This window comes from Panicum hallii, chromosome 1 (genome assembly GCF_002211085.1).
Source record: "Panicum hallii strain FIL2 chromosome 1, PHallii_v3.1, whole genome shotgun sequence".
Lineage (NCBI taxonomy): Eukaryota > Viridiplantae > Streptophyta > Magnoliopsida > Poales > Poaceae > Panicum > Panicum hallii.
The window spans coordinates 4,175,709-4,297,604 of record NC_038042.1 but is presented as its reverse complement, the minus strand read 5'-3'; the positions used below and the strand labels follow the sequence as shown (position 1 = coordinate 4,297,604).

Genomic DNA, 121,896 nt, shown 5'->3' with positions numbered 1-121,896 from the left:
TGCTCATATGAAATTTGTGCGGTCGAACTAACTAGCAATGCACACCGTAATGAGATGCCCATAAATATAGTCCTAGAGGCCTTGTGTCTTGTTGCAATATCTTTTTAAATTTTCTCTATCTTCGCTTGTAAACTCAAATTGTCTGCGAGTGTATGTATTATGCGATCAATTGATTTAACAATCAAGAGGGAGCGTTATCTTCTTCCAAACCACCTTAGATGTTAGAGGACACTGACCCAAGGTTGCGAGTAAAGAGAATACCAAACGTTACAGTAGTAATGTAGTGGGTGCAAGGAGTGATTCAGGATCTTTATCTTCAGTAGCGAGGTAATTAAGCGCAGCTGGAGGCCATCTCCCACTTTTTTTTCTAGACTTTGTTGTCTTTTCTCTTCCACCAACTACACCTCCAATGCAGTTTCCTGGGCAGTAAGGAACCTGGAGCCCCAGGTCCTTCACCTAGATCGACGCTTGCTTGCTCCAGTTTCTGTTACGGAAGGGTGAATGATTCAGTTTGTCTTACATCTATATCCAATTTGTTTGCACTGGGAACTTATCTAGACAAAACATGTCGAGATGCCATGTGGTTGAATTATTTTTTCCTTTACAGTTGATGTCATATAATATTTTTTTATTTAATCTTGATGTTCATATTCTAATCAGTTCAGATAAAGTTTCTTCGGGTTAAATCTTGTGCAAACCCAATAAAAAGTTAATAATATGCAATGTACATCTAAAACATGTTGTTCAATACATGGATTTTAGTTAGGGGTGGTGATAAAGGATCTGCAGATTTAGTCTAGGATCGGGCTAAAAAAGGACCGAGCTCATATTCTACATATTTTATTTTTGAGCTAAGAATGATTAAGGGTTAAGTTGGATTGTAAAAGGGGCATTAAGATTGTTCAAGTTCCAAAACCCATGTAGATGTACAAATTTTACAAAGCACTAATGTTCTCAGCGAGAGACACTACGCATTATAACACGCTCTTGTTTCTGCCTTCAACCAGCTGTCTTTACACCGGCACCTACAACAAGCTAGCCTGCTCGAGGGTTCTATGGCAATATTAGAGCTGATAAAGAAACATGTTGAAGAGAAGTTGTTTTGTGGCAAGCAACACATGAAAAAAAAAACTACAATAACAACCCCACACCATGCAACTCAAACGACTCTGGCCACATGAGCAACCTGTAAGTTGCAAGTAAACCTGAGCAAATGAAGTCCGGCCCAGCCCGACAGCCTGGCCCAAGCTTGCGGGGCTAAGCTCGGCCCGTGGCTCCAATAGGACCGGGTGCGGTGCTGGTTTTCCGGATCAAAAGAATTGGACGGGCTCAGTCTGGTCCGATAATTTATTTCAATTACTTTTACATATAAAAATGTTGAGTGGTCTAAGCCCTGAGCTAGGCCTGATAATGTGGCCTGATGCCTCTCATAGTTTCACGGTGGGTGTGGGTGTAATTTTTCGCCTGAAATATTTCGAGCTGCTCGTCGGCACGCCCGAGATTTTCTCAGGTCAAATCAAACATATTGCTACGCCACGTGTAGGTACGTAGCACACATGTTATAACGCCGACTTTCTATCTAACGACTCTGGAGCTACGGACTGGGTCTTGCATTGGGAAAAAAAATAAGGCCGTCACCTCCTAACGGCTGTGGCGGCGCCCTAATTTTCACAATCTCCTAATGGATGTGGCGGCGCCCTAATTTTCACAATTCCAGGACCCTCAGCCGGGTCAGGAGATCGGAGATGACGATGGAACTTGTCTCTCAGCACTGGACAATCTCAGTTGGGGCCGATGGCCGGCCGTGTTTATAAAATGTAGGGGTGTAAATTGATGATTCTTAGGTGCAAATATTTGTACTATTTCTCTAAAATGAGAACATATGATTTTATAAAATTAGTATAAATATTCGAATTAAAAAGGGTTGGAGGTGCACCTAAGAGTCACCAATTTGCACCTCTAATAAAATGTGAGAGAAAGCTCACATCGTTGGCGTTGGCGAGTGGCACAGGTCCGAATGTATTTGAATTCCATACTAAGGACTGTGTGTCGAGCATGTGAAATATGGCGTAACGAGATACATTCTCAGGCTCTCGGTTCCGTGTTAATATAGCCAGAAAAAGCCCCTGGCGTGGCGCTTACAACAAGATCATGAACAAGCAAAAAAGATAACAAACTAAAACTAATCTATAACAACCGGTACTACAAGCATATCTTAACAGAGCAAGGTCCGAATGTATTTGAATTCCACGTGCCTACGGAGGATGTTGCAAGAATAGCATGATAGAATAATCATATTGTTCTTGTGCCGCTGCTCATATGAAATTTGTGCGGTCGAACTAACTAATTAGCAATGCACGCCATAATGAGATGCCCATAAATATATATAGTCCTAGCGACCTCGTGTCTTCTTGCAACATTTTTTTTTAATTTTTCTCTATCTTCACTTGTAAACTCAAATTCGTTATTATGGTATCAATTGATTTAATAATCAAGAGGGAGTGTTATCTTCTTCAAAACTATCTTAGATGTTAGAGGAAACTGACCCAAGATTGGAGTTAAAGAGAACACCAAAAGCCACACTAGTATCTAGTGTGTGCAGGGAGTGATTCAGAAGGATCATTTCCTCCAGCAGCGAGGTTGTTTGTTTTCTCCACCAACTTTACATCCAATGCAGTTTGCTGGTAGTAGGAGATCTAGAGCCCCAAGCTCCTCACCTAGGTCCAACCTGCGTGCCTTGCTCGAATCATCAACTCTGTTTATGATAGCGAAGGAGGAATGATTCAGCTTTTTGCATTCCTTCTATTATGCAACCCCAACAAAGATTAATATTATGCAATGCACATCTAAAAGCATGTTGTTTAATACATGGCTTGGAAGCTTCAAATCCGTATAAACTATGGAGAGATACTATGGATTATAACACACTCGTTTTTTGTCCTCTCCAAATAACCAGCTTTCGTTTACACCGGTGCCAACAACATAGGGTAGCATGCTTGAGAGTTCTACGGCAATATCAGAGTTGGTAAAGAAACATGTTGGATACTAGTAGGTTTTTTCAGCAATGGGAGTTGGATTCTTTTGACTTCCTTTTCTTTTCCGGAGCGAACCATATAGGAGAGTTGCTGACTATACTAATTTTTAAAAAATAAAAATTATCCGCTACATTAAATGCTATACACTTTGTGAGCAGCATAAGGTCATGTGCCCACCCACACTCGCAACCATCAAATCCGCAACGAAGAGATGAGATAGAGCCATGTTGATGTGGCTTAATCTTAATCCACTGGTGTCGATCGTCATAGGAGGCAGCTATCCATAGAATCCGCTCTAGATGGAAGCTCATACTGGGCAAGCATAAAATGGAAAAAAGAACTACAATAACAACCCCGCACTATGCAACTCAAACGACTCCGGCTGGATGATGAGCAACCTATAAGTTGTAAGGGTCAGATCAAGCATATGCTTTGCCTTATGTAGGCATGTAGCACGAGTCACCTGCTACGGCACTGTGACTGGAGCTAATTTTCACAGCTCCACCCTCAGCTCAATGAGGGGACGAGACGATGGAACTCGTGTCTCGACAGTCTCGATTGGAGCCGGCCGGGTGTTTACAAGGCCTGAGACAGAGTGCTCACATCACCACCGTGACAAAACTAATTGGTCAAGACTTTGGCGTGCCAAGAAAAAACCTGAGTGCTCTATGCACGGGACAACACACGATTCGCGCACAGCAGGGAGCCCGGAGCATTTATAGATTAGATACGTTCTACCATGCTTGTGATCTCGTGCCTCTACCTTGTGTCTCATTGTTTGCATTGCGACTTGTAATGTTAGCTTTGATGGTTGGCACGATATCATCGATAGGATGTTAGAGGAAACTGATGCGGGTTGATGGCTGATGGCACTTCCATCGGGCACACTGAGCTGGATGTTAATTCTGGACGGCGCCACTGTTCCACTACAGATTTATTTACAAGATCCTAATGGATGCTGATCGCAATTTTGGTGTCCGTGGCTAGTAAGAAAATTGTCTCGCAAGGTCCGATGGGTGTTATTGGCTGCATGAACAATAACCTTCAGCTGAACCATCAGTTTACAAAATCAGCTCGATCAAGATGACAGTGGCACTGCATGCAATTCGAGGGAGGAGCAGCATGAGAGTGACAGATGCTCCAACACTCGCGCTGGTAAACAGTAGCACCACGAGATTACCGTGACCAAAGTGGCTGTTCACAATCTCTGCACGCAGAGCTTTTTGTGTCTTGGGTATTGAACCTGGCTGTTTGATTTCAACCTTGTTCTTCCATGACTACTTTAGCATGTTCTTACATGGGTGGATTAAACAAATTCTGAGCTTCGGAAGTACAGTATCGAACACGTTTTTCTTTTTGGTTCCCAAATTTAAATGTCCTTCTTTCTTTGTTTTAAAATTTAATTATATACATATTTTATTCTCCTATTGTTGTCAAACACATACGTTTAATTTGACTATTTGTAACTTCTTTTTATTTTCAAATTTATGTCCTTTTTTCCTCTGAATAGTTTTTGTCTATGCGGACTCTTAATGCATTCAGGCAGCTCCATGAAACCTGACACCTGCCTCATTTTCAGGCTGTTCATTCGATTGCTGTAACTAGATGTGCTGTTCACTGAAATTTTTAAGAAAGGGAAATAAGTCACCCTACAGTCACGTCCCAATCAGGCGACGCAAATAACAGTAAAGAAGACGGTAATATGTACATGGAAGTTAAACAAAAATCCATAGACAGATATGAACTTGATGTGCTCCTCGCTAATTATCCCTGTTCTGTGGGATGGCCATCCTTGGTTGTGTTAGTGGCATCTTAAAGTTGAATGTTTCTGCTGTGTAGAATTGTGATCCTTTATCAGCCGCAGTGGAGCCACTACTGATATGTAAAGCTACCTTCTCCCTGATCATGTCTGGCGCTGTAAATACTGATAATACATTATCTGGCTATTTATTCAGCCCCTCAGTGAGTATTTCTTTCCCGTAAACGCCGAGAACTTTGGTTCTTCTTTCTTTGGTTCTTCCTTTGCTTCCTTCTCAGGTGCCTACAAATTGATGGACAAAATGTTAGCACAACAAAGCTGGAACCTAAGTTGGTTATTCCATGCATCTTTGCCAACTCAAACAAGCTCTAAATAAATAATGCAGTTCATCATTGCAGTTGCCAGACAGTGGTTACAAGGTGGATATGTTGCAAAATACCAACCTTATCAGCTCGACTTCCACCGGAGCCAAACACAAGCTTTCCTGTGGTCTTACGCGACGAACTGCCCTGTGATGTGGTGGCTGTTGATGGCTGGACACTATTGGCCGCATTAGCTTGTCGTTTTGCTTGGGATGAGGCCAGCACATCTTTATCTTTGGAAGCCTTCCCATCCAGACGCCTTCCGGAACCAGTGAAGGGAATGAACTTTGGTTCTTCTTCAGCACGAGCCTCTGCAAAAACAACCACAAAAGAATTAGAGGGCTGGTGTTTGCTGTCTACAAGTTACAGGATAGAAGGCATGAAGAAGAGTAATCACGTCCAGTGATGTATAGAACAAGAGCAGTACCGGTAGCAGGCTCCATGTTTGCAGGACCAGCAGGTTTTACTGGTTCAGGTTCTTTGTAGTCAAGTGGTGGAGCAAAGTCAACCTCACAATCAGTCTCAATAATACTTATAGCATTGGAAGGTTTTGTCTCCACTATATCAATGTAGTACTTCTTGTTATTATACACTACCATAATGCTGTCACCTGTGGTTAGACAAGAAAAGTTCCGCAGAGTTTTCTCCAAGCTGCAAGAATGACGTGAACAGGTCATTGGTGTTCTTCAGGGATTTCATACTTGCATTACTCACTATTCATACCATGTAACTCTAGTCACATACAGTAGTCATATAGAGAAAGAAGGGTAAGCAGATGTTCCACTAGGATAAGAAATAGTTAATAAAAAAAAATACTAACATTGCTTTGGGGTTTGAGATATCTAAAAAGTCTGTTGTATGAGGCTGCAACTTGACATATGTGCCCTTGGGGAGGTTGGCATTTTTTATGAACACCATATCTCCCTCTTGCAGAAGAAGATTTTGCATCATCTGATGGTGAGTACATAAAGTTAGCTTTATTGACATGATGATATCCAGAGAAGTGCAACGGTATCCTAGATCTCAACGTACCCAATATGGCATGTAAATCATGCCTTCTTCTGCAATGAACTCCAGGACACCACAATGTGAAGTCCGTTCTGCTGCCGCATTGTGGACTTCAAAAAGCATAGGATATTCAATATGCAGAGATGCTGCAGAGAAACCAAACACAATTTTTCGAGAACTGAGAATTTATTGTCAAATGCATGTGGAAAAATTGCAAAATAATGTAAGATGAAGAGAAGTAGTCAAATGTGCTAACTTACCAAGACGATCAAGAGCCGACGGCGGCATAATAACTGAAAAGAAGCAAAGTAATAACCACGTAAACTTCTAATCGCAAATAAAATAGATACGAAACTCAGACTCAGTGAACGGAGAACATACTTTTGTCACCGGCCTCAAGTTGTGGCTGCAAAAAGGGTAAAAGAGATATCTTACAATTAATTCGAAAAATGCGAACTAAAAAAAATGCTATCTTGGAAAGCGGTAACTACTCTAGCATTCTATGTTGATAGAATTTACTACAAGATGTTATTCTAGAAACTTACAAGTAATTCCGTGACATCCTTACAAAGGCAAGAGTCAATATAAGCATGCCAGCAAGACACTACAAAAGCTCAGTTACTGATACTTTAAAGATATTTTACTTGATTCAATTCGCAATTCATGTAGAAAAGAAAAGACAGTTTCCCATTCAACAACCGAATAAAAATAGGCATTAGAACCCAATCTGCTGAATATGATTCAGATGCAAAGGAGGGCAAAAGCAATGCAGAATGGAACAGAAGAATTGATTACAGTATCTCATAATAAGCAACAATCTCATTAGTCATGTCCCATGAACAGGGTAAAGCATGAAGCATGAAGCAGAAAAATATATTCAAATAGAAAATATGGCACCTCATCCGAAGAATTTACAAACCTTATCAATGAAAGATGCAGGATAGCAGCGATATGTCTGCTCAAAAGTGCTTCCACGGTAGCCATAGCCTTCAAAGTACTATTCATCATAAAGAAATGTACAAAAATTGAGCACAAAGCAGTGTGGCTCAAGAACAAATTAAATAAGTAACAATTCTTGTACAAAAATGCACCAAGGTAGCTCACTGCAACTTCTCTAGTTTTGAGCATCAATAACATATATGATACATAAAAGAGACCGTAGCTTGGCTCAGGTCTAAATTCAAATGCTATCATATTGATCAAGCAATGGGAGCAAGTATCATGGAAGAACTTTGGGGACCTTAAGGAGTAGTATCTCTTGACATTGTTTGACTGTACAGTGCTATCAGCTACTTACAAGTGAGAGGAACAAGCTAATTACGTGATCCATGCAAAGAAATTCTTGACTTATGGGTTGGATTGTTGAAAAAAGATAAGAAAAAAAATCATATTCTCAGCTAAAGGACTTACCATTGTTTCCAACACGAAGGTTAACCCCTTCTGCTCCCTAGAATATCAGAAACAAAAGAAAATAAATTAAATGATGCAGACAAGGCAGAGATACAAAAGTAGGCACTCGAAGTCTCGAGCATAAATAACGGCTACAAAAATAATTGTACTCTCACTTATGATCAATGTGACAATCAAGAAATGAGAGATGATATCAGTTAAAAGTCTTGGTCAGTCTTCATCTCTGAGGCTAAGAAGATGCAACATCACACCGAATTAACACTCACATAAGGAGATAGCATGTTCGCAAAATGCTCATGAACACGATAGCAAGTTGACAACCAATTATGGAGGTAGAAAAATAGATATCCAAGATATAGTCATCTATTTAAGCCCATAGAATTGGTAACCATGTATCTTGTTAAAGGCGCAATGCAAAATTCAGGGTCCAAATACTCATTGGCATGGTATAAGGTTCAACCATGAATCCATGATCAGTGGTTCCGATGATTACCACAGTATATTGATTCGACTTTCTGCGCGGTGCACAACTTGGTCAGAAATTCAACACGTTACTTTAGTTTAGCAATAGACAGTGGTAAGGCTGCTAGCCTAGCAGGCTTTCAGTAATAACTACGAAAAAAAGATGCATCTTTTACCGCACTTATGGACAAATTGGCAGTACATGCGCGCGAAGGGGCTAGATTGCTAGCACATACGAACAAGACGACAGTTGGCAGGAAGATGAACTTTGCCAGTCACAATTTCCTGCGACTACTGATCTCATACAAGCGCGCGCGGTAAAGGGCCTGCCGCGGGAATCGGATGCGGTTGGATGGGGGAGGGAAATTGAGCCGACAGTCGAGGGCCTCGAGGCTTACCGAGAAATCGACGACCCGGTGGATCTTGCGGCAGTAGCGGAGTTGAGACAGAGAAGAGTAGAGGGGACACCCCCGTCTCTGTTTCTTCGGGAAGAAGAAGGAGAGGCGCTCGCGCAGTCGCGCTTGGTTGGTGGACGGTGGAGAGAGAGAGAGAGAGAGAGAGAGGAAGCAAACCAAGGCCGCAACGAATAATCTAGATGCTGGGATTCGGCCACGTATTGGGCTATTGCCCGAAAATGGGCCGGATTTCGCGCATAGCGGCGGCTTGCTTGCATGATTGGTAGCTTATGGGCCTCTTCTCTGCCGTCGAGCCCAAGCAGTTACTCCCACCGGCGCTGGCCCATGGAGAGGCCTCACGCGTTGCCCGCTCGCGGCCAAACCGTTTGCCACGGCACGGCAGGCGCCGTCGTGTTCCTCCGTGCGGCCGCCGTGCAGGTTCGTGCCTCTGCTACGTACGGTCGTGTAACGTCACAGTCTCACAGATTCATGACTACTACAGTGCTACTAAACGCACTCCTACTGGTCGAGTTCTTATTTTTCCATGGGCAGCTGGATGATCGAGCAATCGAAAACAAAAGGCTATGAAAACAAAAGAGCCAAGAGGAGCTTGTTCATGGATCATCGTTAACCTGCGGATCAAACCCCGAGCATCGTACAAACGCTAGCTGTACTGTACAGCAGCCGCCACGCCGGTACGGCGCGCTGCGGGGTCACTGTTCGCGCCCGACGTCGCGCGGCGCCGGCTGCCCCCCCAGCGCCAGCGCGGCCGTGTCCTGCCACAGCCGCGCCTCCATCTCCTTCTCCGTCAGCCTCCGCTCCGCGCGCCGCAGCGCCGACTCCAGCGCCGAGATCCGCTCCCGGTCCCGCCGGTGCCGGAGCTCGTGCAGCCTCCGCTCCAGCTCGATCGCGGAAACCCCTCTCTCGTTCCGCTCCCGCAATGACGATCCGTCGTCGCCGTCGTTGCTGCCGTCGGGATATCCGCCGCCGCCGCCGCCGAAGCACCCTCCTTCCAGCTCGATGAACTCGTCGTCGTCCGACGGCGACTGCATCGAACACTAAGCAAACACGGCACCGCCGATCAGCGAATCACAGTGTGCCAAAATTTCGTCGCGGACGACATGTCATGTACGCAGAGTTGCAGACAAGGATCTGTACCTCAGGAGTTTCATGCTCGGTGCTGCACGTCCACTCTAGTGGTGGTGGTTGACGCCGCGCGGGCTCTGCCTCGAGCTCTGCTTCCAGCGCGCCGTCCACTCCGGCGCACCCCTCGTCCTCCGACGTCCTCCTCCCATCCTCGCCGCGCGCGATCTCCAGGCAGTTCGTGCTCGTGTCCGAGACGCAGCTTGACGACGCGGTAGTCGTCGACGTCGACTGCAGGTTGTCGTTGCAGGTCTTGGGCGTGACGGCGACGTGATCCGCGGCGCCCTTCACCCTGTCGGCCTCGTCTCTGATCTCCTTCAGGAGCGCCTCCATCTGCGCGCGCACCTCGGCCATCCGGTTCAGCTCCACGCAGGTCCTGGCGAGGAGGAGAAGCATGCTCAGCCCCATGCCGGTTTGCGCCGCCACCGCCGCCGCTGTCACACTGCTGGTGCCGCTGCTGGTGGTGGTCACCGCCGCTTGCTTCGACGATCCTGCGATGGCCGGAACACTCGAATATGAGTCCACAGCACAACAAGAACTAGAAGCCATGTCATGCCTGTTTGGACGACGTGGAGAGGATAGATATATACCACGGGCACGGCGCGCACCTGATGGGGACTCCGCCGACGACGCGCCGTCGCTCTTGTCGGCCTCCTCCCGGCCGCGGCTGCCGCCGCGCTTCCTGCCGAACCGGATCCTCGCGCAGGTGAACCGCGGGAGCCGCAGCCGCGGCGGCGAGGCCCCCTCGCCATCCTCGCCTTCGCCGAGGTAGTCGTAGATCGTCCTCCGGTTCTTCGTGGTGCTCGCCGCCTCCGCTTCGCCAATGTCGCCGTCGCCGGGCGCGGCCATCGTGAGGGCACGCAAGAGCTCAGAACAGTGAACGCGAAGCGCGCGCGTCGAGTGGAGCACTGGAGCGGCGTGTCACCGTGTGGAGCGGATCAACCGGAGTGGTGAGAAGAGGAAGCCCCGGCGGCAACGGGGATGGCGTTAGTACGGTGGGCGCACGGGACACGTCGCCGCGTTCCTGTTGCCGGACCGCGGCAGCTGCCCCGGAAAAGAACATTCCATTGGGACAGACAGATGAAGAAGCGAGAGCAGGGGAGGAAAAAAAAAGAAACCATCAGATTCCTCACTGTGGCTTCCCTATTTCAGTGTGAGCTTCTGGACATCCTGCTCCTGCATGACATTGCCATCACATTACCTTATCTTGAAATATTATCATTAAGTAACACAAGTGGAGCAGCAGGTGCTGTATCCAACTCCTACACTTAGGAAGAAATCAAGAAAACGACCATCATCAAGCCCGACGTGGGGCCCGCCCCTAAGTCTGATGCATGTAGCCAGTCGCGTGTCGTGTCAGCATGGTCCGCCTGCGACTATTCCATTCCCCAATCATTGACCGGCGACGCCGCGCTGGAGATCGCGCCGGCGACAGCGACCCGCCCCGTCTGGGGGAGGGCATGGGCGTGAATGCGGCAAGTGTCGAGCCCGCCCATAGCCCCCGCGTCGTCCGGCCCCCGCCAGGGACCCCGCGACAAAGCTTAACCCCCCAGAATGGCGACGGATCATTAGCTAATTAAATCCGGCCTGCGCGTCGAGCCTGGCCGGCCGCCAATGCAGGCGGGACGCGTCGGCGTCGGCGTCGGCGGGGGAGCGGCTTGTTGGCGTCGCGCGCGACGTGGTGGCCGGCGACGCGACGGCGGGCGGGTGGTGGAGGGGTCGGCGAGCAGCGAGCGCATGTTGGCGACTTGACGGAGGACTGGTGATCCAGCACGTCGGAGATCGGTCTGATCCTTTGCTGCTGACGGATGCGGACAGGTCGCCATCGGGCCGGCCGGCGTGGAGGCTGGTAGTTGGGGGAAGCGTCCAAACGGCGCACTGGATGATCGGTCCAGCGGGTCTCGTCGTCCCCGTCGAGCTCACCCTCCAGTAGTCCAGCGCACAGCGTAAAGCCGGCGATCTCGCGGGGAGAAAGCGCACGACGCGGCACCTTGGCCTTGGCCTTGTGAATTTCACTATTTATATAATACATAAATTTTGCGTATTACCATCAAAGTGGTCGTGCCGGAGTGGTTATCGGGCATGACTAGAAATCATGTGGGCTTTGCCCGCGCAGGTTCGAATCCTGCCGACCACGTTTTTGCTTCGTTTTACCCTTTTTTTTTCTTGGCCATGCCCAGCCCACTTATCGTTGTCATGGCCTTCTGGGCTGAGCCAGATTTGTAAGGCCATGTTGAGGACAGACCGGGAGAGCAGCCCGGTATTCCTGCAGTTTAGGACTGACATCACCAGAAAGATGGGCTGGATTGTCTACTTCCAATGTTTACATGAACCTAGTTCGCAGTTCTCTCTACGCATCCCTCTCTAACAAAAAATCATTTTAGGCTTAAGATATAGTCGCTTCAAAATACGTCATTTTAGAGTTTCAGACTTGCACATCAGGATTAAGAAAGTAGACCAAATGATTCCGTTGCCCTTCACGTGTTCTAACGCTCAACTCAGCTTTATAATTACACTAGGCGAATATATCTGTGCGTTGCTATGGATAAATGCTATATAAGTATTGGATATGTCCGTAAGTTAATCTGTTGGGGTCTACGTGATCGAGTTGTGATCAGAGAGCTGATCCGACTCGCATACAGTATGGATTAAGATCCACATCTTTATTGGACCAAACCAAAAATTAAGGTGAAAACGTTAGGTGCTTTAGAAATAGATAAAGACAAGGAGATAATATTACAATCAAGTTCAACTAATTGAGCAATACAGGTGGGCACTTGCCTCGACCAGAACCAAAAGGATCATTTCTTCCTGCTTACTTACGCTAACAAATGTGCCCGCAAATTTCGCTCACGATTCGCCGACTATATATCTAATCTGCTTGGTAATCGGCAACGCGCGTCTCGAAATCGATTGTTTACTCGTGGGCACTAGATGACTAAGATCAGTTGCTACGTCACGCGGCGCCCTCTGAAGTTTGAGGTACTGTTCCACGATCGGGCAAAAAAGAGGAGGGCGGCGAGAAGTTTGTGCTCGCTTGCGTGTTTACGGGATCGGATGCGTGAGCCGAGCAGTAGCAGCACAGACTGTTCGTTTCTCTGAACTCTGAGCCCAGCAGAGGGAATCTCAGACGATAACCATGCCCCTTCCACCGTTCCCGGCTCCGGAAATAGCAACAGCTCCTTTAGGAGCTCTCCGTGCTCAGATCCGTAGGACGATGCCGGAACTGTCAGCGAGTCGCCAATTTTAGGCTGCCCTCCAGCAACTTGCACACATGTGTCTAGCAGTATCTATCCCGGTCCGGGATCCAATTTTCCTTCCGAAAACATGCACGTCGAGGCCAGGTTCTTCACTTCTCCCCCGCCTAGTCAAACGTGGGCCGCTACGGGAAGACTTGAACACCCAACAGTTGCAGTCGTGCGCTTGACTAAGCGTATCGTCTGCAGCGCCGTATACGACCACGGGACCGGTCCATCGAATAAGATCCGAATAGCAGAGCAGAGCAGCACACTGGTTTTCCAAGGGAACATAGAAAAGAATGCGCCCGGAGAAAACGATAGCTACCGGACCAGACGAGCATCATCTGCCAGCTAGAGTGCTGGGCCATCCCACCATACCGAGTTAAAAGTTAAGACCACAGCGTCAATTCTAGCCTGACGAAACTGAATCTCTCAACCCAACGGGGGTTCAGCTCAGTGGTAAGTAGCAGCAACCAAGTGAGCTGCAAGCCTACAACTCCACCGGCGTGCACGCCCACGCCGGCTGCGATCAAACGTGTGCGGGCACTGGGCAGGTAGGTCCGATGGGCTTGACCCGCCGCTGCCGCCGGCGCCGGGCTCGCCTCCGTCGGCCGTCGCCGTACGTCTCGACCGGGTGGAGATGGAATCGACGGATCCAGCTGGGGGGGCGTGCGGGAGGGTACGCGGATTGCGGCGCGCGCACGGTTGGCTAGCTTGCGGAGATTATTAATGGAGCGGGCACACGCCGCGATGGGTGCCCCCGTCAATCAGCAAAGATGCTAGTGGGTGGGCGAAGTGAAGTCCGTCCGGTCGTCCACCGCCCCATGTTCCGGCCGCCCCCGGTCGCGCGGGGATCGCGACGGGCGACGACCGCCGAACCTTCCCCGTGGAAGACCCATCGCCGGAACGACGGACGACAGGCTGGACGACCCCGCCTGTGATATTTCCAGATGCTACTACTGCAAATCGACTCACCTTGTTGCCTTCGCGACCGGCGAGCGAGAGCTGCCTGGACGGCGTGCATGGCGGGCTGCCTGCCAGCAGCCAGCGGACAGCGCACGCGGCGGTGGCGGTGCGGGCTGCCGTGCTCCGGCGGCAAGAAAGAGCGTGGGCGGGGCGGCCGGGTCGTGGAGCAGCGGACCCGCCGACCGCACGTGTTTGACCAGCATCCCCGGCCGGGGAGGGAGACCGCACACGGCGCCGCGGGGCCCGCCACCGCCAGCCCCGCCGCCGCGGCGGCCTTGCGTTTCCACCCGGCTTCCTTTTCCTTCCTCCCTCGGCCGGTCCCGCCGCGGCGCACGTGGGCCACGGCCAACCCCGCCCGCCCGCCCGCCCGCCGCGGGGACGAGCCGACGAGGGACTTTCCTCGTGGGCCCAGCCCGCCCGGTCGCCTACTTTTCAAACCCCCTTCTCGGCAAGCGTCTGCTCCTAGTCTGGTCTCCGGCGCAGTACGCCCCCATCTTTTATGGATAAGACCGAGGAAGATCAGCCTAATGGTGGATGGCTCACCTGATTAATTTAACTGAATAACTGCTACTAATAAATCCCAAAAGACTCTAATTCTAATTCCTGGTTAATTTAGTTGAAATGAAGGGGAAAAAGTTATATTGACTTCATTTGATCAAGGAAATATGGGCGAACAATTTGGCTACAAGGGTTGTACAATTTCATGGTGTTTCCTGTGCTATTTTCGATCTGCTAAACTCGACCATCGCCGGTCGATCACATCACCCGCCGTGACGATCTTCGGTCCACGCCATGTCCGGATGCGCGGCGCAGGCTGAGTCGTTTGATCCTGATGCCGAACTGCAGATCCTCATGTCCAGTGTTCTCGCTGTTTTGCTAGAACAGTGAGCAGAGGAAGGCCAAGCCCAGTTGACCATGGCTGCAGGAAAATCTGAGCAACCAAGAATCTCGTGTGATGGGTAATTAGGATCTGTTTCCTTTTCCCGTTTGTTAATCCTTGGTGGGCGAGAGCTCGAGGATCCGGCCGGACAGCGCGGTGACGAGCGCCGCCTTGAAGCTGGGGTCCCTCGTCAGAGTCATCGCCATCTGCTCGGCCAGGTTGCGCCGGATCAGCTCCGACGCCGCCGCGCCCACGGGCTCGCCGCCAACGCTCATCGCAGCCACGACGTCTTGCTGCTGCTGGTGGAGCTGCGGGTGGTGAGGCGCCGCCTGGGCAGCGGCTGCAGCGGGCCTCGGCGGCGACGGCGGCTTCGCGGCGGCGTTCTTGCTGGCGCCCGAGCCGTCGTGCGCCTGCTGCGACGGCGCCGGCGGGGGCTGGCCGTGGTTGTGCTCGCCCTCGTACGTGGCCACCAGGATGGTGTTGTCGTCGGCGCTCCGCTGCACCTTCTTCTTGACGGGGCAGGCCGGCGCGAAGGAGCACCGGAAGTAGGCGCGCGGGCAGGGGTTGTCCTTGGTCACCTTCTGCCCGTACTTGCGCCACTGGTAGCCGTCCTTGACCACCAGGCTCAGGTCCGACGGGTCGGCGTGCACGTACAGCTTCGACACCTTGGGCTTGCACTCCTCCCGGATGCGCTTGCACGGCTCGCCGGAGGTGCACTCCATCTGGTCCGCCGCCGCGCCGCCCGGGTGCTGCCCGCCGTGCAGGCCGTGCGGGTGCTGCTGCGCGCCCGGAGCCGCCGCCGCGGTGTCCAGGCTCTCGCTCGTCTTGCGCTTCCTCGACGGCGACACCGACCCGCCCTCCGACGTGGAGGACGGGCCGGTGGTGGTGGTGGCGCCCGCGGCGACCATCTCCGTGTACTGGCTCCGCAGCGCCTCGTACTTGGCGGCCACCGCCGTGAGCGCCTCGGCCAGGCGCCGGTTCTCCTCGCTCATCCGCTGGAGCTCCGTCTCGAGTGCCGCGACCTGCGCGTCCAAGCACACACGGGATCCGTTAGACTCGCTCGTAGGTAGCTCATCAATCAAACACGGAGGCTGCTAGAGTCAATCGAGATCAGTCACGCCATCGGGGATCGTGTCCGTACCTCTGGTTCTTTCTTGAGAGGCTGCAGGAAGTTCTCCTCGAGGAGCACCTTGGGCTTGGCCAAGGCGACCGGCGCCTGGTGGCGGCTGAGCGGCGGCAGGCCGACGTGCAGGTCAAGGCTCAGAGAAGGCTGGCTGCTGATCCATGGATCCATCTGCCGATCACTAGTTAGCCCGCTTCGATGTCTCAGGCCGGCGTTTCGCAGGTCAACAAGGCTGCAGATCGAGCGCTCGATCGAGAAGAGGAGACGAGAGAATGAAGAGAAGAGCAGGAGTAGAGGTGCTTGAGCGTGCGAGGGTAATGGCCGGGGGACGAGCCGCAATATATAGAGAGGGGACTCGAGGACTAGGGGAATCAATATAGAATGGTCCGTCCTGCCTGCCGGTCTCTGGAAAGCGGGAGACGAGGAGGAAGGAGAGGGGATCGGAGACGGAGGAGCACACGTCACCGTCACCCACGCACACGCTCGCCCCGGTCGCGCCGCGAACCAGCAGCTGCCTGGGACCCCAATAAACAAACGAGCCGTGGAATTCGCGCACGCGGATATGGTGGGAGAATTGGGGGAGGACCGGAGGAGGACGACTAGAAGAGTGGAGGGTGCCGGACCAGCAGGCCCGGCGACGTGACGGACAGGCCGGCGACCGCGACGTTTCTTTAGTAATTTTGTCACGGGTGGGTGGGAGGCAGGCGGGTGAGCTTCGAGCTTGGAAAAGCCATGTCGGCCCGCGGACGCGGATGAGCGGAGGAGAGGGTGATGACGACGGTCGCCGGGGTTGGGTGGCGGTGGATGAGTGGATGCTCCCGGGTCAAGAAAATACACCACAAGCTTACAAGATTCGGGGGGCGAACTAGCGAAACGGGGTCGCGCCAACTTGCTACGGTTTGTCGGAAATGCCCCTGGGTTTTCCTGCTGGGGGAGTGAGGACCGACTTCTTGACCCGCCTTTTGGAGCCTAGCTTGGAGCACGAAGCTGCCAGGCTCAGCCTTCTTTTCATTTCTCTTCTTTTTCAAATCCGTCAGGAATTTTGTTCCTTCTTTTGTTAGTGTTTTCTTCGTAGTGGATCGTCTAGTCTAGTTTAAGTGAGGTAAGATTGTTCGTCTATTCTTGATGGCTGGGCTTTCTTGTTTGGTGAGCTCCAAAATTGAGTGTCCGGACTCCAGACGCCCGGGACAAACTAGTCTCCAATCAAACCCGGGGAAGTGTCAACAAGTAATATGGCTGTGCCTTTGCCTAATTCTGACCAAAACATTCTTTCTCTCGGGCAGACTCCCATAGTGCTCGCCACACGGGTCAATTTTGCACCATTTTTTTATGACCCCTGGCGAGGCTCTAGGTCGTAACCAGAAGCTGTTTTTGACTGGCGGCGCAGGCTTGTCGCTAAGAAATTCCCTTCTAGAGGGTGTGGGGGCAAGAGTTGACGGGTGAAACTGGAAACGCTCTTTGTTTTGGGCTCCGTAGATTCAGTGGTTCCGACAGCGTAGAGGTTATTAGCTGGAGAGAGAGGGAGAGGTGCGAGACCTGGCATTGACAGGAACAGAGAAAAAACGGGTAAAGCTCACGCAAAGAACTGGCGGACCCGACCGGCTGTCAGGGAGACTCGGTAGAATTTCGTCTCGTTTGCATCAGAGTTTCAATCGGGGCAGCGGCGAATCTAGAAATTTAAGTTAGGATGGTCCCGTAGAATAATTTTTTTAAATATTTCAGTTAGCGCTTATAGGCACTTGGATTTGATCCGTAGCGACCTAGCAAGTAGCAGGATTTTGTTGGCCTAGATGCCATTACTACAAATATGTATTATTCCTGCTCACTCATATGTCATATTTTTCTAATTCGATAAAAAATTTAAATAATGTATCTCCATACTAAAAAAATCATCCGATGAATCTACCTAACACAACACAGACCATATACACATGTCACAACTTTTAGTAACAAATATTACTTAAATACCTTAAAAAACAAAGCTGGACACGTAGTAAAACAAACTAGATATTGTTGAAAGCATATATTTTTAGTAGAAACCTCAAAATGATGGTTACCTGCCTGCCTCAAAACGATCTGCCTGGGATCAAAACGGGGAGCAGAAGACTTGGACAGAATAACAAAATAGATATAGGGGTTACATGCATAAAGCTATCCACGTGACGTAACTACATAGCGTAGCTATGACCGTATATGCACATATTTTTCTATTTGTTAGACCAAAGTGATACAAACATACAAGTTGTTGTATGGTGCGTGTAATTTACTCTTTTTTAAAGGTTCATCAATCTGAAATAGTTAATGTTACTAGCAAGTAACAAATTTAAAGTGATCCATCTCTAAGGCACCCGCAACAGTCATAGGGAGCAGCTCTCTATAATTTTATCCAGCTCAACTATAGAGAGTGTTACAGAGTACTCTCTTAAAATTGACCAAGTAATCATTGGGTAACGTTGTTAAGCATCCATGACGAGTCGGAGACTTAAATTTGAATAATGGATAAATTCCGCCGCAAGGTACTCAGCTCATTAAGCTTGTTCACGTCCTTAACATGATTAACCACGGCATTGTTCGTCTGTTCCATACAGATGGGAGAAAAAACCTAATTTATTCCGCTAGAACTAATCATTTATCTACTATATTCATCCTATGCGCATACTTATCCTATCATGTAAAAGATTATGTCGATTATCACCACTAAGTACGGAGCTAGTGAAGAGGAGGGGGGCACGGCCCCCCTTATATGAATGCACCATGCGAGCAGATGTAGCAAGTTAGAAACTTGAACTTTGATGAACAAATTATGCCACCAACAAATCTGGCCAAGTGAGCTCCTTCAGGACCTCAACGTGAATTTTCTTTTCATTAGGGCGACCTCAACATAATTAACCACGAATCCACGCTACCATCGTGTGCAAACTAAAAGACACATGCCTAGCCGGCAGTGTTCAACTGGTACGAATCCTCCAGATCCACAGCAAGATTTGAAAAATACTGTAGTTACACGACGCCCCTGTCGGGCCACAATTCGGGCGCATGTGAACTCACGCGGCCGCCGCAATCCGTTGCGGCTCGATCGTGAGGCCGACCCGGCCACCGTGTTCCTCTATCCTGCCGTCACGGACCGTCTGCTCGCACGCCGGCGAACAGCAGTTAATGCGACGAGAAAAAGAAACTGCGCGCCCGGCACCAGTTTCCCGACGCATGGATCGGTCGTGTCGTGTCATGGAGCGTTGTGTTTGGCGTACGTCTACTCTTTTTTCTTCCTCCGCGACGTGACAGTCCAGAGGGGCGGTTGGAAATTGGAGGCGGCAACAGTGACCGGCAGGTCGTAGCTGGATCTACCTCGGTACCTAGCTCCCACTTGCAGTGAAGAGTCACGAAAAGAACGGAGAGATGAACAGTTGGGTACGGTCACTGTTGTTGACTTGGCTTTTTGAACGAGCCGGCTTCGCGTTTCCCTGCAGTTCCGTTACTTCGTGCTCCCTCCCTCTCCGTAAACGTAAGAAGTCATTTTGACATTTTATCAAGGATACGCCAAAAGTATATAAATCCTGATTAAAAATTGCATCAATACGACAGGAAAGCGAAGTTGTTCAGGCCACCGCAGCTGGCGATGCCGTAAGCTCTGCGGCGCGGTGGCAGGCAGGCAGGAGCGGACAGCGCGTAGTGGACTGACTACACGTGACGCGCATGGGTGCGTTGCGGGCGGGTGGCTTCACCGGGGATGCGCCGCACCGGAAGCCGGGCCACCCCGCACACGCGTCAAGAGATGGGAGGACTCTGGGAGCAAGGCGACAAGGCGGAAAGGGTGCCGAGCCGCGACGATCGCCAGCACGGGTGGGCCCTCCCTTTCTGGCGGCGGCGGCGCGCGAGTCCAAAAGGTCCTTCGGGGAGGGAGGAAAGGCGGGCGAGAATACCGCCGGTGGTGGTGGCGGTGGTGCCGCCGTCGGCGCTGGACCTTGACCCGCCGGAAGGTAACTTTATTTCGCAGGCTCCTGCTGCCCTCGTCAGCCAACCTTTCTGCCTGCCCTCCGCTCCTTTCTCTCCTTCCGCATCGGCGCGGCGCATCGCATCATCGCTTGCGTCGTCGCCGTCGGCTCGCCAAATTAGCTTCTTTTTTGTTTCCCCATGGATCGAGAGATGTCGGCCATGGCTCTTATCAGCTCCAGCTGGTACGCGGTGCAGGGATGCACGCACATGAATGCATGCAAGCCCACGGATGATATGAAGTTCGCTTCTCACGCGCGTGTATTCTTATATTTGACATGTCTTTGTACTGAAATACAAGATATTCTAAGTTGGTACTAACTACTTACTAAGACAAGCTATTTTAAAGTATATGAAATTTATATGAAAAATATTAGTATATAGGATAATATATAGATGAGCATAATGGATCGCTTATCAAATACAATTTCATAGTCCGCTTGTTTGGTGTGATGATGTTGATTAAAACTCTTCTCAAAACTTCAATCGGTCCGACCTAATCCATTATCCATTAGTGAGATTTGTCTTTTTGTTCTCCGTGCACAAGACGAGTTTTATATTCAAATTTTCTAAGTGAAGTAAAACATGGTGTCCTACATTAGAAAAGCACACAATCCTTTCAACGTTATTTTTCATGCAGTTTGTATCTATAGGTTCAGTCTCGTATCAAACGTTACTAACCTATGAAAGTAACCATGAAAGTTCTTAATATGATTTTGTCGGAGGAAATCTCCAGCCGGGTGGCGGAATGCACCCGTCTAATTATAGTTTAGGAAGAGTTTGGGGAAGATCTAGGAACACTTGGTCAAAGGATGGATGAACGCGGAAATGACACGGAGATTTAGAGTGGTTCAGACAGCCGGAGCGTAAAACCCTACGTCCACTTGTGTGCTGTATTGCTTGTGAGTTCTTGTCTTAGCTTGTGAGAGCCTGAAAGAGCTTGAGAAAGCCTAAAAGAGCTTGAGAAAGCATGTGTTCTAATGGCGCACTCTCCCTTTTATAAGCTAAGGGGAGTGCGCATACTGAGCGGGACCCCGACAGGTGGGCCCGGCGATACGTTGAATAATATGCATACTTGAGCCTTCTCTGCCGCAGATACGGCGACCCCAGCTCCTTCTTGTAGTTCACGATCGAGAAATTAATGTGCGTATACAGCCAGGATATGGTCATGTGCCGCCTTACCGGCACAGTGCCTGCTGTGAGTGTTGCGCACAGTGGAAGACGTGATGTCACTGTTGGGTTAGTACCCTCTGATAGGCGAAGGGGCTGCGTTGACCCGCCGCGCCGTTGCCTCCGTGCACACTGTGGCGGCGCACGCCTCAGCTCTCCTGCAGCAGACCATCATTACCCCTTGCTCACGCGCGCGGCGCTGTGATGTGACTACATGCTGCGCGCCCAAGCGCAGAGGACAGTAATGCGACACGCCGCCTTGGAAACAGGCGGGCTTACCGTGGTGTCAGCACACCTGCCCAGTGTGTCAGTGGGCAGGCCATGCCCTGTCTTGGGTGCGCGCAGCCCACCTACCCACATTTAATGCCGTAGTTGGGCCGGCGTCCCACGGAAGATCTTCTGCACGCGGTAGGGTTGGTATAGCTGTCGCCTGCTTAGTGGCACGTGGCGGCACCGGACCCCTTCCCGGGGGAAAGAGAGGTCCGGGCCCCCGAGGCCAGTCTGGGTGGACAGGCCCATAGGGGTCTGGCTCCCACACGTGGCGGCCCCGGACCCCCCCCCCCCCCCCCCGGGGGTCCGGGCCTGTGGAGGCCATTCCCGAGCACCCTGTCCTTGTAGGTACGTGGAGGCACCGGACCTATAAGAGCACGGGGGGAGGTCCGGAGACTATGATCCCAGCTGTCAGGCCCGGGGCGTACGCCTCATCACCCAAAGGCCAAGGGCGAGGTCACGGATAACCTTGCGCCCAGGTTGGTCACCCTGGCGGACGACCCCCTGGCGGACGAGATCGCCGGACATGCAGATCTCCTCGCAGCGGACTACCACGACCTTCTGGTCGTTGAGCAGCTCCTTGGCGACGATCAAGGAAAGGCGGCCGAGCATGTGGTGGTGCGCGTCCACCACGATACGCTTGGCGCACATCCCGGAGCTGGACACCCTAGCAGGAAGTACCCCTGTCCATATGTACCGACATATTTTCTAACCTATGGTGTCATGTTATCTAGCTCCCACAAAATGATAAATCTCAGTAGAAAGCAGATTAGACCAATCGGAATAGTTTGTGCGGAATAGTTTGAGGGTGTAAACTGATCCTAAAATTTGTTCATGAGTTAAGTGAACAAAGTAAAATGTTGATGGTAGTGAAATGAATTTTTCCTTTAGGAGTAGCTATTAGTAGCAAGAACCTTTACTCCATCAGGAAAGACAATCGCGGATAGCACAATGGCACACGGTATGCATGAATCGGCCGGAACGTCAACTAACAACTTTTGACAAAATGTATGCATAGAAACGCCAACCGTCTCACTCAACAAAAACCTACGACTTGACGAAGGTTAGTCGTTCAATCCTACTCTATCGGTGAAGACTTGAGGTTTAACACATAGCCATCCATGGATGCATTCGATAAGACGCCTGCATTAGAACGGCAATAGTCTCACTCAAGAAAAAACCCCACATGTTGCATTGCATTGACAAGATCTTTCTGCACGAATATAACCCCGCGTTGACCTCTGAAACGAGATGCCGGTCGTCGCGGTAGCACAACCAGATACTACGACTCGCCAGGAGAACGACCTATGTTTGATGAGTTGACCACTTACGCGTATGTACACGATGGGTCACAACTCACAAGGCTCGATCATAGCATAACCGATGCGTGTGCGTGCGTGCACGGACGACCTGGAAAAAGTCGGTCGGTCCTCGGACGCTCCATCACCACCACCACGAGTCAGCGGTGCACACGGGTACGTTTCCTAGCTACTTTTTCGTAGAGATCAGCAGAGAGCTGCACCACCACCGTACCGAGCGAAGGAAAATCAGACCGCGCCCACTACCGAGCGAGCTGCGTCTGCGATCTGGCACCGTACCGGCGGCGAGTGCGTCGTCGAGCCGCCGTGGACGCCGCGGATTCGCTTCACGACATGCGGCTCCGACCGGCCGGCCATTCGTGCACGTGAATAAACGAACTGCGCCACGACTCGAAAGCTTATTAGCTAGTGCTCCACCAACTCTGACCTCATCCCAGGGTCAACCCCGGAGACCAGAGAGCGTGCGTGTCAAAATCGCCAGGATAGACGGATAGACAGATCCACGTGCCCCGTTCTTGTTTACTACTGCTGCTGCTGCTGCTAAACTTGGACAAGTACACCTGTTCTTCGTTGGAGAGGACTGCGATGGATTGGTTGCTACAATGGAAACATCCAATCCAAGTGGTTGCTACGACGCACAATAAACATTTGGTAGTACGCAGTATAGAAAAGATCCAACATTCATTAGAAAGAATAAGATTATTATTAGTAAATTGAGAATCTTACCCATGCAGTTCCAGACTCTTCTCCATTCCAGGCCGCCGCCCCTCGTCAATTTCACCGCACAACTCGCGAGTCGCGCCCCCTCACCTCTCGTGAAACGGCGCACGGGACTCGGGAGACCCTGCCGCCGTAGGCCGTCGCCACTTCCGCCATCCGGTCGTCTCACAGGCCCTCCTCTAACGAGGGCTCCACATACAGGTACTTCTCCTCCATCTCCCCTCCCCCATCTCCGCATCACCCCTCCCCAGTACTCCTCCTTTTCCTCACTGGCTCACCCCGTTCATCTTCTTGCTAGATCTGTGGGGGATCGAGCAGGCTGCAAGGAACGGCGGCGGCGGCGGCGGCAGCAGCGGCCGTCCCGTCCGCGTATACGTCGTCCCCGCCGGCGACAGGCTGCCCTCCTCGCCATCCTTCCTACCGGCCGCCCTCCTCGGTCGTCGCCGTCCTCTCCGCCGGCCGCTCTCCGCGCTGGCAGCAGCAGCTTTACTACTCGTGCAAGCTAGGTGAGCGCTGAGCCGTGCATGCATGTTTTGTCATTCTCAATCTCCATAGATCGATGCCACTCAATCTGCTAGCTAATTCAGACAAGACTTCATGTACATTTATGCAGTAGGAGTATACAATAATGCTAGTGGTTGGCTCTATCTCTGAATTTTGCTGGACAGACCATCAGAGGCCAATCCAATCAACAATTCAGCGATCGTTTAACTGAACATAGCAAGATCAGTGCTGCACGGTATTGAACCTGCCATGGCCAGGAATTCTGCTTTCCTGTTGACTGAAATATAATAATCTTAACATGACTGAACTTTATTGTAGTTGGAGCAATAGATACATCTCTTGCACTTATGTTCAATTGATTCAGTTTCCTTATGTGGTCCATCCAATCATTTTACAAGCAAACCAGAATTTGCAGAGTGCTGTTTATAACAATATGTTCATGAGGTTTTGTCACTATTGACAGATAGTAATGCAGTATTTTATGATACTCATAACATCAGATGTTTGTCACCTAGCAGTAGCAAAATGAATATAATGTAAGGAGCACCATGTTCTTGTACTGAGAGTTTATGTATGTACTGGAAGTCCTAGCTTCACGATGTTCACAGCGTGCTTTGCTTGCTTGCATGCTTCACGATACAATGGAAGTTTATGTAGATCGTACGGTGTATCCATGGGTTGAACCCACTGCTGCTTGCTTTGGGTGCACCGTGCTAAATGGGGTGAAACGGGGTGAGGTGAGTTATTTATTGAAGTTTTGGTGGGGGCGGGTTGGCATTTGATTTTAAGAAATTTTGGGTTGGGGCGGGTAAGGGGTGGGTTCAGCCCCATTAGCAAGGCTACACAGTTTTTTTTTAATTTTACGCCTGCATTTCCCTGCAATGACATGCCCATTTCACATGCATGCTATAATTATATCGAAACTTGATAATAGAAAGTGAGTGTTATGCCTCCTTTTGGGAGAATAAAAAATTGCGAAAAAAGACTTTATTTGTGACCCTGACATTTTTGGTGCTAAGGATTTGGCATGTAAAGTATTTTGTTCTGTAACTACACCAATTATAAATTGGTGCCCATAATCACTTGATGCATTTTCTCCAGAATTAGTTGAGTGTTTAGGTTACATCATGACTGACTGAACATAAGTCTTATGCAGGTATGAGTACAGATGGGCTGATGGTGTACAGATAAAGAAACCCATAGAGGTATCAACACCAAAATATGTGGAGTATCTGATGGATTGGATTGAAGGCCAACTTGATGATGAATCCATATTTCCTCAGAAACTTGGTATGCTACTTTTCTTGTGGATTTGTGGCGCACTCTCAGTTTCTTATGAACACATGATATTGGAGCAATCAAGAATGGTATATGATCTGGAGTTTGGTTTCCCTTTGTCAAGGCATACCGTTCCCGCCAAACTTCAAGGAAATAGTCAAGACAATATTCAAGCGTTTGTTTCGTATTTATGTCCACATACATCACTCTCATTTTCAGAAGATTGTCAGCCTAAAGGAGGAGGCTCATCTTAACACTTGCTTCAAGCACTTCATTCTGTTCACAAATGTAGTTATCTTTATTACCTCGCAGTTGTGTTGTTGACTTCTGGTTGCATGCTTTACTTTCTTGACCGAATAGAAAGGAAAGTGGCATCAAAACTGACATGCCTTTGTTTTCGATACAGGAGTTTGGCCTGATTGACAAAAAGGAGTTGGCTTCACTCCATGAGCTAATTGAATCCATCATCGTTCCTTACTGAGGGGAGGAATACTCGGATGGTACTAAAATGAATCTGGAGCTCTCGATGCTGATGGCTGAGATATTAGTCTATTTGTGACAATACTTCACTGGCATAGAGCTTGTTGTTCCAGTTATTAGACATAAAAGAAAGGAGACTTGACATTGCTAATGCTATATTTGCTTGTACCCGTATTTTCTCCTTGATTCTATATTGGCCATGTAAATGTGCCTGTATGACTGTATCAGCTCGGCGATGTGCTAAGAAAGAAAAATAGAAAATAATTTTGTCCAATCAGTGAATGTATGCAGCGTCTGCAACCATCCATTGTGTCAGGTACCAAAGGTTTGTTTTGCTGGATGCTGATGGCTGAGATCAGTGGCGGAGGACCTTATGTGGCAAGGTATGGCAACCGCCATACCTACGCTTGGGAATCGGGAGAAAACAATTTAGACAGCCCCTGCCCCTGCTCCCCCCGCGCCACCGTCCCTGCACCCCCCCCCCCCCCCCGCGCCGCCGCCCCCTGCTGGCCTGCTCCCCCCGCGGCGCCGCCCCTGCTCATCCCCCCCCCCCCCCCCGCCATACCACAATTTCGTCGCGTCCTCCGCCACTGGCTGAGATATTACTCGTCGGTCTGAAAACTGGACGCGAATAGCGATTGTTCACGGCACAAAAATTAAAAAGTTCATTGCATTTCCATCCAATGGAAATGTCATACGCTAAAACAAAAAATTTTAAGCATCAAATTCTTTTGACAACCCGATTCTACTACATCCATGATTCCATTAATCAGACCCTCGAACAAAATGCAGCAACAATGATGTCAACACCCGAGACGGTGTCACGAGGCTGTGATTTCTTCAGGTGCGGCAGAAGAGGCACTGGCAACACGCGCCCTGCGTCAACGGTGGTCCGTCGAGTAGCGTCTCAACTCTGGGGCAGCCGCCGGGCAAGAGGCGCCAGGCCAGGGGCGACAACCGGAGGTGCGGTCAGGGGCGCTGCGGAAGCGATTACGCATGATGGCGGCCAGCTAGGGGTGAAGACATGCAATGGAGGGCGCGGCCGTCGGCCAAGGCCAAGCACGCGCAGCGACGTGCGCGTCCACCAGAGCTGTGCGTCGGACTCACGGCAGCACGCGTAGCAAACGGCAGCCGCCCAGTGGCAGGGACCCGCGGTGGCTCGCGCGGCGCCCGACCAACCGAGCGCCGCCATTCCCACCGGAGGCCACGGATCCCTTCTCGGCGGAGAGCATCGGCCGTGCGGGCGAGACACTGCCCGCCCTCCTCCCAGGGGCCGAGCGTAGGGCGTGGCACGAGTCGCCTCCATGGCGGGGAGTGAAGAACTCGTCGCCGGCCATGGAAACCCTTGGTACCGAGCCAAACAGTCTGCTAGGAGCTCGTGAGATGGGGAACGGATAGAGAAGAAATGAACAAGAAAGAAAGAGAAAGAAAAATAATATAAATGAATGGGTATCAATAATTATCTTTCTATATTATCCTTATACTACCTGCATATACTATCTCGTACTCCTGATCGATATTTCAGTGGTATAGATAAATCTCGTCCATCCGATGTTTATATACAAGTTTTTTTCCGGATAGTAGTATATGGTCGTATCGTGGGCTATAAAAGTCCTCTTTGTTAACTACCAATCTAGGATTCTAGGTACACCACAATTTGCATCTTTTCCGCTCATTATTCTCTAGTGAGATAAGGGAATGGGAAAGGAATTTTCTCTGGCAAGGCCACAAGAAGGTTGCGAGTGACCAGGAATAGGAGTAGGTTGGATGGAGTATTTGATGTTTAGAGGATCATTAGCTTAAAATATAAAAGTCTAAGTTAGTCCTTTTGAATTAACTCTTAAAATTTATACGTTAAATTTTAGACCATTTACCATCCTTACAACTAAGTACTTGATGTTTAGAGGATCCAATGGCAGAAGCGACCATGAACTGGAGAGGGTCGGACGAAGCGTGGCATGAGCATCTCACATAATGGATCGACCCACGAGCACGCGATCAATCGTTGGGAGGAGCCAGATTGCCAGAATGCCCAAAGCTTAAAGACATGAAAGAGATTCGATAGCCAAAAGAATCGAATTTCGGGTCGCTTAGGAAGACTAGAGAATCCTGTATTCGCCGGAAATTAAAAGAAAATCGCCCAGCACCCTACTAAGTGGACAGACAGGCTACCGGGAATCTTCTTGCTGATGCGAACAGCCTCGTATTTCTGATAATTCGATAGCCGCCACCACGACCAGCGTTTCAGTTTCGTCATGGCCCGCCACACACTTGCACAAAATTAACGGCCGGTCAGTCTTCGGTATCGGTACGGTCTCCGTCTTCACCTTCACCCATCAGCGCAGCGCGCCTGACCGGCGACCGAATTAGGCCACGCCATCAACTAGACAACTAGTCAGGGACGAGAGGCCGGGCATGGGCGTCTTGCAGTCTACTACTACCTGCGGTGCCAGGTATACTCGCGACTACCCAGCCGGTGATGATGAAACCCGTTCTGGAAGCAAAGCCGGGGAGGAAGGAAGGGGAGGAAGCATCCGACTCGAACTTGCCTGCGGCGCGTGCGTACACACCGGAGCAGGGCAGGACCACGCAGGCCGGCGCGCATGGCGGCATCTGCATGCGGACGCGGCCGTCGATCCCATGCCCATCCCCCGGAGATCTCCCCTGTCCGATCCGGCTGCCGCAGTGTCCCCTCGTGTCAATTCTCTCGAGACTTTTTTGGCAGCGCAGCACAGGGCCGCTAGCAGTGGTTGCTTGGGTTTGGTGGGTTCCCCATGATGGGAGATTCGGAAGCGGTCGCGTCCTCGCATGTGCGCCGAGCTGGATGCAGATGGAGAAATGGTGTACTCGGTAGTCCTCAGATCAGGTCGCCGCCGTGGTTTTCTGTGTCAACACAACGCAACGCAACGCGGCAGAGAGAGAGAGAGAGAGAGAGAGAGAGAGAGAGAGTCAAGCTGATCACGACTTCAAAATAGCTACCTGGCCTGTCCACAGACACTCAAAGGCGCATGACGTACGTTTGCCATCTGTCGTCCTTGAAAATTTCTCGTAATCTATATGCTGTGCGATGTGCTCCTTGAGACGCTGTCCTTCTTAAATTTAACACGTGCGACTATATATATCTTCTTGTTAAATAAAAACGCACGGGTATCCTGAATGCTTCAGTTGATTGATGGATTGGTTTCCTACTTGACCTCCCGCGAACACGCACATCCGGTTCATTACACTCCTATTGTCTTCTCTCAGTTGATACTCTCTAAAATGGCATGGGGAATAATAACTTAGTTGAGGAACAAGCACAAATTTTGAATTCCAGGGAACACGATGTCAACATGCAACACACCGGCCAACCACCGCCCCCCTTTTGATTCCTGGCGTTTAGAGCGGCATGGAAACCAATCTCGCAGGTTGTTTCGCAAATTTAAAAAGGTTGTTTGCAAAGCCTGCGGAGAGTGTTGCCGGGGCCTAGAATACTCCTGGAAGTGGAAGCCTGGAAGGTAGTAGTACTACCGCTCCGATCCCCGGCACGGAAATATCCTGCTGCGTGCACGGCAGGCATGACTCTTCTCCAGCACGTGGAAAATGCGCTTCTCGTGCTAGCTGCAAAGTTCTCCCCTCCGCTGAATTCCAGCTCGTGTGGTGCTGGCTGCTACTTGATTACAATCCCTCTTCAGTTGAGTTATCCTCCATTCATCGAGCAACCTGGATAACTCCTTAGCTTCAGCAATCACCAAACCAGTTTCTGACTTGTCGACTCTTGTGCACTGCACTGCCTTTACTACTCTTGCACAATAGCATCGCCCCATTGCACTGATGCTGTAAATGTAAGGTTTGTCTACCCGGTATACGTGGCACATGCCGGCACGCATTATTCAGAGTTGTATAATAATATAATAGGCGCGCACGGCAGGGTGCAAAGGGCAGGAGACCCGAACTGTTCCTTACGTACCGGGTCACCCGGTCCGGTCGGTCGCGCGTCTCACCACGCCACCGCCACTGGCATTCTGCTGGACCCGACCGAGACCGACCATCCTCCTCGTCGTCGTCCGGGTAGGGGCAGGGCAGGATGCATGCACGCATGCATTATCACCCCGTGCGTGTCGGCACGGCGGGCGTGGCTGGCAGTGGCACACGGAGTCCACGCGACCCGGCCCCGCCCGCCGCGGCGACGACCCACGCGCCGTCGCGCGCGCTCGGCAGTCGTCCTGGCCACGGTAGATTGGCCGCCTGCCTGGGACACAGTGTACTTCACGTTCCATCGCGGCACCCTTTTTTTCCTTCCTCTCGCGTGCGTGCGTGCATGCGGACGCGGCCGCTGATTGTGAACACGACAGGTTGCTCCAGTGGGGTGTGAACGCACGTGCAGCCATGCAGCTTTCTTTTCTTTTCTTTTCTTTTCTTTTTTTTAAAAGATTACCCTCATTCGCAATTGTACTCCACCATTCGCAATTTCCCTATTCATTTTAGCTTCTAGGTATTTTTGGACCAATAATTTTTGGTATCTCCGAAAATCAAGTACCCTAAAAAGCTAAAATCCAGAAACACCCTCCCGTGAGCTTTCCAGCTTCTGCCTTTAGGGGCGTATGGCTTTTGGACATTACAATAGTAGTTCAAAAGCTTCTAGAAGCTCAAATAAACAGAGCCACTCCTGCACGGAGCGTTTAGGGGACATTCTGCATCACGCACGGTTCCTGCATTCCCACACTGCGAGGCCCACTCCTCTTTTCTGTTAGCTTGACGGACGGCCCACTAGAAGTGGACTTCAAGCCCATTTTCCGCAGCCTTCTTTCACTTTTCGGCGATCGGTCCAGTCTAAGCCCATCACATTTAAATAGGCCGGGCTCGGTCCATAAACGGGCCAACAAACAAGTATCCGAGGCTCGGAACAAACCGCGATGACGCCCCACCACACCACGTGTCCTGTTCCTTTCCCTCTCCCGGCAGTCGCTGCCGCCGTGTCGCCACTCGCCAAAGCCGCACACCGCTCACCGCCCTCGCCGCGGTAGCAAAAGCCTCCGCTCGCCGCTCGCCGCTCGCCGCTCGCCGCCCACTGCCGATTCGAAATCCCAAACCGGAAACCATCCTAGGCTCCCCGCGCAGCCTGCGCAGCGGCAACGGAGGGCGTGGAGTGCGAGAGCGCATATGCAGGGGTTTGGCTGGCTTCAACCGCGCGCGCGGAGCGGCCGCGGCACGCGCAGCCGCGCCTCCAGCCCCGGTCGCCGGCCTCCCGCTCTCCAGGTCTGAAGCACCCGTTCCCCTCGCTTCCTTTCAAACCCCGGTTGCCTGCTCTGCTTGGTTCGGTCGGATCGGCTGCTGCATTGGCGGCGGCGGTTGATTCGCTGCTCGTTTATTTGGCGCTTTTTTGTGGGGGACGATTCGTGCCGTTTGAGATCGTCGGAGCTGCTCGGTTCAATCGCTGCGGTATCCGCTAGTTCGGTGGTTTTGCGGCGGAGAATTAACCTCCGTTTCTGTGCGCGGGGAGCAGAATTTTGGGCGTCGGGGAAGGAACGTGGCCTAGTTGTCTCCGTGTCTGAAACTCGAGGAATCAGTACCACCGCAATCTCCAAGATAGGCATAGCTGGTAGTTTGTGGCGATCCGTAGCATCATTTTCTAAGAGCGCATGTTTGGATTTCGTTTTCAGGTGGCAAGTCCGATGGTTCTCTGGATAAACACTCAAATAGCTAATTCGATCGAAACCTCTTGATGGAATTAATGGGACAGGTACATCCATGTGTCTGAAGTTTTGCCATCTCAACATATATTTTTTTTCCTTTTGCGCTTGAGAATAGTCGTGCATTTTGGGTAGTGAGATTCTGCACACTGAGATTCTAAAAGTATCAGTTGTCTTGGAGGAATCTCTACTGTACATCTCTTCCCTATGTTTTTAGTTTATGTCTCTGTGCTCATGCCTACTGTACATCTCAGTTATCATCTTTAGGCTGTCGTCATTTTCTCTTGACCCACATTGGTGAATCCATTTGAACCCGAAATGAACACTTATCCGCTCATTACTGCAGAGTTAATTAGTACAATCCACTGGTTGAATGTCTTGTCTAATGAGTACTGAGTAATGACAACCAAGTCTTATTTAGTTCTCTGTTCCAAGTTGAATTTGTCACGGATTCCTTTTTTTAAGAAACAACCAACTCATTGTCTTCATTTTCTTCTAATATTAATTAAAGACTGAACAATGGAAAGGGAATGCATGACTTAATTATTAGGATAATACCAGTGGGTGGAGGAGAGCTGTTGAGGACTTGAGGCTGGACTGGAGCTCGAGAAGGAGAAACATGGCCTTTTGTACCCATTTGCAACTGGGGTCAATAGTTTAAGCTCCGGCCTCATACCAAGGGAAGGCTGCTGCGCAAGGTATTGTCTGTGGGACCACAAAATATACGGCCAAGGTATGAGATCAATTTGCTTGCCAGTATTTCGACCTGCCTTAAAAGTTCTTCCGATCCATGTGTATTCCTTATGATTCTTTTGGGGTCATTGTTTTATTTTGATCGTGTAATACTTATGATATAGTTTAGATGTAATACTTATGATATAGTTTAGATTTTTTCTGTGCTTTTTTAGCTGTACTCATCATAGAAGATGATGAAACTCTAGGATCCTCATCAGCCTTTCGGTTTTGTAATATGCTGCCAGCTGCTTGAATTATGCCCTGTGGTGCTAAGCCCACTATTTGCAAAATAAAGCCCATAATAGTGTTCAGCTGAAACTGATAAGATGATTAGGAAGAGAAAAGGAGCTTCTGGTTCTTTGGGCACTTACATACAGTTTCCCCCAGGAATAATATAGCTAGATGTGCTGGAACAGATGGTCCCTTGTTTGTGCCAACTGGACGAATTCAGTGAATTATCCACCTAAGGCTGTCTCCATTGGTAGCCTGTAAAGCGTTCTGCACCCTATATATAGAGAAGATTCCGTTCTCTATTGCTCCAGCAGTGTTCTCTAAATGGTTCTCTAAAATAGAGAACGCTACAGGTTTCCTCTATATATAGAGATTCTCTCTCCTCTTCTCTATTTTTTTTTACGTTTCAAACACTGAATTAAATAAAAATAAAATATGTCCATAGCGTTTGAGGTATGATAAATACGTACGTACAAAAATTTGGAACAAAATACGTTTCTGATATAGGGTTTAATGTACAGAGAACGAGATTTAGAGAACGTTGTTGGAGAGAAATGAGATATAGAGGAGAGAATCTTGTAGAGAATTCTGTAATAGAGAATGACGGTTGGAGATAGCCTAAATAGTTATGCTGACCTTTCAGAAAAAAAGTATTAACTGCACAATCCAAAAAATTGGATTGCAATTACAATAATACAATTCTGCTTGCAATTTGCCACCTAGATAAGGTAATTTGCTGAATTTGAATTGTAGACCGCCCATGATGGATGGCAATTTGGCAATACCATTCCACTATTTGTCCCCTACTTGAACTAGATTTCAGACGAGTCTTACGACTGTTGATATAGTGATCACAACTGAGGTAAATCATTTTCATGGGCTGATAGTACAACTGTTAACTGAAAACAACTTTGTTTCATTGTTTGAAAACTAACATCGTGCATATATTTGTTCCGTGCTAGTCAACATGACTGTAGCGTGCTCAACTGGTATTTTACAGTTCTCACTAGAAGCTTCATGGCAAATTGTTACTTGCCTTTTAGTAATAGTCAAGTTATTTGTCCACGCGAATGACAATTTGGTTACAAGTTCATAACAGTCCAGTCCCATTTTATAAAAAAATCTTTTTTTTGCGAAAAATAAAAAAGTTTCTTCAAAATTAGGCTCTAGCACTGTGTGTAGTCTGTCCAGTTTTGTTACTACTCTCCTGGTAGGCCACAACGACTGCCCCAAGTTTGCTCCTGTAAACTGCTGGTGCTCCGTTCCGGCACCAGAATGCATCAAGTAGCCCCCAATCTTAGAATCATGGAGGGATGGACTGAGCGCACGCGTAGGCCCAGTGAGAAATTATTGTGGGGGCAATCTAACTTGACTTTGACCAGTCTTCATGTGGCATTTTTCTCGACCTTACATCATGGATTGCTGGTGAATGTCCCTTGCAGGCTCTTGCTGGTGCCCCTAGCTTATTATAGACTGCAGTTCAGTGTCAAAAGGCTTCTGAGTGGGAGAGGAAGAAGAGTAGAAGTGTCATCTGCCAGCCCATGGTCAGAATAAGAATCAAAACAAAGCGATGGCATTGGTAGGAGATTAACGTGATTGGTTAATCAATGGTCATCTTTCAGCATCACCAATCCTACTTTGCTTCCCAGATCTGACTGGTCTGGTGACCAAATTCAGCTTACTAGCGATTGGTTGCAACATGTTTCTTTGTTCCCTTATCTGTTTGCTTTCTTGACAATGACAGAAGAAATAGTAGTCATGGCACGCCCAATGGTAGCTTTGCATCTATTCTCTTCTGAAAAGGAAGCAGCATAGGTGTCAAAAGATGTGTGGGTTACCATTCTATCCAAATCAGCTTCAGTGTCACCTAGAGCTCTTGAAATCACACAGTTTTCTTAGATAGCATGAGAGAACTTACAGCTGATCCAGTGCTTTCTTGGCTAGTAGATTGGTCGTACGTCACCTTCCCTTCACTATCTAATGCATTGCTGTCCTGATTGTACACCACTGCATCACCTTTACACACAACAGATATATGATGTTGATGCAGCCACCAAGTAGCAAGTACCCAGCCACACGAGGAAGCTACATTTGCTTCCCAAAGTTGATAATTGATATAAATTCAAGAACAATGCAGTTAATTAATCTATATTCTTGAAGGTCATCAAGACACAAAAGAAGATAGTTGCATCGTAATTCACTGGGGATAACACTGGAGTAATATGCAGCACTGATAACACATCATACTGCAGGGTCTAAGAAACTAGCTGCTGCTTCTCAAAAGGAGAACCGAAAATGAATAAAAAAAGAAAAGAAGTGAAATCAATGAAGGCAAGAAACTAGATGCTGCACATGCGATTAAAGATTTTTCTAGAGCTCAAACTACGAGATAAATGCAGCGCTATTGTAAAGCAGTACTACTACCTCCGCTTTAACTACTTAATGTAGACAGTCATTCTTTTTTACTAGAATAAGGCTTCATGATATGTGATCTTCATCTGAGATACAAGCTTATACAAGCTTGTATTTTCTTCCTTTCTACTCATCGGATTTGTTGGTTTAATTTAGAAAAATCTCAAATCTATTGAGCTACAACTCTCTGCAGCTGTTGGAATGATCTGTGCATCCATGTTGTGTGGTACCACCAATGAGTTCAATTTTCAGTGAACACACATAGTAGGAAAAAATGTTTACAATGAGTGAAATCATTTGTTTTAGGAACACTCAACTGATATCCCTGTGTTTATCCCTGTATTCTAATGAGGAGAAAAATCTGCTATTGATATCCCCTTTCTACAGTGTTTGTGCCAGTTTTACCTAAGCTGTATGGTCTCATTAAATTGTAGTTGTAAATTTGTGGATATGGTTGATTGGTTGTATTGTACGATAGTCTGTAGATCTTCCTGACAACTCTGTTTCCAAATGAGAATTAGGAAAGCTATATCATCATTTTATCTGATTGGATTCTGATGTGTTTTCATGTGGAATTTGTTCACTGTGGAAATGTAGATTGCCTAGATATATGCAAAGCTTTTGAGAAGATTTGATGATACAAAGTTTCACCTAGACGTTTTGAACATTAGGATTGGTGTAGAATTCTTTTGAGATATCAGATATGTAAAAAATAGGATGTTTAAGCAATTTGTTTTTCTTGCAGTCTTTTTTATCTGAAGCTACATATATTCAAAGATGGAAACTCCAAATTATTTATTATTTGAGCTTCCTATTTGATTGTTAGTGTTTTAACCCTTTTCCTTTATCTAACAGCAGTATCCTTTCTCATTTTGATCTAGTTAAATCTAGCAATTCTACAGTTGGATGTCCAGTTGACATCGTGCATGACTTTTCATAGTCAATGGCAAAATTTATTTCGTGGGCTGTTTGTGCGAGGGCCTTTACGTCACTTAGGTATGTAATCAAACTAACCTCACTTGCTAAAAAGTAGCACTAGAACAAGCAATGTTTCTAACTTTTTGCCCACGAATGAAAGTGAAGTTTAAAGTTCTCTGTGTGCGAAGCTAGTTTCTATTTTTTTAGCAATGCGACCTTTGACTATTAATCATTTATTTTGAAAAGAGGTAGTCTTGGATGCGTAATTACTCAAGAATTTAGAATGATCACAGAAACATCTATTTCTGTAGCTGGAAAGATGTGACCATCTGAAACAACAAGTAGTAATGCATGACTAACCGAAAACTTTAAGCAAGATAGTGTTCCGAACTAAGGCCTTCCTAGGAAGCAAAGATAGTAAAATGGACAAAATTTACAACATCCAGCTCAGATTCATCGACTCTGGATATTATAAAGCTGCAAGGATACTGTAGATCAGTAGATTTCATCCTACCATCCTACTAGCACGGTCAATATACTAGATAAGATATGATCCTATTACCTGGGATCCGTCAGTGTCATTTACCATAACCTAGCTCACAGATAATTATCACTTTCAAATCCAATCTTCATCAGGCCAAATCAATGGCATCAAATCAAATCACTGTTAAATATAATCTGGTATACAGAAGAAGGTACTCCACTGTCTGACATATGTACCATATGACCTACTCCATGATTATTAATAAGCAAAAATCTTATACTTCGGTCAGATGGAATCTTGGGGCAGTAGTTGTTTAATGTAATATAGAACACAAGCAGTATCACTACTAAAAAAATATAACCCAGCTATCCGAGGTTTGACATAACGGTACATTTAAACTTCAGGGAGACCGCGGCATGATCTGTAGCCAGCTAGCAAACGTCTGAACAAACATATTCATTCAGTTTTTGAGCATGGGCATTTTAAAATGATCTGTCGATTGTTTCCCAATTGTTTTGGGATGTCGACATGGGAGCAATTCAGTTTTGGAATCTTATATTCACGATTCCACTCAAAGTATTTGAAACCTTATGCTCCATGATTGCTCCGGAATGGATCACGGTGCCAATAGTGATAGCCTGATGGGACTTTCACCACGAGATACGAACAAGCCATGTGTGTGCTGCAATGCTCAAACAATTTGTGTTCAGAACCATGAAACTGTGCTGTAGAGCAATTTCTCCAGCGATTGCTAACTTCTGATGGGCCTTTGAAAATCCTCCTAGAATGAACTTACATGTGGATTGTGAGCTGATAACATACATGCTGCTGTTATTTTTCAGGGAAGAATCTATACTCCTGCGAGCTGATGAAACACCTGCAGATAGGAGATTTGTCAATAGATCATTCTTCAGGGGCATGGATGTAACAATCCTAGCACAAAAAACGTTGCTGTACTGCGCCCACGCTACCCGCCATCCGTGGTGCCCAGCAGTACCCACTAGGCAGGACCAGGACTCCAGGAGAGACTCGATCCAGCCGCCTCCAACTCTCCAAGCCTCAGGGACACCGGCCAGCGGGGGATCCACCTATGGCCACTCAGAGGCAGCCATGAGGGAACTGCAGCCGTGGGGCCCACGTGGGGAGGACCAACCATGGGTCGACACACCGGTGAGAGATGCCCGACACCGCCAGTTGTTAACTATTATTGCTGCCGGTCCACCCCCTCCGCGACCCCCTTCTGAAAACGAAACGCAGACGCAGAGGACGAAATGAAAAGAAGAGAGGAGAAATTCTTTGCTCTGACTGAATTCTTTTTTACTTGAAAGGGGAAGACGAGGACGCACGCTTCTCTTCTTTCGCGACAGTGTCATGTGGATGGTAGTGAAACGAAGTGGCTGCCGCAGCCTGCCATTGGAGGAGAGCAGTATCGGATGATGGGAAAAGGTACCTGTACGAGTAATGGATAATGTCTTCCATCCCATCGCGGCAGGTCCTCCTCCTTTGGTACGATGCTAACCTCTGCTCCTATTCTTAAAAAAAAACTCTGCTCCTAGTCTCATGCTAGTAGCAGCGACTGATTACTTAATTAAAGAATTCATTGGGTGGTAGATTTCAAGGGCAAATCCTGCTTTGTTTTTTTTTTGACGGTCCATGCACCTTGCTGTAGGTTATCTCTTGCAGTTGTCACTGTTGTGGACATTAGCAATTACCCTACATACATTCAGGCAAGTTTATTTGATGTTTCATACAAAGAAAATAGTTTGTCTCCATTTGAAATTACTATCACATGTTTTGGATGGGACCACCTACTCTTTTTTTCCATCAAGGGTAGCTAGTACTCTCTCGCTATGTATCTAGATATAGTCTATATATAGTCAAATAGACATAATATATATCTAGCTATAACTTGGGGCGGATGAAGTAGGTTGAATTATGCAATTTAAATAAAATAGGTGATGGACACTTCTTTTTGAAAGACTGATAGGTGATAGACACTCCAAATCACGGCATTGAATTGTTCATTTCTATCTAACTTCATGATATTCCATTTAATATGTGGTTATAATGGTTTTTTGCCGTGCCTTATTTTGAATAGCATGTTTAGTGACAAAATAAGAGACAAAAAGAGTTTATTAGTCAGTAAGAGACATTAAGTGTACGTGGGATATCTATGTCTTTGAGCATCACATAATCTAATTAAATGCTATCTTAAAATATAAATATCTAGGTCACTGGGTGGTATAGATGAATGTTTGCAGCTCGTGCGCTGCGATGCTGTGCTCCTGCAGGTAGGTAGATACAGCTAGTGGACCAGCACCGGCAGTCTGGCACTTTTTATTTGATATAATTCATCGTCCGATATGTTTTCTGCTGAGATCACATTGCTGATAAATTCTACACCTCCAACTATTTACTATACTCTTCCTACTCCAAGTCAATTATATATAGTTTGATTTGGCTTTGGTCTAAATCAAATTTATCTAATTTTGGCCAAGTTTATAGAAAAAGGTACCAACATCTACAACATCAAATTACTTTCATTATTAAATACACCATGAAATATATCTGGATAATGTATTTATTTAGTATTGTAGATGTTAATATATTTTTTCTAAAACTTTAGTTAAAATTAGAAAAAGTTTAACGTAGAAGAAAACTAAAGTGAACTATAATTTGGATTTATTTGTAGTTTGGCTTTGCTAGAAAATTTGGCAGTGTAGCTGATTGCTCCTCTTGCTGTGTTATTACAGAATTCGGCTTTACTCTACGATATACCAACGACAGTGAAAGGCCTTGTTACTTTGATTACTGTCTATTAACCACATTGCTCTTGGATGCAGGACAGTTGAGGGTGACATTTTCTTCAAAGAAACAAGGAGAGGAACTAGCAACAGCCAGCGACCGGCAGAGACAACCATCATCAATGCTTGGACGTAGGACAACTGCGGTGAGCTTTCGTCCACCCTATGCAGAGCAAGGAGGCACTAGTAAATTAAGGTGTGAGACAAGGGAGAGAGAAACCATGAAATCAAATGGATGAAAATAACACCCACACCTAGAACTTCTTCAGAGTCCAACGGGATGCTTTGATTGGTTGAACAATCAGCTGATAGGTTGGCTGGAAAGGAAAAGGAAAAATTTACTCGGACAGAAAATCTGAAAAGTTTAGGTAAAAAATTTAGAAGCTAGGCTTGCGAGAGCGGATGGATATTACACCAACCGTTGTAGATCCAGGTCCAGACAGTGATCAGTGCGACGCTTCAAGGGGCGATTTCAGGTGGGATCAGGAAGACTCACCGCACCTTCATCTGAGAACTCTCTGGTACTCACCGCTAACTGTAGGTGCTTATTTAGCCTGACTTCGCTGACTTGTAAGCTACCTCCCAAAGGTCAAAACCATAGACACAGATATCTAAAACCTGATAACTTTTATAATCTGAATAAGCCAAAATCAACCCCTCCCCCCCTCTCTCTCTCCCTCTCCCTCCCTCTCCCTCTACTTGGGCTGCGCATATATGATTCTCCCTCTAAAAAAGATGGGCATATGCGCCTCCCCCAGCTGCGTACAAGCTGTTCACGAGAGAGATAAACTGGGATCCCGACGATATCAAATTGAGGAAACCTCGCTGGAGGATGCTAGCTACTGTATTACCATAAACTTTTTTTTAAAACTTTGCTGGGCTATTGCTGACTTGTCCTCTCAATAATAAAATAATAATCCATAAGCAAAAGGAGTGCAGTGTTAACTGTTGCTGATTGGAACTACTACTTGGCAGGGGCAGGGTACTAGCACCAGCAGTACTACTTAAATCTTGCCAGGCTGCAGCACTGGGAGGTAAGGTACGACCACCCATCCCATCCATCTCCTCTTGCTCCAAGAACCAAACATCAAGAACCACAGGGAGGTAGAGATAGAGAGAGAGAGGGGGAGAGAGACATAGATGGCCGTTTCTCTAACCGCCTCTCCTTTCAATTTCTGTACGGCGAGTGCTCACCGGATCCAAGGAGGACAGAGTCCTTTCTTTCTCTGTTCTTCCTGTTGTGCTCGGAGGGTTTATTTGGTTTTTTTCCTCTTCAGTTTCTTGGTTTGCAACTTCTGCTTGGATTTTAAAGGTATTAAGCTGATTTGTGTGAAGTCCTCGAGTAAGGTTGGGGCTTCCAGTGCGGAGAGGCTTTGGAGAGATTGACAGAAGAGAGTGAGCACACGGCGTGATGAACAGCATAATATGTATGCTGTCCTCGCCGCGTGCTCACTCCTCTTTCTGTCAGCCTCTCTCTTTCTCGAGGGCTTAACTCCCATCAATCCGTTGGTGCGGGTGTAGAACCGTTATTTTTCAATTTTATTCTATTCATTCAATTCATATGTTTTTTATAGTTTTTTCCTTATAAGGAAGGTTTGTGCCTTACTAATGGGGAGAAACTCAACCACTTAGCATAAAACAGGCATGCCTCTGGTATCATGGCTTTTCTCCTACTTTATTCTGCTATTTTCTTATCTCCTGGATCTTCACACACACTTGGTGTTTCGTCCTGTTGTTGTAGTCTTTTCAGTCAAGTTGTCCTGGGAACTACTACCGAGGAAGTGATATGCGGGAGGTACTGTAGTAGTGGTAAGGATGGGCTGCTGCAGACTTTGTAGTACCGGAATGTATGATTAGCTTCCCTACTGTTTTTCTTATCCCCAAATTTTCCGTTTCCTTCACCTCTTGCAGTAGTACCGTCCCCTTGGGAGCTGAAGCATGAAGATGCTGCCAGGTTTTTTCTCGAACGGAGATGCTGCCAGTACACTGCAACACTCTTGAGGATTTTATCAACGGAATAAGCTGCATCCTCGCCCCCCCCCCCCTCATGGTTTCCTGTTCTTTTCGGGTTCTAAGGCATGCAGCTGGTTGGTCATGTGTTGGGGTTGATCAAGTTCTTGTTGGGTCAAAAATGGATCAGGGAGGAGGCTACGAGATGAGCTATATTTGGCATGGAAGGAGGAAGGTGCCCTCGCTTTGCCTCTGCCAGATCTAGATTGCATCTATAGTTTAGGCCCTTTGTCTCTCTCGTGCACACACCCTTTGGCCTTGTTGAGTTGGCTCTCTCTCTCTCTTTCTCCCTCCCTCTTCTCTCTGAACAGACTTGCTCGCTGTGAAAGGGGAGCGCAGTATCTTCTGTTGTTGCAGTGACTGACGTGGGGCGCATACGCGTATGTCGTCCCTTGTGTTTGTTGGCTTTTCTTTTGGCCTCGTATCTTGTGACTTTTTCTGTATTTTGTTGTGATGAGAGTTACTTGGTTGGGTGTGCGTCTTGCTTGTGGTCCTTCTTACTGCTGTTCTGCTACTCATGAACGATCCATTGACCAGCATCTTTGTTTTTCTCAGAACAAGAGCATCATGATAAGCTAGGAAATGCACCGTGAAGGCGTTATTAATATCCAGATAACTAAGGTATTTCCACGAGCTTAGACTCCTTTTGTTAGTTAATTACTTTGGTGGTTCCTTGTGAGGAATGAACACTACTTCTGTCATTTTTGCACCATGTCAGATGTGTGTTGTGCTGGATTGCATTTGGTATCTCCTTTTGTTGCCCCTGACATGCATGATGATATATGGTCTTAGCTAAGAAGTTCATGGATAACAAGGAAAACATTGTTTTGCTCGGGGAGGAAAAAAAATTCAAGTTTGATTAAACTGCAGCAAAGTTAATTACATCCTTGTATCCACTGTTTGATATGTCATATGCGTACTAGCTTGCTAGGTTAACTGAACCTGGCCGAATACATTCAGCAGAATATCTTTTCATGATGAGATAGGCGCAAATACAAAGAAAGAAGAGTTGGTATTTATCCATCCGAATTACATTGGAGTTAACTTGGCTAGATTGCTAGAAGCAAAGCCTAGATCAATATAATTTGCGTGGAGAAATGTGTGACGTAGTAAAAGCTATTCTCTACTAGGGCGATGTGATATGATTCGAGTTGATGGATGCTTTAGAAAAGTTACTACGCGACATGTGTAATTCCTTTCGACTCGACAGGGGGGAGAGGTAAATTTTCTCGTTCAGCTTTCTTTTTCTGAGTTGTTTGGCAGTCACTCTGTTGGCTAACCGTGTGTTTTTAGTAACTATATGGTTTGATGATAACAACTCCAGTCATTCTGGTGGATCGAATGATGTGATCACAGAGCCCTGTCACCACCCTGTAAATTAATGTCTCCATTTTGTATTTCTTTAAAACAAACTATATATCTATGTATAATTTTTACTTGAGTATAAAAAGAAGTGATGAGACATTTTTCTAACAAGACTTAACCATTACACATTCTTAATTCATTGTAGATTGGTTGTATGCACAATTGCCTTCACAATTTTTTTACCATGTTTTCGTTTGTTATTTCCTTTATCTTAGAGCAGAATCAGCATATGATAGTATGTTAATTTGATATATATACGCCCGGTTCAAATAAAATCTTTCCAATGAACGGAGGAACATGTGGTCAAAGCAGTCTGAATTTTGGTGTCATCTAGAGCACCATTGAAAATTTTTATTTTATGTGGGCATATCATAGTGCACATTTAGCTTGTATATCCATTTAATAATCATGTGAGATAAAGGAAGTTTTTGCTTATACCTCAGCAATGCAAGTTCAGATAAATCAATGGCCCCTATAAATGTGCATTCCTTTCTCTAGTATCTGTTTTAACAGCTTGTAATTGATCTGCACAAGCATCTACTACTACATCTCGACTTCATATTACGTGGCAGGAGTAGGGGTTGTTCGACCTCCCAAATAAATATAACTAAGACATGAAATAAAAATAATTAGACCTAACATTTCCTTTTTCAGCTGTGTGCTCATCCTTCTATATATCCACATATATATGTGGCCTCCTGATCAGTGATCCTGATCAACACTACCTTTCTGGGAGACCGTAAACAATTTTCCTAGCCATAATGGAAACCGTACAAGTGGAACCGCATGCATGCAGAAAACAGTAAGCTTTGCATGTACATTTGTAGACAGATGCAAATTAGAAATATATGCTTCCAAGTGGATGCGTGATTGTGGCACTAATACTGAATTTATAGCCTTGCTTATCATGGAGTGATAATGCTATTAGAGACGACTTAAGACCTTGTTATTATTTCACAACTCTGTCTCCTTTTAGTATGCAAAAATAGACAAACTAGCCAAATACCTGCTCCCTCTAATTATTTCTACTATAACATATAAATCCTCATACAGTGTGATTATATAGAAAAATTGGAACTAGGAAAAATGAAATCCCAAATGAAATGTGCAGTTTTGAGAAACTCTTGTGGAAATAGGCACAGGATATTGTGTTGTGTAGATGTCCATGGCTTACATTGGAATAAGCATTGTATAGGAAAGTAAATTAGTTTCATTGCACTTTCTGGCATGGCCAATGAGGCTGGCATGTTAGACCTAATTAATTAACGGTATCTGTTCTATTTTACTACCTTTGTACCTCACGAACCTCCTCTTTCTCATGGTCGAATTTTCTACCTTAGAACCGTTATTGGAGATATTTTGATATTTTATACATTTACATTCCCTTTCAATTATAAGTATCCTTCTAGGTACAATAATACAGTAGTCACAGTCTTAACTTAATCTGACGTGTTATAAACCAGCAGGGTTCACAATTTTTCATTTTACATAGAGAAACACTATATGATGCCTGTGTTTCTCCTTCGGAGAACATCCGAGGTTTTTCTCTCCCTCCCTTTTCACCATGCATCTTCTCCAACTTCGACGAGATCGAGCTTCTCCGGTAGGGGTTAGGTAGGGATTCTGGAGTTAGGGTTGGGGATTTGGGGGCTTATTAATTGTTGGGAGTTTAGAGAGAGGGCCAAGGGAGGATGGTTGGCTTGATAACGTAGACGCTGTTGTTAGGTGGGGGTTGCCGCTGGCCTGCAGGGTGGTGGAGGATTGGAGTACGTTGGGAGGCTCATGCAGCGGAAACTCACTTTAATAGGTTAGATCAACCGATCAAGTGGTGTGAGCCAGAGATGGGTACGGTGGAGCAAGAACATGCATGAGAGAAGGATGAAGAGAATCCACAGCCCTTGGATTTATATTAAGGGGTTCAAAATTCGAGTGCAGAGAGATGGCGAAGGAATCCAATATTTGCTTTTGCTTGTGGGAGGACTATATTTTTCTGGCATGTAGCTTATTAATTGTGTTTTTCATATTGGTCTAAGACGATATGGTTTGAATGCACGAACTCCCACAGAAACCGGAAAATCACGTGACCACTTAGTGAGTGTGACTTGCTAGTAAGGGTACCCTTTAGATATTTATTGCGTGATGGAAAGTTTTTTTTTTCTTTCATATAATAACTTAAATTAAGTTAAACCCTGGATAATTCTTGATGAACTGTTAAGCAACTATTGTATACACCATTCGGGCTCCGCGCATCAGAACTCCCCTTCTCTCTCAAGCGAACATCTGTGGCTCGGTTTATTTTATGAAAAAACGCTTTCTTACTTTAATATTTTTAAACAGTCTGTTACTCGAAAACTTTTGCTGTAGGTCATTTTATAGCATCGTATATCAGTCCAAGCACCTTCAAATCAGATTTGTTACATATATTATTACTACTACTACAGCTAATACTTTCCCTTTTGTTCTCTATATTTTTCTCTAGAATGGTTTCATCTCTAGCCACCTCAACTTGCATAGGATTGTGAACTTTGTTGTTGTTGGCACGCGCGCGCATGCAAGAGAGATATATTCCCACTATTAACTCATAATTTTGGCAAGATATTCTATATTAAATCATTTTAAGATCATTTTTAACCAGTTTTTTTTTATCACTAACGAAAGTGACAGTCATCCATATACCTCCACTGCTCCACATCTTTTCTTGCTCGATGCAAGCAAAGTCTATTAACAGCTAGCAAATCTACCATGTAAATCAGTAAATGTGGTCTGAAATATCGAATTTATATATGTGCATGTGTGAGATAAGAACTGCGAAGTAAGCTATCCAGAAGTTCTTGATTTTATATATTCTTGACTGTCAGAATTTGGCCGGTATAGAGTAATGGAAAATAGAGACCAAATGATCACTGATACAGGCTTGGTAATTTTATAAATTGCTAAGTTTTGAGGTTTTTTGCTTAACATGCTGTGACCTTTTCAACTGGCTATGATAGTGGCACAGTGTCAAGTCACAGCCTCTCTGAAAAAAAGACGAAGGACTCATACGTCAGATCACTGTTGAGGTTTTCAAATTCATTATCTTGCCATGCATGTCACTTGTAGGAAAGAGGTGACAGTACAGTTGCCGCCCACCCCAGTTCCTGAACCATGTACATGCATGTGACAGTCATGCATCAGAGAAGGTGCAAGAGCATCACTGTTTTTAGTCGCTGTCTTTCTCTTTCATCAGGCATGTAGTTCTTCTGGATGCTGGAGATCTGTACTACTGCTGCACAGTGTAGGATCGGATATGGTGCAGACGTATCATGCATGTGACGGAGACTCGTCGAGGATGAGTAAAACGATTGCAATAGGTGCGTAAATTGAAAGTTCAGCCAATGTCAGTTGTGTATTTCATGTTCTGGAAGCGTACGTGCTACTTTCTAGGGGGTTATTTTATAAACATGTGCCCTTCTGGATTTTAGACGCGTGAAAACACTCGATGGAAATTGCAAATTAAAACCATCGCTTGAGTTTGAGATTCTTTCTCATAATCCACCTTGTTTTTGCTATGTGGATCTAACTATGATCGAGAAGCCAAGCTAGCCAAGTTAAATTTGTTCAAGTATTTAGATTTAGATTGTGTGCTATTCATGCAGTGTTTTATTTAATAGCGAAACTAATGCGACAATGTTTAAGATCTCATTGGCAATTCTTTTGGTGAAATGATCACAAAAATGTGCTAGGACTATACTCCTGCAAGTATCCAATGTAAGTGAAGGCTACATTGGCGGTTCCAAATTGATAAACATGGGTACAATTGGTGGTTAGGCACACGAGCATTAGGGTGTTTTCGCAACAGAACCAAGTAGGTGTAGACATTTGCAACAAATTAAATCGAGGGTGCAAGAGGGGGGGATTTAAAATTCAAGTGATATATAGGGTGTGTTCTTACAATTTTCCTTTTTAGCATGATTGTATATATGCCTTCGGTACTGTTTCCACAGTTGGTTTGCTATATCATTACGAAACTATATTGTGGCATTTATAGCTTGATTAGTCAGATACGTATGCGGCCGCCCAGTAGTTTCACAGATGTGCCATCCAGAGAAATTGAGGCCTTTTCTATTGATTTCTTCTGTTTTATCTTGGTTTCCCTTCAGATTCTATTTATTTCTCTATCTTGATTCGTCAGTCTGAATATTTTGAGAGAGAAGATGCATGCTGCTGACCTGGTTTGCACTTGTAGTCATTGCAGTTTTCTGCGGCCCAACTGCAAATGTGAGTGGGCCAACTGATCCACTAAAAAACTTGGGGCGATGCCCGGAGCAACGCCAGCCGAAAAGGATTTGTGTCCAAGAAAGTTCAATTTTTTCTTTGCTTGCGAGGAAAATTTCGATTGAGTTGAGCCGCAAGAAAAATTGAGGTTCAACGATCGTCTTCACTGTAAAAATGAAATTTGAGGAATAATTTGACGCATGGGCAGAGAATGGTATAAATAACGTACAAAATTAAGTTGCATGGGCCTTATAAGAGCAGGCCACCAAAAATTTAACCAATCAAATGAACCACTACACTTATTATGAAAATCGGCGTATTACACGGTCACTTCGTGTACAAATCTATCAAAGTTTTGAAATCAACGCCGTCAGTGGCAACTTTTGAGGCGGGGAACTGCTACTTTCAGTCACCTGCAACAACAAACGCCAAGGACAGTGAATGTGTATCAGTGCAATGCTTATTATGTTGTCAAATGTGTGTCAGTGTTTTGTTTTCCTCATTTTGCTTATGATCTTTAGAATAGATTGGAACTGTTTGTCAGTGCAACGCATGCTCCATTTTCTGAAGAGTTGAATGTATGAAATGCAAACTCTGATACCACCCTGAATGCTCAGTGATATCAAATTCTTTATGCTGTACATTTTTTTTACCTCTGTGACAGAAGCCTTGGGGAGAAAACCCTTTTCTTTCAGGGATTTCACTGCTTCATAGAGGTACTCATGCACAGGTCTGAACCTGATGCCTAGGTCCTTCAGAGGCTGGTTTGTGAACTTGTAGCCCTTCTTTGGTGGATTCACCTCATCCTTGCACCTGCAGAAGTAGCATGCAACCAGTGGGTTAGAACTGTAACTAGAGTGCTTTCTAAATGAAGCGATTGTTTTGTCTTGAAGCAATTTTAGGATCCAAACACCATGTATGCTTTAATAACTTAAAAACAAAGTAAATGCTTTCAGGCTCAGTGTGCTTTGTCTTCGAAGAAAAGAATTGGTATTGTTCTGTCTTCCAAAAATCTCATACTTGCAAGCACAAATACGTAATGAAAGACACTTATGCTGCTTATGCATAAAAAATGCATGAACATTCACAAAATGTAGCTAATGAACTCTGGATGTCAGAGTTTTCTATCCATGGGTGTCAATTTGACTACCTTGACTCCCGAAATATTCTGTGCACGACATCGACTCCATTGATACACATTTGAGTATTTGACCATGCAAGTATTCTGCAGCTGCAGCCTGCAGTCGAGTTCTCTAATCCATGGACACCCACCAAACATGTTGACCTTTTCTAAAGTAGTCGCTACTCATTAGCGCCCAGACCAACTTGGTTATTCAGAAACCGTCTTCAGTATTGATTTATTCAGATTTCAGATTATACTGCGCTGAAGTCCAATGTGGCTAGGTTTGGTTACTATATGTTTGGTTACTACAACGTTTATTATAAAATCCCGTCACGTCGGATGTTTGATGCTAATTAGAAGTATTAAATATAGATTAATGATAAAATAAATTTCATAACCCCTGACTTTTTTTTGCGAGACGAATCTGTTAAGCCTAATTAGTCCAGAATTAGCACATGTGATGCTATATTAAACATGTACTAATCATAGATTAAGTAGAATCATGGATTAAGTAGACTTAAAAATTCGTCTCGCGAATAAACCCTAGACTTATACGGTTAGTTTTATAAAACTAACTAGTTTAGCCTTTCTAATTAGTATCGAAATATTCGATGTGACAGAGTTTATTATAAGTACTGGAATCCAAACAGCCCCTTAGAACAATCCGAGCAGATTCTTCAATGTTGCTAAATCGTACTAGTGAATTCTTGCAATTTCTTCATTACTAACGCCTCTTGAATGAAGCAAGCTAGCAGTGACTCATGCCCCCAGAGTAGCACCAAATCAGTAAGCAACGCATCGCCATACCTCGTCGGAATAGGGTACTCCGGGAAGAGTTCAGCGAGGATGCGGCACAGCTCGCCGCGGTGCAGAGTCCGCTCGGCGCAGACGTAGCGATGCCCGCCGGCGCCGGGGGCCTCGAGCACCCGGACGTGCGCCTCGGCGGCGTCCTTGACGTGCACGTACGCGTGCGACTCGTTGACGTACTCCTTGGCCTGGCCGGTGAGGTACTTGAGTATGTGCAGGGTGCTGGTGTTCATGCTGGGCTGCATCAGCTCGCCGAGCACCACCACCGGGATCACCACCGCCAGGTCCAGCCCCCGCGCCCGCGCCGCCCGCCACGCGCTCTGCTCCGCGATCGTCTTCGCGTAGCAGTACCAGTTCTGCGGATTCCAACGGCCGTTAGCTGCGATTTTTTTTTATTTACTTGGCGGGTGAATTTTGGGGGTGAAGAAAAAGATTCGATCGATCTTAATTTACCGCGGTTTTCTTGCAGTACTCGAGGTCGCTCCAGGTCCACTCGTCCAGGGGCGCGTCGGGGTCGCGGCGCGGGTTCATGTACATGGTGCCGATGGTGGAGGAGATCACCAGGCGCCGCACGCTGGCGTCGGCCGCGGCATCGACGACGTTCCGCGTCCCGGCGATAATTGGCTCGATGATCTCCTCCTAATAACAGGGGGGAAAGAAAGAAGAAAACTTCAGTTTATCTTTCCGCTGCATCAAGGGGGATCGAAGCTCATCGGCGGCGGCGCTCACGGGGTTGTCATGCATCGGCGAGGCGGTGTGGATGACGCCGTCGCAGCCGTCGAAGGCGGCGCGGAGGCTGGCCCGGTCGAGCAGGTCCACCTGCAGCATCGTGAGGCGCTCCGCCGCACCGTCGAGCGCCCAGAGGTGCGCGTTCTTGGGGTCATCTGCGCCGCGAACCGAGATCCGGCCGCCGAACCGCGACCGACAGCCAGGAAGAAGAACCCGTCAGCCCCATTCCGGGCGCAAGAAAAGGATTTTGGGGGACGGCGGGGGAAGAGAGGGAGGGAGCAGCAGCGCGTACCTGCGCGGCGGGAGGTGCCCCGGACGGCGTACCCGCGGTCGAGGAGGAGCTTGACGATCCACGACCCGATGAAGCCGCCGGCGCCGGTGACGCACACGGCGACGGCCATGGGCGCGCGGCCTGGCGCCGATTCCTCCTCCCAAACAGGCAGGTGGACCAGGTGGTGGCGGCGGCGGCAGAGGTCCGCGGACGAACGGACCAATAGCCGGACGGCGGTGAGAAATCAAGATAGATCCGTCGAGAAATTCCGTCCAAGAGGGGCAAGGATTTATTGGCGGAGCGGGTACGGTAAACTCGCGGAAATGGCGCCGAACGCGAGCAGAAGCCGCCGTCAAGCCGGGCGCCCGGTCATGTGAACCGCGAATCACCACGACCCTTTTTTTTTTCGACCTTGACGACGACGAGGACCACCACCACCACCAGTCCACCACCGGCGCCACCCAATCTGTGTGAACCTCGGACACCCAACGGAGAACGTGTTTCTCGATCCAATCGCGCGATTAGTAGTTCTACATGACTGCGCGGTGTTCAACGCGCCGCTGGTCGATTGTTTATGACTGTCATTAAGTCAACTGGAGCTCTGTTTCTAGTGTAATGGCGGAGGGTACCAGGATCACGTGGCTGGGGCATCTCGCACTCGCTCAGGTTGCTTGCGGTTCATTGCTCGGCACGCGGAGGAATGGCGCCTGGCACGTGGTGTTCCCTGTCGGCGCGTGCGGAGACGGAGCACGGGATGGCCGGCTGGACGGCTGGTGAGATGCTGTACAGATGGGTTGATGGGGACGGAGGAGGAACGCCGCTCTCTTGCGTGCCGCATGGAGCACGCACGCCCATCGTGGAGCCATCGATGGAGGCCCAACTCTCTTGGCTTATCTGTAGTCTCCAGTTCCTCAGTACTTCGATGCCGCGAAAATTGGTCTACTGGAGCGGACAACATGTATTATGTTTATTTTGGAAGCCTTCTATCTGGGTACAGCTCTAACATCCGTTTTATATATGCACGCACATCCACCCTGCACACTCACTTAGGCTACGCACGTACAAACAAACATATAACTATGCACGGACCTGAACTGCGTCCTTTTTAACATCACCGGGAGACTCCGTAGACGACGTACATGTCGTAGTCCCTCTGTGGCTCCACGTGTGAGAGGCAATAAAATTTAATTTAGGGACATACCCCGACCCTGGTGAGAAACGCGAGCAATCTTAGGGATCAAACCTAGCCGTTCGCACACCAGAGACACGACCGACCGAGCTAGCGCTTGTTCTTAGGCAACAACATATTTATTAGCTGGATAAGGTTAGTATTGATAATTTTACTTCATGAGATCTTTAGGCGGCAAACAAGCCATTGATGAGGTGGACATGGTACTAGGTAGCGAGATGATTCATGGGCTGTGAGTGATGCGAAACTGTCTAATAAGAAGGATCAGGTAAAAGTGAAGTGAGGTTCATATATATAGATAGATATTGCAATTCACTATCACATGAGTCTATATTTTAATGTCTTTAACCCTCCATACACTGTTGCGAAAAGGATGGTGCTCCCATCCTCCAAAGGGCATCATTTGAGATGAAAGTCAGGTAGGCGAGATAGGAGCCAACGGAAGTGCCGGTGATAGGAGGAAGTGGACTCCAATAAATAAATTGGAGGTAGAAGTAATAATAAATACGATTTTGATCCTATGATTAGGATTCATTGGCTAAATCAAAGAGAATTTTTATGCTCTTAAGTATAGTATCGCCCTTATCTGTATGTCCATTGGTTGTAATCTGGTTTTGCCTTTCTTAGATATGTCAGAATTGTTGTTTTGAATTTTGTGATTGACATTGTATTGCTGCCTATTGACATTTTTTTGCAGTGCCTTTTTATTGATGCATAAGTAATCTAAGAATTATCTAACGAATATATAGTTATAGTCATCATCGGTGAAAGCGTACTTTGTTCTCTTATCAATGCAATTGTAATCTACTTTTTTTTGTTAGTGTGAATGATCCTAAATACGATTCTCAATTATACGCCTTTAGGGGGTAAAACATTGGAAATGGAAATGGTCGTCTCTAGACCCTATATAACTAACTTGCATAGAGCACGTTATGATACCACACCAAATCCTTTTGAAAACGAATCATACCAAATTTACCACTTGCATCTGCATTCATGAATGGACCGAGGAGCATCCACCCGTGATGTTAAGTACATGAGTTTCTTCCCATGGAGCCAAAATTAAGCTTATATAATCTTTCTTTAAAAAAATTTGTTCCGGATATAACAAATATATAGCACATTTTATTTTTCTCCAAAGTATATAGAACTTTTTATTTTTTTCTAGAAGTCAATATTTATCCAATTGTCGCCCTCATCTATACTTCCTTGTCTTATTAGCAGTCTTGTCTTCTAGAAAGGCAAAATAGCCATTTTGGTCCTTCAACTTTGATATGAGGGTCAAGTTTACCCCTCAACTTCACATAAGCCAATATAGTCCCTTGACTTGGGTCAAACTCGTCCTTATGCTGATATTATATTCCATAATAACATGAGATTTATGCAAAAATTCTTCTTTGCTCTTGGCCCTTCCCCTTTAAATTTCGCAACAGTTTATTTACCCATAGAATACTATTATTCTATAATAACATGGGATTTATGCAAAAGTCTTCTTTGCCTTTGGTCCTTCCCCTTTAAATTTTGCAATAGTACCCATAGAATTTTATGGAAGCAATAGTACCCATAGAATTTTATGGAACATCGCAAGTTATTAATTTGGAACATATAATTTTATTTATCCAATATATTGCATTGTCTTGTGGACGCATGGAGTAAAATTAAAGCTACTATTGCATAACAATGTACCATCATATAAAATATCATGGAAAGTTGAGCGAGCAGTAACACAAAGTAGTGGAAATTGAGGAGGGGGGAAGGAGCTAAGGTAAAAATGATTTTTTTACAAGTATATCATGTTATTATAGAGTATAATATCAGTACAAGGACGAATTTGATCTTAAAATAAAAGTTGAGAAATTATATAGGTCAATTTGAAAGTTAAAAGACGAAGTTAACCTTCGGAGCTGATAGACTAAAATACCTATTTTGCATGCTAGAAATGAAACACTGCAACAATTGCCAATTTACTAGACCATGCTTTATTGCTTTCCACACGCGTGCGTGCACTTAACCATTTGGCAGCGTATCGTATGCACATGGGTGGCCTGTGCACATTTGCCCATGGCCGATCCTGGCCATCCAGGACGCATTCAACGGTCGCGGCCACTTTTGGACTAGTGGACTGACACTCGCCAAGTCGCCATCATCCGTCACCACCGTGCCAAGGCGGCAAGGCCCAAAGCACACTCCTTTTCCCTTCTGCTTCCCCCACAAACCATCCCGCAGTTCACGCTCCGATCCCATTCCTCGCCATGGACGCGGCGGGGGGCGAGCAGCTGAGCCTGGCCGCGGTGCGGGACGCGCTGGTCCGGCTGGAGGACTCGGTGGTGTTCGCGCTCATCGAGCGCGCCAGGCACCCGCGCAACGCGCCGGCCTACGCGCCGGCCGCCGGGGGCGGCGGGGGTGCGGGATGGCGCTCTCTTGTCGAGTTTTTCGTCCGGGAAGCAGAGGCCCTCAACGCAAAGGCAAGCTTCTTTCTTTTCCTGTCTCGCTTGTTCTGTCAGTTTGCTCTATTGAGATTTGCATTAACCGGATTGAGAACCATGTGGAGCGGTGGAGGGGGCCAAAATCACTGTTTTCTGAAGTTACTGATCAGGCTGCATCTATCGTTTTTTTACTGTTATAATGTAGTCAGGTAGTACCATTACGATTCAAGGTGGCAAGATTTGTTTTTCTCATTTGGCAGGTTACCTAATTTTGTCTTGCGAAATGCAATTAGGTCTGATAACAGTATTTAAGAAACTGTTTTGTAGACCTTATGTGCATGATGGCTTTCCTCGGTGAAACCATCTTACCAGGTTAGAGATGGACTTTGGTTCTTGGTTCTTTGGGCTCTGTTGGCACTTCTCTAATTGGCTTTTCACTGTTTGTTGGTTCAAACGACTTGGTACTTAATCCTGTCTCTATTTACTTGATTCAAATTCACAAGGCAAGAAAAGTAAACTGTATTCCCATTTGTTATATAACCAAGGACGTGTTAGCTAAAAGGTAATGTGATTAATCATTGCTTACTGATACTTAACTGGACATTGAAAAGGTCAAAATGTTTGTTTTCTCATTTGTAGATTGTATTGTATCCAAATCTGGCAAGCCAGGACAGCTTAACAATATGTTCTTAGTTAAGCCATCTAGGACACAGGCTTCTGGTTGTATGGCTGCACATATACTGCAATATATACCATTGTTGTGCCATCTCCTATAAAATCTCAATTCATCTGTGAATTTTCATATACTGCAATAGCTAATCACTTTTGTGCAATCTCGAACACAATCTCAATACAAGTTTTACTTCTTATAGGCTGGACATTATCAAAAGCCAGAAGATGTTCCATTCTTCCCTCAAGATCTCCCCTCGCCTCTCTTTCCTACCAAGAGTTCCCCAAAGGTGTTCATCAGGCATTAACCTTACATTGTCAAGAACTGATAGTGATAACTGCTATTGCTGAGATCTGAGCTTCTATTGCTTTATTATTAGGTTTTGCACCCTTCAGCTTCGTTGGTCACTGTGAATGATGCAATTTGGAAAATGTATTTTGATGGACTGCTCCCCTTATTCACTGTTGATGGAGACGATGGTAGTTATGCAGAAACAGTTGCGTTGGATTTTGCATGTCTGCAGGTATGAGTTCTATGTTAGAATTTCTTGTACTACAGGAATAATTGCAAATTGCTGGATTTTTACTTCAAAATTGATGTATGCCTGTAAAATACAAGGTTCTTTTCTTGTAGGTTCTATCAAGAAGAATCCATATTGGCAAATATGTCGCTGAGGTGAAGTTCAAAAACGCTTCTCAGGATTATAGTCCACTAATACAAGCAAAGGTTAATCTACAGAACGTCACATTCTCTGCCTCACTGAATTGCATAATACATACAGAATTGGTATATTTGTTGATATTATGTATAGAAATATAAAAGGTATCTGGTGTCCCGAAGGGCTATTGGTGAACCTTGATACTTTAGGTATATTGGTGAACCCTATTTACTTTAGGTTCAGCCAAAAAATCAGGTTAGATTTCCCTTCAAATGGCTAGCTTTGTATTTGTATGTTATATGCTACTCTGCCACATTCTCACATCTTCAGAGTGCTTTGCACATATCATGAGATCGATTCTACTACTTTGTAGGAACCGGTTCTACCATCTGCTTTCAGTGATTTAGATATTGAGCTCCAGAAAATGAACTCCTCCTGCTTTATCTCACTGTTGATGCAGGACAGCAATTCTCTGATGGATCTGCTCACTTTCAAGGCTGTCGAAGAGAAGGTCAAGAAGAGAGTAGAGAAGAAAGCCAGGACCTTTGGACAGAATGTCACCTTGGAGGACAGTGCCGGCAAGCAACAAAGCACTGCCGGTGACAGCGAATGCAAGCTCGATCCTACAGTGCTCTCCAAGCTGTATGATCAGTGGGTGATGCCATTGACGAAAGATGTCGAAGTCGAGTATCTCCTCCGCCGTCTCGGCTGATCGCAAATCGCTGCAAATATTATGTGTGATTTACAGTTGTATCATCAGAGTGTTGTGCACATGCCTTTATCACTGCTATATTCAAACTCGATTACAAAAGAATGCTACAGATTCGCGCCAGGATCTGGGCTTGTTTGTGTCTGCCTGACCATCATCTGCATGGGAGATGGGAGTGACATCCAGCAATCTGCAATCTTTTGAGATTCAGAAACGATCTGTAGAACAGGCACATATGCAATTGGCACTGCTGGCAAGCACGTCCGAAAAATCCATCTAGATTGCATTGCATCCGACAGTGTCTTGACCTCTTGGGTTAGATTGCGCCCAGGAATCTAGTGTGGGTGATCTCGTCAGGCTGCTCCTCTTCCTCGTCTGATGTTGTCGTCGCGTCCGTCGACGGCATCTCGCTAGCTCCAACTTCGAATCCGCTACGGCAGCACGGCGTGGACTGCCGGGTCGAGCTGCAGCTGCAGCTTGTATGTATTGGCGTCCATGGTGTGGCGAGTGGCCACCGGACTCTGGATCCGCCGAGTAGTCGGAGATGGCCACGCGCGGCAGCCGATTGGGAAGAGGATGAGGAAGCGAAGAGGAATGCAGGCAGCGGCGCCGCGGCGAGGTCCTTTTGGAGCCGGGCTGGCAGGGAACAACCGGATTCCCAAATCTATAAATCTGACTTCCTGTATTGCTGTGACAGTTTTCTGGATCAAATGTTATCATGTACAGAACTTGTCGGAGGTTTTTTTCAGCCGGGTGGCGGAGTGCACCCGCCTAATTCTAGTTTAGGATAAGTTTGGGGGAAACCAAGGAATGCTAGATCAAGAGGCGTACGGAAAGCACACATAAGTATTTAGAGTGGTTCAGACCGCCGGAGCGTAAAACCATACGTCCACTGTGAGATGTATTGCCTGAGCTTGTGAAACTTCAGTGTTCGTGGAACTTGTGTGTGTAGATCTGTGGAACTTGTGTTCTAACGTGTGCGCTCACCCTTTTATAGGCTCAAGGGGAGCGAGTACACTGAATGGGGTCCCGACAGGTGGACCCGGCGACATATTAAATAACGTACACATCGAATCCTTAAATGCCACAGATTTGGAAATCTTTCTCTTCAGCCCCCGTTCTACAAGGGTATGGTCATATGTCGTCTCCCTAGTACAGGGTCTGCTGTCAGTGACATGCGTAGTGGGAGACGTGCTGTCACTGTAGGGTCAGTTCCCGCTGATAGGCGAAGGGGCTATGTTGACCTGCCGTGTTGTAGCCTTTGTACACTATAGCAGCGCACGCCGCGACCTTCCTGCAGCAGGTCATAATGACCCTTTGCTCACGCGCGCGGCACCGTGATGTGACTACACGCCCCTCGCCTGCGCACGCGGTGCGGTGATGCGACGCGCCGCCTCAGTAACTGGCGGGCTTACCGTGGTGTCAGCATACCTGCCCAACGTGTCAGTGGGCAGCCTATGCTCAGTCTCGGGCACGCGCACCCCAACCACCCGCATTTAATGCGGTAGTTGGGCTGGCTGCCACCGGACACGTGGCGGTGCTAGTTTATGTAACGCCCCGGAAATTTCAAATCTACGCGTTAGAGAATTCCGACTAAAAACTTATTCATCGTAAAACCCTGACCGCTCCGTCACACGCGCGCCGTCACATCCCCGCCCTGTGCCGCTCAAGTGCCCGGCGTCCTCCCCCACGCGCATTGTCTCGACCCTCGCCACCGCGCGACCGCTCTCCGCATTTGGCGTCGGCGCTCCTCGTGCAGCGCGCGAATCCCGCGCACGCGTGGCCGACCGGCCGCGGTCACCGCCGCGACCGGCGCCGACACGCCCCCCCCTCTCTCTTTCTCCTTTTCTTTCTCTCTCCCATTTTCTTTCTTTTCCTTCCTTTTTCCTTTTTTCCCCAATCTCCCTTCCCTTTCTTTCTTCCTCTTCTTTCCCTCCTTTTCTTTTTCCTCCTCTCCCCTGCTCCCGAGCGCCGCCCCTCCTGCTTGTCACTGAGCCTCGGCCCTCCTCCCTCACGCGCGGACGTCGCGCCCGAAGCACCCCCCCGCGCGCTAGCCTCTGCCCGGCCACGCCACGACGCGCACGCACGCGCCGCGCGTGGCCAAGCATCGCGCCGCGCCGCCCGTCGCCACGCCCCCGCCTCTGGCCCGCGCCACACCGCGTTCCGCGCGCACGCGCGCGCCCTGTTCTCGCGCGTGCCGCGCCGCTCGTCGCTGCTGCACCCGCCTCGCCGCGCGCGCGCCGCCGCCCTGTGCTGCACAAGCGCCGGGCCCGCGTCCGCCAGCACTCCAGCCGTGTGCACGCCCCACTTCCACCGCCGGCCGCCCCTGTGCGCGCCCACGCGCAGTACTGCCGGCCGCCCTCTCCGCCGTCCGGCCACGTCAAGTCACCGCGCCGCTCGCCGCTTGCCAAGATGTCCCGTCCACCTCGCCGCTCGTGCCCCGCTCCGCGACAACCACAAGCGGCCGAGCGCCATTGAAGACGCCCCGCACCGCCCGCCGGCCGCCGCTACCCCTTTCCTCTCCGCTCCACCGCCTTCTCCCGCTATAAATTGGCCCCCGCACAACCCCCAGCACCTCACCACCGCCACCGCCTGCCTCTGCCCTCTTCCCTAGCCACAGCGCCGCCGCCGCCCGAGACACCGCCGCTGCCCGCCTGCTCCCGTGGGCGCGCCCTCTCGCCCCACCGCAGCCCGTGGTGAGTGGGGGGATTGGTTCCCCTCCTTCCCCTTCCCCTTTTTCCCCTGCCCTGAGCCGCCCCTAGGCCTCGGCCGGCCGTATTGGCCGCCGCCGCCGGCACCCCCACCGCTCCTCTGTTTCGAGCAGGAAGAGGAAGGAAGAAAGGGGTTTTTGCTCAAAGCCCCCTCCCCTTTTCCTGTATTAACCCAAAGAAACCCCCCCTTAAGTACTTTTGACTAAATAGACCTTACTCTTTTAATATTTCAAAACAAACCCTCCAATACTTGAACCTAGATACATTTGGCACTCTTTAGCATGCCCCGAGAAATTCTAGGATTTACAAAAAGGTCCCTGCTATTTCCAGATACTTACGAATAAACCCCTAGCGCCCTGTGTGACCACTCGAAACCCCTTTAGCTCGTCATTTTATGTGCGAAACGATCTCCGATCGACCCGAAACTTTACCACGCCATTTCTAGTAGGGTTCCGGCCATGCCATTAAGAAACCACCCAAAGATATTACCCCTAACTCCGTAATTAAGTTATTTCCGATTCAAGCTCAACGATGAAAGCTTTTAATTCTTTCATTTGATTGTGTGTCTGTTTGTTTGCGTCGTAGGACACGGAGTGAACGAGGAAGGTCCCGACTGTGACCGAGCGAACGAGGATCAGTACTGCGACCCCGAACCCGAGGGACAGTGCTTCGACCAGGACCTCCCGCAAGGGTTTGACGATGGCAAGTTCAATCCCGCCCTTTGATGCATGTTTCTGTCCTAGTTTTTATAAACTCAACCCAGTGGCCTGTTTTATAAAATTGCATGGTTTTGCGTGCTGAAAACATGGTAGGATAGCCACCCTTGTTGTGATAACCATACTTTGACTACCTGATTTTATAAAGAAAATGCGTATGTGTGGGAAGGGATAAAAGGTGGTTTTGAAAGACGAGTCAGACGGGATGGATGGCATTTCTGTGTGAATTGCCGTTGGTGTGCTCGTACCTGTGTGGTAGGGCAAGGAAGGGAGATATCCATCTTGTCACCCCTAAGGACCGAGTTGATGTGACATCTCACCTAGCTTCCTGTCGTGCAAACCACTTGACCGTTGTATGGGCAACGGCTTAGCATAAATCCCACTAGTTAGTCCGATAGCCATCAGGAGAGCTGAGAGCAACGGGTGATCAAGGAGAAGGGATAAGCTCTGTGTGACTTATGCCCTGGTTAAACCTCAGAGATAGGTTGAGTGACCCCTTGGTGGATCCCGTGGTGGCTAGTCAGGTCTAGCTAAGGTGGGTAATGGCTTTGTTGGGATCTGCACCGGCACTAAGGTGTTCGTGCTGTGGTACCCCACCTGTGGGTAAAGTTGCACACCTCTGCAGAGTTAAAATCTATTCGAATAGCCGTGCCCACGGTATTGGGCAAGTTACGGTGTGGTCACATAACTAGTGTTTCTCTCTGGGAATGGTTGGTCTGGTGTGAGTGGTTTGGAAAGCGTCCGGCAGATGTGCCGTGAGCTACGGCGGACGGGGAGTTCGGTAGCGGTTTAAAACCTGGATCCTGCGTGGATCAACATCGTATGCTCTTGGAACTTGAAAGCTTGTTTTGAAAATGTTTTAAACAAACCCTTGCATGCAACCGAGTTTTTCTGCAAATAAACCCTAACATCATCCTTGGATTATCCTGTGCATTTAATTCTGTTATACCCACTCCGTGGGTGTGATTGGACTTGCTGAGTACGTTTGTACTCACCCCATCCTTACTTTTACAGTGGAAGATCCCGACTACGTCCCCGAAGACATCGAGTAGGGTTTCGTCCTGCACCCAGTCTTGCCTGTGGGCGAGGCCACTGCTAGAACTCCGCATGGCGCAAGACTCTGATGATCCTCTTTTCGTAGCTAGTATAATAGTGTGGGTTGTAGTTGTAATCCTCGCGATAGTGGCGCTTCACTGCCCATTACCGCGCAGAGTTGTACGGTGATGTACCATCTGATGTAATAAAAGTGTTATCAGCCTCCTGGGACTGATAATTCGACACTTTTAAGTCTTCCCTGATGGGGGGGACGCTTCAGTTTAGCGGCCGCTTCCCCAGGGGCACGTGGCGGCACCGGACCTCCTCCCCGGTGGGAAGGGAGGTCCGGGCCGCTCTGGCTGGCACAGACGCTCAGGCCCTCTGGGGGTCCGGCTTCCACACGTAGGGCCCAAGACCACCCCGCGGTAGTCCGAGCCCGCAGTAGCCGTTCCTGAGGATCTTGTCCTCGTGGGCACATGGAGGCACCGGACCTGCCAGAGCGTGGGGTGAGGTCCGGAGATCGTGACCCCAGTTGCCAGACCCGGGCCGTACGCCCTGTCACCCAAAGGCTTAGTGCGAAGTTATGGATAACCTCGCGCCCCTCGGGCTGGACGCACTAGTAGGAGGTACCCCTGTCTTTATGTACTGACAAATGCCCCCGGGCCCACCTCGGGTGAGGAACGAACCCGCAAGTGGGGCCATAATCTTGTGCTACGCCGGGTGGACAGCTTGCGCCCACAGCGAAGGGGCAAGAAGGACTTCCCCTCCGGCGAGATCTCCGAGGCGTCGTCCACTGCCCGCGTTCTGCGTGCCTGACGATTCAGCTTCCTATCTTATCCGCGCACGTCCCACCGTACTGGTGGTTCGGATTCCACTTTTTCCTCTCGCCTCCAACGACCACACCTTTGACCGGCGGTTCCGGGCCCACCGATCATAGGGGGTGGGCGGGCGCCTGGTGCGAATGGCTCTTCGGATTCCCCTCGGTCGCCGTGGAGTCCAAAGGGGATCAGCTTTATATAAAGGCATGTGCCGTAGGGATCGGCTACCTTTTCGCAATTGCCTTCTCCAGACACTGCAGCGCCCTTTCATCTTCACTCGCGCTTTTGCGATTTGCCTCCTGCGCCCAGCGCTTTCTTCTCTTCCTGCATCCTTGCAATTTTCTGCACAAACGCTCACCACTGGTCTTTGCCTTGTTCCAGATGGCTGGCAATGGATGGGTTAGCGGAATCTGCCACGCAGAGCCCGGCCTCCCCAAGTTACTATTGCTCAGCCTGGAACGCGTTGGGGTTATGGAACCACCGGAGTATGCCTACCGTGAGTACATCGCCGGAGGCACCCTTCGGTGCGACATAATGGTTTTTGTGGAGAAAAGCACCCGCTATCCTGATGTGGACCCCTGGTTTATCTCCACAAAGGGCTTCCGCTTCCCCGACACCTATCGAAAGGCCGCCCGCAAAGCCCTGCGACGGCTGCGTGTGCTCTACAAGCACCACCTTCAGCGGACTACTATGGGGTTTTTCCCACCCGCTGAGGGACGAGGACGCACTTGGATTGCCCGAATGAGGGGCCTTGGACGAGAAGAAGAGGACCTCGAAGATACGGTTTCCCACCTATCCATCTACCTTACTGGCTTGGATGCCCTCTACCGCGAACAGGCGGCACAACTGAGGCAGTTAATTCGTGGGATTGAAAAGATAACCCAGGAGCTGGAGGAACAACGGACAAGAGCCGCAAACGCCGAGTACTCCTTAGCCGCCCTCCAAGTCCAGATACAAGAATACGAGAACCGCAATGGAATAGGTGGGTGGATAGAGGAAGAAGAAGAAGAACCCATGGAAACCCATTGGGATAAGGGTACTCAGACCGAAAATGAGATGGATCGGTTCCTTCCAATAAAGAAGCGCTCTATCAGGACCGAGGAAGAATCCCCATGATAGGATTAGCACCCCTAGCTAAAACCCTACCCTAATGACCACGTATCTATGAAAACTGTACCACCCTTGTTGTAATAATGAATATCATCTACTCCCTTTTGCACCTGTACCAGGTTGTTTACCCTGTTTCCGTTTCAGATGGCTGAGGAAGAATGGACCCAGGGCGATTGCCAAGCTGCACCTGGATTCCCCAGCCTCTTAATCAACACCCTGGAAGACCTTGGCGTTACGGAACGCCCAAGGTACTACAGCCGAGAGTACGAGCACCATGGTACCCTCTGCTGCAGGGTGATCCTGGTCATCGCCAGGAGCAACCGCTACCCCGACATTCAGCCTTGGCGAGCGACCGCCACGGGGTTTAGACACCAAGACACCTACCCCTTGGCCATCCGAAAAGCACTCCGTTATCTGTGCCGGATTTTTGAAGAACACCTCGCCCCCACACCAGCGAAGTTCTTCCCGCCGGCCATCAGGACCCCAGTCTGGGAAGCACGCATGAGAAACCTGGAACGACGTCGCCACGAAGAAGGCCCCCTGTACCAAGTGGCTACTTACCTAGCCGCCCTGGACCAACTCTTTGATGAGCAACCCAACCTTCTGAGGGAGCAGACCCATCGAGCCGAGCAAGCGGAGCTCGCAGTGAGATTACAGCAGATCCGAGCCGCCCACGCCGAGGCGACGGCCGCAGCCGCGGTCAGTAGCGAGGCAGTCGCCCAAGAAAGCCTCAGGCAAGCCCGAGACCGGCGCATGCAAGATTGGACCCGAAGTGGGACCCCAGTCCCGGCAATTGGGGAGGACCATGTTTTACTCGGGACGCCCATCATAGGATGGGGGCCCCTTTTTGGAAACACACAAGCCCCACCCGGGAACCCTGAAAGTTCTGCTGCCGCCGTCGAAAGGGATGCTCAAGCGCAACCCCTGGCCGGTGGAAACCCAGAGGACGGCGAGCAAGGATCACTCGCGCTCTCCGCCCCCGAAGAAGGCCTGCCCCGCGAGTAAAATGACCGGCGCCACCCTAGTGATGTGTCCCCAGCCACTTTTGTTGTTGTGCCTGATCTCAGACGAGTAGTACGAGACCTAGCCTTACACTAAGTTGTACCTCCCTTGCAGTAATAAAATGGTTTGTGCTTGTTGTTTGTGATGTTGTGTGCTGGTTTGTTGTGTGCTGATTATTTATATGAGTACCGGCAGGAGGTAGATTCTGCCTTATATATAGACGAATTAAACAACTTAAACATCACATAAACGTAACCCCAATCTACCCGATCAACAGGTGACCCCCTGGAATGTCGCGAGGGCCTCCCGTGGCCGGAACCCCGTAGCCGCTAGTATCGGAGCACAGCCCGTTGAACAAGATCTTCCCCAAGGAGAGCAAGAAGTAAGCCAGAACCGAGGGAGAAGTCAAGAAGGAGAACAACTACCACCACCCCCACCCCTCGGAGACCTGGCGCAGATCATCCATAACCAGACCCTCATACTGGAGACTCTGGCGAATGCCCTCATTAACCGGCAGCCACGAGGGCAGAATATGAACGACAAGCTGACGGCCTTTCTAAGGACCAAGCCACCTACTTTCGCCGGATCCTGCAACCCGTTGGATGCCGACGACTGGTTGCGAGTAATTCAGAGGAAGCTCGAACCATTCGAATGCCAGGACCGGGATAAAGTCCTTCTGGCAGCCCACCAGCTCACCGGAACAGCATTATCTTGGTGGGAAAACTATTGCGCCGCAGACGAAGATGCCTCTACCATCACCTGGGGAGAATTCGTAAGGGAGTTCCGCCGCTACCACATCCCTTCGGCCACTATGAAGCGCAAGGCGGATGAATTCCGCGCACTACAACAAGGAAGCATGTCGGTGGAAGAATACACCCACCGGTTCATAGAATTGGCTCGGTACGCGCCGGAAGAAGTGAACGACGACGATAAGAAGCAAGACATGTTCAAGAAGGGATTAAGCCCAGAACTCCGGACCTTGCTTACTCCCCAGATCTATCCGGACTTCAACACCCTGATGAACAAGGCTATCCTCACAGAAAGGGCCAAAGCTGAAGAGAGAAAGGATAATAAACGCAAATTCCTGGAAAGTAAGGCCCGCCAACAGGACCGCTTCGAAAAGCCGAGGAACTCCAACTACACTGCACCAAGATCCCAGGCCCCAATGCAGTATAGGACTCAGTCCCAAGTGACAGGATCACGAGCCCCTGAAGCACAGCTTAAGAGTCAGAATACCATGAGGGCCCCGCAGGGCAACACAAGCCTGGTCGCCTCCGACAACAACAATGTTAGGGCCTGTTTCAACTGCCGTGAGACAGGGCACTTCATCGCCAATTGCCCTTATGCCAAGAGCAAGCCGGCTACATCAGCCTTCTCCAACACGGTGAATGGGCCCAGACCAGCCCTGACCGGTGCTAACCGAGTGCCCGTCCGCAACAACGACAACAGCCAGCAGGTGAAGCAGCAATCATTTGGACGGGCCCGCGTTAATCACATCGACGCGCAGGAGGCTCAAGAGGCCCAAGGCGTAGTGCTCGGTGAGTACCTAGTCAACTCGGCTCTGGCAACAGTATTATTTGATTCTGGAGCATCCCACTCGTTTATATCCTCGAGCTATGTGGAGAAACACAAAATACCTACAGTACTACTAAAAACACCCCTATTAACCCGGACGCCTGGAGGCGACATCAATTGTCAATTAGGTTGTCCACGGGTAAGGATCAATTTAAGTGGGGTAGAATTTCTAGCAGACTTGGTAGTACTTAAGTCAGGGGGAATAGACGTAATCCTTGGAATGGACTGGTTAAGCCGACACAATGGTCTCATAGGCTGTACTGACAAAGTGGTACACCTAACAAACCCTGAAGGAGTACAAGTGATCTGCCATACCCGGGATAGTAATTTTGACCCAATGGTGTTTAGCATGGAAGCCCAGCCCTTAGAAGGAGTCCCGGTAGTGAACGAATACCCAGATGTTTTTCCCGAGGAACTTCCCGGTATGCCACCGGACAGGGATATAGAATTCGTCATCGACCTTAACCCCGGAACCTCCCCTATAGCCAAGAGACCCTATAGGATAGCGGCCTCGGAATTGACGGAATTAAAGAAGCAACTAGAAGAACTACAACGGATTGGCTTTATCAGACCAAGCTCGTCGCCATGGGGAGCCCCGGTTCTGTTTGTCAAAAAGAAAGATGGGAGTATGAGGTTATGTGTAGATTACCGGGCACTGAACGAGGTTACTATTAAGAACAAGTATCCCCTCCCCAGGATTGATGACCTTTTCGATCAGCTAAAAGGAGCCAAGTACTTTTCCAAGATCGATCTAAGGTCAGGATATTTTCAGCTCAAGATTAAGGAAAGTGACATCCCTAAGACAGCTTTCGTCACCCGCTACGGGCAGTTTGAGTTCACCGTAATGTCCTTCGGACTAACCAATGCCCCTGCCTATTTTATGAACCTCATGAACAAGGTATTTATGGATGAGCTGGATAAGTTTGTCGTAGTCTTTATCGACGACATACTTATCTACTCCAAGAGTATTCAGGAACATGAGCAACATCTGCGGGTGGTATTGCAGAAGCTGAGGACACATAGGCTCTATGCTAAGTTTAGCAAGTGCGAATTCTGGCTGGAAAGAGTAGCTTTCCTTGGTCACATCCTGACCGCGGAAGGCGTAGCTGTGGACCCAGAGAAGGTCGAAGCAGTCTCCAACTGGCAGCGACCAACTAACGTCAGTGAAATCAGGAGCTTCCTTGGGTTAGCCGGGTACTATCGGAGATTTATCGAGGGATTCTCCAAGATAGCCCGACCCATGACGGAACTTCTTAAGAAGGAGAAGAAGTTCGCCTGGACAGAAAGTTGTGAAAGAAGTTTTCAAGAGTTGAAACAAAGGTTGACAACCGCCCCAGTGCTGACCCTACCGGACATTCATCGGGATTTTGTCATTTACTGTGACGCATCCCGACAAGGATTAGGGTGCGTGCTGATGCAAGACGGGAAAGTCGTTGCATACGCTTCCCGCCAACTCAGGACTCATGAGCAAAACTATCCGACCCATGATTTGGAACTTGCAGCCGTAGTGCATGCCCTTAAGATTTGGAGACATTATTTGATTGGAAATAAGTGTGAGATTTACACCGACCATAAGAGCTTGAAATATATCTTCACCCAACCGGATTTGAACCTAAGACAGAGGAGATGGTTGGAGTTGGTTAAGAACTACAATTTAGAGATCCATTACCACCCCGGAAAGGCAAATGTGGTAGCCGATGCCTTAAGTCGGAAATCCTATGGGCCCAAAGATGACCATCTGCGCGAGGAAATGGCACGATTAAATGTGCACATTGTTCCTCGAGGTTCCAGCCAAGTGCTAAACGTCCAATCGACATTAGAGGATAAGATTAGAGAAGCCCAAAACTTGGATCGGGAGTTAATGAAAATCTACAAACAAACTGGAGAAAACAAAGTACCAGGATTCAGAGTAGACGATAAGGGGACGCTGTGGTACGAGAATAGGATTTGTGTGCCCCAGGAAGGAGATTTTCGGCAATTAATCATGGACGAAGCCCATAACTCAGCCTACTCCATCCACCCAGGATCCACCAAAATGTATATGGACATAAGGCAAAAATATTGGTGGAATGGAATGAAGGCGGATATTGCACGATTCGTGGCTCATTGTGATACCTGCCAAAGGATCAAGGCCGAACATCAAAAGCCGGCAGGATTATTACAACCCTTGCCTATTCCGGTCTGGAAATGGGATGAAATAGGAATGGACTTCGTAGTGGGTCTACCCAAAACTCAGAAGGGACACGATTCCATATGGGTAATAGTGGATCGACTCACCAAATCTGCTCATTTTATACCTGTACGAACCACTTATGGAGGAGAAAAGCTGGCAAAACTCTATGTGGAGAACATAGTAAAGCTGCACGGAGTACCTAGCAGGATTGTCTCAGATAGAGGCACCCAATTTACCTCTAGGTTCTGGAAAAGCTTGCATCAAGCCATGGGCACCAAATTAGATTTCAGCTCCGCATATCATCCACAGACGGACGGTCAGACCGAAAGGGTAAATCAGATTATGGAAGACATGCTGAGAGCATGTGTCCTGACCTACGGAAAGGACTGGGAGCAGAGCCTTCCCTATGCAGAATTCTCGTACAATAATAGTTATCAAGCCAGCTTGGGCATGTCGCCGTTCGAAGCTCTCTATGGAAGAAAGTGCAAAACCCCCTTGATGTGGTCGGAAGTTGGGGAACGTGCCCTAGTTGGACCCGCACTCATAAAAGAAGCAGAAGAAAAGGTAGCAGAAATCCGCGAGAAACTGAAAGCAGCCCAGTCGCGACAAAAGAGTTACGCAGACAAGAAGAGGCGAGAAATAAGTTTCAACCCAGGGGATTTCGTTTATCTCAAGGTCTCACCCATTCGAGGAACGTGAAGGTTTCAGGTACAAGGAAAATTAGCCCCTCGATATATTGGACCATATCGGGTTCTAAAGAAAGTCGGAGCGGTGGCATACCAACTGGAATTACCAGAAGAAATGACGGATATACATCCAGTGTTTCATGTCTCGCAATTAAGAAGATATTTGAGAGTACCCGAGGGAGAATATGTGTCAGTGGAAACAATAGACCTACAGCCGGATTTGCGATACCAGGAAGTGCCGGTCAAGATTCTAGACACTGTCGCTAAGAGGACAAGAAATTCCGAAGTACGGATATGCAGAGTCCAATGGAGCAGACATGGAGTAGAAGAAGCAACATGGGAACGCGAGGAGGCTCTAAAGAAGGAATTTCCCCATCTGTTTGAAAGCCAGCCGAATCTCGAGGACGAGATTCATTTAAGTGGGGTAGGTTTGTAACGCCCCGGAAATTTCAAATCTACGCGTTAGAGAATTCCGACTAAAAACTTATTCATCGTAAAACCCTGACCGCTCCGTCACACGCGCGCCGTCACATCCCCGCCCTGTGCCGCTCAAGTGCCCGGCGTCCTCCCCCACGCGCATTGTCTCGACCCTCGCCACCGCGCGACCGCTCTCCGCATTTGGCATCGGCGCTCCTCGTGCAGCGCGCGAATCCCGCGCGCGCGTGGCCGACCGGCCGCGGTCACCGCCGCGACCGGCGTCGACACGCCCTCCCTCTCTCTTTCTCCTTTTCTTTCTCTCTCCCATTTTCTTTCTTTTCCTTCCTTTTTCCTTTTTTCCCCAATCTCCCTTCCCTTTCTTTCTTCCTCTTCTTTCCCTCCTTTTCTTTTTCCTCCTCTCCCCTGCTCCCGAGCGCCGCCCCTCCTGCTTGTCACTGAGCCTCGGCCCTCCTCCCTCACGCGCGGACGTCGCGCCCGAAGCACCCCCCCCGCGCGCTAGCCTCTGCCCGGCCACGCCACGACGCGCACGCACGCGCCGCGCGTGGCCAAGCATCGCGCCGCGCCGCCCGTCGCCACGCCCCCGCCTCTGGCCCGTGCCACACCGCGTTCCGCGCGCACGCGCGCGCCCTGTTCTCGCGCGTGCCGCGCCGCTCGTCGCTGCTGCACCCGCCTCGCCGCGCGCGCGCCGCCGCCCTGTGCTGCACAAGCGCCGGGCCCGCGTCCGCCAGCACTCCAGCCGTGTGTACGCCCCACTTCCATCGCCGGCCGCCCCTGTGCGCGCCCACGCGCAGTACTGCCGGCCGCCCTCTCCGCCGTCCGGCCACGCCAAGTCACCGCGCCGCTCGCCGCTTGCCGAGATGTCCCGTCCACCTCGCCGCTCGTGCCCCGCTCCGCGACAACCACAAGCGGCCGAGCGCCATTGAAGACGCCCCGCACCGCCCGCCGGCCGCCGCTACCCCCTCCCTCTCCGCTCCACCGCCTTCTCCCGCTATAAATTGGCCCCCGCACAACCCCCAGCACCTCACCACCGCCACCGCCTGCCTCTGCCCTCTTCCCTAGCCACAGCGCCGCCGCCGTCCGAGACACCGCCGCTGCCCGCCTGCTCCCGTGGGCGCGCCCTCTCGCCCCACCGCAGCCCGTGGTGAGTGGGGGGATTGGTTCCCCTCCTTCCCCTTCCCCTTTTTCCCCTGCCCTGAGCCGCCCCTAGGCCTCGGCCGGCCGTATTGGCCGCCGCCGCCGGCACCCCCACCGCTCCTCTGTTTCGAGCTGGAAGAGAGAGGAAGAAAGGGGTTTTGCTCAAAGCCCCCTCCCCTTTTCCTGTATTAACCCAAAGAAACCCCCCCTTAAGTACTTTTGACTAAATAGACCTTACTCTTTTAATATTTCAAAACAAACCCTCTAATACTTGAACCTAGATACATTTGGCACTCTTTAGCATGCCCCGAGAAATTCTAGGATTTACAAAAAGGTCCCTGCTATTTCCAGATACTTACGAATAAACCCCTAGCGCCCTGTGTGACCACTCGAAACCCCTTTAGCTCGTCATTTTATGTGCGAAACGATCTCCGATCGACCCGAAACTTTACCACGCCATTTCTAGTAGGGTTCCGGCCATGCCATTAAGAAACCACCCAAAGATATTACCCCTAACTCCGTAATTAAGTTATTTCCGATTCAAGCTCAACGATGAAAGCTTTTAATTCTTTCGTTTGATTGTGTGTCTGTTTGTTTGCGTCGTAGGACACGGAGTGAACGAGGAAGGTCCCGACTGTGACCGAGCGAACGAGGATCAGTACTGCGACCCCGAACCCGAGGGACAGTGCTTCGACCAGGACCTCCCGCAAGGGTTTGACGATGGCAAGTTCAATCCCGCCCTTTGATGCATGTTTCTGTCCTAGTTTTTATAAACTCAACCCAGTGGCCTGTTTTATAAAATTGCATGGTTTTGCGTGCTGAAAACATGGTAGGATAGCCACCCTTGTTGTGATAACCATACTTTGACTACCTGATTTTATAAAGAAAATGCGTATGTGTGGGAAGGGATAAAAGGTGGTTTTGAAAGACGAGTCAGACGGGATGGATGGCATTTCTGTGTGAATTGCCGTTGGTGTGCTCGTACCTGTGTGGTAGGGCAAGGAAGGGAGATATCCATCTTGTCACCCCTAAGGACCGAGTTGATGTGACATCTCACCTAGCTTCCTGTCGTGCAAACCACTTGACCGTTGTATGGGCAACGGCTTAGCATAAATCCCACTAGTTAGTCCGATAGCCATCAGGAGAGCTGAGAGCAACGGGTGATCAAGGAGAAGGGATAAGCTCTGTGTGACTTATGCCCTGGTTAAACCTCAGAGATAGGTTGAGTGACCCCTTGGTGGATCCCGTGGTGGCTAGTCAGGTCTAGCTAAGGTGGGTAATGGCTTTGTTGGGATCTGCACCGGCACTAAGGTGTTCGTGCTGTGGTACCCCACCTGTGGGTAAAGTTGCACACCTCTGCAGAGTTAAAATCTATTCGAATAGCCGTGCCCACGGTATTGGGCAAGTTACGGTGTGGTCACATAACTAGTGTTTCTCTCTGGGAATGGTTGGTCTGGTGTGAGTGGTTTGGAAAGCGTCCGGCAGATGTGCCGTGAGCTACGGCGGACGGGGAGTCCGGTAGCGGTTTAAAACCTGGATCCTGTGTGGATCAACATCGTATGCTCTTGGAACTTGAAAGCTTGTTTTGAAAATGTTTTAAACAAACCCTTGCATGCAACCAAGTTTTTCTGCAAATAAACCCTAACATCATCCTTGGATTATCCTGTGCATTTAATTCTGTTATACCCACTCCGTGGGTGTGATTGGACTTGCTGAGTACGTTTGTACTCACCCCATCCTTACTTTTACAGTGGAAGATCCCGACTACGTCCCCGAAGACATCGAGTAGGGTTTCGTCCTGCACCCAGTCTTGCCTGTGGGCGAGGCCACTGCTAGAACTCCGCATGGCGCAAGACTCTGATGATCCTCTTTTCGTAGCTAGTATAATAGTGTGGGTTGTAGTTGTAATCCTCGCGATAGTGGCGCTTCACTGCCCATTACCGCGCAGAGTTGTACGGTGATGTACCATCTGATGTAATAAAAGTGTTATCAGCCTCCTGGGACTGATAATTCGACACTTTTAAGTCTTCCCTGATGGGGGGGACGCTTCAGTTTAGCGGCCGCTTCCCCAGGGGCACGTGGCGGCACCGGACCTCCTCCTCGGTGGGAAGGGAGGTCCAGGCTGCCCTGGCTGGCACAGACGCTCAGGCCCTCTGGGGGTCCGGCTTCCACACGTAGGGCCCAAGACCACCCCGCGGTAGTCCGAGCCCGCAGTAGCCGTTCCTGAGGATCTTGTCCTCGTGGGCACATGGAGGCACCGGACCTGCCAGAGCGTGGGGTGAGGTCCGGAGATCGTGACCCCAGTTGCCAGACCCGGGCCGTACGCCCTGTCACCCAAAGGCTTAGTGCGAAGTTACGGATAACCTCGCGCCCCTCGGGCTGGACGCACTAGTAGGAGGTACCCCTGTCTTTATGTACTGACAAATGCCCCCGGGCCCACCTCGGGTGAGGAACGAACCCGCAAGTGGGGCCATAATCTTGTGCTACGCCGGGTGGACAGCTTGCGCCCACAGCGAAGGGGCAAGAAGGACTTTCCCCTCCGGCAAGATCTCCGAGGCGTCGTCCACTGCCCGCGTTCTGCGTGCCTGACGATTCAGCTTCCTATCTTATCCGCGCACGTCCCACCGTACTGGTGGTTCGGATTCCACTTTTTCCTCCCGCCTCCAACGACCACACCTTTGACCGGCGGTTCCGGGCCCACCGATCATAGGGGGTGGGCGGGCGCCTGGTGCGAATGGCTCTTCGGATTCCCCTCGGTCGCCGTGGAGTCCAAAGGGGGATCAGCTTTATATAAAGGCATGTGCCGTAGGGATCGGCTACCTTTTCGCAATTACCTTCTCCAGACACTGCAGCGCCCTTTCATCTTCACTCGCGCTTTTGCGATTTGCCTGCTGCGCCCAGCGCTTTCTTCTCTTCCTGCATCCTTGCAATCCTGCCCCTCGCATCCGCGGCGATCTCCACCATGTCTCCTCTTAGCCATCCCCGCCGCTTCCAGCGCCAGGAACAACTCGACGCGGTGCGCCGCCTCTTGGGATGGACCACGTCAGAGCTCGCCGGGAAGATCTAGGCAGGCTCAAGCTCCCTCAACGACTTGGTCACGGGGGAGTTCGTCTTCTTCAATGCATACATCTCCTGCGGGCTAGCCCCTCTGATCTTCTCCTCCTTCCTTCTGCTCCTGGAGGAGTTCGGTCTTCAGCTCCAGCACCTCACTCCCACTCCATCCTCCTCATGTCCATCTTCGTCCACTTCATGGAGATGTTCATGGGGGTGCGGCCCTGCGTCACCATCTTCAGGCACTTCTACGCCCTGGTCGGGTCAGGGAGGAGTAAGTGCACCGCCGACGCCTACTACTTCCAGCTTCGGCACGGAATGTCCAGCTCCTACATCAGCGCCTTCTCCAGCGCCAAGTGGGAGGACTGGTGCAAGGACTGGGTCATCGCCATGACCGCCGCCAACGACCGCCTCGAGCTACCGACGAAGGGCCCATCCTCGACCGCAGCAGCTGGAAGGCTAGGCCGCCCCTACTGGCGGAGCTCGACCCAGTACTGGACTGGGTCAAGACTCTGGCGAGGGGCAGCCTGACGTCCATGATGGTGTTGGGCGACTTCCTGAGGCGCCGCATCGCTCCCCTACAACAGTGATCCAGGATGGCCTACATGTTCACCGGGGTGAACAACTGCAGCAGGATCGTGCGCGGGGCCGGCTCAGATCTGTCCGGCGTGGAGCTGGAGGTCCTGATTCGGGCGATGACCGGTGAGGCGTACGCTCCGGAGCTGCTAGTGCTGCCGAGAGGGATTAAGGCCCTGTGCGAGGACCAGGCGATGTCGACGGCAGTCCTGGCATTGCTGCCGACCCTCAACGAGGGCGGATTGGTGGTCCGGTAGGTGAGGGGCGACCCCAATCGCGGGATACGGATCCCTGGCACCTCGCCCGACAGCCACCAGCGCACCGATGCAAGCACCGGCGGGTCCAGCCACGGTGGCCTGGCTCCCCCCGGGAAAGAGAAGGCGCCAGAGGCGGCCACCTCGCGAAGCAACCGAGAACGCGAGGAGGACAGGTCACGGAGGCTCCGCCGCGGAGACGGATCCTTTGTGGGGGAGCCAGCCCCCAAGCGCCAGAAGACGACGGAGTCAGGGGGGCAGAGTAGCTCTCGGGCTTCGCCGCCGCCGTCGCATCGCCAGCCGCCGCATGGGAGGCCAGAAGGGACGCGGCGGTCGCCGCCACAGCATCGACCGCCGCCACCGCCTCCACAGCAGCGCCAGGCGCCGCCACCGCCACCGTCCCAGCGGCAGCAGCAGGTCCCACCGCCACCACCGCCACAATAGCAGCAACAGGCCCCGCCACCGCCGCCGGAGACGCCATCGGCGGAGAGGCCCCGCCAGTCGCTCGGGGCATCATCCTCAGGAAGGAGGGGATCCCCGGTCTTCCAGGCAGGATGGGGGGGTGCGGAGCTCCACGTGAGTGGTTAACTCCTCATGTCTTCTTGATTCATTTATTTTCTGGATCCTTATCTAGATGATATTTGCCAGGACTACTGGCCCTGCCACAACCTCCGCATCCTCCGGCGACCCTTCGGCCGGGAGGTTCGGTCCCCGCCGGCCTCGGCGGCATCATCGACAGCACCACCGTCCCCGCCCACGGCCGCGGAGGCCCAGGCCAGAGCTCCGGCGGTCGAGGCCACTCCCTAGACAGAGGTGATCCCTCCAGCCTCGGCGGGCGGAGAGACTGCTGCGGCGGCCTCATCGGGGGTCACAGCGGAGGCTCCCTTTGCAGAGCCGGCCGCGGAGGAGGTTGCGGTGACGGCGGGGCAGCCGCAGCAGTAGAAGTTGCAGGGGCTCCCAGCCCGCGCAGGAGGACGTTCTGAAGGTGGTGTATGGGAGGCACCTTCTCCCAAACCCGGTGGAGGTCCCTCTTCCCCGCCTTCTGGTCAAGGCCCAGTGGGCGATGGAGGAGGCGGAAACGGGCTTCTGGAGGGAGTGGGAGAGGCTGGAGGTGGAGCGCCTTCGGCTCTCCGACTGGGAGCGCCGTCTGGGGGACCGCATTCAGGTGGTGTCCTCCCGCGCCGCCGAGGAACGGGCCCAGCTCGAGCGGGAGCGTGAGGTCCAGCACGAGAAGATGCGCATGGTCATTGACCGGGAGATGGTGGTCGCCACCCGGGAGAAGGCGGTGACCCGGAAGGAGATGGAGGTAGAGCTGAAGGAGCGGTCGGCTTGTCACACAATCGACACTGCCAAAGCCATGGCAAAGACGATTAATGATGACCGGGCCGCCCTGAACCTTCTGGAGGTGACCGTCCAGGAGGAGGAGGCCTGCTTCGCCGCCCACAGGTCAGACCTGGAGGCCCAGACCCGGGACCTCGAGGAGCGGGAGGCCAAGGCGGAGGGATTCGTGGCCGAGCAGCGCGCCGGAGTCGAGCGGATCATGAAGTGGGTCGATGAAGCAAGCACCACCTTGGAACCCCTTGGGCTAAGTCCCATCCAGGTTGCAGAGGCCCCTTCTTCACTCGGCGCCATCCTTCCGGCGCTGGACTCTGCGCTGAGCGTCTGCAGCGCCTGGAGTCCACTCTCGTCGCGCGCCTGGAGGCTGAAGGACGAGAGCTTGCTTGGGTGGTGGTTGACTACGTCCTCACCTGCTTCCGGAGCCACGGCCCCGCCATCTCCTTAACTCCAGTCCTGGAGGGCCCGTACCAGAAGCGGAGGCCGCCGCCCGAGAAGGAGTGCAAGAAGCGGTGGAGATCGTGGCCGCCCGCTTCGAGCGCAGCATGGGGCCGAAAGAATAGGAGTAGTCTTTTTGTTGTTTTTGTACATATTGTAAGTTATACAATGTTTTGTATATGATATGTAATATAAAGATATGTAACACAGATTGTTTTTGTATACATGATAAGCAATGTAATATTCTGTATTTGACAAGCAATAAAAACTTAGCTGTTTTGCAATAAAAACTTAGCTATTTTTCCATTTGCTTATTCTGTCGTGTGCTTTCTGGACTACCGAGGTCCCTTGGCCCCCTGGGAGGTAGTCGCAAGGTATCGGGACTAGCTACCATGAAAATGAGGTTTAGTCCTGCACATGACTTAGGATCGACACTTAGCAATCGTTCCCACGGATCCCGGACCTTGCCGGCGAGAGTCCTTTGAGATGCTTAGTGAATCAGAGCGCCAGGGCCTAGGCTCAAGAATCGAAGGGGTCCGGACTTCCGGATCCACAGTTCTAGGTACTACGGTACTTATCTTAGAGAGGTAGAGCATGTAGGCTTAGGGTACGGAACTAGGCTAAGCGGCTACACAACTCTGGACCCCACTGAGGACAAGTACGCTTCCCCGAAGTTGGTCCCCAGAAGACCGAACCCTTTCTTCCTGTGAAGGAGAGGTCCTGGGTGGAGACACAACCCAGCAACTCAATTCGGGCCTCAAGCACGGCACAGGGATAAAAGGACCACGTGGGGGTTAGGGTAAGCGGGAGACAAGAAAACAAACTAAATTGCATAAACCTCAAAGGCAGGCGGAGAATAAATTTTTCCTTGATAAGTTGGTACAGATAGATCATGCGATGAAGGCTAGGGGCCAGGTTTACGAGGATGGACCTCCACCACCCTGGTCCGCACAGGGGTGCTACCATATTACAAAGGAAACAATTTATTCTCAGCTAAGCTCATAAGGATAAAACTTACGGAGGTGCTCAATGTTCCATGGGTTGGGTAATTGCACGCCCTCCTCCATAGCTAAGTGAGCAGATCCGGGTCGGCACACCTTTGACACCTTGAAGGGGCCCTCCCAGCTGGGGGAGAGCTTGTGGAGCCCCTCTCGATTCAGGATCCGTCGTAGGACTAGGTCCCCAACTCGGAGCTCCCTACTATGCACGAACCGTTGATGGTAATGTCAGAGCGCTTGGTTATACCGTGCATTTCGGACCACTGCTCGCCATCTTCGCTCGTCGACGAGGTCTACATCTTGACGGCGCTGCCGCTCCTGCAATTCCTCATCAAAGGCTTGGACTCATAGTGAGCCCATGGTGATCTCCGGGGGAAGGCATGCTTCGGCCCCGTAGACTAGGAAGAAAGGGGTCTCCCCGGTCACTCGGCTAGGTGTGATCCGGTTCCCCCATAGTACGCTCGGAAGCTGGTCAAGATTGTTGTAGGTACGAATCTTGAGCCCCCTGAGTATCTCAGTATTAGCCCGCTCCACTTGGCCATTGCTTCTAGGATGTGCTATGGAAGTGAAGCAGAGCTGGATGCTGATGTCTTCGCAGTACTCTTGAAAATACTGGCTCTTGAACTGGGTCCCGTTGTCGGTGATGATTCGGTTCGGGACCCCGAACCTGCACACAATTGACTTGAGGAATGCGATTGCTGATGCCTTGGTGATGTTGACCACAGGGATTGCTTCCGACCACTTGGTGAACTTGTCGATGGCGATGTAGAGGTACCAGTACCCGCCGACGGCCTTGGAAAAAGGTCCCAAGATATCCAACCACCATACAGCGAAAGGCCAAGAGGGTGGAATCATTTGCAGAGCCTAAGCCGGAGTGTGTATCTGCTTTGCATGAAACTGGCATGCTTTGCAGGGCTTTACCAGCTCAGCTACATCCTGGAGCGCTGTCGGCCAGTTAAAGCCATGCCGGAAGGCTTTACCGACTAGCGTGCGGGATGAAGAATGACTTCCGCACTCGCTTCCATGGATCTCTGCAAGCAAGTCGCAGCCCTCTTCCTAGGTAATGCACCGCATGAGGATGCCATTGGCGCTACGGCAGTAGAGATCCCCTTCTACCACTATGTATCGCTTAGCCAATTGCACTATGCGCTCAGCAGGTGCTTGGTCTTTAGGAAGGATGTTATCTTTTAGGTAGGCCCGGATCTCGAAGATCCATGCATCAGGACCCCCCTGAGAGTTTAGATGTGGCTCCCCAAGATCTTCGGGACCCTCGAGGGTGCACACAATCCTTGGCGGACCCTACGGATGGAGCACCGCCGGGACCGCTAGCTTCGAGGTGCTAGACTGACCCCCTTCGCCCAATTCGGCAGGCTGGGCGGATGGCTTCAGCAGCCATCTTTGGAAGACGCCCTCTAGCATGGATGACTGAATTGATGCCCTCGTGGAAAGTACATCTGCCACTGAGTTGCCCTCACGTGGAACGTATTGCAGCTCCAGTGTATCGAAATCTTTCTCCAGCTTCCTCACATGGATGAGGTATGCTGGGAGCTGGGGATTGTTGCAACTGCACCCCCCCACGGACCTGCCTGATGAGGAGCTGGGAGTCTCCCTTGACCAGGAGCTCCCGGACCCCTAGGGATAAAGCCCCCGTCAGTTCGAAGATCAGGGCCTCGTATTCCGCCATGTTGTTGGTGGCCTGAAAGTTGAGGAGCACCATATATTTCACTTGTTCGCCATTTGGGTTGATGAGGACAACGCCGGCTCTAGCCTTCTTGTTGCGTGCAGAAATGTCGAAGAAGAGTGTCCAGTGGGGTCCGGTGAACACCGGAGACCTAGCTTCTGGAGGTGGGGGGTCCGAACCGTGGTCCGGACCCCCAGTGACGCTTGGTGTAGGAGTCCACTCTGTAACAAAGTCGGCAAGGACTTGACTCTTGATGGCGTGGCGGGGCTGGAAGTCGAGTTGATATCCAGCGAGCTCTGCAGCCCACTTTGTCGGTATTTTACCGGCTGCCCACCGAGGGGTGTACCCGAGGTGGTAAGTTTAGGTGAGGAGACGCCGAGATTAGGAACTCGAAGGTGCAAGGAAGATAAGATTTAGACAGGTTCGGGCCGCGAGGTAAGTAATACTCTACGTCCTATACGGTGGTTTGTATTCCCTTGGGTGTTGATGTTGTTATGTTTTGAATGGGTCCCTGCCCCCCTTATATATCTGGGAGGTCAGGGTTACATGAGTCGTAGCCAATACTAGCCAAGGAATCGTACCCGGGTATAACTCAAGTAGTTTCCTTCTGTACCGACTAGCTTTATCTCCTACTCAAACGAGTAGAAAACAACATAAATAGGAGATAAGTCAGGCTTTATCTCTTAATCCTGTTTAAACTACGTTATGTACACAGCCCTGTGGCTCCGGGTCTGTTAAGCCCCCGACCTCTTCGTAGCTGAGTACTGCAGGCTTCTCGAGTACTTTCAAAGTAGTCTTTAGCTTCTTTTGAAGCTCCATCTTGAAGTTCTTCTTCGAGTACTTTCTTGGCTGCATCGAAGCTATGAGGTGCTCATGCCCTGAGTTACTTATTTGGTATGGTGTGCGATTGAAAAATCGCACTCCATATGGAGTAGCCCCCGAGCCTTAGGTTGAATCGGAGAATCAGGCTGAGGGTCACATTAGTCTTGAATCTTCCTTACTTACTTTTCAAATAAATTCGAAAAAATAAGTAGTCGATGCCACGTATCCCGCAGCCCCCGAGCCTTGAATCCAAATCTCTCAGGTTTGGAAATAAGGATCAAAAAGTCATAGCATGCAGTGAAAAAATGTCCCCTTGATAAATAACTGGTGTGATAGTACAAATGATGGAAGTTGGATCTGGAATTCGAAAACCCCTTTTTGCAGGACAATTAACCCTGAAAAAAATGATTAATCAAATATTGTATCTAAACAATCCACCAAATGACCCCTCATCTTTCGAATATTCCCTGAAACGCCTCTTCAACTTTGAAACAGTAAAACTGTATCCGGCCGCTGGTTATTTAACCCCGCGGTACCGCCGAGTAAAAACTGTGCTTCCAATCTGCAATCCACCGAGGGCTTTCCAAATTCCCCAATCAGAGCCGCACTCCTCCTTCACCCCCTTGGAGAACCCCAATCCAACCATAACTCCCCGCCCCTTTCTCCGCAGCCCCCGAGCAACTCGTGGCGAGCGGATCCAGAAATGGAGCCCAAGAGATCTGAGAAGGATGGGAAGAAGAAGGAGGCGCAGCCGCCGTCTGGGGAGTGGACGCACAGTAAGTGCTCCAACAACGATCTCAATAAACTTGTTTCCAAGGGATTGCTCCAAGACAAGAGTCTTGTCAACTGGCGCCCCTCTTTTCGCGAACCTTTCCCCATGGAAAATGTAGACGAAATCGTCATATTTTACCATTTTGCCGAACGGGGTCTGGCCCTCCCCTCTTGCTCTTTTTTCGGTGGCCTTCTTTATTTCTACGGGCTTGAGCTCCACCACCTCAACCCGAATTCCATTTGCCACATTGCCATCTTCATCCACTTCTGCAAAGCTTTCCTCGGAATCAAATCCCATTGGGATCTTTTCCGCTTCCTTTTCCGGGTAAAATCACAACCCACAACCAAAAATCTATCCGTTGTAGGGGGCGCCGGCGTCCAACTTAGATAGCAAGCCGGCGATAAGTACCTTTCCTATAAATTCCCCTCCAACATTCCTAGATGGAAGAACCATTGGTTCTACATTGAAAACCATGCCCCCCAACTTCCTGAGAAATCCGGCAAACCCCCAGTCGTGAGGCCAGAGTGGAACACCGAGCTCCCCAGAGTAGACCTAGACCAAGTTGATGAGTTGCTAGCCATCATAGCAGCTCACAAAGAAATAGGGGTGACCGGAGCGTCCGTAATGTTTTCTTTCTTCAAGCGCCGGATCCAGCCAATCCAACAGCGCCGCACTTTAGGCTTCGAGTACATAGGCGCAGAAGATCCCTCTCGGATGTGCGCAGAAGAACTGACCAACGACGCGGCACTCATCCGGGTGAGGCGAGTACTGCTGGACGTGGATGCAGTTCCCTACGTCCCACAGCTGTTTTCTGCGCAAAATCCTCCGAAACCGGTAAGTATTCGACTACTTTTTGTTGAAATAAGTTCTGTTGTTCTGCCACTGCTAACTGCAAATCTTCTGCAGGGACACACGGAGTTGTACCGGAGCTATCCACCGCAACCCGACATCCCTCGACCGGACCACCTTCTCCCCAGCGCCGCAGCCGAAGCCAAAAGGGCTCAAGCTGCCGAGGCTCTGCCCAGCAGTGAGTCTACTGAAGGCGGGAGCCCCCTGGCGGAAAGGGAAGCCGAAGGAGAGGCGAGAAGGAGCAACCCCCCCGGACCATCCGTGGAGTTGGCCGAAACTCTGCCTTTGGTCTCGCAGGGTCGTTGTCTAGTGCGCAAGCGGAAAGCACATGTAGTCGAGTCCTCTAGGTATGAAGTTGCTGCCTTGTTGAATTGTCAACTATCTGTATTGTTGCATGCTAACACTGTCCTTTTGCAGTCCGTTTGCTTCTTCCCCCGAGCCCAAATGCCAAGAGGTGGAAATAGACCCACCGACTACTCCGACAGAAACGGTTACCATCGCCGTGGCGGGCACCGCACCACCAGCTGGTGTGACCTCGCCCCCAGCGACGAGTACCATGGTTGAGACACCACGGGCTCTGAGGGTAAAGAAAGCTATCACGAAGAGAAGTCGTTGCTGTAAGTATACATCTTTTCTTGCATAATGAACGTCCTATTCTGCTCGACTTGTGTAATAATATAACTGATTCTGCTTCATTAGGTCTGCAAGCGATATGAGGCACAAGCCGAAGCCGGCCGCAGCTACCCCAGCCCCCGAGCCACCAGCCCCAGAGGAGCCCGCGCCCAAGGAACCAGCCCCCGAGGCAAACACAACACTGCCCGACCTGCCACCCCCGAGCCCCAGCAAGCCGAAGCCAGAGCTGGTGGTGAGGAACAAGTCAAGGCCCCTGATGCCGCTCCTGCAGATGGCGTAGGTAAGTGTCTGACCACCCAAGGCTAGTTGCTTAGACCACAGATAATATGTATTGAATGCATCTTGACTTGCAGGTGCCCAACAACCATCATCTGAAGAAGCCGCAGGGACCTCGAGGAGCCCTGGAGATCTGCTGGTGACCGGACGCGGATACCAGAACGTCATCACCACAGATCTGGTGGATGACCCAATTCTGACGGACGACAACATAAGATACTTCAAGAAGATCTCCAAAGAGTTGTACAATTTTACCGTGGTAAGATATGGTCACTCTTCTGCCTGTATGCATTGTCGAGTTGCTTATCTTAATCTTCCCCCTTATGCAGGACGTGATCAAGCACTCACAAAAAAAGATCGAGAAACTGAAAGCAGTCATGAGTGGCCACCAGGAGCTTGCTGCTAAGGACAAACGCATATCCGAAGAGTTGACGAAGAACATTTATCTCCAGAGAGAACTTGACAAGCTGAAGCAGGAGCGGACTCAAGAAACGTGGCTCCTCAAAAATAATCTCCGCAACCTCGAGAAGGCCAACTCCAAGCTCCAGGAGCAGCTCAAAGAACAAAAGAAGGCGCACCAAGGCAAGCCCTCTCTTCCCTCGAGTACTTTCATTTAACAACTTATCTTGGATTCTGAAAATATCTTCACCACAGAGCTTAGGAAAATCTTAACATATAAAGAAGAGCTGCTTACTGACGTGAAGAATATGCTGTATCGCCGTACAAATGACGTTGACAAGCTGCAGAAGGTAATCGCCGACACTGAACAACAGTTCGCCAATTGACTTTAGTAGATCAAGACGCTGGGTGAGGAGAAGGAGCAGCGGCAAAAGGAGCTGGAGGACCTCAGGGGAGCCGCCAAGAAGCTTGTGGACATGGTGGACCCACAAGAAGATGGCGAAGCAGGTGATCATCCCTTGCTGGAGCGACTTCTCGGAGCGCCGCAGAAGGTCGTCAATTTCCTCACCGAAGCCCCGGTCACGTGTGTCAGCCACGCTCTTTCTTTCGTAAAATCCTTTTGGCCGGAAGCTCTACTAGACGCATTTGCGTAGGGTGTGGCTGCGGAGTGTTCTGAAGAACAATTCAATGAGTACCTCCAAGAAGTCTAACCTTTAGCAGAACAAATAGTAAAAAGTGTACTGCAGGATTGAGTTGTAAAAACAGTTACTCGTTTTCTTGTATATAATTGTCTTTGATATCTCTACTTGTGTGTGCCTTGACTGAATTGTCATCCAAGTTCGAAGGCTAAGTAGTAGACACTACTCCAAGTGCAGCGACCCTGGAGGTAGTCGAGGTAGCTCCGAGTAGGAACCCATCCAACAAGTTAGACATAACCCGATCGAGCGGGTCTAACTAGTTAGGAAAGAACGCGAGTATCATCGCGAGACTGCCGTGCTTATGGCAAGAAAAAACCGAAACTACCCCGAGTGCAACGACTCTGGGCGTAGTCGAAATAGCTCCTCATGTGAGCCCGTCCAACAAGTTAGGTATAAACCAATCGAACGGATTGATCTTGTTGGGAAAAATGCGATCGTCATCGCAAACGACCATCAAAGGTCATGGCGAAAGTCGATTCTTATAAAGCATGAACGTGGCCGTAGCCTCCATCAAAACTTATAACAAGAAGTCGATAAAACATAAACGTGGCCGTAACCTCCGTCAGAACTCATGAAAGGAGTCGATTTATATAAAACATGAACGTGGCCATAGCCTCCGTGTGTTTAACAGAAAAATTAATATTCCGAATTTTGTGACACGTAGCCTCCAAATTGATTCGGAAGAAAAAGGCCGCATAGGTGTTCGGAGAACAGCCATCCCCGCACGCCTTCTCACGGGTAGAACTTGCGCAGGTTCTGAACGTTCCAGGAATTTGGGACGTCTTGGCCCTCGGGGTATTGTAGTCGATACGACCCCAGTCTTATAACGTGCTTGACGACGAACGGACCTTCCCACCTTGAGTTGAGCTTGTGTAAGCCGGACTCATCTTGGATGCAGCGTAGGACCAGATCGCCTATACTGAACGAGCGTTCTCTCACGTTGCGATCGTGATATCGCCGAATCCCCTGCAGGAATCGTGCTGACTGAACAAGAGCGGTGCAGCGAGCCTCTTCGATAGAATCGAGCTCTAACTGCCTTGCTTCGTCCATCTCGCCTTCATTGTACATTTCAACTCTTTGAGGATTTCCACATGATGTCGGCCGGTAAGATAGCTTTGGAGCCGTAGACACGGAAGAATGGTGTTTGTCCTGTGGCTTTGGACAGCTGAGTCCTGAGCCCCCAGATGACATGTGGCAACTCGTGTATCCACTTTCCTCCTTTCTTGCTATTTGCATCATAGAGTCGTTTCTTGAGGCCATCAATTATCATGCCGTTCGCCCTCTCGACTTGACCGTTGGCCCTTTGGTGTGCAACAGAGATATATTTGACCTCGATGCACGTATTTTCTCAGAACTCCCAGAACTAGTTGGCCATGAAGTTTGATCCCAGGTCAGTGATGATGGTATTTGGGAACCCGAAGCGATGCAAGATATCGAAGATGAAATCAACGACTCGATCTGGTGTGAGCTTGGCTATCGGCTTGTACTCGATCCACTTGGTAAACTTGTCGATAGCCACCAGTACATGGGTGAAACCGCCTAGCGCCGTTGTGAAGGGCCCAATCATATCAAGGCTCCAGCAAGGGAACGGCCAGGATGACGGTATGGTGATGAGACTGTGAGCTGGGACGTGAGATTGCTTGCCGAAGAATTGGCAGTTTTGGCATCTCCGCACGAGGTCCTCAGCATCAGACACTACGGTGAGCCACCAGAAACCAGCTCTGTATGCTTTCCCCACCAGCGTTCTTGAAGCTGCATGGTTGCCGCAAACACCCTCATGTATCTCCCGCAGTATGTCGTAGCCGTCGTCTCTCGTGACACACTTCATGAGCACCCCTGATCGTGCACCACGCCGGTAGAGCTTACTGTTGACTAGGACGAAACATTTGCTTCTGCGCATGACACGAGCTGCCTCTGCGCTTCTAGCATCCATACCCGCAGGCAGTCTTTGATCCCGGATGAAGTCGATATAAGCCTCTCTCCAGTCCTATCCAAGCGTCATAACCTCTTGATCAGGCTGATGAAGGCCAGAATCAGTGGTTACCTGAGGTGAGGACTTGATGGATGGCTGTTTCAGCTCCTGGATGAAGACTCCTGCTGGAACCTGTGCACGGGTGGATCCTAGCTTGGACAGTATATCTGCGCCAATATTATGCTCCCGTACCACATGATGAACCTACAGGCCGGAAAATTTATTTTCCAGCTTGCGTACCTCTTGTACATAAGCGTCCATCGTCTCCTTGTTGCAGTCCCACTCTTTGTTTACTTGCTGAACGACAAGAAGTGAATCACCATATACAAGAAGTCGCTTGATTCCTAGTGATATCGCCAAACGTAGCCCGTGAAGGAGTGCTTCATACTCGGCTTCATTATTGGATACCTCCCAAAGGACATACTTCAGTTGTTCGCCTCTTGGAGAAATAAATAGAACCCCAGCGCCGCCGCTATCGAGCTTAAGAGACCCATCGAAGTACATGGTCCAGTGCTCTGCCTTGTCGACTGGAGTTGGAATTTGATTCTCTCTCCACTCAGCCATAAAATCGACTAGAGCTTGAGACTTGATTGCAGTGCGTGGCTTGAAGTGGATAAACAAAGCCCCCAGTTCCACTGCCCACTTTGATATACGTCCCGTGGCATCTTGATTATGGAGAATATCCGCCAACGGAAAATCCGTAATCACAGTGATCTTATACTCGTCGAAGTAATGGCGCAACTTTCTCGATGTGATAAAAATTGTATATAAAAGTTTCTGAACTGCCGGTTATCGTACCTTGGATTTGGAGAGTATCTCGCTGATGAAGTACACAGGCCTCTGCACACCAAATGCATGGCCTTCCTCGCTGCGCTCGACTACAATAGCACTGCTGACAACATGAGTTGTTGCCGCAATATAGTGTAATGGGTCTTCTCCCAGCAATGGTGCTGTAAGGACCGGAGGAGACTGAAGGTGATGCTTCAGGTCTTGCAAGGCTCGCTCGGCCTCCTCCGTCAACGAACATGATTTCCCCGAGAAGCATCTTGGAACCTCGTTGTTGTGCGCTTGGTCCCCTTGGTCGTCGTCTTTGGGTTCTTTATCCACTGGCTTCTTGTTCTTCTTGCCACCACCGGAATTGCTGAATGTCCTCCGGAGGTGGTAGCAATCAATTGCCGCATGATTGGCACCTGGATGCCATGGGCATTTCTTTTGCAGGAGTTTCTCGAACTCTTCCTGCGTCGTTGACTTCTTGCCTCTGGAGGGATGATCCACAGCCATGATGAGATCATCTGGCTTGCGTTTTCGGGATGAATCCGAATAGTCCCGCTGGCTCTCTCGTTACGGTTGTCATTGGGACGCCTCAGGTTACTATCATTGCGCCTCGGGAACCGCTCCCGCATCTTCTCTTCCTGCTCGGACCAGTCGTGTATCATGTCACGAAGCCCCGCGACAGTTTTCGGTCTGTTCTGCCCGAAGTCTCTATAAATGCCTGGGTCGGTGATGCCATTGTAGAAGCAGTCGATAATGTCTTCGTCCGAGATATTCGCAATGGTAGCACGGACATCGAAGAAACGGCGCGTATAGGACCGTAGGAGCTCGTTACGTTCTTGTTTACATTGAGCAGGATCGTGACGAGTACCCGCGCGAGTGATCGCCCCCTGGAAGTTGTCGATGAAGACCTTCTTGAGCCACTCCCAGGAACCGATCGAGTTGTTGCTGAGGCTCTCCAGCCACGTGAGCGGCGTGAGGTCCAAAGCTATCGGGAAGTAGACGACCTTGGTGATGTTGGAGCCCCCTGCGACTTCAATGGCGGTGGAGTAGCAACATAGCCATTGTTGAGGAGCTTGCTTGCCATCGTACTTGGTGATGCCGATCGGCTTGAAGCCCTCAGGGTACTTATAACTGCTAAATCGTACAGAGAAAGCTGGAAAACGGTCGCTGCAGTCAGTGCCCTCTGTCTCGACTACTTCACGCTCTTTGCGCCTGGAATCGATCACGGACCGCGCATCGCGCCCTTCATTGATTCGTTGGTGCAGGTCTTCTGGAGGAGGCTGATGATTGGCCTGTCGCGGGTTACCCCCTGGAGGTCGCTGCTGCCTCCCGCCAGGGGACTGACTCCCGTGAGCGTTGTCATTGTTGCTGCGCTGAGGTCGGGGACGGCCGCCTGCCGTTCAACTATGAGCCTGGCTTCGGCTTTCGCCCACGCGCTCCTCCCTGAGGGTAGATGCCGGGTTTTGTTGATCAAACTGAATCCACGCACTCTGTGCATAACGAAGTGCTTGACGCATGTTCGGATCGTTACTGTGCTCGAGTATGGCCGTAACCCTGGCGATATTGGCCATCGGAGTCCTGAAGCCCTGCTCGCTTACGGCAGCGAATTCGGCGTCAAGCTCGCGATGCATGGACCGCATGCGCACATTGACCCTCCTTCGGCGAGCTGCGCGAGCTCTGTTCCGGGTCCTCCGTGCCTCACGATCGGCGTCGTTTTCGTCGCCGGCGTTGGCTGTGGCCTCATCTTTGAATACTGCATCAAATTCGACAATGGGCAAGTCGCCATCATCCTCACCTTCTTCTGCCATCAGCACCTGGCGTGAGATGAGCTCATCAGAGCTCGCATCGACTAGCTCAGTCGACTCCTCCGCCATGGTGGCTAATGGCCTGCCCTCCTGAAAAGGCAAAGGCTCGAGGTGTGCCACAATTCGATCTTCAGCCTTGAGTAAATCAGAAAGTTTCATGCCCTTCCAATGCATGAAACGCCCCTCCGGAGTGGAGGTGATCATCAGACCGTTGGCACCAAAACAACCCGAAGCCCCCCGATGTGCGGTGGCTTCGGGCTTTCCGAGTTGGAGTAGAGTGTCCAAGTCCTCCTCCAATGTGGAGAGGGACTTGGAGATGTTGGCCTTCTGGAGATCAGTGGCCAAATTGCGTAGACCAAGTCATGATCGGCTACGTGAGTCCTCAGATTGGAACGAGCCCAACCCAAGGAAGGTTGTTGCAGCGCTGGAAGAAGTCGCGCTGGAAGCAGACTTCTCCTCGGTCCTCGTAGCAGATCCAAGGATTGACAAATCGTCGAGATCATCAACGAACTTGTCAAGGTCGCTATGAGAACCCGCCGCGGGCGTTTTCGGCTTCATGTCGACGAGAAATCGACGGAAACTGCCCGCACTATCTGCGACACAGACCCACGAGCCAAAAACAAATGTTATACCCTACGAAGGTACTGACCTGGTGAACTGGAAAGACGCCATCGAGTTCGCTGGTGAATCTTCGATGCGCTCTCCTACCTGGCGCGCCAGCTATGGATATTTTACCGGCTGCCCACTGAGGGGTATACCCGAGGTGGTAAGTTTAGGTGAGGAGATGCCGAGATCAGGAACTCGAAGGTGCAAGGAACACAAGATTTAGACAGGTTCGGGCTGCGAGGTGCGTAATACCCTACGTCCTGTATGGTGGTTTGTATTCCCTTGGGTGTTGATGTTGTTATGTTTTGAATGGGTCCCTGCCCCCCCTTATATATCTGGGAGGTCAGGGTTACATGAATCCTAGCCAATACTAGCCAAGAAATCGTACCCGGGAATAACTCGAGTAGTTTCCTTCTATACCGACTAACTTTATCTCCTACTCAAACGAGTAGAAAATAACATAAATAAGAGATAAGACAGGCTTTATCTCATAATCCTTTTTAAACTACGTTATGTACACAGCCCCGTGGCCCTGGGTCCGTCACACTTGGCAATGTTGCCTGTGGTGTTGGAGTTGTGGAGGATGGCTCTCAATGGGTAGGAGGTCACCACCACAATTTTGTGGGCCTGGAAATAATGGCGGAGCTTCCGGGACGCAATGAGTATAGCATAGAGGAGCTTATGCGTCTCAGAATACCTGGCCTTTGCCTCATGAAGGACCTTGCTGACGTAGTAGACCGGCTTTTGGACGGTCTTGACTTTGGCAGCAGGACTGGGTCCTTCTCCCTGAGCTGGGGACGCACCGGACCCCAGGTCTTCTGGCTCGTTCCCGGGTCGGGACCCGGCCGAACCCCCCGAAGCAGGATCGGTTGTCACATTGGTGGAGGTAGGACCACCACTTCCCACAGGGGGGACCACGGGGGCCCCCTACATGAGTTGCTCGGACCTCTCAGCGACCAGCACCATGATGATCACTTCAGTCGTCGCTGCAAGGTACAAAAACAGCATCTCACCCGGGTCCGAAGCTACCAGAACCGGCAGGGAGGTGAGATACTGCTTCATCTCCTGGAAGGCTTGCTCTGCCTCCTCAGTCCATGTGAATGGACCGGACCCCCTCATCAACTTGAAGATGGGAAGAGCCCTCTCCGCCAGCCTCGAGATGAAGCAGCTGAGGGTTGCAACGGACCCCGTCAACTTTTGCACGTGTTTGAGTCGTGCAGGGGGCCTCATTGCCTCGATTGCCCGGATTTTGTCCGGGTTTGCCTCAATTCCCCGGTGTGACACCAGGAACCCGAGGAGCTTCCCCGCCAAAATGCCAAAGACACATTTCTTGGGATTGAGCATCGTGCTGGTCGCGCGCAATTTGTCAAAGATTTGAGCTAAATTTTCTAGAAGTGAATTCGATTCTCTAGTCTTGACAACGATGTCATCAACATACACCTCAACTATGTCTCTAACAAAACCACCTAATGTAATATTCATTGCGCGAGCAAAGGTGGGTAAAGTATTAAGCAACCCATATGGCATTACAACATAGCAATAAAGACCATCCACTATTACAAAAGATGTATGCTTCCTATCTGCCTTAGCCATTTTGATTTGATGAAAACCAGAATAGGCATCTATGAAGGATAGCAAGTCACACCCGGAGGTAGAATCTACAATCTGATCTATACGTGAAAGTGGATAGGGGTCTTTTGGACATGCCTTATTGAGGTTGGTGTAGTCGATGCACATCCAAAGCTTCCCGTTGGCCTTTGGGACGACGACCGGATTGGCCAACCACACAGGGTGGTGGACCTCTTCGATGAAGCCAGCTTGCAGCAGCTTGCGGATCTCTTCACGGATGAAGTTCTGCCACTCGATGGACTGCTTCTATGGCTTCTGTCGCACCGGCCTGGCATCAGGGTGGATCTTCAGATGGTGCTCAATCACCTCCCTAGGGATCCCGGGCATTTGTGACGGCTCCCAGTCGAACACGTCGACATTTGCTCGGAGGAAGGCGATGAGCGCGCTTTCCTATTTCTCTCCCAGGTTCCCCCCGATGCGGGTGGTCTGGGAGGGCTCCGCTCCAACCTGGATGGTTTTCACAGGAACATCGTCCGTATCAGCCGGACGGACCTTGGGCGCCTTGGCTGGCGCCCTTGTGCGAGAGGGTGAGGGGTCGGACCCCTCTGCACCGGCAGCCGGGACAAGACCCGCTGCTAGTGCATGCAGCTTCTCAACTGCCGCCATAGCAGCGGTCCGGTCTCCCTTCACGGTGAGGACCCCTGTAGGGGATGGCATCTTGAGCCGGCCTGCCAATAATGGCATTGGATGGGAGGTTGACCTCCGCAACATCGAACTGAACGTTCTCTGTGTGGAAGTTTTCCTCCGTCCCAAACATAACCGGCAGGGAGATGGCCCCCACCGGGTAGACAGGATGTAGGCCCACTACGGAGAATGGGCGTGATGGGTCCAGTCTGGACTCCGGGATCTGCAGCTGCTTGAATGCTGCATAGCTGATGACATTGAGGCCGGCGCCTCCGTCGATCAGCACGTGATGGAGCTTGATGTTGGCGATGGTAGGGGCGGCGACAAGTGGTAGCACCCCGGCCCCCGCCATGTTCTCCGGGCAGTCGGATGGCCCGAAGGAGATGGTGGTGCTCCTCCAACGTTGGTGGGGCACCGCTTTCGGTGCCCCTGGCTTCACCGAGAAAACTTCTCGGCGAAGGGTCTTGACGTCCCTCCGGGAGACGAGCTCTGAGCTGCCGCCGTACATGACGTACAGTTTCTTGCGGCGCTCGTACCCCCCGGACTCAGAATCGGACAGATGGAAGAGACCCTTAAGGTCCTTCTTTGGGGTTTGGTACCCCAACTCCCTTTCCGTCATGGCTGCGTCGGCATCAGAGACCTTCTCCTTGCCGGACCGCCACGGCGGGGTGGACTAATCCTTGGAGGCCTGGTCGCGCCTCGTGCTGAGGCGCTCTGCTAGTTTATGGATCTCGCGGCATTCGGTGGCGCTGTGGCAGGCCCCAGGATGAACAAGACATGACCCAGGGTCGGTACGCTGTTGGCGCGGGCGCTTGCCGCGTGGGTTTTGGCCCCCGGCCGCTGCCACCGCAGCGATCGGAGGCCCAGACTGCGGCCTATTTGTGCCGCGGTTCTTCTTGTTCTTCTTCTTGCCGCTGCCAAGGGCAGCGACGCTAGAGCCCCCCGTCTGGGCGAGCCCTCCTTGAGGGGCAGAGTGCCATGCACGGCCCTCTGCAGCCCTGGCGCATTTGTCCGCCAAGGTGAACAAGGTGGTGACAGTTTCCACCTGGTGTGTCACCAGCTTCTCCAGCATCTTCTCGTCACGGACCCCCTGTCGGAAAGCTGTGATAATAGATGCATGGGAAATACGTGGAATGGTTCCACGTACCTTGGTGAAGTGGGAGATGAAGGCTCGGAGGGTTTCTCCGGGTTGCTGCCTCACTGAAAGGACCAACACTAGGCCTAGAGGGGCGGGGGGGTGAATAGGCCTTGTTCAAATTTTTCCTGAAAATCTTGGCAGAAAAAGTCAACGGCCAGATGATCCGGCACAAGGTCGGATCTTCTAGCTGGGAGAAAATAACCAACAACTAAATTCAAGATATACTTAACTTTTGATGATTCCCTTTGAATACAAAGTTGGTAAAAGGTATTGCAAAGCCTATGCAGGAATCCAATATACAAGATCTACACTTATCTAGTAGATCGGGTCGAAACAAGCTCAAGAACGATATGAACAACAATAAGTAAATGGAGACACAAGATTTAATCCGAAGTTCACTCCACAAAGGAGCTACGTCTCCGTTGAGATGCTCACAAAGAGCCGGGCTGTCACTAGCCCCAAGTCTCTCACAATCAACCACAAAGGAGGATTGAGTTACTTACTATTGATCTCACAAAGAGAGGGATAATACAAACTTCCGGGAGCTCAAACCACAAAGGAATGGGAGCTTACCGGCACCTCTAACCGTTTAGGAGCTGGGCTCCAAGAGTAACAAACGCAAATCGACGAATCAAAGGATGCTTCAAATGCTTCTTAAGATGAACAAGTGAAAGCCCATGGAGTGCTCTCTTCCCACACCCCAAATCTCACTCCCTCTTAATCCCTAGGTGAATCCTTGCAAGAATCAAGCTCTTGGATGGGCTCTTGGATGGAGGGGAGGGTTGAAATGAATGCTGTGAAGGTGTGTTAGGTCGTGGGAAGCAGCAGCAATGAATGAGGCAGGTGAAAGGGTATAAATACCCCACCCACTTCAAGTAACCGTTATGTGTATTTCTGAGGGGTACCGGATCATCTGGTGTTAGTCCGGATCATCCGAGCAAGCAACAGAATAGGTCACAATACACTACGCAACTCCCATGGCCGGATCATCCAGCCTAGGGTCGGATCATCCGACCCAACATAGAGGGAACAGCCAGGCAGACCGAATCATCCGGCCTGGGGCACAGGAAAATTTGTTGGCAGGCCGGATCATCCGGCCTAGGGCCAGATCATCCGACCTAGATGAATTTAGAAGGTAGATTTTCTCAAGAAAGAATTTCATCTCAAACGGAAGCACTTTGACAACCTGGATCAATTGACAGCATCCCCCTTTATAGTACGGTGGTCCTATACTCAAATTCAAAACGAAAATCTGAATTAAATCTCCAGTGAACTCCACCACCATAAATATTTGAGTTGGGGACCTTCTTTTTATCTTCTTCTCAATTCTTTCATTTTATTCCTGTACACAACTTCATCAAAACATCATATCCCAAATTGTGATTGTCAAGAATCACCAAAATCAATTAGGGGCCTAGATGCACTTTCACACACAGCATGGAGGTGGGCTTCCACGCCATGCTGTTGATACGCGCTGGCGAAGTTCGCCGTGAACTGCACGTAGAGCTCTCCCCAGGATTGGATGGATCCTGGGGTGAGGTTCATGAGCCACGTCCGGGCTGGCCCGGTCAAGGCTACATGCAAGTATCTTGCCATAACGGTATCATTACCCCCAGCCGCCGTGATGGCAGTGATGTATACCTGTAGGAACTCTGACGGGTTGGTCGACCCGTTGTACTTTTCCGGCAGGTGGGGCCGAAACTTCAACAGCCAGGTCACCGCTCGGAGGTGGTCTGCGAGCGCTGCGCAGCCTACCCAGGCCATCGGGGCCTAGGTGAGTCCTTGCGGCTTTGGCACAGCCGCATCAAGCTCAGCCTCGAGGTTCCGACCCTCGATGTTGAGCCGGCGCACGCGCGCCCGCTCGATGGTAACGCGGGCATCCTCTCCCGCACGTCTGCGGTTGAGTTCTACCCGCAGGTCTTCGGTCCATGCACTCCTCACTCTTGGGGAGTGCACAGAGCCGGATGCGCCGCCTTGACGACGACGCTGCTTGGACACAGATCCCCCCACTGAGCCTGGGGTGACCTGCGCTAGGTTGAGGAGGCGGTCGACGTCGTCACGCCATTGCCTCAACACGTCGGGCGAGGCTGCCGTGTCCGGAGGGTTGTGGAGCAGCTCCCTGGCCGCCATCAATGGCCCGTTTTGTGCGGGCTGCGACAACGCCCTGGAGGCCTGCTCCGCAGCACGCTACAGTGCGACGGGCGCCACAACCCTAGATGGAGGACGGCGAGAGGCAAACGGCGCAGATGACGCCACTTCCTCCCCCATCGGGTGGTCATGGTGCTCGACTATCTGAGGCATTGTGATCAAGAGCCTTGATCTAGAGCAAACCAAACCTATCCCCCTACCTGGCGCGCCAAATGTCGGAGGTTTTCTCCAGCCAAGTGGCGGAGTGCACCCACCTCATCCTAGTTTAGGATGAGTTTGGGGGAAATCAAGGAATGCTAGATCAAGAGGCGTATGGACACGGGAAGAACACACAAGGGTTTAGAGTGATTCAGGCCGCCGGAGCGTAAAACCCTACGTCCACTTTGAGATGTATTGCCTGAGCTTGTGAAACTTCTGTGTTCGTGGAACTTGTGTGTGTAGACCTGTGGAACTTGTGTTCTAACGTGTGCGCTCACCCTTTTATAGGCTCAAGGGGAGTGCATACACTGAGCAGCGTCCCGACAGGTGGACCCGGCGACATATTAAATAACGTACACATCGGAGCCTTAAATGCCACAGATTTGGAAATCTTCCTCTTCGGCCCCGTGCGTATCCTCTACCAGGGTATGGTCATGTACCGTCTCACTAGCACAGGGTCTGCTGTCAGTGACATGCGTAGTGGGAGACGTGTTGTCACTGTAGTGTCAGTTTCCGCTGACAGGCGAAGGGGCTATGTTGACCTGCCGTGCTGTAGCCTCTGCACACTATAGCAGCGCACGTGTGGCCTTCCTGCAGCAGGTCATAATGACCCTTTGCTCATGCGTACGGTGCCGTGATGTGACTACACGCCCCTCACTCGCGCACGTGGTGCGGTGATGCAACGCGCCCCCTCGGTAACTGGCGGGCTTACCGTGGTGTCAGCGTACCTGCCCAACGTGCCAGTGGGCAGCCCATGCCCTGTCTCGGGCACGCACACTCCAACCACCCGCATTTAATGCGGTAGTTGGGCTGGCTTCTCGTAGAAGGCCGGCTGCCACCGGAAACGTGGCGATGCTGATTTAGCGGCCGCTTCCCCAGGGGCACGTGGTGGCACCGGACCTCCTCCCCGGTGGGAAGGGAGGTCCGGGCCGCCCTGGCTGGCACAGACGCTCAGGCCCCCTGGGGGTCCGGCTTCCACATGTAGGGGTCCAAGACCACCCCGCGGTGGTCCGGGCCCACAATAGCCGTTCTTGAGGACCTTATCCTCGTGGGCACGTGGAGGCGCCGGACCTGCCAGAGCGTGGGGTGAGGTCCGCAGACCGTGACCCCAGTTGCCAGGCCCAGGCCGTACGCCCTGTCACCCAAAGGCTTAGTGCGAGGTTACGGATAACCTCGCGCCCCTCGGGCTGGACACACTAGTAGGAGCTACCCCTGTCTGTATTTACCGACAGAACTCATTTCAGGTATAATATTATAGTCGTACTTTGTATAAAGTTAAACATAGATTTAATTATTACATAAATCTATAAGATTTGCAATATGAGTTCCATTATAAGCCTCTTGGACTAAAGCGAATAGACAGAAAATGGGAAACAGTAGCTAGGCTTCTGGCCCATCCTTCATTTTCTGGAATCCCCTCCACAGGCAAACTCGAGCATAGCACGGGCTTCAATCGTACCAACCATCATCTTGGGGTTGAATTCCGGGTCGGATCCTGTATCGTACCAGGCTATCCCCAAGGAATGGGATAGCTCCACGTCACCATACGTTTGCAAGTTTTAAAGTGGACTACACTAAGAGTATAATAAAAATTCAAGGATATAAGCTGGGATTTCCTATGCATGTGTAAGAAACAAGCATGTCATCTTCCAAACTCCGAACTCGGGCCATTCCGGCATCTCAGACTCCCGGTCCAACACACATCTACCAAAATCACCAAGTCGGTGCGAGGACTCCCGCTCCTCGCACCTCAACTGCCCCAGGCAGGAAGTCATACTAGAGGGAGTCATGTAACACTATCTAATAAGAGCAACAGAAGAGTAAAGTTGTCCATGACCGAGGATGCGGCTATACTTATAGTTTTCACCCTGCAGGGGTTGTACACCTGGACCCACTCGAATCGAAACCAGCCGAGGATCAGCCAACTGGACGACGTCAGCCGAGCAACAGAAGAGTGGGCCTTGCTGACGTCAGTGTTGACCAGTCAACGCTAACCGGTCAACGTTGATCGGTCAACGGGTCAAGGGTCTGGCGGGGCCACAGGTCAGCCACTGGGTCTCACCGACATGTGGGACCCACGGGTCAAGTTGGAGTTAAAACTAAAACAAAAGGAACAGGCGGCTCAGGTTCCTGGGCCCAAAGGCGTTGGGTCGGCCCGGTCAGGCCCAAAATGAACGGCTAGGTTTGGCTTAAGGTTCGGCTCGGCCTATGGCTTAGCAGGCCGGCTCGGGCACACGGGCTGGTTGAGCTAGGTAGCTACTGGGCTGGCTAGGCGTGGCAGGCCGATTCGGCTCAGCAGACCGGCCCATGGTTCACTCCGGCCCAGTTCCTCCTCCTCACCTCTCTCTTCTCTCGCTGCCATATGGGCCCCACACGTCAGTGATGGTGGGATCAAGCGTGGCTTGGGAAGGATCCGGTGCAGCTCACGTTGGTGGGTATGTGCATGTGTGCAAAAAAGGGGGTTTAGGCCGGCTCGGCTCAGCAGACCGGCCCATGGTTCACTCCGACCGGTTCCTCCTCCTCACCTCTTTGTTCTCTCGCTGCCATACGGGCCCCACACGTCAGTGATGGTGGGATCAAGAGCGGCTTGGGAAGGATCCGGTGCAGCTCGCGTTGGTGGGTACGTGCGTGTGTGCAAAAAAGGGGGGTGTTTGTGTGGGGCTTGCACCATGGGCGTTCGACGAAACACTCGCAAGCTCTGGCACGCGGTGGCCATGCAGGGCGCGGTCGTGGTGAGGTGGCGTGCATGTTCTTGGCGAGGCAAGTCCCAGCCTTTTGGCCAAGGTAGGGCGCAGACTTATGCGCGCAGCACCTGGCACTCCAGGGCCATGGCAACGGCGAGGGGTGCAGCAAGGCCAGGGCCGAGAGCAGGTGGTTGGGGTTGGGCGCATGCGCGAGGGCATGGCTTTCCAGGGCCGCGAAAGTCCAGCTCGGGCGCAGGGCTCCGGCATCCTGGATCCGCGGCACGGCATGGCGGCGGAAAGGGGACGACGGTAGGGCAGCGGGGTTGTGTGGCAGGGAAGGGTCCTTGCAGTGAAACAAAGAAGGGACGAGGTCCTAGGGCTTCTAGGGAGGGTTCATCGGCCATGGCCGGCAGCAAGGGAAAGGGGGTCGGTTCGGGCTGCGGCCTACCAGTCGTGTCGGAGAAGAGCGAGGGCGACGCTGTGGCGAGTTGGTGCAGGTGAGTCGAGGCCGTGCAGGGAGATCAGCAGCGTCGGCATAGTTGTGCGAGGCGCTGGGTTGGCGGCGAACTCCGGCGATGCTCCTTCTCCTCCTCGCGCTCCCCTCCAGGTGTGGCGGCGCCCGCTCCCCCCCCCCTCTCCTCTTCTTTCTTCCTTGACTCTCTTGTCTCTGTTCGTGGCGGCGGCAAAGGGAGAAGCCCTGGAGGCAGCTAGGGTTTGGGCCGGTGGCCGGGGTTTAAATAGGGCGCTATGGCTCGGCACGGGCTCGGACGCCGAGGGTGGCGATGGGACGGGCCGCGGCACGGGGACGCGTGGCACCATCGCACGGCATGGCGTGGGGCTAGGGTTTGGGGCGCGCAGCCGGTCAAGGGTGAGGTGGAAAGGGGGGCGCGGGGCGGTTGCACTCCCTTGTCGCCGAGCGAGGCAGGCGCGATGCGGGCGGGTGCACAGCGTGGGTGAGAGAGGAGAGCGAGGCAGGCGTACAGTGGCGCTGGCAGGTGGGGTCAGCGGGGTCAGCAGAAGCAGGGAAAAGAGGGGTGGTGCTGGGGCTGGGTGGTGATGTGCTGGGCCGTGCGGGCTAGGCCGGAATGGGGCACGGAGCGGGCCGGTGTGGGCTGTGTTGGCTTGGGCTGGTGCTTAGGGGTTTAGGGGTAATTAGCATTTGAGTTTGAATTTGAATGGCCCATTCAAATTCGAACTCCACTCAAACAAATAAATCCAATTCAAACGAATTCAAAATAATAACCAAATCAAATTCATACTATCATTTACGATCTTAACTCAAATTTGTTCAATATTACTAGGAATTAGTGATAGGAAGAGTCCAAACTTATGTGAGATCCTAGCTATTAGCACTTGCACGAAAAAGTTTTTGAAAACTCACTATTTTTGAACTTATAACATTCCGGAAAAATTTCGGGATGTTACAAGGAGCGTCGGTCACCGCCGGAGTTCATGCAGGGAAGGCGGAGATGCGCGTGGTGGATGCCACTCCGAGCGCCGGTGAGAAGTTCGCTGATTTCTTCACTGTATATAAGCATCATTGCTCAAATAAATCTGATTACTTCAAAACGCATCAGATCTGATCGAGAGGAATTGAATCTTAGCCCATTCCGAATGTTTGCCTAGCCGTTGCCAATTTCCAAACCCTAAGAACTTTGTGGAGCTATGTACATTGCATATGCAAGTAAGTAATCCAATTGCTTCCATGATCTTTAAAAGGCTGTGGTTCATCTGGAGGGGACACATGATATTTCGCTGGTTGTGGCACCAGACAGCATTGCCATCTCTCTTGCCAGAGAAAAAAGTTCAGAAGAACAATCATTTGAAAATACCCCACTGAAACTAAAAGTTAGCAAATTTCAAGTTTTTTTTCTGTGGTTTCTTTTGTGCATCTGCTGTCTGAACTTACAACTTCAGTTTGGATTAGTCATATTCTATAGATCAATTTGGTTCTTTTGACTGATATTTTGGAGTTTCTTGACAAGCTAGCAAATCCAAATGTCTGGACCAAGTGCCCATGAAGAGTACCAAGGCAGATCTGATCAGGAAGGGTTTGTTCCAAAATCCTAATATTAACAGTAAAAAAATTTAGGTGACAGACATTGTGTCATCCGCATGGATACCCACACCACAAGGAGCAACAGCCACATTTAGGGCTAGCTGACTAGCTGAGGCAAGGAGTTGGCAGCATGTATGCTTATCCTCGTGGCTATATTAGTTGGATGCATATCCTTCCATTTGAGTTCGGTGTCCTCTTTAGATGATTTGTGATATCATTGGAAAGCAATAAGAAGGAATGAGATCCATCCAATCTCCGCCAAGTTTCTTCCTCCGAGTCCATGTTCTCCTGACTTCTTTCTCCTTCAGCTATTGCCATCCAGCCCTCGTCACTGCTCAGCATGGTGTGTGTCTCTCTTCTTATCTAAGGGTCATAGCAAATTGTTTCGAAAGTGTTATTTGTTTATGAATTGGACCTTTCTATTATTTAATGCTTACTTGACATGATATTAGGACAGGGAGTCAAAACTGGTATAGCTTGCCAGTGCTCCTAAGCAGTCGGTTATAAAGCGGATCAAAATAAACAAGTTTTGAGTATCTTTATTCTCTTGGATCTCACTTTCCAAAAAAATGCATATGTCCGACCTGATGTCTGGTCTCAGTGATTGAAATGCATTTTGTATCCATCGTTTGTGGTTGGTCTTCACCCGTAAATTACTACTATTTCAGATATTAGTATCTAAGAGAATTGGAGTGCAAAAATAAAGTTTTGCGTTCAGTCTTCTTCAGTAAATTACTATTTCGGATGTATTAGTATCTATGCCAATTGGAGGGTGTGAAATAAAGTTTACAATTGCAGAATACTATTCACTAACTGATATTTGTTTGGCTTTAGCTTTTCTTTGTTCTTTTGTTCTTTCTAGGCTTGGTAATTTATTACTAGCCATTTGCTTTCTCTTTTATTTGGGTGCATTCCTTGTTCCTGCAAGGTGACCTAAAGCCGACTGTTGTTATTTATTTGTTCCTTTTATAAGTTCTATTCTGTTTTGCTTAAGTGGCTCACTAACTGATTGGACTGATATTTTGCTTATCCCTGTCCAATTGCAGTTCTTGTTAGATATAGTTGCATAGTATTTTGTAAGCAGATTGGACCGATTATGCATATTCTTGTCAACATTACAGTGTTTATTAGATCTAGGAATGCCGTATCAGGACGAATTCATATGTTTGTTCCCAATCTGCATACGATAGCCAGCAGCAATGTGCTTGTCTTTAATTTGTGGCCTCCTATCTATGGAAGCTCTTTAGACCAAGGCAACTGCAAAGAATTTTCTGTGAATAGTTCGAAAAAACATACAGCAGATTTGACATAAACAATCACGCTTTTTCTTGGTGCATGTAGAATATTTTGTGTTTTATGCTTGGAAAATGAACTGCCCATGCTTGCCTGTAAGTTAGCATTGATATGCTGCATGCCATTCTAATCGTCCCAGTGAGGCATTGACATGTGGCTGCATTTACTCTAGGACAAAGCATTTCAGAATCACATTCCTGGCCGCTATATTGTTGTCCAGTGTCACTTGCAAGTTGCAAACTCATTGCAGTTTTATTTATCTTGCCCTCATGGTACAGATTAATTCCTTTCTACCAAACTAATAGCTTGCTTGTCTCATGCGTGTATGGTCTATGTGAATGGTGTTAGAGAAGTGATTGTTAGATGGTAATGGCCAACTGTCCATGTTTCTTTTCCAGGTTTTGGAAAACCAAAGGATACAGAGCCTTAGTTTAAATTTCAAGTAGGGCCTGACCAGTGGCCTATGGAAGATATGCATTGCCTGCAATTGGGTATAAAGGACTTGAGTATTGGAGACCCTTTATATGCTATCTGGGGTTGGTTACGACATTATCTCGAAATTGGCACTTTCCTTTTGTGAGCTGCACTGAACTGGACCCATCAAGTTGCTGCGTGGAAGCTTTTTTGTTTTCAAGGTTCAGAGATTTGGTTGCAGATTTGATCTTGCTGAAACAAGAGCTTTACCGGAATATTCAGCAAGTAGAAGACATACTATAGTTTACGCTAGATCAGTCGGTCAATGATGTGGACGGTATGAATTCTTCATGACAACATCTGATTGTAATTGTTTTCTTCAAATCAAGGACCCCAGGTGGTTAGAGTAGGTTGCTGATGATCTGCTTCTGTAATCCTTACCAATGAATGTAGGCAGATTGCAGTCGTCTCCAGTCGCTGCTGCTGTTTGTTCATTGTAAATCTTAAACCAATAAATTTTGTTGATACTGAATTTCCATTGAATACTGAGCTAAAATAATCACCTATGGTTTACGGATATACAAGAGACCCAATTGAAGCATATTCTGCTCTGACTCTTCTATGCATCTTTGAGAGATGGATGGCCATTTTCACTTGAAAATGACCACCCGTCGCTCTTCAGAAGTACAGACTTTCAGAGGTATAGCTGATTAAGGTCTGTGGCTACTCTAATTGTACATGGGGTACAGGCTGCAAATGCAATGCAATTTTTGCATTGAGTTGCAGCATCATGTCCAGGTATGTATGATGTATCTACACGATAGTAAAAAGAAAATACAAAAAAATTCAAAACTTGTTTACATTGCGCCAACGTTCAGAACTCCCGTGGATCCACGAACAGGACGCCGGGGCCCGGCGAGGTCGTCCAGTCTTCTTCGGTGTCGTCGCCGGCGGCATTGCCGTCGGCAGTGGCGCCGAGCTTCTTGATGCACCAGACGTCCTCGTCGCAGGAGAACTTGGTCCAGTGCGGCACGACGGCCGCGGCCGGGTCCTCGGGCCCGAGATCGGCCGCCAGGACGGCGCACGCCGGGTTCTTGCGGGCGACGTTGTGCGCGTGGCGGCAGAGCGAGCGGAGGAGCGCCGGACCCTCCGGCCCGGACATGCGGAGGCCGTACATGAGGTAGGTGCCGAACGGGCGGAAGATGTCGGGCACGGAGGGCACCTGCAGCCACGGCGCGTGGCGGTCGAGCGCGCGCGCCGCGGCCAGCGACGCGCGGAGGAGCGTGGGCGCGCCGCCGACGCGGAGGCGGAGGGAGCGCGTGGCGTCCCAGACGCTGAGCAGCGCGAACGACTGCGGCCGCGCGGTGTCCTCGGGCCCGCCGCGCTCGATGGCGAGGTATGTGCCGAGCGTGAGCTTGTGGTTGAGCAGCGCCGGGAGGTCGGCGGGGAGGAACTCGGCGGCGGAGGGCGGGAGCAGCGCGGCGTAGGCTGCCACGGCGAGCGGCGGGGGCAGGCGCAGGACGCGGTGCGCGCGCGGGACGCGCGCCCGGTGCCGGTGCACGGGGTGGCCGAGGAACACCGGCCGCCGGAACGGCGCGTACGCGAAGCGGCCGGCGAAGAGCGCGAGCGACGCCGCGTTCGACTCGGTGGTGGCCATGGTGGCGTACGCCGCGCCGCGCGCCGCGCACCACGACTCGGCGCGCCGGACCAGCTCCGTCGCGATCCCGAGGCGCCTGCGGACACGGAGACAAAGGGCCTGTCAGTGCACTGTCCCCACGTGGTGGTTGCTCGCATTGCTCTCTCGGCGCCAATGTGTCAGCACCTGATGATTGCTGTACACTACTAGTAATTAACTCGGGTTAATCGTCTGGTTCTTTAATCACCTGTGAGAGGGGGACACCCTGAGTCCAAGAAGGCATGCCACCTTGACGAACTGCTTCGAGCTGCTGAAGCTTTGCCTCTTCCTCCCTCGGCTGACCATCCTAGTACACGCCTTGATCACTCCGACCACCTCTTCTTCCTCCCCATACTCAGCAACCTGCACAGAGGCACACTCCGTGAGCATCGCTGTCATGCGTGGGCAAGGTCAAGCTGACACGTCAATGGCGGCTGCTGGGTGCGCGCTGTGGCTGAGTATAGTGAAATTACCAGCATGACGTGGTCCGGCGCATGGCGCACCCGGGCAAACGGATCGCCGATCTGCTCGACGTAGAGCGACATGCCTCTCTTCTTCGTCTTGCCGCTCGTCCTCCTCCTCCTCTTCTTCTCCGCGCAGCCATCATGGTCGGCGGCAGGTTCATCAGAGCCTTGGTCGCCCGACAGGCCGACCTGGCACAGGCGCTCGAGCTCCTCCACTGCCCGGAGGTCCCTCGTCACGTCAAACTCCCTCACTCTTATCATCGTCTTCTTCATTGGCTCTGCCTCGTCCACCACTCCCATGCCTCTCTACCACTTTATTGCTATCTCCAGGTGATCTCTCTCTCTCTCTCTGCTTCTCCGTGAGACTCTGACCAAGCAAGTAGAGCTACAAGCTTCTTGAAAGCTCTAGTTGAGTGCTTCTTGTTCTTCTTCTTCTCACTTGGGAGGGAAGGAACGGGGCATTTATACACGTAGGCAGAGAGAGGAGGGGGGGGGAGAGAGAGAGAGAGAGAGAGAGAGAGAAGGAGGTTTGTGGGGGCCAGGGAGAAAATAATAGTAATCAATGGATAATATGCGAGGGGACATAGAAAAACAATGGCGCCTTTGTATAATGGATTTGTGAGCTTGATTTGATCATTAGGAGGGATTAACAAGTGCAGTTGAGTATGATGGCAAACCCAACATAAGCATGGCATAGAATATGTCTCTGTGCTTATCTAATAATGTAGGACCAGCTTGCCATCTCTCACAATTCTCAGCAGTTCCATGTCCCCAGCCTCCATCTCTTCTTCTCCTTAACTACTCCTTGATGACAAGTGCTATTTTTACCTATCAATGGGGCCTAGTAATTAGGAGTCGTGGCCAATTAGCTAGATATAGATGCATTGTTATTTTTTACCAAAGGCATGCATAAATATATGGAGATTATGCTGCCTAGCTACGCTGTGTTAGAAGATAGTAGGAACACTACTGCCAATAAACTAGCTAGTGAGAGATTCTACTGCTGGATGTGTACCTTTTGTTTTCTATGTGTGCTTACTAGCTAAGCTTACTTAGCTTCATGAATATTGATGAAGTGGTACAGATTAATTAGATAGCTGGGATGTAGGCCAAAACCTAGTAATTCCAGCTAGGGCATCAAATACATGTTATAATCTGGGCAAAGCATTTATGTGGAATTGTGGATAGGTACTCAATCAGGATATAATCTTATGGGATATAATCATTTATTATACTACAAGAGTTTTCATATTTTCCTACAGCTTTTTTTACAAGTGACCTACAATATAAGTACCAATATATATAATTAGTATTGTCTTTTAAGTGACCAATAGTCTTTTAGTACTGTTCATAGATTTCCTCACAGTTCTCTAGGCAAATTGCCAAGCACACTAGAAACCATTGGCCACTTACAATATATAAGAAAATGTTGGAAAAACTTGCAATGATATATGTGTACCACAGATATATAACTGATGCCGTGATGCGTCAAAATGAAGCTCAGTTGATTAGAGATGTGACTATATATACAGTCTCGTACGTCATGTTTGAGTCATTAGACTTTGGGTTGGATTTAATTTATATACGCCTTTCTCTTGTTTATTAAAAAACTACTTATTTATTCTAAGTAGTTCCGTCATTGCAAGTGATGCTGTCGGGAGCTAGCAAGTAATTTTGCAGCATCGTGGGCAATAGGTAGACAGAATAAAAAACGAAGAAACTGAACATATTCTTCTTTTTAGAAAAGAAAAGGGCAAAGAAAGTCAGAGCGAAGAGAAATTATTATTGAACCTGTGAGGTAGACACTCAGCTAAACTTGTGATTTATACTCGAATGAATGTCGCTGGAACTTACACTCGAATGGATATTTCTAAGTTAAATCTCACTACCTGACTATGATTTATAATGATGCCCCTAATATTAGTAATCGTCTGTAGAAAATAAAAGCCCTGCTGAAAATCAAAATCTTTCTATGGTACCTATGTAGGGGGTGTAGTGCTAAAGAAAGACAATCTAGCTAGCAAAACGTAATTGGAAAGACAATAAATAGTATTGCTTTCATAAAAAAAGAGACAATTAAGCACATGTTTTTTGAATGCTGTTTTGCTCGCGTTGTTTGGTCCATTATTCATGCATGTTTCAGGCTTATTGCAATTGCGTAGTGTGTTAAATATGTTTGGAACTTGGCTATAGGACCTTAGCAAAGAACTGAAATCGTTAACTTTGCTACGAGTGGCAACTACATGATGGTCACTATGGTTATGTAGGAATGACATGATATTTGAAAAGGAACTGATTTCTTCTCTTTGCGGGTTATTTAATCAGTCATACATCAGCTTCATACATGGGCTATCCTACAGAAGCCAACGACATCATAGGATTTTGTTATGGTAGCATCTCAACAGTTGGTACGGGTGGCTACGGAATTTTTAACCGGGGTGGCAGTCTAGTTTACAAATTGAATGCTATTAATGTGTCTAAATTTTATTAATCCTTTTGTAAGGCTATGTGTATCCTGATTGTGCAGAGACCAGAAGTGTTTTACGGTCTTCATATCAACTCGATGTAACAATACTGTAATTAACAAAACTTCGAAAAAATGTATTGTAGTAGGCTCAGTTAACAGCCTTATGTTTCATATATAAACTGGTAAGAATGGTTGGGCTCCTTCCTACTGGTTTCGATTCTCAGCTCTCCAACTCTGGTTTTTGACTTGTATCAGACTTGGTCAGGAACAACCTGGCAAACTTCACTTGTAAACTTGCTGTCGTCGTGCGTGTGTTTAACATATTGCGTGATGATTTCCCTGATCCCATTCTAAAATGCAAATGTCATGTTCACCATGATTTACAATCTACAGCAACTGTATTCTTTAGAATTAATAACTATTTACCATGGACTAGCTCAGGACTTGCTGAGTGCTTTCTTGCCTCTACACTAAATATACACGTACTTGATGGTAACTGGTGAGTTATTGAAGGTGAAAGTAACTTTTGGTCAAAGAGGCCTCTCAATGATGGAGCTAGAAAAAAATCCAAAGAGGGGACCAGCTAACTTATTTTAATTAAAAAAATCAAACATTAACTTTCCGATTAATTTAGCTTGCAAATAGGCATGTACGTTCATGAGGCCTCGGTCAGAATTAATTTAATTCAGGGATGATGTATATATCTTAACTTTTAAAACTAAAAACCATATATACAAGTTATAAGAGAATAATTCCCTATGCTTCTTCAAATCTTTTGGATGATTAATTCTTCCCCTTTTCCTGACCGTTCTTCGCCATCTTGAGCGAACTGTTCCGTGATAGTGGTTGGATGAGGTTTGGCTAATGACTGGAAACATTTTCTATGAACACTAAACATGATTTGCACTAGAATACCAAGATCGTAAGTATAATTAAGTTTCAACCTCAATCAAGTAACTAATCAAAAGAAGTATTAGCTTGGTCCAGTCGTTACGAGAATATTTTAGAGCCGAGTGTGGTGGCTAAGTTTGTATGTACTGTAGTACTAGTGTACTATTATCCTAAACCACCTTGACTAGACATGCAAACTGTGTTCAACATCATTTTGACCATATAAGCTTAAAGCTTGATTTATTTCTTATTCGTTCCAAGTTCCAACTAGCGTGACAAGAGTTGCGATCCCATATAATGTTAGCTATCATATTTCCTTGATCTATGGTATGCATTCCAATCTTATCTTTTATGTAGAATGGTTCATGCATAATAATGTGGATTCTTAGGGAAACCCATATGACATGAGTGATGAATTTGGGCCATGTGCATTATGCATCTTGAATTTTTTTTTAGGCTGATTGTTTTTTTACGCAATAGCAAAATTTCCTTTTTATAAAACTAGAGCAAGCTTGCCACATTTAGTTTAGAGAGAACATGCATATATATCTCACTGGTTCCAGCTGTAGTGGCATATAATGCAATACATTACTTGGTTCAACTTGTGCTTAATAACCAGCATCCTGCGAGTGGCCTACCTTGGTACACATAGTTTCTTGCATTATTGTGTTACAAATGTGTCATAGTGATCGAGATATGAGAGAATATTCTTGTCAGATGCAACTCAAGAGACCATTCAACAAATGTTACTGGATAGTATATATGTTTCTCAAGCAAGTAATTAAGAACATCCAAACTTGATTATTAGGTTGATTATAAAAAACTAAGCAATGTATTAAAACTAATGCGCCTATGTCTCTACCAACTTAGGTGACTTCACTATAATTAAGTCTAGCTACGAAAAATTAATCTAAGTTGAAGACATTTCAGAGCACGCAACATATAGCCACTACCTCTAAAAAATAGTCATGAGAATTTTCGTGTACGTATTTTACTGAGAAATTCTTGTGAAAATCCCATCCCACAATATCAAAGCATTTCGAACACGCCAGCCAGCCTAACACATGCTTTTCCCACAACTTTCTTGTGGTACGATTTGTAGCAACTAATGTCGATTCTATTTTACAAGTTAGAGTACAGGAATCAGCAAAACTAAGTACCTACTAGAGATCTGTCACCAAAAAGTAGCGCACATTTCGACACGGCATCATGAGGAAATATACATTTGGTACACATAGATTGAGCAACTGACGAGATGCGTATCTAGCTAAGCAAATTGATTAAATATTTTTCTAGAATTAAGCCTGGACCATTAGCTTGGTTGCATGTGAGGCCTCTCCTGGAAGGCACCTTCATCCGTGTGTGTTGGCCTGTACATCTCCATCACCATAGAATTAACAATAGTGTTCTCGATGATCCAATAAATCCAATTAACAAAGCCCTTGTACTAGGGACCATTTGTGTTTTTAAATCTGTTCGTCAATCATCAACTGTATTCAGATTACTTTTGGGCCTGATCCGGTCAGCTGTTCGATTGAGATTCTCAAAGCGTGCGTCGCTATCGAAATTCTCGTGCAAATCACAAAAATTGTTTCATTCACAGTTTGATCTAGCTTGTTGCCTTTTTGTCATGATCTTAACCAGATCTGAGTTGTTGAGATGGAAATTGGAAAGGCAGGTGAGGCTTCGAGATCGTATAGTATTTAAGCTTGATCCACGCGTTGGCATGTTATTAGACCACCAAAGCAAGAAAATTAGTACTTAAGGTTTGGTTGAGAATGTCATCTCATGATCATATGCACAAATGCGTGATCAATTTCGTGACACATAGTACCTCCGCAGAATGCTAGTTCTGTTTAATGCATAACGAATGGCCGATATCTATGGAAATAATGATGCTTTTCACTTAAAAATATCCTTCTTGAGGTTTTTGGGAAAATAAAACATCCAAGTACGAATGTGATTGATAATAATGAGTCCCCAATCCTTGAGGCTTCAGACCGTGACCTTGAGGGAAATGGAAAAAAAAAGGAATAAGTTTCCATGGTGATACATCCCTCATATATGGTATTAGTATTCTTGACGTTTGGCTTTGCCAATCAAAATGAAATATAAATTGTTGCTAACGAAAACCTGTTGTTTCCGGTTGTCATGATTGTTTGCATATTGTCCAATCAGGATCTTGTTTGTAGTTTTGGACAACAAAATAACATTGATAAGCAGAGCACTACTTGTGTGAATGGTCTCAATGCAATTGTAATTATTTTTTTATGCGCCTTTTTTTTAAGTGCGCAAGCGGAACACGTACACATGCAGCAATGATGAGTGCCATACAATTAATACCATACCCACATGCACAATATTGTCTAATTCTCATGATCCATGCATACACATGAAAACTATATGTACAGCTAGTGTAATGATTCCAGAACCATTTGGATGGATGGATATGCAAGTAACAAAATATCTTCCGAAAGACCAGTTCTAACGACCAAATATTGCGTTAGATCTTGTGTCTATAATTGGGTTCCACTCCCCACGTTGTTATTTTATTTTATTTTTGTATTTTTCAATACATGAGCTTAGGTATAGCAAATGCATGAAGAACTCTAAAATTACCTGTGTACTTTTGTACCATAGCTAGCTTGCGCTAAAAGTAAGCCTTAAATTTCAAATCAAGAAGCTTGGTTCAGTATCAGCCACGCATGCTTATAAGGCATCCTTAGCTTCATCATCTCAAGATCTGTGTAGGTGTAAAAGAAGCTTTATCTCAAGAGATTAGTACAGCTAGCTAACTAACCAGGTAGAGACAATACTTAACTGCTCCATCAGCAATCATATGTACAGCTTCATTATTTTGGCAGTCCTCATGGTTGAACAGTACATTAGTACTTGGTAAGTAGTCTGAAAACTAAAGCAAATTAGCAACTATTCCGTCAATTAGTTCTTCTCATCACAAATATAATCCATTAGGACATCAACATAATCTTCAGCGTGACATTTTGATCAAAAGCACTATAAAACATATTACTTTAAATATAAAAAAGTTATATATTATGATAGAACTTTTCATGGTGAAATTCTTGTGTTGTCAAGGTATGTGAAATTTTAGACATTGACGGTCAAAGCAAGATGGGTTTGACTTAGTATAAATCTAGATGGAGATCTATTTGTGATAAGAGAAAATAATTTATAAGCATGATGCATGCGTGGACACCATGCTCATATTTCATATCCTTGAGTGTCTTTTCTCTTCACCTATTAGGCTATTATAGTTCGACCTAAAAGAAAGCCAGCACTGCGCATCCCTCGTGCAAAGATCCAAAGAAAATGATTTACTAGATAGGGGTAGTTAGCTTATGGCTAGTTGTGTGTGCTCAAAAAAGATCCACTGTGGCAGTAGTTAGTTCAATTAAGCATAGAAATTAGAAGCTAATAGGATATGATCTTGAGATTCCTGCATATTGCATACACAAGTGTATATATTGCTGTACCAGATTGCATTCCTAGTTGTAGCCTGTTTGCTCCTGATGTGTAATGTGAGGTCCAGCCATGCGCATCATGATCTAATCTATTTTAGCTTACTTTTTTATGGATTCCAAGGAACACTTTGCTGTTGTGCAGATACAGCCTATAGTTTACTAATTGATTCTTTTTAAGTTTGGTTACACATGTATTAAACGAACTACTCTAGATGGCTATCTGTACCTCGTCTGGATTCCTCCTAGTTGCTGCTGGTAGTATGCATACTTCAGTTAGGTCTCTTCAATTCTTTTGTTTATCCAAAAAAGGATGTGAGCTTTGATGGAAGGCCTCACGTTGCCCCGCGTCTTTCTGCCAAACTCCTATACGTGGAAGAAGAGAACTGATAGCCTTCAGAAAGAGATTGCAAAAGTATCGTTTTGGATATGGTATTTTACATGGCACACAAAGTGTCCGGCATGTTCGATAGGTGTGAGTTCAGTGGTAGCCCTAGGAATTTACCTAGCTATAGATTATAGTTAAGACAACCAATAGTCACTCTTAGAGCATCTTCAAGAGCCTTTCTAAAATCTACTCTCTGAATCATCATTTACAGAGTTATTTGAGTAAAGATCATTTTCTATATCTTTGTACTCTCCAACAGCTTTTCTATATCTTGTACGTAGTCTAGAGAGCAATTGTCGCTCTTTATCTTTGGCTAGCGAGAAATTTGGAATAGAGGAGGTCTATATTTAGATATCCAATTGAAGAGACTGTTGAAGGGTAATTTTTAAACCAAAATCTCTATTTCTAAAGATATAAAAAGTCTATTGGATATGCTTTTAAGCTACCCTCAATGCTATCATAATAATTTGTATCCAAGGGCCAAGGCTATCACGTCATACAAATGTCATTTAACTGACAGGTATTGTCGATCGGTACAACTCCCGCTTTCCTTTCAAATGCAAGGGGAAAAAAACAATGTCGTCATGATGGCAAAGCCTAACAATTTTCTTTCTCATTTTAGGATTTATATTTATTTTACTCCTACAGTTTTCATGTTTGGTAAGTAGCGGAGAGAAACATAGTTTTGTAATTTTAGTACCTGTCAAAGAAATACAATGAAAAACGAAAAGCCTTAGTTCATTATCAAAAAAAAGTGACTCATACTTAGAATATGCTACTAAGTAGTAGTTAGCTAGCTCTTTGTTTCAGTACTCCACTAAAACTTGTGAGACTAAAACTCCCACATTTAGTTCCCTAAATTTTGTTCCCTTGTACCCACTTGCTACACGAGCTTGTTTTTTGTTTCAGATGCTAGCTTTGTTGTCACAGAAAGCAACAAGCTTGGAAGTTAGAAGATGACTTCATCAGGTATATACATATGAAAAAAAAAACTAAAGACTAAATGACCGGTGGGACACCAATGGTAGCTAGTGATGCAGACATGCACCGTCCTGTTCTAAGGCAAGGGTATGAGTGTATCACAAACAATATAATGACACCAATGGGATAGGGCAACTCAATGTCTTGATCACACTCTTGTATTAGGCCTTGGGAAAATAACCCAATTAAAATTTCCATAATGCAATTCAGAGATATAAATATACAATTCTGGATTCATTGCCAGTACTGTGATTGTGCCATTCAAAGATGCACAATGCCAGCAGTTGCATCAGTGGTGATGAGTGGTGGCAGGTTTCACTCCCCCGTCTGCTTGGTTGTTCTCTGATCATGGTCTCAATGCAAGTTTTCCTCCATTGGCATGCTTTTCCAAGTGCAGTGGACTGACAGATCTCACGTTCACATGCTTTTGCCGTTCAACTGCAAGCATGCTAACTGGATGTTACTGCACAGAACAGCACAGAACAATCATACACCCTTGCACAACTCCAAAATTTTCTTTTTCCAAATTTGACCATGGACACTTGAAGCAGTTTTAGGATTCGAACCCAAGTGAGAATAGAGGTGTCAGCACCCTATCACATCATAAACTAGTCCCATTTAGGCATTTTTTTTAGATTAGTGTCCTCCAAGACCCATCACAAGTGCCTTACAACAACAACAACCTGTCGTTGTTGTACAAATATAATGCTGTTATGATGACGTAATTGTATATATTTGTGGTGATTCACCTAAATAGTCAGCTGAACTTGGTACCTTCTCTCACTATGACTATGATCTTCCTGCTGCAACGATATTGATTAGCCAAAAAAAAATGGTGTTGGGTGCGTGAATCAAAAAGGGTCTGTCACAATAATTGAACATTGTTTGAGTCCAAGCTTTGTTGAGACTTGATATCTGCACAGAACAATGTCAAGTGAATGTCCCCAAGTTTGACTAGTGTGGTACAGGCAGTTCCTCTGAACTGAGAAAAGAGCATCCACTGCATCAACAGCTCAGGCTGTGTTCTCTACACACACACACACACACACACACACACACACACACACACCCCAAAAAAAAAAGCCATCAGAAGAGTTGATTCCCATCAGCCATATGGGCATATGGCTTCTCTGTCCTTCAAGTATATAACTGGTGTCGCTTGGGCCCAACAAGATTCACTTAGCAACGAGGACTAAAAGCCATCAGAATTGTGCATTATACTCCAATTGGGTATAGCTGGTGTCAGAACCCATGTCTGTTTGCTAGCTATCCGTACTCCACTACTATTCCGCTAATAGTGTCCTACACAAACTAAACCAACTGCAAGATAGCTGGTTTTCTCTGAATGACGACTAGTCACACATGCACATTTTTTAAACCTTGGGTTCATGTTTGTGTCAATCTCTTAAGTTTTTCTCTAAAAATAATTAAACGCATTAATTTCCATGTCGATGTCAATCCATTACTTTTTTGTGAATGTGTTGGGGATAGATCAGTATCCTCTCTAGTGACTTTTCAAGGACCATGCTCTACTGTCAAATACAAGTCATCAAAGTATCCATTATTCCATTTGGTCATGCATGCATCAGACTCCATCCAATCCTCTCCTTATTGTTAAAGTACACACACGCAAACACCTGAAGTGACATGCATATGTTAACACGAATGCATATAATATAGAGCAGCACTAGTGATGGATTAGCTGACTCATCGGATCCAAATCATGGCCGTTAATCAATGGAGCAGCCGCTCGAACACTCCTGGAATCTGCTTGAAGCAATAGCTTAATCAGACGAAGCTAATAACAAACTCCTCATAATAAATTAAAGATGCATATGTGCACTAGTAGTTCACAAAGGCTGTTCAGGGAAAGCTTGGGACCAATCAGGATAAGAGAGACATCAACTTCAGATGGCACTGTCGAGCTGAACAAGACACGAAATTTCGGCACCAAATCCCGCAATAAGCACACTTGAGTATGAGTAGTACTCACTTCGTTTCAAAATATAGATCGTTTTAGCTTTTCTAGATTTATATAGATTTATAATTTTTACTATATATCTACATACATATTATGTCTAGGTGCCTTGTAAAACCTATAAATCTAGAAATATTAAAACGACTAATAATTTGGAACGGATGAAATAGTACCTATTAAAGCCATGCCATCTTGTCAATTTTCAGGGAGCCTAATGCGAAGGATAAATACACCATTTGCCTTTCTGATATGAGATCCTGCATTATGTTGCATGATTAACTTCACAATGATAGCAAATGGTGGAGGTTGGCTTATTGTTTCGTGGAAATTTGTCTATAATAATCTATTTTTGATATAAAAAATAAGCCATATAAACCTTAGCCAATTGCATCAAGGTGATACAATCATACTAAGACCATTCCGGGACTCTGCACAGCTAAGGTACACACAATCCATATTTTCTTTGAATAAATAGGAAAAACAACATGACACGGGATATCATGTCTGTAACAATCTTTACAGACTAAAAGTAAATGAAACATGAATGTTCTTGGTGAAATGCAAGAGTGATAGAGCTTAAGGTACGTTGTAGACTAAATTCTTAGTTCACTACCCTCAAATCATAGAGGTCGGAATTATCCTATTAAGGCACTTCACTATTTGGTAGGATTGTGGAGAGGTTGTTTAACCTCATCTTGTGTTTGTGTTCGCTTTGGAGGACCGAACCAGATTCGGACTTCATTGACAAACAGAATGATTAGGTTTGCACTACAGAAAGAAAAAATGGTTTACATAACTATAGGAATATCTGGCCTTTAACAGAATTGTGACATCTTTCAGATTTTTCTACCCAACTATAAGCCTAGCATAGCTCTTAGGCTTGCATAAAAGCAAATCGTAGGTCACTGATAAAATGCAGTTATTTAGGAAAGCTTACGATCTGCCAAGATTTTTTAGATTCATCAAGTCTCAATCTGTCTAGCTTTTAATATTGCTAACATTTATTTTCATACATAGATCCTTTGTTAGGTTAACTCCCAAGTAAAGGTTCACACCTTTGCTCTTCAAAAAACAAAGAAAAAACAAAAGGTGCCTAAACTTGTGCCATGTGTCCATCCTTGTTTATGTCACTGATTTGTCCTTGTCCTCTTAATACTTGAAACGTGTCCAGTTCAAGACGTATGACTTTGTGCACGCCCCAACATTCCCCTTTCACATCAGTAGCATAAACCCTAATTAAGCATACAGGAATACATAAAAATGTACGGTTATCTCAAAAGGAGCCAAAAGGGAATCATCCGTTCCATTGGATGACAGGGGTATCTCCCTACTTGGGTATCTTGAGGGTTTTAAAGGCTATGAAAGGGAGCTTGGATTTGGAATAATTTTGGGTCCTGACCTAGAAGTAATAAGGACAATTTTTTAGCAAAGATGTAGGTGGCAAAGAATTTCGTTTTAACAAAGTAGATTTGATGAAAAGGTGGGTGCCAGATTTTCGCCGCTTTTCTCTTACCATTTGACAGCGGTTTATAGAGTGGTAGTTAGAGGATTGCTACATAAGAGTGTGTTTTTGTTTCTACTTTAGTACTAGCCACCAACGCTGAGGTTCAGATGTATACGACTGCTACAAGGTCTTGTAAGAGGGTTGTTAAGGAGAATGGATACAGAATTGATGAAAAGGTGGGTGCTTACTATTTGTTTTCTAGAAACATTTGGCACCGAGCTGCTATTCGTAAGAGGGTTGTTAAGGAGATCGAATGGATACTTCTTTCTTTGGACTCATACAGTCGCTGCAAAAACCGGAGGCATTTTTTATTGAACTCCCATGATTTATCCTACATTCCTCTGCTCTAAAAAAAGACATGCGAAAGAATCCTGTGAGCTTGCATAACCAAGAATTTTAGAGCTTCACAGGTGTGATCGACGGTTTATATGAAAAACATGATGATGCATGAAATTATTAGGATGCTAGAGCTTCTTTTTGGAACAGAGGGTTCAACTCATACAGCTGCAGTCAAAGTCTGGTGGTTCAGTTTTTAAATCTGGACTTCGATCAAGACCTGCATGTATTTTCATCTGAAAAATGGACTTGGCAAAAGTCTCAAGCTAGTCCTGTTGTTATTTGGAGATTGTAACGTGACCAAACTCATTTTAATTTCCAGAATCTTTCAAGCAACACTTCAAAGAACGACTCCGGGGAAGAACCTTGTGGATTCAAATTCAACAATTTAATAAGATTGTAAAGGCTGGCAAGTGTGATTATTTCCATGAAAAACACAATGGTGCATGAACCTAATCGGCCAATAAGGTTTCGGTTCGATGTACCTCTGCTGCCCAGGCTTAGAGAAGGCAGGCCAATACTAGGCCAGTATTACCTTCACCAAAGATCGTACAAAGACCAGGGTAGGAAGACGACAGTCTTTGCACTCATGTCACAAGGACAAGCGAAGATGCAACGGCTAGGATTTCGTGATAACGTGACAAGGAAAGTTTAGCAATTCACTCTACACCAATGGCATGACTTGTCCTTTGGTCACACAACGACCATGTTTTTGGAGGTATAGATCACACAAGAAAAAGTGCTTTGTCCACTCAAAAAAATGGCTTTGCCGTGTGATCTTGGCGAGCTGCAATTTATACTAGCCCAACGACTTGTTGGGTTCATGCTCAACGAAGCCTTGGCCCGTATATCACACATTAGTACATTACCAGCCCACACACGGTATATCTATAAGGATTGTTCAGGGCGGCCAAATACCAGCATGCATTTCCTCAAAAAGAAAGTTAACAGGACGCACAGTATCTGCTCGTGTAAAACAGCAAATTATGGGTAACGCTGAACGAAACAGTGCTCACAAGTACAATTCTTACACAGCTAAGAGAAGGCGCAGAGGGGTTAAACTTACGACTCACAAGGCTAGTATACAAAATTGAGAAAAAAATTATTGGAAAGCAGCTTTCACGGATTGCGGCATCACTTGAGGCCATCGCCGAGGCCCGCGGGCATTCCTAAGCTCTGTGCCAAGTCAGCCATCCTCTCTTTCATGGCCTGCAGGCGTTAATCCAGCACCATTTTAGTATAAATATAAACTTTACATTTCTGTGTAGCATCAGCTGTGTACTCCTTTCATTTTATGTAATAAAGCATCATCAAGATTCATACCTGGACACTCCTTTGATGTGCATCCTTGTAGGCATCATTAACCAACTCGGAAAGTTTCTGTAAGGAAACATAAAAATTGTTGGCAAAAAATTGACGACAGAGTTGGACTGACCTCATGCCTAAAAAAGAGAAGAAAAGGCTTGACAACGAAATAAGATGTTCAGGTGGGCCTATAAGGCTTTCCTATCTCATATGACAGGCAATAATCCAACTATCTAGAGTGTACACCAAAACCTACAGATCCACAAGTTCTCATCTTTATATGTAACCGAGTTGACACGAGCTCCACCTTCTAATACAAAAGTGCGCCTTGAATCCTGCAAGTGGTAGGGTGCATGGTTTCCCTCCCAGTTAGCAATGAATTTAATTCCTTAATATAAACCATCAATGGCTTCTTATGCAGACAAGTTGTGTGTTTCACGAATATAAAATGTTAAAGTTTATTTTGATGATATTTCTGATGCACGTGCTCAGAGATGGTCAGATTGGTTAAGCACACAGGCCAGTAGCCACAAGCCCACAAGTACTTGATTTCTCTCTGGTACACGAATGTGCTCGACATAATGTTTTAGCCGATTCATATACAGACATTGAGAAATGGGTTATTCTTACCTTGCAACTATGTGACTAGATTCAAAACTAATTTACCTCAAAATGCAAACAATCGTATGAAAAATCACTACCTCAGTCAGGCAAACAGTCATGACAACATGAACTCATGCGGGATCTTCAAATAAAATAACCAAAGTAGCAAAGGCATGATACATACTTCAGCACCCAACTCCATTGCAGCTTCCGTGATTTCAACTCTAATAGGTTGTTGGTTTCCAGAAAGTGTAACCTGTCGAGTACACCAAAATCAATTATGAACATAGATAAGCATGAAGCATGGGAAGTAGAGAAACGCAAAAGAACACTAAGTGCTACAAGCCTACAAGTTAATACTCCATAGTCCTGATAAATGCACAAGGACATAAAACTCCAAGCAAACTTAAGGTTACAGCACTGATCTTTAGAAAGTACTCCCTCCATTCTTTTATACAAAGCATCTTAGCATCCATAGTCATTTTTTATTGACAAGGCATCTTAGCATGCAATGATCTGTATGTCGCTTTTTACCCTAGGTCATTGGTTGGCCAGATGAGATGGATAGGATTGGAAGTGGAAAAGACTAGTAATGATAAAGATGAGTATGGAATGCCCAAAGCACTGAGCTGAAGCGAGTTTGTCTATATGACTCTGCGCATGCATGCCGACGAAGGGACTGTAATTACTCCAGGGAACACACATGAAGCAAGGGCATTCCAGCATATTTCTCACTGTTAATGCTCCTTAATCTACATGTACAAAGGTAAAATGCCTTGTATTTTCAATGGAGGGAATACAAATTTATAATTAATAAAGATGACCCTTTCTAAATGATCACATATATTAAACCAATTTTACAAAACCCCCACAATACATCAACTATTGCATCGAAGCCCACAGCTTTATAGGTGTTCGTAACTTCAAAGTCAAAGTAACACATAACAGTAACCTAAAATATATGATCCCTTCTTTTCAAAATGTAAGACACGGTTTGACCGAGCATCATATCCAATGCCATACTTTGACCATTATTTTCTTTTATGCTTCATTGGCCATGACAATAAAATTGACATTGACATCAGATAAAAGTACTTTCAGATATAAATCCAATGGCGCCAAATTTATATCTTATAATCTACAAATCTATAAGTATTGGTCAAAGATTAACAAGGTTGAACCTTGGTACACGTGCGAGCCTGACATAAAGAAAAGAAGGGATTATGACATCTCGAGAGATTGAATTGTCTGCAACAATAGTGTTATATAGGCCCAGAGCTAATAAAAATAAGGTGATTTTGTGTAGTTCATATAGAGATCAAAGACCTTGTAAGAAAGCCAAGAACCATAATCTCCAGCTGCGGCTCTGATATGTAGAACACGGATAGTAAGAAATTAAAAAAATGATGGGCTGCTAATGATGCTAAGTTTTTTTCAGGGCCAACCAATAGCATTTCTCAATAATGTGAGAATTCAATTGTTTGACAAGGATACACAAAGATCTAAATACAAAGAGCATAATTAAATGCCTTAACTACTCCCAAGCATACCTTGATTAGTTCACCTTCACAATAGCCATCAATCTCAGTCCTAAAACAGGAGAAAATAGAGTCATGTGGCCAGGCTATTTTGCATCAGCGTGAGGAAGATAACTCAATGATATAAATGCATACGCTGCAAGCTCCTTCTGCACCCGGACAGCCTCGACTTGGACAACCATTTGAGCCTTCTTAACAGTTTCGTAGAGATTTTGCATATTTCCAAAAATTCCTGCCTAAAGTTAATTGCAATATTAGAAGGCCTCAATATTATGGTAAACAAAATGCCAACTACGAAATGAGTAAATATATATAAAAACTAAATGACCAGAATGAATTTGACAACCTTCAAAGATAACAGTACTACATAGAGAATTATGTATGGGCATAATCAGTTTTCACATGAAAAATACTACTCCATTATCCAAGCGAAGAAAAAGCTTTTGGGTCATATAATTCGCTGCAAAACGAGAGGGTGATTGGCTGATAGCTACCCATAAAAACTCATCTCCCTAATACTATTTGCATGTTTTCTCTCTTTGCATCATCAATACATGCCTAATGAGTTATCCACAAAAGAAAATCAGATCAATAGTTTTTAGGTTTTAGCTATCAGAGTGGCACCTCAACAATACTGGAAATAAAATAAGATAATCAGTAATTTTCAATACTGGAAATGAAATAAGATAATCGGTAACTTTCTTACTTTTGATGGTGCATCATCACCGTTCTCATCTTTATCTTTTTTCCCTCCAAATAAACTGTATACCCGGAAAGACCTATAACTAGCTCTCTTCCTTGTGGAACATGGCAAACAGAAAGCACCTTCTATGTTTATTCTATTACCTGAACAACACATCAACAGCAGGCACGAAATGTTTAGATGTTGCCCAATCCATTAAAATAATCAACAAGTATGCACTGTTGACTCAATGCAAAAGAATGGAAGTCTGGAATGGATCGCAAGTAGCATTTTGTATATATAGGGTTTGGTTCAACAAAGGGATACGAATTTGCAGTTTCGCATGATGGAAAATCTAAAAACCAGAGTAATTTTCTCGAAATAAAAACACGCAGAAAGAAAAGGAAATGGAGAAACTCATAGGCCAGTACAGTTGAACAACCGTTGCAAGATGGATAATACTCTCATTTTGAGACCCGGGGTCGAGCTCACCGGCCGCCCAGCCACCGGCTACCATCAGCGGACGCTGTCCCCAACGCGGCGGCGCCTGGCGCCCCGGGACGCGACCCCATACCCCACCCAAGGCCGCATCACCACCTCTAACCGGACTCTCACACCAAATCAGGCACCAGCGAAAGGGTTGTAATGCGCTGAGCTATCGGTGGAAAGAAACCGGTTCCAGATTCCCTACTCACTCCCTTAAAAAAAAACTTACATTTGCCCTCTAAATCTTATGCGGAGCTGAATCAACCGAAATGGAGCGTAAAGATTGGGGCTTTGGGACTTACGAGTAGGGTTCGACGAGAGCGGCGGCGAGAAGGCGGACCGGAAGGCCACTGGCGCGAGAGCTGCGGACGGAGCCATCGGGGCGACGGGGGCGCAAGGGAGGTGAGGCCACCGCCGGCCGGAGACGAGGGAGAGGGAGGAAGGGGAGAGAAGAGAAGGGGAAACAGATTGATTTTAGGATAGAAGATATTGTTGGAAGGGGAAAACGGAAAAGGGAGGAGAGAAGATTGGGGAAAGGGACAAATTGAAAAAAAAATGGATTTGATAGATATTTTGGTACTATTTCTTCTTTGTTTGAAATATCCAGTATAGTCTATAATATTGTCATTTATTATAAGCTTTCTCTAAATATACCTAGATATGTACTAGTACTCTTGAAAAAATTTCGATGCACTTTTTTTTTGGATTTGAGTTCCAATCCCAAGTTCCAAGTTACTATAAAACAGATAAATTAGGATGAGATCCCTATTCCACTTCTCCGATTAAGGGTTTGTTTGGTACCATCTGATTTTGATTCTACATGAAGCTGATGTCAGAGAAATGATTCACTGGCTGAAAATAATTTTTAAGATTAACTTTGTGAAAACAAATCAGGGTGAGAAGTGAATCAGGACAAACTATTTTTTTCCTCGTAGCTGCTTAGTGCATTTCAGAAAATCACTCTACATAATCAGCATAGAATTATTTCTCTCAAACAACCGTTTGGCGGAACTTCTTCTGGATTTAGGCTAGAAGCTGCTCTGGGAGCTCTTCAAATAGAATCTAAGATCTTCTCAAATCTTGAACTAAAACAATCGAAATTATGGTACATGTTACCTCAACCGAAGGCTGAACCACGTTACCCGCAGGTTTCTATATATGCGGGAGTGATTGATATCCTTACCAGCTAGATGCTCATCAGTTATGAATGGATGTTCTTTTTCATGAGACTGTCTATATAGTTAATAGTTAATGACATATCCAGATAAAGATTCTAATAAAATTTTAACCTTTCATTAACAATAGAATCCATATCAGATGCCTCCTCTCCTATCTCATGCGAGCGACCCACCTGCCAACTTGGTTAGCTAAGTTTAGTAGCACATCTCCATGTTCTGGGTTCGACTCCCTATGGGAGCGAATTTTAGGTTAGGATTAAAAAATCTCCTCATCTGCCTTCACGCCAAAGCTCAAAGAAAGGTTGGGCCCGCTCTCGACCGTACTCGCTCTAACACGGGAAATGGCACGGGCTACGGACCCCTGGGGATGGGTGGGGTAGGGATTCAGGGATTTTCTCGATATGTGGGAGAAGACTCTTTTCTTACTCTAATGCTCGAGGGCGTCTTGCCCCTCACAGATTGAGACCTTTACAAGTTAAATGAACTCTAGTGAAACTAAAGTTTCAAGTTAAGATTAACGATTTAGACTTGAGGGTGGGTGGGGGTGCCGAAAAGGGGAGAACGGTTTGTCATCTCCACCTCTTAAGAGATGGTCGAGAAGCCCTTTGCTTGGTGGCAAATGGCAAGCTGAGTACTAAGGTGGCGAAGTGTCGCCTGCCACAATGGAGAAGAGTAGGAGATAATGATAGTTACTTCCTCCGTTCTAAAAATGTACCTCTCGTATCTCGAGGAGTCAAATAATTTTAAGTTTGATCAAAATTATACAAAATAGTATTAATATTTATATTATAAAATAATTTTTATTAGATTAATCATGTAATATATTTTCATACTAAATTTATTTGGAGATATAAATTTTAGTACTTTTTTATATAAATTTGGTCAAATCTAAAACTATTTGACTTCTCGGGAGTGAGAGTTGCATTCTTTTTAGGATGGAAGGTTGTCTCATATGGGATGATAAAAAAATAAGAAGTGTTGTTTAAATGGTGGATTGTATGGTATATTAAGGAAGGTGGCCATGTAGAAAAGAGGGTAAGGAGTTTATTTGTAGGCTCTCCACGTTGAAATTCTGGAATATCTGCATGCTGCCATAAGATTTCTCCTAGAATGGTATCTTTGTTGCTGTCAGCCAAGGTATGCTCTGAATTGCCATCAGGTTTGCTTGTAGTTTCAGAATCTAGAAGCAGGGTTGTATGAACTACTGTACTGGCATGGTAGGTTTGCTTGTAGTTTCTGAATCTAGAAGCAGGGTTGTATCAATTTTTAGGTGCTGGTAGGCTTGCTTGATAGGTGCGGATATAAGAGAGCATGTGCAGGCTTTGCTTAGTTTTGGTTCTACAGTGCTGGTTCATTCTGTCCTTCTTACTTTTATGAGATTCTGTTTCATGCCTGTTAATCTTACCCCGGTCGTAAACAATGTGGTCCCTGAATCTGTGAGAATACTGGATTATTGGGTCCAGTGTTGAGAATTAAATTGTCACTGTGAGGCACAGTTTCATATTACATGGAATTGCCAATTTTCCTTGTCATTTACCATTTACATATGTGGCATAGTGCTCTGCTCCTTGAAGTAATGACGAGCCTTGTTTTCTGTATGCAGAGAAGTGGAGGACTTCGCGAGGAGGTTGAATTCAATTTGGCCTGAAAGAATGCATCTGGGATAGGACTGTATAGGTAAGGCTTTTAGTCAAGATTTGCCTGTCCGAGGACTTAGGTGCTATCATGAATAGTATTTAGTTCAGAATTTGGGGAACTTTTATATTTGGTATTTCTGCAGGGCTGATCTTGTTAGCATTTCTACAGGGCTGAATCACAGGTGACTGTCAGGAGCATGCAGGAGCAGCACCAGCACCAGCAGGGTAACTTTGTGCGCAGGGTAACTTGGAAGAGAGCTAAGACAAACTCGCCACCAAGCGTGCAGATATGCTCATCTGTTTCATTTGGCCATTTTCGGTGGTGAGGATTGCCCTGTTGGCATGAAGCATAGTGAGGTTTAGATCCAGGGAAAATAATTTTTCACCTTTTTTTTTGGGAAGCGTCAATGACTGTCCCCTTTATTCCTTAGCTGTGTTGGCGATTTTCCCCAATAGAGGTTGATGGTGGTTGGTGCTCGTTGAAGGGATCCTGTTGATTAACTGAACGGTGCACATGTGACACTTTAATTTCTTATCATCAAAATCGATATGCCATGCTTCAAATGAAGCCATGTTGCCAGTATGCCCTGCTTATATAGCACTTATATCAGTGCATACATTGAGACGCTACGCCAGAAGCCCTAATCTGAGACGCGCCCTAGGCAAAATGCTAGACGAGCAGGGGTCGCGTCCCGCATTACCGCGTCGCAGATTAAAAAGTAATCTGAGACGCGCCTCACACGCGTCTCAGATTACCAAAATGCAAGACGCGCCTCACGGCGCGTCTCGCCTTGGCTTCACACAGGCTTCCCTAGGAGCCAAATGCGAGGCGGGTCTCGCATTAGTCTACTATTTGCTATTTTGGCGTAGTGTTAAGAAATGTAAGCTAAATCTTCTTTTCGCGTGTAAAACTCAGTTAATAAGTCTACTTGTCCCAATGATCTTTAGCCATTTGAGAGTAACCTTCTCACGTGTATTTGACCACCATATATTTAACTCAGTTCACACGAGACTAGACTCGATCAAACCCTCTTTAGGCAGTTTAAGACTTATATTCCCTTTGTTTCCAAATACACAACATTTGATATTTTGAACCACAATTTTTCCTGCTCATCTAATTCAAAAAAAATTAGACATATTTATAATTTAATTTATTATGTAGTAAAGTTCAGTTGTTAATTTAAATTAACATATATAGTAAGTAAAGTGAGTAATATGCTGCAAGCAAAATGTTGGCGCCAAGGTTTCTAAATTCTGGCGCCCATAATTTTGGCGCTCATTCCTCTGTATTGGGCCCAAATTTACAGAGGATATAAAAGGCTGGACCTTGGCAAACCCTAGCTCATATCCCTTCAGCTCCACCCTCCTTCTTTTCAGCCGCCACCAAGTCCTTCTTCCTTTCCAGCCAGGGTGCAGGGCTGAGCAACTCAGGGAGAGTGCTCATGCCTCCAGGGAAGAAGCAAGCACCAGGGCGAGCACCCATGCCTCTAGGGAAGGAGCCAGCAGGGCAAGCACTCATGCCTCCAGGGAAGGAGGCACCAGGACGGAGGGATGATGCCAATCGTGGTGAGATGCCAGACAACCCGCCCCCCACCACCAACTCCAATCCCGCGCACTCAACCCTAACCCTTGGCGAGATGGTGACCAAGAATCCACCAGGGAGGACAATAGCTGCACGTCCAAGGCAGCCTGCAGGTGATTTCTCTAGCATCTCCCCTCCATCGACCTTTTGCTTCCTGTCGGGTCTATTAGGGAGGGTTCTCGTGTGCTCGCGTGGGTGCTGGCTGGTCAGATTGTGTA

General features: G+C 48.2%; 8 protein-coding genes, 1 long non-coding RNA gene and 1 other non-coding gene across 26 annotated transcripts; 4 read left to right on the top strand and 6 right to left on the bottom strand.

Moving 5' to 3' along the window:
* Positions 1–4,627: 4,627 nt before the first annotated feature.
* LOC112878889 (ubiquitin fusion degradation protein 1 homolog) lies at positions 4,628–8,576 on the bottom strand. Its single transcript, XM_025943144.1, has 10 exons — positions 8,435–8,576; positions 7,575–7,611; positions 7,084–7,161; positions 6,546–6,570; positions 6,425–6,457; positions 6,189–6,310; positions 5,977–6,107; positions 5,584–5,807; positions 5,238–5,467; positions 4,628–5,076 (listed from the first exon to the last, which is right to left on the bottom strand). The coding sequence occupies exons 2-10, from the start codon at positions 7,575–7,577 to the stop codon at positions 4,987–4,989; spliced, it is 936 nt and encodes a 311-aa protein (XP_025798929.1). The 5' UTR covers positions 7,578–7,611; positions 8,435–8,576; the 3' UTR covers positions 4,628–4,986.
* A 456-nt stretch (positions 8,577–9,032) lies between these two features.
* On the bottom strand, positions 9,033–10,701 carry LOC112876296 (protein POLAR LOCALIZATION DURING ASYMMETRIC DIVISION AND REDISTRIBUTION-like). Of its 2 annotated transcripts, none has more exons than XM_025940377.1 (3): positions 10,165–10,701; positions 9,590–10,065; positions 9,033–9,489 (listed from the first exon to the last, which is right to left on the bottom strand). In XM_025940377.1, the coding sequence occupies exons 1-3, from the start codon at positions 10,421–10,423 to the stop codon at positions 9,145–9,147; spliced, it is 1,080 nt and encodes a 359-aa protein (XP_025796162.1). In that variant the 5' UTR covers positions 10,424–10,701; the 3' UTR covers positions 9,033–9,144. The 2 variants fall into 2 exon arrangements, with proteins under 2 accessions (XP_025796162.1, XP_025796171.1); XM_025940386.1 differs by having other exon boundaries at positions 10,183–10,701.
* A 928-nt stretch (positions 10,702–11,629) lies between these two features.
* Positions 11,630–11,711, top strand: TRNAS-AGA. The gene has a single exon. It is a non-coding gene; the product is annotated as a tRNA-Ser (tRNA).
* A 2,679-nt stretch (positions 11,712–14,390) lies between these two features.
* Positions 14,391–16,289, bottom strand: LOC112900636 (WRKY transcription factor WRKY71-like). The gene is made up of 2 exons (XM_025969477.1): positions 15,801–16,289; positions 14,391–15,681 (listed from the first exon to the last, which is right to left on the bottom strand). The coding sequence occupies exons 1-2, from the start codon at positions 15,951–15,953 to the stop codon at positions 14,770–14,772; spliced, it is 1,065 nt and encodes a 354-aa protein (XP_025825262.1). The 5' UTR covers positions 15,954–16,289; the 3' UTR covers positions 14,391–14,769.
* Positions 16,290–23,079: 6,790 nt separating this feature from the next.
* Positions 23,080–25,787, top strand: LOC112901419. 6 transcript variants are annotated; one of them, XM_025970346.1, is made up of 6 exons: positions 23,080–23,182; positions 23,266–23,452; positions 23,550–23,757; positions 24,912–25,045; positions 25,158–25,321; positions 25,440–25,787. In XM_025970346.1, exons 1-6 carry the CDS (start codon positions 23,117–23,119, stop codon positions 25,512–25,514), a joined length of 834 nt encoding a protein of 277 aa, XP_025826131.1. In that variant the 5' UTR covers positions 23,080–23,116; the 3' UTR covers positions 25,515–25,787. The 6 variants fall into 6 exon arrangements, 3 of the variants coding, with proteins under 3 accessions (XP_025826131.1, XP_025826123.1, XP_025826137.1); XM_025970338.1 differs by lacking the exon at positions 25,440–25,787 and having other exon boundaries at positions 24,912–25,300; XM_025970352.1 differs by lacking the exon at positions 25,440–25,787 and having other exon boundaries at positions 23,115–23,182; positions 23,272–23,452; positions 24,912–25,300.
* A 4,706-nt stretch (positions 25,788–30,493) lies between these two features.
* LOC112874720 lies at positions 30,494–46,639 on the top strand. 10 transcript variants are annotated; one of them, XR_003225034.1, is made up of 11 exons: positions 30,494–30,751; positions 31,736–31,918; positions 35,445–35,559; positions 36,808–37,135; positions 37,294–37,471; positions 38,809–38,915; positions 39,745–39,808; positions 41,335–41,400; positions 41,910–45,323; positions 45,423–45,494; positions 46,370–46,605. It is a non-coding gene; the product is annotated as an uncharacterized LOC112874720 (long non-coding RNA). The 10 variants fall into 10 exon arrangements; XR_003225030.1 differs by lacking the exons at positions 30,494–30,751; positions 31,736–31,918; positions 35,445–35,559; ... (2 more) ...; positions 38,809–38,915; positions 39,745–39,808 and adding an exon at positions 40,505–40,578 and having other exon boundaries at positions 40,681–41,400; positions 41,910–41,998; positions 45,244–45,323; XR_003225031.1 differs by lacking the exons at positions 30,494–30,751; positions 31,736–31,918; positions 35,445–35,559; ... (2 more) ...; positions 38,809–38,915; positions 39,745–39,808 and adding an exon at positions 40,505–40,578 and having other exon boundaries at positions 40,681–41,400; positions 41,910–41,998; positions 45,244–45,323; positions 45,418–45,494.
* Positions 46,591–49,608, bottom strand: LOC112874714 (cinnamoyl-CoA reductase 2-like). The gene is made up of 6 exons (XM_025938208.1): positions 49,350–49,608; positions 49,058–49,212; positions 48,782–48,967; positions 48,329–48,684; positions 47,052–47,211; positions 46,591–46,811 (listed from the first exon to the last, which is right to left on the bottom strand). Exons 1-6 carry the CDS (start codon positions 49,456–49,458, stop codon positions 46,746–46,748), a joined length of 1,032 nt encoding a protein of 343 aa, XP_025793993.1. The 5' UTR covers positions 49,459–49,608; the 3' UTR covers positions 46,591–46,745.
* A 3,073-nt stretch (positions 49,609–52,681) lies between these two features.
* LOC112894913 (chorismate mutase 2-like) lies at positions 52,682–55,124 on the top strand. Of its 2 annotated transcripts, none has more exons than XM_025962767.1 (5): positions 52,682–52,982; positions 53,816–53,902; positions 53,993–54,136; positions 54,247–54,288; positions 54,732–55,124. In XM_025962767.1, the coding sequence occupies exons 1-5, from the start codon at positions 52,770–52,772 to the stop codon at positions 54,981–54,983; spliced, it is 738 nt and encodes a 245-aa protein (XP_025818552.1). In that variant the 5' UTR covers positions 52,682–52,769; the 3' UTR covers positions 54,984–55,124. The 2 variants fall into 2 exon arrangements, with proteins under 2 accessions (XP_025818552.1, XP_025818545.1); XM_025962760.1 differs by having other exon boundaries at positions 52,691–52,982; positions 54,247–54,339.
* A 43,883-nt stretch (positions 55,125–99,007) lies between these two features.
* LOC112878945 (probable N-acetyltransferase HLS1) lies at positions 99,008–100,926 on the bottom strand. The gene is made up of 3 exons (XM_025943223.1): positions 100,653–100,926; positions 100,388–100,542; positions 99,008–100,237 (listed from the first exon to the last, which is right to left on the bottom strand). The coding sequence occupies exons 1-3, from the start codon at positions 100,914–100,916 to the stop codon at positions 99,379–99,381; spliced, it is 1,278 nt and encodes a 425-aa protein (XP_025799008.1). The 5' UTR covers positions 100,917–100,926; the 3' UTR covers positions 99,008–99,378.
* A 12,630-nt stretch (positions 100,927–113,556) lies between these two features.
* Positions 113,557–117,773, bottom strand: LOC112877115 (nucleoid-associated protein At2g24020, chloroplastic-like). The gene is made up of 7 exons (XM_025941327.1): positions 117,584–117,773; positions 116,820–116,959; positions 116,249–116,349; positions 116,126–116,165; positions 114,760–114,831; positions 113,991–114,047; positions 113,557–113,876 (listed from the first exon to the last, which is right to left on the bottom strand). Exons 1-7 carry the CDS (start codon positions 117,657–117,659, stop codon positions 113,802–113,804), a joined length of 561 nt encoding a protein of 186 aa, XP_025797112.1. The 5' UTR covers positions 117,660–117,773; the 3' UTR covers positions 113,557–113,801.
* Positions 117,774–121,896: the final 4,123 nt, after the last annotated feature.

Bases quoted from the DNA above. Each gene is read 5' to 3' on its own strand.
- LOC112878889 (XM_025943144.1), bottom strand. The intron at 6,108-6,188 runs GTACGTTGAGAT...ACTCACCATCAG, and splicing joins TGATTTACATGCCATATTGG to ATGATGCAAAATCTTCTTCT. The intron at 5,468-5,583 runs GTACTGCTCTTG...TTGTTTTTGCAG, and splicing joins AAACATGGAGCCTGCTACCG to AGGCTCGTGCTGAAGAAGAA.
- LOC112876296 (XM_025940377.1), bottom strand. From the start codon at position 10,423: ATGGCCGCGCCCGGCGACGGCGACATTGGCGAAGCGGAGGCGGCGAGC. The intron at 10,066-10,164 runs GTATATATCTAT...CGGCCATCGCAG, and splicing joins AGGTGCGCGCCGTGCCCGTG to GATCGTCGAAGCAAGCGGCG. The intron at 9,490-9,589 runs GTACAGATCCTT...GTGTTTGCTTAG, and splicing joins CCGAGCATGAAACTCCTGAG to TGTTCGATGCAGTCGCCGTC.
- LOC112900636 (XM_025969477.1), bottom strand. From the start codon at position 15,953: ATGGATCCATGGATCAGCAGCCAGCCTTCTCTGAGCCTTGACCTGCAC. The intron at 15,682-15,800 runs GTACGGACACGA...TTGGACGCGCAG, and splicing joins CTCTCAAGAAAGAACCAGAG to GTCGCGGCACTCGAGACGGA.
- LOC112901419 (XM_025970338.1), top strand. From the start codon at position 23,117: ATGGATTGGTTGCTACAATGGAAACATCCAATCCAAGTGGTTGCTACG. The intron at 23,183-23,265 runs GTAGTACGCAGT...TTACCCATGCAG, and splicing joins CGACGCACAATAAACATTTG to TTCCAGACTCTTCTCCATTC. The intron at 23,453-23,549 runs GTACTTCTCCTC...TCTTCTTGCTAG, and splicing joins AACGAGGGCTCCACATACAG to ATCTGTGGGGGATCGAGCAG.
- LOC112874714 (XM_025938208.1), bottom strand. From the start codon at position 49,458: ATGGCCGTCGCCGTGTGCGTCACCGGCGCCGGCGGCTTCATCGGGTCG. The intron at 49,213-49,349 runs GTACGCGCTGCT...TTCGCGGCGCAG, and splicing joins GGGCACCTCCCGCCGCGCAG to ATGACCCCAAGAACGCGCAC. The intron at 46,812-47,051 runs GTAAAAAAAATG...TTGTTGTTGCAG, and splicing joins CCAAGGCTTCTGTCACAGAG to GTGACTGAAAGTAGCAGTTC.
- LOC112894913 (XM_025962760.1), top strand. From the start codon at position 52,770: ATGGACGCGGCGGGGGGCGAGCAGCTGAGCCTGGCCGCGGTGCGGGAC. The intron at 53,903-53,992 runs GTGTTCATCAGG...CTTTATTATTAG, and splicing joins CTACCAAGAGTTCCCCAAAG to GTTTTGCACCCTTCAGCTTC. The intron at 54,340-54,731 runs GTTAATCTACAG...CTGTTGATGCAG, and splicing joins GTCCACTAATACAAGCAAAG to GACAGCAATTCTCTGATGGA.
- LOC112878945 (XM_025943223.1), bottom strand. From the start codon at position 100,916: ATGAAGAAGACGATGATAAGAGTGAGGGAGTTTGACGTGACGAGGGAC. The intron at 100,543-100,652 runs GTAATTTCACTA...GCCTCTGTGCAG, and splicing joins CGCCGGACCACGTCATGCTG to GTTGCTGAGTATGGGGAGGA. The intron at 100,238-100,387 runs GTGATTAAAGAA...CCGTGTCCGCAG, and splicing joins AGGGTGTCCCCCTCTCACAG to GCGCCTCGGGATCGCGACGG.
- LOC112877115 (XM_025941327.1), bottom strand. From the start codon at position 117,659: ATGGCTCCGTCCGCAGCTCTCGCGCCAGTGGCCTTCCGGTCCGCCTTC. The intron at 116,350-116,819 runs GTAAGAAAGTTA...AATTAACTTTAG, and splicing joins GTGATGATGCACCATCAAAA to GCAGGAATTTTTGGAAATAT. The intron at 114,048-114,759 runs GTATGTATCATG...GTTTCCTTACAG, and splicing joins CAATGGAGTTGGGTGCTGAA to AAACTTTCCGAGTTGGTTAA.